The 144179-nt window shown below is 32.7% G+C and overlaps 5 protein-coding genes across 9 annotated transcripts; 4 read left to right on the top strand and 1 right to left on the bottom strand.

The window, feature by feature from the left end:
• The first annotated feature begins 15160 nt into the window (after nucleotides 1–15160).
• On the top strand, nucleotides 15161–17179 carry LOC133202871 (uncharacterized). The gene has a single exon (XM_061338744.1). It carries the CDS (start codon nucleotides 15161–15163, stop codon nucleotides 17177–17179), a length of 2019 nt encoding a protein of 672 aa, XP_061194728.1.
• A 6708-nt stretch (nucleotides 17180–23887) lies between these two features.
• LOC133202748 (cytosol aminopeptidase-like) lies at nucleotides 23888–38351 on the bottom strand. Its single transcript, XM_061338620.1, has 14 exons — nucleotides 38242–38351; nucleotides 37124–37242; nucleotides 36773–36933; nucleotides 36090–36158; nucleotides 35506–35617; nucleotides 35059–35217; nucleotides 34590–34742; nucleotides 34201–34325; nucleotides 33913–34001; nucleotides 33649–33751; nucleotides 30296–30375; nucleotides 25741–25887; nucleotides 24322–24415; nucleotides 23888–24042 (listed from the first exon to the last, which is right to left on the bottom strand). Exons 1-14 carry the CDS (start codon nucleotides 38347–38349, stop codon nucleotides 23984–23986), a joined length of 1578 nt encoding a protein of 525 aa, XP_061194604.1. The 5' UTR covers nucleotides 38350–38351; the 3' UTR covers nucleotides 23888–23983.
• A 209-nt stretch (nucleotides 38352–38560) lies between these two features.
• LOC133202746 (probable E3 ubiquitin-protein ligase HECTD2) lies at nucleotides 38561–92010 on the top strand. Of its 2 annotated transcripts, XM_061338618.1 has the most exons (20): nucleotides 38561–38936; nucleotides 51190–51584; nucleotides 55178–55280; nucleotides 61028–61117; nucleotides 61379–61440; nucleotides 62815–62838; nucleotides 63112–63157; nucleotides 65908–66017; nucleotides 66866–67014; nucleotides 69504–69627; nucleotides 69811–69907; nucleotides 70263–70503; nucleotides 79080–79168; nucleotides 82817–82978; nucleotides 84052–84126; nucleotides 84619–84706; nucleotides 85094–85200; nucleotides 85804–85919; nucleotides 86223–86363; nucleotides 88790–92010. In XM_061338618.1, exons 1-20 carry the CDS (start codon nucleotides 38727–38729, stop codon nucleotides 88908–88910), a joined length of 2550 nt encoding a protein of 849 aa, XP_061194602.1. In that variant the 5' UTR covers nucleotides 38561–38726; the 3' UTR covers nucleotides 88911–92010. The 2 variants fall into 2 exon arrangements, with proteins under 2 accessions (XP_061194602.1, XP_061194603.1); XM_061338619.1 differs by lacking the exon at nucleotides 62815–62838.
• Nucleotides 92011–95312: 3302 nt separating this feature from the next.
• On the top strand, nucleotides 95313–96281 carry LOC133202749 (shematrin-like protein 2). Its single transcript, XM_061338621.1, has 3 exons — nucleotides 95313–95737; nucleotides 95908–95996; nucleotides 96178–96281. The coding sequence occupies exons 1-2, from the start codon at nucleotides 95344–95346 to the stop codon at nucleotides 95958–95960; spliced, it is 447 nt and encodes a 148-aa protein (XP_061194605.1). The 5' UTR covers nucleotides 95313–95343; the 3' UTR covers nucleotides 95961–95996; nucleotides 96178–96281.
• A 22670-nt stretch (nucleotides 96282–118951) lies between these two features.
• Nucleotides 118952–140002, top strand: LOC133203027 (ras-related protein Rab-24-like). 4 transcript variants are annotated; one of them, XM_061338883.1, is made up of 8 exons: nucleotides 118952–119089; nucleotides 134523–134591; nucleotides 134711–134857; nucleotides 136384–136483; nucleotides 136839–136889; nucleotides 137043–137120; nucleotides 138045–138123; nucleotides 138800–140002. In XM_061338883.1, exons 1-8 carry the CDS (start codon nucleotides 118967–118969, stop codon nucleotides 138801–138803), a joined length of 651 nt encoding a protein of 216 aa, XP_061194867.1. In that variant the 5' UTR covers nucleotides 118952–118966; the 3' UTR covers nucleotides 138804–140002. The 4 variants fall into 4 exon arrangements, with proteins under 4 accessions (XP_061194867.1, XP_061194869.1, XP_061194865.1 ...); XM_061338885.1 differs by lacking the exon at nucleotides 118952–119089 and adding an exon at nucleotides 125294–125421; XM_061338881.1 differs by lacking the exon at nucleotides 118952–119089 and adding an exon at nucleotides 128275–128407.
• Nucleotides 140003–144179: the final 4177 nt, after the last annotated feature.

A 144179-nucleotide genomic window follows, 5' to 3' on the forward strand; every position in this document is an offset into this window, starting at 1 on the left:
GTATTGTTTAATGGACTTTTGAGCTTGAATACTGTTCGTTTTCTCCATATATTTCATTATAAAACAAGTCAAAGCTTAATAAAAATTTAATGTAACACAAATAAAACGGCTATCGTCATTTTCTGATATATTAAGTATCGCTTACTAAACAGATAGTGAAAATATTAAGAAAAAACTGCAAAAAATATGTTTCAAATATTTACCCCAAAAGCGACATTGACCATCCGAACGGAACAGCTTCCGACATAACATTATGTTTTAATATGGTCGAAATGACGCCAGAGACAAAATATTTATTCAAACAACTTGAAATTATTGGATAATATTTACTTCATTTTAAATTCGTATATAAAATTTTTCATCGGTGTGTACAATTTTGGAGACACTACAAGAAGTGGAAAACCACTGTTATTTGATGAAAATAGAATATTTCTATTCATGACGTTGTTATAAATCTAGCGCAACGTCGGGCTGGGCTGCTGCGCTGCCTGTGTATACTGATGGCGCTCGTAAATCTTGATTATGTTCAAATATTGATTTGAACTTTAAAAATTATATCAATTATGTTCTGTACATAATAAATATTGCACACTTTTGGCAGTGTGGCATAAAAAAGAAAATGTAGCCTTTGTCGATGAACATGTAATAAAAATTCAAAATCCATATTTTTGACGTTATCATGAAATTAGCTTTACGTAAGACTGGACCGTGCGACTTGTATTTACCAAAAAATATAGACATCTTTAACGTTCGTAAAATAGTGTGAATTGTGTTAATTTTTATATCTTTATCTAATCATGATCTCTATTAAAATATCATTGTACACGTTTGCCAATGCAGTCACTATAAAGAAAATTATAGCATTTGTCCACGAACTTTATAGACAACCCTCGTACTTAAGTCTTTGACAGAATATCTATTTGGATTTTTGACTGGCTAAAAGGCTATTTCTAAAATTACATCGGGAAAATAGAGTAGATTATTTATGAAAAAAAAAAAAAATTAAATTACAATTCTTAAATATAAATATCGAATTTTTAATCCTACTGATTTTTAATTTTACTCCTGTCCGAGATAAGTACATAGTACTACACAGAACTTTGTGGGGTTTTTTTTAGTCGGCGAGTAAAGTTTGGATAGTGTTTACGCAGATAGAAGACAATAAAAGCAAGCATATCATACATGATTTGCAGATAAATTGTCGTAGAAGAGAATGATAACAAACAGTTTCCCACTGTGTTTTTTTTTCCAGGAAAAGTAAATGATTGCATTTCTTAGCTAGGAGGGTGTACTCCATGTCATTTGGAGATGGATGCATTTTTATGTCACATGTATTATAAAAAATTGTATTACAGTAAAATTGCCTATGACAAAAGAACATGAATTTTAAAAAAGGTATTTCTACACCATATAAAGATGGTTATATGACTTTAATTAACAATACGATTTTTTAAGGGCAAGTCTGGAGATAAAATAGAAATACATGTATTTATTACACATGAAAATATTTGCATATCATTTTGCAAAATTGAAGTCTTTTTCTTCCTGAGATTTCCATAAGATTTTAAAGTAAAAATTGGACTCTGTTCGTCCTCAGTATTACACTTGAGAACCTTAACCTCTTTTAGATAATGAGGCTCAATGGGCATTTGAAACAATGCAGCATAATTTTTTGAAAGTTTAAACAAATCCTTTCATTGCCCTGGGAAAAATTTTATATTTTGTTTGTTACGAATTAGTGTGATATGTCATTTCTAATCCGGTGTTTCTTCAGGGGAAAAGATTTTTGTCTGAACACTTTTATTTTATATTTCTGCTTTGTGTTAATTTATCTCCCAAGAAAATATAATCAAGAAAAATTGTCTGTTCATGATTAAGTTAGAATAAGATGAAAATCGGTGAGATCAAAACTGCGAATTTGTCAAGCAGTGAATTCTCTTTTATCACATTATTTTCTATTCTGCTGCAAGGTCCAACGTTAACAATTCTTTGCAAAGACGAAATCCCTACATGCCGGGACTACGTCGCAGACCTGTGTACAAACCCTCTGTACAGAATCTTCAGAGAAAGGAAGTGCAGAAAATATTGTGGAATATGTAAAGGTGAATGTCAACTCTAGATTAAATCTATTAGTTTTTTTACCTTATGAATACATGTGTTTGAAATAGAAAGATAATTCTTTTTTTCAATTAAAAAAATATTTTTATATTTATTTATTGCAGATTTTGACTCCGTCCCAAACATTGATTCCTTGGTCGGATGATTCCTCTACATATATTTGCTTTGTGATAATTTAGTTAACTTTGAAACAGAAAACAGACGCATATCTTCATGTAGGACCTATCCATGTATTCAATACTTATGTTTTGTCGTATAATATATTAGCCGTATACCTATATATTTCAGTGAGACCTTATATCATGCCCTAAGGATTAGAGTCTACCTTCTGTGGGAAAACAGGAAAGACTCGAACATTAGAGATCATCAGGCCCGGCTCAAAGAAGGGGCAGGGGGTAGCTGCTCCACTTCACTTCTTTAGATTCTTATGTTGAGTTTTCCTATCAATTTAACAGGGGTCTGCGTTTTTCAGGGGGGGGGGGGGTCAAAGTCACGTTTAGTTGCTTTAGTATATATATACATTTAATAACTCTTCAAATTCCAGGAGGAAGGGAAGGTTGCGACCCCCATCGATCCACCCTCTCTAGATCCGCGCATTAATTTATTGTTGGTTGGGGGACAAATCTTAAATTTTAATTTACACCAAGTAGAATGCTGACTAGAAAAAGATATTAATGGCAACCTAACATAAAAAATTAAAGATAAAAGTTGTTTTTTTTCTCTCGTCAACTTCCCTTATTTATGTAGCAAAATACCATTTTATTTGCATATGGACTTAATGTTTCCCAGTTGATTCAATACGCAAGTCCATGTTCTACAATTTCCATTCGAATTCTATTCAATTTTGCACAATTTCTTAAACGAGGCAAGCTATTGACAAATAAGTTGATGTTACAAGGATATCAATGGTCCCGCTTAAAGTAAATTGCGCAAATTCTCCGGTCATACAATGACCTTGTTAGCAAATACAGTCTGTTAAGGGTGGATTAAAAAATGAACACTATTTTTAGCATCTTTTTTGGGCATAATTTTTTTTGTTTCTTGAGATATCAATGAGGAATTTATCTATTCAGACAATATTAAAAGACATATGCTGAGACATAGAAGTTTATTCCCATTGTCTGTAGTTTTAGTGCCGGTCGATAAATATGTGTCTGGTCATTTTTTTTAATTCACCCTTAAGGTTTTGCCAAAGGTCAACATGTCCAACAATTTATTTTTACAATAGCTCCAAAACTATGTGGTTAATAAAGTTAAAACTTTTACAGTTTATAAATATATCATTGATTAACAGATAGAAAGTATCACTTGATAACAAATACTTAAAGAAAGTATTTATCGAGAAAAATTCTTTTCAAAAAAATGCAGGTATTTTTTAAAAATACACCTAATTAATTCCGTACTTTAAGTGAAAGCCATCATTGCAGAAACAATATATGTTTATCAATGAAAGGCAAGTTGGACTTCGATAGCCTCTGGAAAGTTGTTTTCCCTGTTTATTTTATCCAAATGTTAAGATTTGAAACCGAAAGTACATTGCAAATGGCGGATTTTAAAGGGGTCTTGTCTTTATACATGTCATGCTTTCAATAACAGCCTTTCAGAGACCATTCACGTCCAACTTGCCCTTCATTGATAAACATATATTATTTCTTCAATGATGGTTTTCACTAAAAGTACAGAATTAAGCAGGTGCATTTTTTTAAAATATGCAAATTTTTTGAAATTGTTTTTTCTCAAAAAATATATTTTTTTTAAATATTTGTTTTTAAGTGATAAATTCTATCTCTTAATCAATGATATATTTATAAACTGTAAAAGTTTTAACTTTATACCTCATATAGTTCTGGAGCTGTTGTAAAAATAAATTTTTGGGCATGTTGACCTTTGGTAAAACCTTAAGTCGAATGTTGACTGGTGTTTTACATACAAATTGTAGGCCATCCTTTTCACGCTGAATTATCTACGGATTTTTCCATTAGCCCAGTCATGACAAGGAGCACAAGGTGGGTGTGACCGGTCGACAGGGGATGCTTACTCCTCCATGGCACCTGATCCCACATCTGATGTTTTTAGAGGTCCTAAGACCATAACTGAAAAGGTAGATTCAATTTTTTGTCATTAAAGATGTACAAAAGATTGCCTTAACATGAAACTCATGATTATGAAATCCCCCAACTATTTAACTGTGATTTGTCATGTTATTCAGGGAGGTCTTTCAATTGAATCTCTTTTTATTCGCTAAATCCGCCATGCACATCACAGACTCTACTAGGGAACTGTAGGTCAAGGATGACAGACACAGTATAATTTACGTTGTTTTATCGATCATTCATTTTAATAAATTGAGAATTCATTTAAAAAAGCACAGTAAAAAAATCACACATTGTTCTTTGAATGGGTCATTAGCAATACTGTATGAAACCAGATGTAATTGTGAAACACTGATGCACCCGTATGGCTGCTTATGGCGAAGGTTAAAGTTCCTGAAATGTAAGTCAAACTCTAATTCAAAGTCAAAAGATCAAAACTGTTGGTACTAAAAGGAAGGTCTTTTCACGAGAAAAACACTTGCAAAATATGAGAGCCTTTGCATCAACCATTCAGAACTTATGGTCAATGTTCAAAAGTAAGTCAAACTCCATGGTCAAGATCAAAAGGTCAAAATCGATGGTATCCAAAAAAGTTTTTGCCACAAAGAATACACATGTAAAATATGAAAGTTCTAGCTCTAATCATTCAAAACTCATGGCCAAGCTTTAAGGTTTTAAAAAGTAGGTCAATCTCCAATGTCAATATCAAATTGTCTGTACCCAAAGAAAATTTTCATCACAAGGAAAAGACATGACATGTGAAATAAAAAGTCCTAACAACAGCCATTCACAAGTTATGGCCAAGGTTTTTTTTTCAAAATCATTTGGGTTTTGCTGATATAAACAATACCATGATCAAGCTTGATGTCCGTGACCACATTCTGGTTCACTCTTATAGACAGCTAGTGGAGTCACATGCCACATCTTCCTCATAAGCTGACCAGTTTACTGCGTATCTGTACATCAGAGAATCTTGTGACATTTTCATCTTTAGATCCTCTAAGAACTGTACAACAATTTTATATCTTCAGTTCTGTAATGATTTCTATAGGAAATCAAAGTATCAAAGTTTTTACTATAGTAAATCAAATTTCAAAGTTTTTACTGTAGTAAATCAAAGTTCCGAAGCTTTTACTATAGTTAACCAAAGTTCCAAAGTTTTTCACTATAGTTAATCAAAATTCCGAAGTTTTTACTATAGTAAATCAAAGTTCCAAAGTTTTTACTTTAGTAAATCAATATTCCAAAATTTTTACTATAGTAAATCAAAGTTCCAAAGTTTTTACTTTGGTACTATAGTTAACTATAGTAAACTATAGTTAACTATACTTTACTATAGTATTTTTTGTTAGGGTATGCATGATTATATTTGTATAAAAGCAATGCCATGGTGGCATGAATCAAAACTGAAGCGACGATACATTAGTGTCGCCGTCCGGAATTTGACATGTACACGGAGTGGCTTTTAGGTCACCTATTCAATATTAATAGTAGGCGTGGCTATAGATCAACGTCAGTGTCGACATCTCTCTCTCTCTCTCTCTCCCTCTCGAATTGCTCTAGAAATGGTACATTACAGCGATGTCAATATGAAATTAAAATACTTCTCCAGTAAATATTGTGAGGACACGCAAAATTATAAAATAAAAAAAATTTAATTTGCTAAATACTGCAAATGGCAGACAAACCAAACACACTCTAAGACGTGATTTAGATCAAGTACGTTTAAGAATAATTGTTTTCACATGTTTACTCGCAGCTGGACACCAAGTGATGAATTGTAATATTCAACAGGTTAAGTTTTTTTGTATGTTGATTAACGTCCCTTTCGAGAATTTTTCACTCATATTGACTTGCCAGTGTAGAGCTGCAAATTTAGACCTATAATCGGTACTCAGGGCCACTGAGCAGTGAGGGATCTGCTAGGACCTACTGCGACTCGGGACCACGGTTTATACGGTCTCATCCCAAGGACTGGTCTTCACGTCCCGCAGTGGGATTCGAACCTGCGACGTTAGGAGCAACTCCTTACTCTACGACTGTAGAACAAACGCTCTAACCACTGCGCCACGCGGGTCACGTGTTTCAAAGACATTTCTGTAGAAGAATAGACAGTTAAAATACGGGGTATTTTATATTATGGATAGAAATAAACATTTTATAAAACTTCAATTCACTTTTTCTCAGGACTCTTAAGTCCATTCATTCTTTACAAAATTTGATTCAATCTCAACGAAGAACAAATTATCAGGATTATAAGAGAAATTTTCACTTCTGAAAATGTTTCTATTTGTTGTTAAATATTAACTTACTCACCACTCAGAGAATGTTAAGGTGTTTTTCTGCTTCTCCTATTTCATGAAACTCAAATTGGTCAAAAGAAAGAGAGCATCCTCCGTGTGATCAATCATCTGGTGACAGATAACGACGTTTCTGCCATGAAATGTTAAAGAAAGCACGTTTAAATTGAAATAACATGTATAGATCATCTGGAGCTGATTGCATGTGTCAGGATGTACCCAATGAAACCACAAAAATGTAAATAGGCCTTGAAAAGATATGGTTATACTTGATTTACATATAGAAAAGTTACTGCTTTATTAAGGTTTTATCAAGCTGAGATATACTGATAAAGGAATTCTCCCAGCTGTTTCATTGTCATTACAATTGACATTACAACAATTATACACTTAAAACTGGATATTATTTACTACGCATCTTAAACCATAGAGTTTTCAATTTTCGAGTATTTTTCTGTTTTTTAAGAAAAATTGCATTGCATTGAAAAGAAACTATTATATAAATATTGAATGTAGTTGAGTATAACATTGAAAATTTTCACCCCAAGAAAACCATTTCAACCTCGGCTGCGCCTCGGTTGACAATGGTTTTCTTGGGGTGAAAATTTTCAATGTTACACTCAACTACATGCAATATTTATTATACTATACTGAATCATTTATACAAATACATATAACAGTGAACCTTGCGCGCATAAATTCTGCGCAGTCGCTATTTTTTGGAATAACACCCGTCGTCAAGCAATGTTGACTGTTGCTACGCTGGAGGGCTTGGCTTCATCATTCAGTGGGCAATAGTGTTTTTTAACAAATATTTCCGGACGAATCAGATTCAACTAATTTACATGAAAGTATAATATCATGAAGTCCGATTTTTTTCAGTTAACATTGACATATTAAATTATACATGTATTATTTCCTGAAAATTTTGTGTCCCCCCCCCCCTCCCCCCTGAAAAAAATTAAAGTTTAAATGCATACGACTAAATATAGTGCCAGATGCAAATTAAAGCTTAAAAAATATTTTTTATACATATTGACTTTTTATTTACAAAAAATTAAATATCTATAGTGGCATATTTGATGCCCATATGCAACAAGAAATTTGGTCAAAACTGGAAAATTCACATGAATATTCAATAAACCAGATGCTGGATCTGTAACGAGGGATTTTATTTTAAACAGGAGCTCCAGGAGCTTAACGGTTGTCTGAGTATAACACAACAATGTAAAAGATCCATAGAAGTATAAAATAAAGTTAAACAAAATAAAATGAAAGTTGAAGTTATTTTGCCAAAAGCAAGACAAATAGGATGATAAGGGATAAAAAAAAAAATTAGTACTCATTAACAAATCTTGAGGAAGATCTAGTTACTATACAAAACAAAAGTGCTTGAGCACTATTAGTAGACCAAACTCATTCTCTCTCACACTGCCTCTCTTGGTCTTTGAAGAACATTTTATGTACAAAGATAATCAAGGTATTTTCGTCTCATTTTTATTTATCTACTATTTACAATCTACTTGACCATGAAAAATTGAAAGTACTTTTTAAATAAATATTATAGTAATTCTTGTTATAATTACATTATTTACAGTGATTGATTATCATAGGTAAATACTAGTATTTACTGAATAGCAAAGGGGGACAACTTCTCTCAGAAGCGAACAAACTAATACAACCCTTCCCAGAACACGACTAAATGGTCCAGAATTTCCAAGATCTGGTAAAAAATACCCTTACTTATTACTCTGTTTGTCCCCTAGCTGTCCAGGCCATCATTTAAAATATTTTAGCTTCATGTACTCCGAACCACATTTTTCACCGTGGGTAGGTAGTTTTTATGGGGAGAAGGGGGGGGGGCAGTATCTAACAAACTGATAATTGCCATAAAAACCACAAACTTAGATATTTATTAATATTTTCATCAAACACTGGACAAGCCAGACAGATTTAATATTTATAACTGTAAAAACTTTCAATTGTAAAATCATCTTAGGAAATAATAAACCTTAATTTTAAAAACGAAATTATCTATTTTCCCCCGGATACCCAGAAAAAAAAAACAATTAAAAACTTAAAGTACTGAAAAAAATATTTGGTAGGGACAATTCTAAAGGATCCGTTCATCAAACAAATTATTTTTTTATTATTGGCCCCAGGAGCAGAGAAGAAATACTGTTTTACTATATAACCAATAGGACCTACCTTAACACCAGAACCCCTTACCCATGGGCCATGAAATTCACAATTTCAAAAGAGGAAATCCTGCTATTGATTATCATGCACTATCTGCGAAATACCCAGGATCAGAGGAGAAGATTCTCAAAGAATTAATGCATTTGCACTATATAGTCAATAGAGCCTCGTCCTAACACAAAAAACCCTGACCCAGGGGTCATGAAATTCACAATTTTAAGAGGAAAACTTGCTCTTAACAATGCATCTAAAATGTTTGCTAAATACCCAGGGGCAGAGATGAAGATTTTCTAAGAAATAATGCATTTTCACTATATATTCAATAGAGCCCCGCCCTAACACCAGAACCCCTGACCCATGCAGGGGTCATGAAAGTTTGAAAGAAGCACCATTGCTCATCATAAACCATGTACTTAGTTCACCTGCTAAAATACCAAGGAGCAGAGAAGAAGATTTTCAAAGAAATAAATAAATGCACTTTAACTATATAGACAAAAGAGCCCCGCCCTAAAGGCCGGGAGGTAATGTAACATGTGAAGATAAAGGACAGTGAGCAATTTCATAAATCTCCAGTAAAAGAAAATATCTCTAAGGGAAGGATTGTGGTTTTCAATATCACACCTGGAGCTGAAACAAATTGTGAAACTTACTGTGCTTATTACCAAATATATGACTTACCTGGTGATTTTATTTCACGTGAGTTAAAATTAGGCAGCAAACATACAATAGTGTACTGTAGAAATTTTGCTAGAGAGGTGTGCTTATGCATATTGCATATATAACAAGATTAGTGGGCCAGGTAAATCAGTGGAAATTGACAATAGCAAATTCGTCAAAGTACATGAATCATCGTGGAAAAGGAGTTGATGATGTCTGGATATTCGGTGGTATTGAGCGAGAAACCCCCCAAAAAAGCTTCTATGAGGTTTTGTGTGAAAGAAGTGCAGCCGCACTCATTCCAATCATTCAGAAATACGTTGAACCTGAGACCATATTTTCCTCTGATTATTGGAAGGCTTATTCCTAGCTAGAAAAAGAAGAATATACCTATTCAAGACAGTGAACCATTCCATAGAATTCAAAAACAAGGAAACAAAAATTTAATTATTTGTCATCGTTTAGGTAGATACCTCAATATTTACTATATACACCATTCAAACTCGATGATTTTTCATATTTATCATATACGGGAACTATTAAATTTACATATCATTGAATCAACATGGAATACAGTCAAAAAATCATTACCAAAAAACAGGAACTCAGAATCACATTTATGACGGTTACCAGAAATATAACTTTCCTTGGGCTTTATCAAAAGAGTATACCTAAATTGAACAAATTCGAATCTACACTACCCGAGGATGCTTCTTTAACAATATGATTAATCATGGCTTTGCTATTCTTGAGCAGAAGATTTTTTCAAGATGATTCCTATATATTCTTATGCAAAACTTTGACCCTCTGTTGTGCCCCCAAACCCCTTCTGTATAATAATGCCTTAGCATAATAATTTCATTCGATAATTCAAGTTATAATTTACAAAGGTAATATGCACACTGCATTAAACAGGAACATATATATATATATATATATATATATATATATATATATATATATATATATATATATATATATATATATATATATATATATATATATATTTGGCGTGCACCGTTCATGCAGCTTGCGTGTGGGGTAGAAGCACATTTCAGGGTCTGTATGATTGATGAAAATTTGTATTTTAAGCTTCATAATTATTTATCCCGCTTCAGACAAATTTGTAGATTACTGTTTGGATAAAAGCTAATCACATGACGCCCTGAATTTTGCCGTATTACGTCTCCATCCAGGGGTAATATTAAAATCGAACACGCGATTCGGTTCGAAGCGTCGTTACTAGTATTGTAAATAAAAATGGCGGATAAGAAACGGTTTGCGTTGGTAGTTAAATTCCCTGTTACTTTTTAGGATAATTTATGTTGATTGTTATTGGATTAAAAACTAGATATTTTGATAATATGCTCATAGATTTTTAAAGAAGATTTTAAGAAGGTCTTCAGCGTGATAAATTCGTATACACAGTCAGTTAGAGACCTAATACGGATTTCCATTTCACACCCTGTATGACTCTGTATTAGGTGTCTGACTGTGTAACTAATGATACACGACAAATAGCGTGTTTTGATCTTATTGTGATAATCAGCTTTTCAAGGTACGATTACTTATAATTTTACATTGTATTTCCAATGGGTTAACCCTATTTTAAAATTTGTTTTTGGATGAATCGCAATTTCTTGATATTTAAGGGTATTTCAAATTTTTCGAAATGGCTGACATTCAGGAAGTGTTACGATATTTCAGTTCTGTTCTAATTATTAACAGAAAGTGAAGAAAAATACGAGCAATCATTTATTTACATTGGTCATAAAGATATCTGTATCCTGATTGAATCATATATTTGCAGGCTCTATCAAGATTCGCAATAATGATAATTTTGTAACAGGTTCACCACATGAACCGGTTCAACGATGAGAAGAGAAATTTAAAATATGAAATGAAGGAAATATAGGACCTTCGTATTCATCTACATTAGACGGAGATATCATCAATGATGATAATCAGAAGATTTACACTAGAATTTCCCACATTCTGTTGCTCATTATTTTTCCTTCCTGGTTGGTAAAAGACATATAGACCTATTACGTGCACGTGAATTGTCATATAACTTACATAGCCTCTTATTCAACGAGACAATTCATTGTATCAGGGGACCAAGCAGGTTAGTTTTAAATGAAAAGAGATATGTTTTTCCTGGATAAAGATAATAACAAGTTGCTGTCCTTCAAAAAAGGACTGCAATACGTGGACCATATGCATGTTTTTCTAAACGAAATTCAAAGAAAATTTCTAGATTTAGTGATTTTACAAAGGTGTAAATAAATTTAATTTTTTTACATGCATCTTGTAATTTTCATCGTTATTTAAGTCTGCTTAATTAGGCTGTAATGATAAAAAAAATCATAACCTTGAAATGATATGAATATGAAATTTTGATCTAGGTATCTATCAAATTGTAATGTAGCCTTTAAAATTAACAGCAGAATTAAAAGAGGCTTAAGCGTGCAGGTATCGTAATGGTTGAATTTTAACTTCATTGGCGGATCCAGGGAGAGGGTGTTGCGAGTGTTGGAACCCCCTTTATTTTTGCAGAGAGAGAGAGAAAGGTTTTTTCTGTAATATAGATATTTTTAGAATTTTCAATAAAATAAGTACTTAAATCTCTGCCCTTTCTGCTCTCTAGATAAAGTTTTGCTTATTGCTTTTTTCCTTGTACTTTCACAACCCCGGCCCCGGGCCTCGACCACCCACACGTAACATGAAAGATTTCACTTCGATATCATCGGAAGATTCCGGCGAACGTACATAGCTATTTTTGGACCATCTTCTGAAGTAACTAACTTTAAGAAATATGCATAAAAAGTCATGAAAGGGAGTATGCATAAGAGAATATTTATCTCCTTATATCATGGGGATATATCAATGATGAGAAAGGTTCAAAATGTCCCCGTGGTATGTGGGGGAGGGGGGCTCACTTTTCTTTAAAAAATCTTTTGTTATAATTTGAATATATAAGTTTTGATTTGCATTGGAAGCTCCCCCGCACTTTTTGTTGCGGGAAGTTTCAAAATACGGGAAAATCAAACATTTATAAGATATCAAAATGTACCGAAAAGTTAGACGAAGTCCCCCCCCCCCCCCAATAGGATTTTAAAGTATGGTGCACAGGTTGTTATTTTTATTTTATTTATTTATTTAATTTTTTTCCCTTGTCAACTCTTTTTGGAGGTTGCCCCCTTTGATAACCGTTGCCACGGGCTTGAATTTAAGTGCCCACGGTGTGACCTAGACCCCCCCTTTCAAAAACTGCTGGATCCGACCCTGTACTGGAGCACTATAGGGTCTCGGCACTAGAGGGTCTCGATTTATCTAAAGTGATGCTAGGTTATCGATAATAACACGATCAATTTAAAAACACAAAAAGATTAATCTTGTGTGTATATACGTAATTACCTGCAATCGTAACTTCTCGACAAAACAACGTGTTTTTCCGAGCTCTCCAGAAAGGTCTGCGAAGATGCGATTGACAATCTCATCGCACGTATGTAGACCTAGGCCGTTTGGTCTTGCAAGCACACTGTTTGTTAGTGACGCTTAGACTGGTGACAGTATCTGCTACGGACATGAAGAACTATACACCAGTTTCATAACATGTGCAGTTTTTTTTCTAGTGAAAATTGGAGTGAATTAAAAGTCGAAACTCTTGGATATGGGGTAACCCATATCTATTCTTGTTTCAACGACCGTCAATGTACATCCAGGGACGAGTTCATTCGTTATTACTCTGGAAGGTGGCATAGATTAACCTTCTACATTGATCTGCCTACTTTGAGTGATTGTACTTTCATAACAAAATTGTTAAATTTTATCCCCGACTGTATGGCCTATAGTTTTGTCATTAAAAAATCGGGCTATTTCGATACATGTAACCCATAACGGCTGGGACTTGACACTTGTATTAGATTTATACGGAAGATATTCTATCATTGGAAAGATAGATGGTACTCGTGTAGCACAGATCTGTAGTACGCAGATTTTTTTTTATGTTTTTCCCCCTCTCCCACATGGAAAAACGTTTCTACAGGCCTTTATCAAGCTATATTTGGATTGCTGTCTATCAAATTATTTTGCGAACCTTGATGCACAAAACTAATGCCGGTAAACATGATAAATACTACCTTTTAAAACCAAATAGTTGAATTAAGTGTATAAATCAACATGTTCAAGCTGTTTAGCTATCTATATTTATATTAAGTTCTTCCTACTTATTTAAATTGCTTGTACCATAGAATTTAGTTTGTATATACGGATATATGTATAAAAGAGAAATTCTGATCTTGGTTACGCCAAAAAATACATAAATACGATGTACAGATTTTAGAGCGAGGTTTGCCAATGATTGGAATATTCTAATCCGAAAAGGGCGAATTGTTATTTATAAGGGCAAATTGTCTTAGAGGCGAACTCTCTAGCATTCTCGCGTGCGTAGCCTGACGTAAGCCCATGGCATCCGGTTTAACCCCGCTTATATATTTTCTGCGTGGACCTCAGGGTCCACGCAATAATTGATCGATTGTTGTTGTTTAACGTCCAATTCGAGAATTTTTCACTCCTATGGAGACGTCACCATATACCGGAAAAGGGCTTCAAATTTAGACCTATTCAGCACTCAAAGCCATTGAGCAGTGAGGGATCTTTATCGTGCCAACGCTTGCCGTGTCACGGGGCCTCGTTTTTTTTAATGTCTCATCCAAAAGACCAGCAACTTTCACTTCAATGTGCCGAGTGCTTGGCGAAGGAAAGGTTGCTACCTTTTTTTCAACTTAAGTCACGCGGCCGGGCTTTGGACCCACGATCTGCCGATCAAAAAAATAGCATGTTCTGGCAGATAATCCTGTTTCTGGTCTTATTTTACATGTACTTGTTCTTATCACGGTATTTATAAATTATCAAATGTCATTTTGAATATCACATCACATATGGTGCAAAAGCCCAATCTTACCCGGTGTTTTGGAAAGATGCTATACGGCGAAAGAAGGTCATGATGCTTTGATCAAATACTTGAAAAAAAGCAAAGAGTATTATGTTAAATTACATGAAATATAATCTTAAATTGTGCTAGTTAATTAGATTCTCTATATGAGTTATGTATATTATTTTTCAAAATATCAATGATGCTGGAAGAAGTCGAACAATACGGAACTTTTTGTTCATTTGTTTGGTTTTTGTAAACCCATTTTCTTTTCCGAAAGACTGGATAATGTAAATCATTTCTATTGGTTGTTTACACAATTAACACAAAAAATCCTTAAAACTCGTAGAGTTATCAAAGCGTTGGGTATGAAATTATTAATAGTATTTAATAACTTCATATCAAATATCTATTTCAAGAATGTGTGCATCAAATGTTTTATTAGCAATATATTTTTAAGAATGTAGCTGATAACCGAATTCATTCAGAGAAACAATTACTGATATCATGATCGGAGTATATGAGAAACAGGCCAATAGGAAGCAACCCCACCCCCCACCCCCGAAAAAAAGCGCATCAGGCGTAATTATTGCGGGGACATATTCATAAAGTAGTTCAATTTTTATGGTATACTATTCATCGGCAAAATCCCCCCCCCCCCCGGGCCTAGGCCATGAGAAATTTTCAAAGAATCGAGTTTTTTTTAATGATAATCATTTCTTAATAATCAATAATTTGAATAGTCGTATACTCAACGTAGTCAGTAATTGTATAGTAATAAAACTCAATACATTTATTCTTTCAATATCCTTTCATTGAAATCTGTGTATTTAATTCTTAGATACTGGATGGCAAGAATGGAGCATATATCAGAAGCTATGTACTTTGGACTCTGGAGATTCTTAGGTACCAATGAAATGGTGGCCATGAGAAGAGATGTAATAGACTTACGAGATGTGATAGAAAACGAGTTAAGAAGTGACGGATACAGGCAAATGTTCAGTGGAAGTAGACGAGAGGGATTCAGGATGATGGAATCAGACATTGATATAATGTATTGGCCGACAGACCATAAACTTATTAGTAAATTATCTCAGGCTACGCATTACGAGTCCACAAACCATGCACTGATTCTGATGGAGAGTGATTACTGTCCACCAGGATTTGTTCTTCTCCGCTTACTCAATGACTCCAGGAGACAAGATGTCTTTTCGGCATGTATCAACATAAATGGCAAGTTATATATATCAAGCAGTAGACATCGGGAAGTCATGTGCTTTGGAAATGGGAAATCGGGATTTGTGCCCCATGGTCCATGTATAAGTGGAGCAGCTGGAATTTTTGAGTTTGACCAAGCATACTGTTTTATGTCTGATTTCTGGCCGATTCAAGCTTCGTCCTGGATAGGAAGATGTTTTAAACAGTTATGGCCGTCAATCACTACACTTAATAAAATTGTTAAAAATGGATGTCATGCTGTTGCAATCGGGAGTAAATCATCTCTCTATGAAAGCATCGAGTGGAGGATTTCATTTTCACAAGCAGAGCATAAACTCATATATTCCTTGAATCATTGCCAATTCTTATGTTACGGTTTACTTAAACTGTTTTTGAAAGAGGTGATAAACAACAATACACAAGATAAGTTACTGTGTTCATATCATATAAAGACAATATTGTTTTGGGTTATTCAAGAAAACTGCACACCTGTTTGGTGCCGGCAAAATTTCATTCAATGCTTCTGGACTTGTTTTGAAACTCTTTGCAAATACGTTTATCATGGTGTATGTCCCAACTTCTTTATCCCACAAAACAATATGTTTCGTGGGAAAATTCATGGCAATTCACAATTCAATCTGCATAACCATCTAATGAAAATCCACCGCAATGGACCTTTATGCTTATTGTTGTCCCCATCCATAGGGGGATTTTTACAGAAATTTGGTTCAATTTTGACCAGTCCCCTTCGCTTTGAAGTTACTCTTCCCCTAGCTGTATTTGACGATGAATACTTCACTGAACTATTCTTTGCAACACTGTTGCAAGTTACAGATTTTAACATCTCTATTAAGTGTTACGAAACAATGGAGAACATGCTTCGAAAGAAAAATAATCTTACAATATATCAGAAAAACTTTCTTCAAATTTGTTTATCCGAATGCTTTCAATACAATGCTTTTATGATTAAAGCTTGTTTAAAAGATGGCTGTAACAGAATTAAATACAAGTACGATAAAATATCTTGTAGCCTTTTGAAGCTGGCAGGAAAATTAGGATTTCTATCTACGATTCTATACGTTGCACTTTTTCATTATGCGACGCACAGATACACGGAGGCTGTGCGAGTCTTAGAGGATTTAAAGACTAAAATGTCACAATCTTCTTTACTGTATCATAAATCTGTGGACACAAGAGCTTACGAGGAAGCAGTAAAGGGACTGCCGTGGTCTGTAAGGATAAGAAAGAATGCAGTTGCGGTACTTAAGTTTGATAATAACCTTTTCTATATGGAAGAACTTAGGCTAGAACAGAAGATATGTCTGAAGAATCACATGCCTGGATTATTTATACCTCCATTTGTCATGCTTCACTTCTTATTAGTGCTTTGCTATCGTAAGGCAAATCCAGGAAAAGCATCGTCTGCTCTCGATGACCTTTCTGTTCTAGTTCACTATGATGAGAATCGGTTAGTGCTTAAGGAATTAAGAGATATTTCCTGGCAGATCCTTGGCATCTGTCAACAGATATCCGGTCATTTTGAGGATGCTCTCTTCTCTTATAACAAAGTTTTTGAACAAATTCCAGTTCACAAAATACATGAAGCAGCGAAGATTAGAATTGGTAGATTCAATCAAAACAATGTTTATGAATTCTAATCTAGTGTTTTACAATATGAAATGTTCAAATTCACCAGCATTGTGCAAAAAAAATATGAAATGGGTATTACTGAATATTGCTGGAATTTTTCGTGGATAAATGTTTTCCATCAGTCTAAGATGTTAGTTAACAGTGGTATTTATTCAAAATGTTTAATAATCTTGTACATTCCAAACATTTCTGTTAATTTTATTCTCATTCGCCCCGTTCTTGAATCAGTTCTTCGTTCTATTTAATGTTAAACTTGATGAATGATCCCAATTAATAAAAACTTGATCACAGTCATGTGAACATAAACATGTAATTTTTTTTTTTATCTTTTTAAATGTCTAAATAAACATAATGAACTTATGTGCAGAAATGAATGTCAATAAACTTATAAAGATATTTCAAACTTCTTTCCTGTGTTCTTTTTATGCACCATTACATCATCATTTTGAATAAAATGTCTAGTTTTAGGTCACCTGAATCACTCAGGTGACAAATTGCTATCTGTGTCTTTGCACACAGGTGACAAACTTCTCGCCTTCCACATGGTCAGTAACTTCTTCTTCGTCATGAGTTGACCAGGAATCCATATTCTTAAGACGAAAACAGGGATTAAAACATTAAAAAAAACCTTTCAGTTGAACCCCCCTTTGATGCCAAACCTTTACAAACCGTTAGGCACATTTGAATTAGACTACAAATTTTATATTTCTTACAGAAATAAAGGTTTTTATAAGTAAAAATGTCTACAAATTATGGAATTTTTTTATTAACTTATCATCCTTAAATGGGCTTTTAACCTCCATTTTTTTTATTTTAAAGAGCACAGAAACCAAGAGTTTTTTCCAGTCTGCTGAACTGTCCCGATGTGATAGCAAAATTCGTAATGCTTTCAAACTATATGCACACAGGTTGAAAGTTAATACATTCTTTCAACCTGTGTGCATATAGTTTGGCCCCTAAGAATTCATTAGGAAAGAATCTTTACAAGCATACTTTGCTTCTGCAAAAAAAAAAAAAAAAAAAAAAAAAAAAAAAAAAAAAATTATACATAAACGAAATTCCACATATGTACCTTTGCAAGGTGACAACGTCGTCTTCAGTTTCTGGAAGATGTCTTGAATATCAATAGATAATCATGTTTTTTTTCATTGCCTTAATACATAGTCAGCACATGTTTGTCGGCTGTTCATAAGAAAACTCTAGTTGTATATAGAACAAATTAAATAGGGTCATATGTTATGGTTATAAGCCTAAAACTGTCCATTTTGTCCGATATTAGACTGTTCAAGGAGCATGCGAAGGTGAGAAATATGTTCAAATAATCTTTTCTGAAGATTGTATCAAAATTGTTGGTCTATCGACATTTTTTGGTACTTGAAACCATGGTAACTCCAACTTTTCTGCGCATGCGTACAATAAGGAGGAAGAAGTAAAGCAATAGTTTCATCTTGGGCTATACAAAAAAAAATCTCCATAAAGTTGATTTTTTAGGCTTCGAAAGCTGTAATTTTCTTTCAGGAATTGAACAAAATTTGCATGGGTCATGCAAACATTCCCTGTCAATTTTCCAGTTTATACGTAACGGTATAGCTTTATCTTACTGTACAGTTACAGGTAAACGGATCTCGTTCTGCTTGGATGATTTACTTGTATGAAACATGGCTATTATTCCTACTATTGAAAAACTACAGAAGAAAATCAAAAAATGGTTTTCTTTGGCCTATCTTAATGAACAGTGCCGGGTAAATCATCTACGTATTTTAATGTAAAACTTGGCTCCTATTGTGGCCCCATCCTACCCCCGGGGTCATGATTTGAGCAATTAAGAATCTACACTACCCCAGGATGCTTCCACATAAGATTCAGCTTTTCTGGCCTAATGGCTCTTGAAAAGACTTTTTAATGACCCCACCCTATTGTTTTTCTTTTCTTGATTATCTCCATTTGGAAGGGGGTTTGGTCCCTCTTTTTAAAAAATTTAAACTCCCTTCACCCAAGAATTTTGTACCAATTTTGGTTTAAATTGGCCCAGTGGTTCTTGAGAAGAAGTTGAAAATGTGAAAAGTCTACAGACGGACGGACGATGGACAAGGGGTGGTCAGAAAAGTTAACTAGAGCTTTCAGCTCGGGTGAGCTAAAAAGATTTTGAAGAGCTAAAAAGGGATGCCAAAGACTAGAGCCAAATATTTCGAACGATCAGAGCTATGCATGAGGAGATAATCCTTAATTTTAAAATATATTTCTAAATTTTACTACAGCAATTAGATATATATACGTATTTACAAGCTAGTACCGAAGTACTTAGTTACTGGGCTGTAGAGACCCTCGGGGACTAACAATCCGCCAGCGGAGACATAGACCCTGGGGTTAAATGTAAATCATATACGGAACCAATTTTGATGCACAAGATGCGCATTTCAACAAATGATGCTCATACCGAAACGCTGGAAATCCGAAATGTTTAAATAAAAAAGACTTTGAAGAGCTGAAAAAAGATGCCAAAGACTAGTGCCAAATACTTTGAAGGATTACAGCTATTTATATCGATAAAATTAGCATTAATTTTGTTTAGTCTTATTTATCCACATTGCGACAATTTTATACATGTATATACTATGCATGCGTAAAAGTAAATTATGTTAAATGACGATTTATTAGGGCCCCGCTCTGAGGGTGCCCTATAGTGATCAGTCTGTCCATCCGTCCGTCCGTCTGAGATCTCTTGTCCGGAACATATCTTCTCTCTCCTTGGCCCAATCTGGCTCATACTTCACCCACAGAGTGTCCTTGGGTAAAGGGTGTGCAGTGACCTTGAACCATGTTTCTAAGTCTAAGATCAAGGTCATAGCAGAATTATATGAAAAATCCTTGTCCGGAGCATTTCCTCTTGATCCAATGTGGCTCATACTTCACTCACAGAGTGCCGCTGGTCAATGGATCTGCAGTGACCTTGAATGAAGTTTTTAGGTCAAGGGTCAAGGTCAAAAATAGCCTCTCTATTTAAATCCTTGTCCGAAGCATATCTTCTCTCTTCTTGGCCCAATCTGGCTCATACTTCACCCACAGAGTGTCCTTGGGTAAAGGGTGTGCAGTGACATTGAACCATGTTTCTAGGTCTAAGGTCAAGGTCATAGCAGAATTATATGAAAAGTCATTGTCCAGATCATAACTTTTCTCCCCTTGGTCCAATGTGGCTCATACTTCACTCACAGAGTGCCACTTGTCAGTGGATGTGCAGTGACCTTGAACGAAGTTTCTAGGTCAAGGGTCAATTTCAAAAATAGCCTCTCTGTTTAAAAATCTTTGTTCGGTGCATAATTTCTTTCCCTTAAGTCCAGTCAGCCTCAAACCTTACCAACTGACTTAGGGTACGGATCATTTGTGATTTTCCTTCCATATTTCTGATAGAGGATATGCAACAATTTTCATAGAGGATATGCAGCATTCGTGATTTTTGTGCTGTTTTTTGATGGAAGGTGTTGAGCACTTGTGATTTTCGTGCCATTTTTTATTATATCGAGGATAACATAGAAGCCCTTTAGACTCAAACAACACATCCCTTAATAGTACACATATGTTTCTCTTCCAAATAAACCCTTTTCAGCTACCTTACATTTCCATGTTCATTGCTGAAAGCGGGGCCCTTTGAGATGGCCACCATCTCAATGATATCTAGTTCATTTTACAACGCAGCACCACGGATGACGGCGTACATTAAAAAAAAGACTTCTTCAGATTCAGGTATTAATCGAGACCATGAAAATGCTTGCAAACTTCAGCTTAAAGTTTTCTATGTAATCCGGATATAGTCTAATATTTCGGAGTTTGAAAGAAACAGTTCCTCCATTGTTTAAAGCAACACGATTTGAAGGATTTACTCCAACCATTCTTTAAGCTTGATTTTTGTTTTCTTCTGATGAAATTGGAGGGTTATTTCATATATTTTTTTTTTAATTTGCAACAGGCAGTTTCTCCATTGTGCGCCGGTGAAACGATGAAAAGTGCCCCCCCCCCCTTAGAAAATTGAATGGGGGGTCCAATTTCTACGTAGAAAAGACCCCCGGTCAATTTTTTACCACAAGTAGGGTCATTTTTCGACCGTAGAAAATCTGTGAATACGGATATTGCAAATCATAGGCTTTTTAAACCGCCACATTTTACGGAACAAAATACTGCTCAAACAACCCGTTTTGCCTTAAACTTGATCAATGTGCCAACAAACGAATTGACGCAGTTAATATAAGTAACATTCTTAATCTCAAAAGGGTCCAGTCTTGTATTCCACTATATACTTCAAGTTGAAGTACACACCTTCTATTTCTTAAAAATATACATCAACTATTGCTACCAAAGTTTTTAATTACAAAATAAATCCGCAGTGCTTGGATGTCGAACATCTGAAACACAATCCTCCAACGTGCTCATGTTCTTCTTCACCCTACAACTATAGCCTGCTGGACACGTCATTACTGGTGACGTAAATATAGTTAACATTGAGGACCTTAAATCACTTATTTTAAAAGAGCTAAAATTTAGGGAACCCCGATCTTTCAACTGGCGACATAATTTCATAAATATTATGAATTCCGTGAAAGATTATGCCAGGCGATGGACCAAACTTGAGAAAGAAGACCTTGACACTTTGTCAGAATGGATTAAAGTATCAGATGAGTGTTAAAATCTCGCATTAAGCAATTGAGGGGCAATATGAAAACCATCTATCCTTATGTTTTCATTAATTCAGAAGTGAAAAAAGAATAAGAATACACGATCAGTATGAACTGGGCTCAGCTAATAAAGCAGGTAACAACATTGTTTTTATTTGTAGGGCTCATTATTTTAATTGTATTTAAGAGGAACTAGGATAGTATTTAATTCTACTAGCAGTAATCCACGTGTACCAATAGCTCCCTTTCTATGGAGGAAATTCTTCAAAATCTTGTCAGTTTTAAATATTTTCAATATTCCCAACAATCAAAATGAATTTGAGGTACCATACCTATAATGGATTCCTAAACTTCATAAATATCCCTACAAACATAGATATATAGTGGGTTCCGGTAAATGTTCTACCAAGCCTCTTTCTTTACTCCTCACTAAAAAATAATAACAGCAGTGGAGAAACTTCAGGAGTAGTGTACAACAGTATATTCGAGAAGTGGTGTAAATCAGATGTGGATACTTAAAAACTCCAAGGAACTTTTAGAAAATTTGAAATCACAGAATTTTACCAAAATCAATAACATGAAACGTACTTCTCAACATTTTATACAACCATCCCGCACAAAAAATTCAGGATTTCTATATTATATACAGCTGCTTTTTTCAATAAAAATGGAACTCGTAAATATACATACCTTGCATTGGTCATTTGCAAAATTATTTTGTTAAAAACATTCGGATTGTACACACAAGTACTTTGGAGTTGTTATTAAAAAGATGCTTGAGTTTCTGATTGACAATATCTATGTACTTTTTGGAGATCTGTCGGTATTCTTATGAGTACCTATTTTGCCCGCAAGCAGACCTATTTTTGTATTCATATGAAGCAGAATTTATTCAAAAACTATGACGAAACACTTGTTGTGGCCTTCAACTCGACATTTAGATACCGTATATCGACGACGAATTATCAATTATCTCGATATACATGTAATCCCAGTGAATTTGAAATAAAAGATACCAGAGAGTCTGACACATCTGTTTCATATTTGGATGTTTTACTAGAAAAAGATGTTAATGGTAACCTAACAACAAAACTTTATGATAAAAGTGATGACTTCAACTTTTCTATCGCCAACTTCCCTTACTTATGTACATGTAGCAATATACCCTTATCACCTGCATATCGGGTTTATGTTTCCCAGTTGATTTGATACGCAAGAGCATGCTCTACGTACGAAAAGTTTCTTAACCGAGGCAATGCACTGACAAACAAGTTGATGAAACAAGAATATCAACATTCTCATTTGAAGTCATCATTTTGTAAGTTCTATGGCCGATACAATGACCTTGACAGCAAATACACATTACAACCTATCATTAAGTCGAACGCTGACTGGCGTTTTTAATGCTAATTGATAGGCCATTGTTATTATTATACTAGGGGTTAAAAATTTAGTACGAAACAAGTGCCTGTGTTACTCCTCCGTGGCACCTGATCCCAACTCTTATATTTTTTGAGGTTCGTTTTGTTCTGCTCCCGATTTGTATTGTTTCTATGGACCTTTGAGCTTGATTACTGTTCGTTATCTCCATATTTGGTTACCCAAAGTAAAATCAAAGAGGATTACAGTTATGGAAACTTTACATTTTTTATTCATATAAGTTTCCCTTTCTGACACCAGCTAAGAAAATGATTTTGTTTTTTTAAATAATGACAACTGTGGAAACTTATTTTATAAAACGTTATTATAAAACAAAAAAAAATCTTATCATTTGAACAACTTGAATTCCCTCTACCCAAGGATACTCTGAGTCAAGTTTGGTTGAAATTGGCCCAGTGGTAATGAAAAAGTGGATGAAAATGTGAAAAGTTTACGACGACGACAACAACGACAGACAACAGATTTTGATCAGAAAAGCTCACTCGAGTCCTGGGCTCAGGTGAGCTAAAATGGTTGCTCTCTTTCTTTAGAGGTAAAATGTTACCAATTTTTGTTTCTACCTCAGACATAAGCTGTTCTTTCCCTTGTAGCAATTGAAATGACAAAATGTTTACTATCTCATATAATTTTACTATATTCTAATATGTCTGCAGGCTTCTACTATCAATGTTTTTAATAAATTATCAATAGCTGCATTTTCTTAGTTTACTGAGACTCTTTACTGATGATGTTGATAAACTCTGTTATAGTTCTGGTTGGTCGTCCTGAAAATAAATATTATCATTTATTCATGTTACATAAACAAAATAAAAAAAAAAATTCTGTATACTTTTTAGAAATATGTCAAAGACACAGTGAATCCCCATGTATACAATATGCTTTTTTTTATCGAAATATGTAAATTAATGATAATGTAATTACAGTTTTAAAAATTGAAGCCTGTGTTTTATTTCCTGTTTGGAGAAAATATGTCATCTTCAATCCTTTTTGCATTCAACTACATTCTTTCAAAGATTGCTTACATCTATGAATTTTGTACATACCTGACATGCCCTTTCCAAGATATGATACATCTCCTTCGTTTGACATAATCCCTGCAATATCTATATGTAGCCAGTTCTTGTTGGTCACAAATTCCTTAAAAAGATTGTACGATGTTATTGCAGTTTTGTTTTTAATTAAATCATATGCATAAGTAGGTCAAAAGTCCAAATATAAAACTTTCAGAGAAGGGTAGAGAAAAAATATTTACTCAATAAAATCTGAAGGAATTATTATTGATAGGAATAATGTCCGTCCATCTGTAAACTTTTCACATTTTTGACTTCTTCTCCAGAACCACTGGGCCAATTTCAACCAAACTTGCCATGAAGCATCCTTGGGTAAAGGGGATTCAAGTTTGTTCAAATGGAGGGCCACACCCTCTTTCAAGGGGAAATAATGGCATCATTTAAAAATCTTCTCAAGAACCACTGGGCCAGGAAAGATGAAACTTATGTTTCCTCAGGTAGTGTAGATTCAAATTTGTTCAAATCATGACCCCCGGGGGTAGGGTGGGGCCACAATGGGGGATCAAAGTTTTACATAGAAATATATAGGAAAATATCTTTAAAAATCTTCTTCTTCAGAACAGCAAAGCCATGATTGGTCATATTTATACGGAAGCATCCTCAGGTAGTGTAGATTCAAATTTGTTCAAACCATGACCCCCGGGGGTAGGGTGGGGCCACAATGGGGGATCAAAGTTTTACATAGAAATATATTGGAAAATATCTTTAAAAATCTTCTTCTTAAGAACAGCAAAGCCATGATTGGTCATATTTATATGGAAGCATCCTCAGGTAGTGTAGATTCAAGTTTGTTCAAGTCATGACATCCCCCCCCCCCCCCCCCCCCCCCCGATAGGATGGGGTCACAATGGGGGATCAAAGTTTACAGAGCATTATATAGGAAAAAATCTTTTTCTCAAGAACAGAGAAGCCATGATTAGTCAAATTAATATGGAGGCATCCTTGGGAGTGTAGAATGAAATTTGTTCAAATGAGGGCCCCCGGAGGTAGAGTGGGGCCACAATGGGGGATCAAAGTCTTACAAATGAATATATGGGAAAAAAATCTGCTGCTCAAGAACAGCAAAGCCATTTTTTATAGTGATATGAAAGCATCATTAGGTAGTTTAAAATTCACCCCCCCCCCCCACCCCCGTAAACTTTTCAATACTGAACTGATTTTTGCTTAATTTTCCTAGCCAATCTGCTCAGGTAAGCGATGTGCCTCTTGTTAACATAAAATGCATGTCTTGGTGCCAAAACTTGGTCCCTACCCTATGTTTGCATATCCTTTTTTTTTCCAATTGCAAAATATTCACCTTACATAACATATGGAATTGAAGCAAATACACTTTATTGACAAATTATAATTGATCTATTCTTTAATCAGCTTAATTAGTATAGCCTTACAAACCTTGAGAAAAGCTGCTGCTGTGCAGGCACCAGCTGACCTCGAGCCTCCAATGTTATTCAGGTCAGCTAGCTGACATTTTGTTATTTTCTTGGTATAGTGATTAAACAATGGCATTCTCCATACTCTGTCCCCTGTCTTTATGCTGGCCTGGATATAAAACACATGAGGGCATTTACAATTTAAATAATGCATATTATTTTGATGAACATGAACAAATTATACCAAAAACCTTTCTACTTACAATGTACTGTGTCAAACTAGATTATGTTCACTTGTGCATGTACAAGTAAACTTACAAAGAATTTTATTTTATTGTTTTTTACTAGGATAATTGCTTTTATCAGACATTCTACGATAAATGGACCAATTCAGAGTAAAAAACATGAAAAAAATAATTGTTTCAAATAGCAAAATGAACATCATAATTCTCTAAAGGACATACCAGTGAACTTGAAAACAAAGAATTGTCCACAAATCTGGTATCGTTAACTTTTTACAACAATTTCAAGATACCATTGATTTTAATGTAATGTTACGGAAGTTAATGCTTGATCAAGCCTTATTATTTTTTAAATAAAGCTGAATTTGACAAATTTTTCGTTTCTGATGTTCAGTAAAGAACGCTAAAGTATGATTCATGAAATCTTGCATGAATCCGAATTTAAATTAAATTTTCGGGAAAAATATCGTTACGGAAGTTAATTCCCAGCAATAAAAGTTAAAATTCTCTTCAATAGTTAAAATCAAAGTTTGTTTTAGGATATTAAAGAAAAGTATAAAGCATTTTGCCCCCAAAATAATAAAAAAAATTTATACCTTTAATGCAAAAACTTTCCTGAATTACCGTTACGGAAGTTAAATTTTTAAGAGAGACAACTGTTTTTGTTTAATTCATTTTTTATCTCGAAAATGTAATCGTCTAAAATAGCTGTCTCGCAACTAGAATTGATGATATAAGGTTCCTTGGTCACTTTCAGATAAGTTTCAGTTCTTTTTGAAATCTGCATTCTTTGCGTGAAAGGAGATGGGTGAACATGACGAGAGATAAGCCTACAGTGTGACAAACATGAAGATGAAAATTAAATTTCAATTATATCAAAATTTTCCTTGATATTTCGTCTAACATTAAAATATACTTTATGTAAAATCTCTACAATTTGCAAATATCCCTCAAAGATTGAAATTGAAATATTTCCCTGTGAAATATTAGACACACACTAAAGCGGGCAAAAAGAGTCATTTTCTCATACTATAACACTATTTTTCGATATGAGTGGGTCTTCGCTCCACCTTTTTGAAAGTTAATCCTCAAAGTTTGCATAAAAATATACACTTTTTGGTTATCAAAAATATGGAGCAATGACCCACTTTACCTTAAAAATATACTTTTATGACATAACATTCGCATCTTTTCAAGAAATACTTGAAGTCCCTTAAGTCAAGGGTCATATCACAAGCATGATTTAAATACCACTGTTCGTCAGGCCCTGTGTAGTCTAGTGGTTAGCCTGCTAGTCTCGAAAGAAAATGATACTCAGGATTTTTATTGCTAGGGTTCGAACCCCACGAATACCACATTAATTTTTTTAATAAAAGAATAAATTTTGCCGAGAAAATTTTCCTCAGAAAAGTTTTGTTTATCACAATTTCATAAATTTCAATAATGAGAACTTTACTCTAAATATTAAATTCACAAACTGAACATGATTTTTATATTTCTGATGCTATAGGCTTTCTGCACGCTATGTTCGCCCATCTCCTTAAAAATAAAATTGTTACGGAAGTTAATCGATTTTTAGCAACATGCTTATGAATTCGCATGAAAGGAGATCTATGCATTTCTTTGCAAGAAATGGTTTGATTTCTTTTTATATAGGATAAAAGACATTTTTTAATATTCTTTGCAATCTATTCGGAACGATTTTATGGCTGAAAATTTCATCTTGAAATTTAAAAATAAATGAAGTGACATTAAGATTTGCAGTGGAATACGTTTTTCAACATTACATTATGTTCATATCAAAACTTTAACTACATATATATCAGTGAATATTTACAAAACCATGTGTGTATGTTAAGTCTTAGAGTTGAAATCGACCTTTAAATTTATAGTTAAGATATTACAACGGTAAATTTGTAAGCGACATAAAAAATTCTTAATTGGTCATGTTTTTGTAGAATGACTGTTATATCAAAATTGTGACAGGAACTATTCACTGAGGGCTTGCCCGAGAGGAATCAATAGTTTCTTTCAAGGGTTTGATGAAAGATCTATTCCACTCACAGCCAGTGGATAAGCATTTTATTATACTGATGTACATATTACACATGTAATACCTAAGGGTTGGAAAGCATTTAGTATAGCTTTAGGGAACTCTTCAGTTTTGGAGAAGCTGCAAACCAAGCACATTGAAGGAAATTAAAATTTGACAGATGTGGATAATATACAGTTATGGAATTAGTATGAAGGAAATAGCAAATTTATAGTTCCCTGAGGATAATAGTTACCTGCTGAGGGGCACATAAATTTGCTATTTCCTAAGTACCCATTCCAAAACTGTTTTATCATACCAAAACAATCTAAGGAGATTTATTATACCAGATACTCAGACATTTTTAGACAATATAGAGGTATTCAAATAATCACGAATACATGTAATTAAAATTTTGTTTGATATTTAATGCATCAATGCCTAAAAAAAATTATAACATGTTTAAAAAATAAAAATAATTATTTCACAGATATTTTAAATTTTGTTTCATATCTAATGTGCCAATACCCAAAAAAAATTATAACATGTTAAAAAAATAAAATAACGTCACAAATATTTTAAAGAATTATCGTGCTCATCATTTTGCTATAATTACAGTATGATTTTGACATCCCATGTAGAAATGTTTTGACGTCATAGTTACATTTCTAATAATATAATGTCACAGACTGAAGATTCCCTAAATGCTCCGCCCACTGAGCATTATGATTGGTTAAAAATATTAATGAATATTAATGAGAGAGTAGTCCCAGGGCATAGCTCTGATTTCACAGGAAGTAGTCCTCGGAGGAAGTAATGCCTTCTCAGGGAAAAGAAAGTTTTATGGCAGTTTTATGGAAGTACTAGAGGTATAATAACACATTTCATATACCTTGGTATAACTTAGCTATTCATGAAAATTTCAAGACTATAAAAAATAGATTTTTACCTTCCAAACTTCATATAGGAAACATTTTAACAGAAGTTTCATGAACAATATTGTAGACATACATATTCAAAGACCACTTATCTCTTTAAGAGAATTAATAACAGAATGATTCTTATATGTGAGATAAAAAAAAACAAGAGGCCCATGGGCCACATCGCTCACCTGAGTAACTTAATTTGGCCATGCTGTTCTTTACCAGATTTCCCCCCTTGTAATACCTATTGTGGCCCCGCCCTACCCCCAGGGGTCATAATTTGAACAATTTACAATCTACACTACCCCAGGATGCTTCCACATAAGTTTCAGCTTTTCTGGTCTAGTGGTTCTTGAGAAGAGGATTTTTAAAGTTTTTTCCTATATATTTCAATGTAAAACTTGGATTCCCTATTGTGGCCCCGTCCTACCCCCCGGGGTTCATGATTTGAACAATTTACAATCTACACTACCCGAGGATGCTTCCACGTAAGTTTCAGTTATTCTGGCCCAGTTGTTCTTGAGAAGAAGATTTTTAAAGATTTTTCTTATATATTTCAAAGTAGAACTTGGATTCCCTATTGTGGCCAAGCCCTACCCCCGGGGGTCATGATTTGAACAATTTACAATCTACACTACCAGAGGATGCTTCCATGTAAGTTTCAGTTTTTCTGGCCAAATGGTTCTTGAGAAGAAGATTTTTAAAGATTTTTCCTATATATTTCAATGTAGAACTTGGATTCCCTATTGTGGCCCCGCCCTACCCCCGGGGGTCATGATTTTAACAATTTACAATCTACACTATCTGAGGATGCTTCCACATAAGTTTCAGCTTTTCTGGCCCAGTGGTTCTTGAGAAGAAGATTTTTAAAGATTTTTCTTATATATTTCAATGTAAAACTTGGATTCCCTATTGTGGCCCCGCCCTACCCCGGGGGTCATGATTTTAACAATTTAGAATCTACACTATCCCAGAATGTTTCCACATAAGTTTCAGCTTTTCTGGCCCAGTGGTTCTTGAGAAGATTTTTTAATGACCCCACCCTATTTTTGTCTTTTCTTTTGTCTTTTCTTGATTATCTCCCCTTGTAAGGGGACTTGGCCCTTTATTTTTAAAATTTAAACTCCCCTTTGCCCAAGGATACTTTGTGCCAAGTTTGGTTACAATTGGCCCAGTGGTTCTTGAGAAGAAGTTGAAAATGTGAAAAGTTTACAGACGGACGAACAGACGGACGACAGACAATGGGCTTTCAGCTCAGGTGAGCTAAAAAGACTTGAATTTCAAAAGTACTAGAATAATTTCCAACTCTCATACTTTAACTCAACACAATTCCTCTGCTTTTAGTTTCAAAACAGATAATTTTATTGAAACACCTTTTACCTTTTGAAGTTTGTCCCACATGGTTGCGGAGTTTGTAAACACACCAGCTGCACCTGCTCCAAGGGCTACATCTATAGCACCTGTAAACAATATATATATATATATATATATATATATATATATATATATATATATATATATATATATATATATATATATATATATATAGTTAAAATAAAGAAGAAAAACACAAAAAACCTCAGTAAAGCTTTAGGCCTTTAACTCTATCTTCTGGAGCTTTACAATATATATATATATATATATATATATATATATATATATATATATATATATATATATATATATATATATATATATACTAGACAAAATTGCTAACGCACCACTTATTATTCTTATTTGTGAATTGATCACTTTCCTGACTGGTACTAGTATATAAAATATGCCATAATGGCTGTTTATCCTTCAAAGTAACAGACATGATTCCTTCTAAACTACATGTAATTATAGACCCATATTATTACAACCATTTGTAACTATATACATGTATATAAATATGAAACAAGTATCAGAGGTCAACTATTACATGGCTCTTCCATAAATGTAAAATAGGGATGGATAATCCAAATATTTTAAGGAACTTTTACTATTTAATTCAAATAAATTTAAGAAAGATGCAAACAATAAAATGTCAGTATTTGTATTGTTTCAAGGGATGTCATGATTATACAGTTAGTTAATGCAGAAAAAGTAATGTAACAAGCTTATTAGGTGGCTTACAAATTCATGTCATTGGTTTACAGTACAGACATAAATAATAAATGTATTTCTATGTCTCTGTTTACATTCATATTGGATACAGTCCCTGAAACGTTCTACTTTCCCATTTTTCCGTTCGCTCACCGTTTGTTCACCGTGCGTTCACCATTTGCTCTCCGTTTACGTTTGCGTTCAGCGTTCACTGTGCGCTCACGTTCACCGTTCACAAGCGTTCAGCGTTCGCTCTCCGTTCGTTCACTTTGCGTTCACCTTGCATTCAGCGTTCACTTATCGTTCAGTCTTCACTGTCATTCGGAACTCCGAAGTTAAACGACGTACTTATCGTTTTGTAAGTAAGGATTTACACATTTTTAAATTTAATAATTAACATATCGTGTTTAAAGAATCATTATTTCATCGAAATTACCCACAATATTCTAACTTAATATATTTATTATTCTAATTTAGCTTGTAGGTTTTTTTTTATTTTACTCTGGGAAATGTTGTTATAAGTATGTACAGTACCTATGTACATATGTAGAACGATGCTGAAAAATTAGATAGGGGCAATATACAGATACTTCAAGCACTGCAACATTTTGTTGTTATGTTAAAGTCGACAAATTCTTCATGGAGAGATAATTATCCAAGTCAATTAATTTACAAACTGCAGCAAACTTACGGAAATAATTATTTCTAACACGTTTTTTTTTTCTCCAATTACTACAGAAATACATGATAGAACTAGTTCTGAGAATTATACATAGTACTGCGGATATCCAGTTAATTAAACATCTTTGGAGCGAATTAAATTGATAGTGTGGTTAAACAAATATTTATTTAAAATGTAATACATTACAGAATTTTTCTACTTTTTACGTATATAAAGTTTATTGTTATAGAAAAAAACAAATTCTTCCCCCACCGCAATCTTATATGTTTGCCATTCGATATAATTAAGAGCCCCCTTACCCAAATAGGATACTTATTCAGTATTTCCTGTATATTTTAATAAACATTTAAAAAGAAGTTAATGTATTTTGTAGCACAAGAAAGTCAGTCTCAAAACATACATACATCTTAAAATGTCATTAAACAGTAGTAGATCAAAATATACACGTGCCGGCAGTGGTGTTTCAAACTGACAGGGAGTATGTTTCTAATTAACACCCAGTGTATTTATTTATTAATTAATTTTAGAAATCTAGAAATGATAAAAAATAAATGTTAAAACTTGTTGGGAATACTAGCACTTTGCCTTCGGTGTGACGAGACTTTCACACCTGCACAGTATCGAATGATTTTGACTGACAGGACAAGCACTGGACTTCGATCATGTGAACTTGAAGCAGGAAAATAAAAACCAATTATGACTGGGAAACAAATGGATTTGTTAAAAAATTTACTTTCACTGCCTGACCATGATATATATAGAAAAAATTTAAGAATTTTTGTTTGATATAGTTACATACATTTGGCGAAGCCTGAAAAAGGGGGGGGGGGGAGGGCTAAAACGGAATCTCTCTCTCCCTCTCTCTCTCTCTCTCTTTAAATATCAAGTTCTTAAAATTTAATCTATAACAGATAATAAGAATATGCCTCTTTGTATTATCTTGACCAAGTATAATCACAGGGAAATGTCTACAGATACATGTACATGTAGAAGTCTGCTCAATAAATCACCATAAAAATAGAAAATACACATAAATATATTATTGCATTAAAAATTTAAAATACGAGTGTATTAATGCAATACGTCCACGGACCTTTGTAAATTTTTTTTTATTATTATAATTTTACATGAAATCGCCTTGGCACAGAAAAATATGTATGGATGTAACAACTGTTGTAATTTATTCTACAAGTCAAAAGATTTCTCTTACATGTATTTGTAATGGTTTTATACATCAAATAAGAATAAACATATTTATTTTATAACTTAAATAATTTTATCTTTTATACTACAGCGTTCAGTAACAATTACAATGCTTTACAGCGATAAAAATCGTACATGTGATTAAATAATTGAATTTAAACACCATTCACATAAGAAACTTAAATTAATAGTTTTTCTTAATTAATGTACATGTATCACCTTTCTTAAGACAATTTTGGAACATTTATTTATTTATTTATTTATTTATTTATTTATTTATTCATTGATTTATTAATTTAATTATTATCTATTTATTTATTTTTTTGGCACCTGACAATAGAAGACAATAGAATAGTTTCAATGCAAGGAAAAGATCAGAGACATTCCGAATAAATCGTTCATCTTGCGTTCACCGTTCATTCACCGTTCACTTTGCGCTTGCGTTTGCACTCCGTTCGCGTTCTGCATTCGCTCACCGTTCACCAATCGTTCACCAAGTTGCGTTCAGCTTCACACATCGTTCGCTCTGTGTTCGTTCAGCGTTCGTTCAGCGTTCGCTCACCGATCAAGTGGGAAAGTAAAACATTTAAGGGACTGAATTAATATTGTAACAGACATTTCCTCAAAAGACCAAAATTCTGGTTATTTAATTAGTTCTGTAGTATGCATGGAATTCTGAATATATAGCTACATATTAAACACTGTAAATAAATCTTAGATGACTATTTTTTAATGGTTTTGAAGAACAAATACTGTATACCTGTTAATGTTGCCATGTCTAAGATCAATGAAGGATTAAACTGTTCACTGTAACATAATGCATCAGCTAAGATTAGTCTCCCCTCAGCATCTGTGTTGTCTACCTACAAATGTAATCAGAAAAAGTGACATACTTTTAACCTTATACCTTTAAGTTACCTTATACCTTTTAACATACCTTGAAAGGTGCATGAACATGTAATTTATGTGAGAGAGAAAGAGGGGCCGGGAAAAAGATTGATTTGAAAACACTTTTAAAATAAACCTGTATAGTTTTTCCATTCATGGCTGTGACAACATCACCAGGCTTGGTAGCAGATCCACTTGGCATATTCTCACACAGAGGGATGAATGCTACAGGGAAAAAAATCTTTGTCAATATTAAGGGAAAAAATCAAAGATGCATGTATTAATTAATCAAATATTATTTAGTTAAATAAGTTGAACAAAAAGTTTACTTGGTATACAAAATTATTGACAGAATTTTCAACTCTATGATTAGAATGGGTACAACTGAAATTTGCCTCACTTTTGTACAAATGACTGTTTATACCTTTAATATAAACAGGGAGCTCTAATCTACTAATACTGTGGAGAGTACCAGCCACACAAGCAGCCCCACCCATGTCTCCTCTCATGGCATCCATTCCCTGTGAGGGCTTTATAGAGATTCCACCACTGGAAAGTCAAACTTTAAAGATTATATAATAAAGACAGTTTGTTTGCATGTTATTAAAAATTCATACCAGATAAACATGCATGTGCATGCAAGATTTTTTTCTTCAGATTTTCAGACCACAGCAGGCAAAGAATTATAGAAATGGTTATCAGTTATACCTATCGTGAAAAGTTAAAAAAGGGCACTGTAAACAACTGATTAAGGACTGACTACATTAGAGGTCTGTAACAGTATTATACTGTCTATTCTAGTGATTGTCTTACGTATCAAAGGTGACGCCTTTTCCTACCAAGGCTATAGGGCTGTCTGATTGTTTCCCTTTATACTCTATCTCTAAGAAAACAGGAGGCTCCACAGATCCCCTCGATACTGATAAAAATGATCCCATCTTCATTGACTCTGCCCAGGCTTTGTCCCTAGCAAACATAAAAAAAATATAATAAAAATTAAAAAAAAAAGAAAAGAAATAACCCCCCCCCCCCATAAAAAAAAAGAGAAATCATATGATTTATCAATTAAATTTAAGTAGGATATGGATTAGTCAATAAAGCAATTTTTCTAAATTGTTAATTTTTATAAGGCTGTTAATTAAAGCATAAGGACTTTATAGTCAGATGCACACATATCCACATGCTTCTCATGAAATTATGAAATTGAAGAGTTTTAAGTCTTCTTTTTTTCAATTCTGCAACATTGAATAAATAAAAAATATGATAATTTTTTGATAGATACCTGACAATGACATCACACTTAGAAGACAACTGTTCTTTGACAATTTCTGCAAATTTTGTTGGTGTTAGAAGATTGGATGGCATTTCCATCAGACGCCTGGAGAGATTTTGTCCATCAGCTAAAATTGTACCTCTTTTCCATCCCTTTTCAATGTTGCCTCTGACATTTAATAACACATGTTCATTGTTAGGATTTTAGCAATACATAATTCATCATTCTTCTTGAGTTTCAAGTAAATATATAATACATCATGATAATATGCATAGGCTAGTGCGTATCTATTCACTTCTCAAAAAATGTTATTACCAAAAATGAAAACTATAAAACCATTTAAAATATAAATTCATTTCAAACATATTGCAAGATACTGAAGTTACAATGTATTTACAGGGATTTTATAGAGATTTTGAATGACAAACCAAATGAAACTGTTGTTGTTGCTCTTACTTGTCTTGGCTGAAGCGTGAGGCAGCGGACACTGACACTGTTGGTTTTCTACTTTTTTCTGCCTTCAGTTCATCGTAAGAGAACAGAGCTAGGTGGCACCCCTCTGCTGAGGCTATAAATACATACCGTCTGATAAATGTTATTTAATAAACATGCATAATACATGAAAAAAGAATGTGGCTAAAAATGTAGTTAGTTAAATATGATCTTTTCTTTATAAATGTTCAGTTTATAACAACTTCTCATTTCTTTTATTAAATTACACATTTATAAAAAAAAATTTGTTGTCATATATGAATAAAAACTGAAAAAAGCTATTGCTTATATACTGTAGGCATTCTTTTTTACTTGTGGGATTAATTTACGCTAAGTATGAGGTCACCAATATTCCACAGAAAAATTGTCACAGTGTATTTAAACTGTGTTTAAGGCATACAAAGCCAATCTTAGAAATCCACAAAATTTTTTCATGTGCAGAAAGAACAGAAATTATAATTCCATGGAATTATAACTCCATGGACACAAGTATATTTACAGTATATAAACTACAGTCACTGTGTATTTTTTAAAAAACGTATCAATACCTTCAATATCACCACAAGGATCCACTTCTATCTCGTTCTCACCCAGTTCTCTCAACTCAAGAACAGCCTCTATAAGACAATATATCTCAACCAATTATAATGGAATAAACTGTAAACCTACTTTTATTCGTGTGCGAGAAATACCCACAAGTTTCGCGACCTTCTCTAACTCGTAAATATTAATCGCTGCGAACCATTTATTTTGCTTTGTATTTGTAGAGAATGTTTCATAGGTCACAAAAATTAATCTTCGCAGATTTCAAACTGACGAATCACGACTAAAAGATGACATGAATAATAGTAAGTTTACAGTATGCATAATTTGTACATTTTCTCAATGGAAAACACTTGCAGTATAATTTCTGTAATTTACATAGACGAACAATAAAATAACTATGCAATATCTATTCCTTGTTTTATAATATATTAATTTGTTTGTCCTTCTTTCATTGAAACATGTTACAAAATATAATTTTGCTATTAACACATATCTCTTTTAAGCATGTTTGTTTCTAGCAATTTATACAATAAATAACAAAATTTTGGGAAATAATACACTCCACAAACACATACTGTCTCAATGCTTAAATACTTTAATGTATTAATAAACAAAAATAAGACATTTCTTCAACATTTAACAATCTTCTTTATGACCTCTGTTATGTTAATCTTTATAGACTTACTTGCCACTGCTGCTCGTACAGATTCTCTCCCTTTGTCTACGGTTTCCAGTTCATCGTAGCCTTCTCCCTTTTTCCCAATACATGTGACGATCACTGAAGAAAACTCCGAGTCCACCCCATGTAATGTTCTAGTTTTTCCACCTTTCAGAGGTTTTTTGACCCTGTCATATCATTGAAGAAATTCTCTGACACTGGGTATATTGTACTGTAAAATCTATATATTTGGTATATTGGGTATAACATACATTAAGCAACTTTTAAAATCTTTATAACATCATTGATAAGTACCAGTCCTGGTTCTCTGTGAGAAAATATATTAGGTGTAACTCTTGCTCAAGACATATTACTTACCTGAGCAAAAGCTGGGCAATTTTCCCATCAAGTTTTTCATTGAATTTTCCAGCTGTACCAGTAAAGTCAATGGAGTCAGTTGAATCATTCTCATACACACCCAGAACCAAAGCTTTGTTCTACAATGAGACATATTGTTGTCGATTAACACTGTAATAATGTAAACAAGGGAATTTATTTGGGGGTAATTTACACTAAATGCGTGATAAAAATCATTCACACTCTGATTATCCCCCACAATCCAATATCTCTCTTCATATTTCAATCAGTATTCACAATACATTATCCTCATATTTTGGAAATACAGTTAACCTTCGGTACATGTATCTCGAACTCTGATATCTCGAATACCATGGATATATCAAGGTGATTTGGAAGTCCCAACCGCTTATTCTTTGAGTATTTTACTCTCAATATCTTGAATCCTTGGATATCTTGAAGTTTTTTCATGGTCCCATTGAGTTCGAGATAATGAGGTTTGACTGTATTTCTATTAGAGATACACTTCCAATAGAAGTTTAACAGATAACTCTCTAAATTAAAGAAATATTATTGTAATAAAATAGAGATCACTTTATTGCTAAGAGATATATTAATCCACAAATTCCTTAAAAGAGATCTTTAATGGTAAGAGAGATACAGTTGCCTATGTATAGACCCTTTCAAGTTTTATTCGTAATGAAATATTGTTTAAATGAGACACAGTTAAATTTCATAGTAAAATACATCTTTTTTTTTTTTACAAAGGAGATACAGTGTCTCACTCATAAAGTCTAAATGAGATGTCTCTTTGCTGAAAAGTAATCCTTAAAATCAAAAAAGCTATCTCTAGAGTGGATAGAAACATCTGAAAAGAGGGCATATTACTTTTATTCCCCTTACAATTTTCAGTATTCTCTGTCTCATTTTTAAATTTTTTTTCTTCATATTATTAGGGCCCAAGTATACAGATTTAATATAGGAGACATGGCTTATTATTATTTTTTTAATTTAACCTGATGTAATTTTCCTGGATATGTCAAGGGCGACTTTTTTTCCTTTCTTTCTTTTTTTTTTTTTTTTTAATTAATCGGAATCATACTCAAACATGCACTGACAAGTAAACAGCATAATTTTACCAGATTCGTTGATGTGGAAAATCTCCTTCTTATTATTGAACGTGCAATGCATTTGTGTCGAGCAGAAGCGTTTAATTTTTCCACTCCTCTGACTATAGACGCCGCCATTCTCCAAAGATAAAATGAAAGTAAAAGTAGATACGTTCTTATTTTTTATTTTTTAGATATAAAATACGAAAATGTGTTTTCGAGAGTAACCAATTATGACAAATTTTATTTAATATATAATTGAATTCCTTTCAATAGGTAAGACTTTGTTACTTTACTCTCTCATTTTGATATAGTCACTGTGTTTCAAGGTATTTACAATTTTCGTTTTGTGAATTTCAAATCCTAGCCTTAACAGTCTCCAACGTAAACCAACAAGAGCATCGAATAATTCACATTTTGACCATCAAATCAATACTTATACAGGTGTTGATACAGGCAGTAGGTAGCACAAAATGTCAGAATCGATTGTAATTATTTGAGGCTTATGGTTTCTTATGGCGGCAACGGATTCCAGGGAATCCAGTGTTTCGGTAACTTGCCCAACATGTGATCATTCTGTCCCCCAAAATAGAGGGAGTAAGAGAATTATTTGTCCAAAATGTGGAAATTTTTATGATCGTGACTCAGCAGTAGACGAACTTAGACAGATCAGAAGGGTGAACCGGGAGAAACAGTCTCCAAATGGAATTAAGGACAGGGATGAGGTGAATTTTTATTTGATTTTTCACCAGTAAAAAAGTACCCATTCAGTTTTTTCCCCCACATTGGATATGAATACCCTTCTTTGTTAACCAAGTATGTATCTGGTGTAAATGTGGTTGAAGTTTCTGATTATGATATATTCAGAATCTATAGAGATTTGATTTGACAGTTATGTTTAACCCCAGATATTATTGAATTTAAAAAAAATGTTTTCATATCAATTTTTAATACCCATGAAATTTTCAATTTAATTTATAAATTTAAATATTTCACTGCAAGTTGAAAATAATATGTTGACGGTGCGACCGTTGGGGCGAGCGCATTGTTCACTTCATTTTAAGATCCGCCTCTTCAAACCGCACGAGACATTTGGAACGTCTAGACTATGACGTCATATGTTAGCTGCATTTCCATAAACAAAGTTTAAAAAGTGCAAATATTTTAACAAAGAACGTTTAATCTACTATCTGCATGAAATAGCCATTAATTAAGGTGAGTTTATTTTTTGTGAAATTTTAGTTGTTGTCACCGCATGAACGAAGTTAGCAGCGAGAACAAAAAGCGATGCATTGTGGGTCAGAATTACTGCGGAAAAAAATTCTGTTGAATGAATGTGCAGTAGTCCAAATTTTCTCTTCGCCCAGGCGTTGTCGTTAGAGCTCGCAGTGACGAGCGGCGCTTCGCGCCGCTCGCTGCTCTCGCTATAATACATCAAACTTCAATCTTTATAATTATATCGAACTCATTGGACCTACATTTTCCGGATGAGTCTAGGTTAAAGTTTTTGGAGTATGCATGTACATGATGTAGGTTCATTTTAAAATAACTATTTGGCTAAATTTTCCCTACCTGAACCAAACTTGCATGGATGATAGATCTAAGGATGCACACTTAACTGAACTTGCTTTGGATGCTGAATATGACCTACATTTTCTGGATGAGTGACAAGGTTAAAGTTTTTGGAATTTCTTTCTAAAGTGACTAAAAGTCCCATGTGGACCAACTTTGCACTGAAGATACATTTATTAATGCACACTACCAGAGTTGCTTTGGATGCTGGATTTGACCTACATTTTCCAAATGAGTGACCATGCAGGTCAAAGTTTTTGGAGCAGGTCCATTACCAAGAAACTTTAAGGCCTATCTGAACCAAACTTGCATGGATGATGCCTCAAGGGATGAACACTCTCTAACTTAATGCTTCATATGCTGGATTTGACTTGCATTTTCTGGATGAGTTACTATAGTTCAAAGTTTTTGGATATAAGTCTATTTCCAAGTAACTACAAGCCCTATCAAAATGATCAAACCAAAACTGCATAAAAGTTGCATCTAGCATGTTTAGGGATGCAAACTACTAGTCAGATTATTAGTTTAGTATGGGACTTTACCTAGTTACTTAAAAGATAACATTTGTTGAGGTGAGCTCTGTAATCTCTGATTACCTATGTTTTGTTTTTCAAGTATTAATTAAAACATATCTTCAGTAAAAGAAAATGCTAGTTCTATAAAAGACAGATCAACTGCCAAAAGATGTAGATAAGGCATGATTCACATTTGAATTTGAATTTTGCACCTTGCCATGTTGGATTAGGACCTCTGATTGCAAATGCTGTGAAGTTGTCAATTTGAAGTGTCATCTGAGCAATCAATATATAGATGCTAAGATTAAATCCTGAATTTTATCACACATACATGTACATGATTACAAAGATGTGAGACTTAAATAGAAAGTGCCCCAATGTTAAAGTCTTAGATAAACTTTATTACCATTAATTTCATATTAATTACATAGCAATATATATATATATATATATATATATATATATATATATATATATATATATATATATATATATATATATATACAGGCCTGTAGGAAGCAATTTCACTTTGAGGGGGCACAATCATACATTTTCAGTGGGGGGGGGGGCACTATCAACTACCAAAATTCCTTGACAAGCCAAGAAAAAGGTCATCAGACGTTATCATTGAGAGGGAACAAGCATATTAGTAGCTATGTCATCTATAGTATTCCATATATCGGCAAAATTAGTGGGGGGGGGGGGGGGGGGGGCACGGCCCCGTGCCCCCAGTTCCTACGGCCATGATATATTAATAAAAATTTTACTAATTTTACAAAGTCTTCCCCTCCTTCTCATTATATTGTGACTAAAAGTAATATATGCTAAAAGCTCAACCTGAAGAATATCAAAAAAAAAATCAAATACATGTACTATGGAATATATTAAGTTTAATGTCTTTATTCCTTAATTAAAATAAATGAAAAATACCAGGGGTGATTGTTCATTGATTTTCTCAAGTGAAAATTTCTAAATGGAAGACGTGCAAATTCTTCAGTATAATTTTATATACAGTATGATATTCTGTACACGTGCTGTTAATTTAATAATATATCATAAACTTGTAAGTGTCGTGTGTACTTGGTTTTGGACCTCAAACTAAAGACAAACCATAAAATCTTGTTAACTTTTATTAGAAAAGCTGAATACAGTGAAACAATTGGTTACTCCACTGAACATGCTTCAAATATTATACTTACTGTATAATTTGACTGCATGGGTTTGAGGACAACATGCATTTTGTCAGACCCAAGAACAAATCTTTGCCTGAGGCCATTAGGCCAAAGGCAAACAATTTTGTTTAAGGGGACGACAAAACACATTTTGCCCGAGAACACAGTCAATAAATGTTTTGTTATACCTTTTATTTTTTCTGACATAATGTATGGCATGTCAAACGTTGCAATATTCGATCTTTTCCATTTGTATTGTATAATTTTCCATTTATATTCTTTAATTTTCCATTTGCATTGTATAATTTTCCATTTGTATTGTATAGTGTTTACTTGTATTCTATAATTTTCCATTTGTATTCTATAATTTTCAGTCTTCGACAAATCCCGGGAGTCCGATGCCCGGGACCTGGTAAATTTGGAAGCGGGCATGTGGAAACTGCATACTTACAAGCCCGAAGGGCATGTAAACTCGGAGGCTTAAGCTTCACTATTATCAAATTAAATTATAAATACCAATAACATTAAATGTACTTAAAAGTCTGAATTTTCATCTAAAGTGGAGCACCAAATAAAATTTTAACGGTAGTTTATTCTACCGCGATTTCCAAGGAACTCTTTTGCAAAGGAGACACAAAAAGTGTACAGGTTGAAAACAATGGTGAGACGATAGATCGATAGAAATGGATTTTGGATCATTTCCTTGGCATGAAAAGGCAAATAAGAATAAAATTACTTGATAAAATTCTGGGCATGTAAATATTTGTTCGGGCTAGTGTAATAAGTGGTTAAACCTGCCCGAAGGGCATGTACTGAAAAGAAGATTTGGCAAAGACTGAATTTTTCATTTGTATTGTATAATTTTCCATTTGTATTCTATGAATTTCCATTTATATTGCATAATTTTACAATACAAATGGAAAATTATACAATACAAATGAGAAATTATACAAAACAAATGGAAAATTATACAATACAAATGAGAAATTATACAATACAAATGGAAAATTATACAATACAAATAAAAATTATAAAATACAAATAAAAAATATACAATACAAATAAATAATTATTGACTACAAATAAAAAATTTACAATACAAATGAAAAAATATAGAATACAAATAAAAATTTTACAATGCAAGTGAAAAATTATAGAATACAAATGGAAAATTTTACAATACAAATGGAAAAGATCGAATATTGCCACGTTTGACATGCCATATACATGTACATGTATCTTGTATCTGTCACTGTCGAAACACCAATGAATGCGAAAAAGATTTAGCTGATCCCATCCTCAGTTTGACATATGCGGTCCAGCAGTATCTCTTTGACAGCTAGGTCCAATATCTCACTCTGTGGCCAAGCATCAATTTTTTTATAACAGCTCAGTAAAACATTGGAAATGTTAGACTTTTTTAGTATAGATTTTTATAGGAACTATTTTTTAAAAGTATAACAAAATGAATTAATGTTTGCAGAAAAGTGATTTTCATTCACTGTATAGTTGTAAAATATATTATGAAATTATTGGGTTTAATGAATTACATTTGTAACAATTCAAAATTTAATCTTCTTGGCACTTCGATGTAAGCATGCTTTACCTTTATTCCTTGATGAATCTTTTATATGTAATATACATGTAGCTATAAGGCAATTAAAACTATAATTTTGGCGTAGTATCCTGTAAATATAGTCTTTTATCATGTTTATTCCCCAGGAAAATAACAAATGGAATAGTAAAAAAAAAAAATATAAAGGAAAAGATCGAATATTGATAAAAAATATACAGTTGAACTTGGGTATCTCGAAAACGGATATCTTGAATACCATGGATATATCGAAGTGATTTGGAGGTTCCAAGAACGTTTTCTTTAAGTATTTTACCCTCAATATCTCGAACCCTCGGATATCTCAGAAGTTTTTTTCTCAGTCCCATCAAGTTCGAGATAATGAGGTTTGACTGTGATATGTAAACAACAGTTAATTACTCTTCTCTGACAATTTTGTGAAGAGATGAAGGGAATAAGAAACTTAATGAAATATTCATGGAATTCCTAATAATATTGAATTATAATTGAGACAGAGAAATTTATCCAGCTTTGCAATTCATGCTCAAGATAATTTAATATGCAGTGCATCTTATTTTTATATTCATCTAGTTGCCATGAATGTATATATCTTGCCATATAGTGTTATTCCTTACCTTCTGTCATTGTCATTCCATCAGAGTTTTTTTGGACTTCTTTGCCATGCTTAGTATATGCACATGTAAATAATGATTAAGATGTTTGGTATGTCTTAATCTTTATATTCCGTTGATGACTTTGAGATCAGTTCAAGTTTCATGTAGAATTGTTAATCCAGTTTTACTAAAGCTTATATCATTGCCCATTGACTTTGAAAATTCTAATTATTCATAGTTCTGTTCTAAGATTTTTATACCGGGCCCCCACTTGAAAAGCGGGGATTTAAAGTGATAGGGTATCCATCCATTATGCTAGGGGGTATGTATGCATCTCTTATCTGCATTCCCCTCCCTATACCAGACTGAATAAAATTTACTGAGACTTTCACAGAATCTTTATTACATGATGCCATTGTGCACCTCTTATTTTACATTTTGATGAGACACATATATGGGGTTTCCTATATCAAACATGGATACTACCATTCTTTCTATAACATGGGTGGGTCCCATCTCTTATCCACAACTCTTTCTATACCATTGAATAAAATTTAATGAGACTTCTCCAGAATCTTAATTCATAATCTTACACACTACCATGTTGGGGAGTATTTCTAGTAAAACCCGCAGTCTTTTTTATGAAATCAAAAATTAATAAATATCTGGAGAGAAATGAAAATTAAATATATTTATCATTCGTGCAATTCAATTGCAGTCTAAGGTAGCAAATTGCTTTGCACTTCCCTCCAAAGTGTGAACAACTACTTTATCAATGAATATTCATAATTTTAAACTGCTCATTTATGGCTATAGATGTGTTATAATAAGCAGATGATGTATTTCTCAAGTTAGTTATCTGGAAAAATCCTGTTTTGTTTACATAATGTAAGCTTAAAATGGTGAGTTTTGTGTACACTTTAAGCTTGAATTGTTTACCAAAATTGCAATATACTGTCTGATAATTTAATTATATGTTTCTTTGATATTTAACATTCAGATGAGTAATAATTATATAGATGCTGCATATCTCAGCTGCAGAACTGTAGCACTTTAGCTGTGAAATATTAAAACTTATGAACAGATTGACAATTAATAATGTCTCATATGTTTGAATGAATGAAAAACTCATGCAGTTCTGCAGTGATGCATACAGATGTAATATCCTAAAACTGACAAGTCAATTTTTTATTCGTTTGCAGGAAATATCTGCAAGTTTTTGAATACATGTCTTCTTTCACTTGCAATTATTTCTCTCGAACAATTTATTATATAGTATAATTGTGTTTTTACTTAGAATGTTTCCTCACTTGCAAAAATTAAATGTTTGCATATTATTCAAATTTATACTGACTAATTGAGAATAAAAGTGTGGTGAACATCAGTTGTTTACAGTAGATATTTATTTAAAATCAAATAATTGCCATGGGTCGTTTGGCATGTTGTTTCTATGATCTCAGCTGTTTTATTAATTAGTATATGTATTTTATTGGTTTACCCATTATAGATTTACTTTTGACTCTTGTTGCAGTGTATATAGTTGAAGGTCAAGGTTTATTTGTTTACCATATTTTATCTTTCATAAATACCTCTTAATTCTTGATATAATTCTGCCTTTTTTTTTTTGGACAGAAATAATCTGAGGAAGGGAATTCGTTAATTAGGCTTAAGGAGTATAGTTGTAGCAGCATGTTTCACTAGATGTTGCGCTTCCAATAAAGGCGTCCTATATATATTTATTTATCATTAGCAGTTGCACACATTTAACTCAAAGAACGAGTGCACTTATGGGCCCCAGTAAAATGTGAAAAAATGAAGAATCAAATTAAGCATAATTTTTCATCTCAAATCATTTATTGATATCTAAACCCTAAGATTCAACAAATTTTATCGGTGAAATTCATGAATATACAAGGAGCAATTAGCCATACAATGTGGTAGGGGTCAGTCGACATTCGTGATTTTCTGTAGTAAATTGAGGACGGTCATTCATTTCAAAGCTTTTGTTTACTGTCAGCCTAACGTTGTACAAACTAAATTTGTGCGAATGACAAAAAATGCATTATACCATGTATACATTTATAAAACTTAATTGTGTGAAAGTAGGAAATTTGTACAAGATTAGGCTTGTACTTAAAATATTAAATATGTATGAAAAGTTCAATGTTTTTCCTAGATAGCAAGCGAGAGCTATTTACCTGTATGACCTATGTAATAAACCCACCTGTGGAATAAATTATTTAAAATACCAGTAGTCACGTGAGTTCTACCCAGGTAAACATTCCTCAAAGGTGCTCACTGCAAAAGATAGCCACGTTTTGTATCATAATATCAAAGTCGTGTTGCATATAGATGTTTGTATGTACATGTATTTGGTTTTAGGAACACGGGAGGGTTATGAGAGTTTAGTGTTGTTAAAATGTCATCATATAAAAAAGTGTCAAACATTTTTAACATTCATGCAAGACAATGGTACCGGTATTGAAAGCCACCTCAATACACCTCAATACACATTTTTCATTTAAAATTTAAGGAACAAATGTTAATACTTATTGTATTATTAGTCCCCTACCGGTGAAACCGGAGGGGACTATAGGTTTCCTCTGAGTCTGTCCGTCCGTCTGTCCGTCCGTCTGTCTGTCTGTCTGTCTGTCTGTCTGTCTGTCCCTCTGTCTGTCTGTCAGTCTGTCCCACTTGGTTTTCCGCACTTTTTTCCTAAACGCTTGCAGATATTGAGCTGATTTTTGGTATGTGAGTGTATCTTGATGAGTTACAGATCAAGTTTGCATTTCGTTCCGCTTCATTGATTTTTGACGGAATTACGGCCTTTTCAATTTTTAAGGGTTTTCCGCAATTTTCTTCTAAACGCTTGTAGATATTGAGCTGATTTTTGGTATGTGGCTTTACCTTGATTACTTATAGAACAAGTTTGCATTTCGTCCCGCTTCATTAATTTTTGACGGAATTATGGCATTTTCAATTCTTAACGGGAACCAGATTACACTTGCCGGTAGGGGACTAGTATTGCTAATGCAATACTCTCAGAATGCTTGTTTTAAATGCAAGCGTGCAAATTTCTTAGTTTGATCACTATGGCTACAGGCATCTATACAACGAATTGAGCTCAGTCAGGACCAGAACTCCTGTTGTGGTGAGGTGGGGATTGAATCCATAAATATCACAATCATGGTTAAACATTGATTGGAGACTGGCTGGGTTGTTGCATTTTAAGGCCCTTTCATAATTGGCGCACGAGCAGACGCGACAAAATATTCATGTGACCGAAAAAAATTGATTTGGATCATAAACTGTTGCCGAAATAATCGCATATGAAAAAGTGTTCGTACAAAATTCGCAAGATCTAAAGCGACTGTTTTGCGATGCAAAAGCATTAAATCTTGCGATATATCTTGTGTCTTTATGCGACTGATATACAATGAAAGCGAGTGTTGTAAGATAATGCAATAGGATCACGCGAGTGATCAGGTGATAGGACGATTGAACATGCGCCAATGCGATTGGACATGCGGCGCTCGTACAAATGGTACATGATATGAATACTTGTTCGGGTGCATTTAGGCAACACCCATCAGCCACACAATTCTAAATTGAGAGAACCCGACACAGTGCTGCTTCCTTTTTTAGGTCACCTGAGTCACTCAGGTGACCTATTGCTATCCGTTTTTGTCCGGCGTCGTGCGATGTGCGTTAACATTTGAACATTTTTAGCTTCTTCTCTGAAACCGCTCAACCAATTTCAACCAAATTTGGCATATAGCATCTATGGGTGAAGGGGAACAAAAATTGTGAATTTCATGTCCCTGCCCCCCTGGGGCCTGAGGGGTGGGGCTAAAACCACCAAAATTAATGCAATCTTTAAAAATCTTCTTTACTCCTGGACATCAAGCAGTCAAACTGTTGGCATCATTGTAATGAGCATTGAGTCCTCTACCAAAATTGTGAAATTCATGGCCCCAGGGTCAGGGGTTCTGGTGCTAGGGCGGGGCTATATAGATCATATAGTAAAAGTGCATTATTTCTTTGAAAATCTTCTTCTCTGCTCCTGGGTATTAAATAAACTAACTAAGTATATAGTTATGATGAATAAGAGTGTCTCTTTCAAAATTGTGAAATTCATGGCCCCAGGGTCTGGGATTCTGGTGTTAGGGCGGGGCTCTATTGATTATATAGTGAAAATGCATTAATTCTTTGAAAATCTTCTTCTCTGCTCCTGGGTATTAAATAAACTAACTAAGTATATAGTTATGATGAGTAAGAGTGCCTCTTCGAAAATTGTGAAATTCATGGCCCCAGGGTCAGGGGTTCTGGTGTAAGGGTGGGGCTCTATTGATTATATAGTGAAAATGCATTAATTCATTGAGAATCTTCTTCTCTGCTCCTGGGTATTAAATTCAGTAATTAAGGACATACGCAACGTACCTTACCTACTGATAATTTTTCAAGATATTCTTAATTTAAAATTATAGTGCTATCAGATGTTCATAGACAAAAAATCAGCTTGCATTACCAGGGGTTTTGAAAAGATATCATTTGATGAAAATTCTTGTATAATTCAAAGAAAAATATACAAAAATTACTAAGCATGTATTCTAGATGTTTTGTTTATCCAAACTTGTTTTTGAAGAAGTGTACAACAGCATATATAGACATTAAAATGTAGCACACAGTTCCTTTAAGTATTGGAACTCTTCAACTCCAGGGAAAAAGACAATAAAGTTCAAACTACATTCTGTATGTCCTTAAGTACATAGTTATGATGAGCAAGAGTGCCTCTTTCAAAATTGTGAATTTCATGGCCCAAAGGGGCAGGGGTTCTGGTGTTAGGGCGGGGCTCTATTGATTATATAGTGAAAATGCATTAATTCATTGAAAATCTTCTCCTCTGCTCCTGGGTATTAGATAAACTAACTAAGTACATAGTTATGATGAGCAAGAGTGTCTCTTCCAAAATTGTGAATTTCATGGCCCCTGGGTCAGGGGTTCTGGTGTTAGGGTGGGGCTCTATTGATTATATAGTGAAAATGCATTATTTCTTTGAAAATCTTCTTCTCTACTCCTGGGTATTATTGAAACACATTAAATACATACTTATGATAATCAAGGATGCCTCTTCCAAAATTGTGAAATTCGTGGCCCCTGGATCAGGGGTTCTGGTGTTAGGGCGGGGCTCTATTGATTATAAAGTAAAAATGTTTTAATTCTTTAAAAATCTTTTTCTCTGCACCTGGGTATTATTTAAACAAACTATTAAGTACATAGTTATGATAAGCAAGGATGTCTTTTCCAAAAATGTGAATTTCATGGCCCCGGGGACAGGAGTTCTGGTGTTAGGGCGGGGCTATAGATCCTATAGTCAAGGTGAATTATTTCTTTGAAAATCTTCTTCTCTGCCCCTGGGTATTGTTTAAACAGACGAAGGACATTGTTATGATACACAAGTATGCCTCTTCCAAAATTGTAAATTTTATGACCCCAGGTTTAAGGGTTCTGGTGGGGGGGGGGGGGGGGGGGGGGGGCTTCTATTGATTATAAAGTGAAAAAGCAAAATTTCTTTGAAAATATTCTTTTCTGCTTCTGGTTTAAAAAGCAAAGAAGCTAAGTGTATAGTTATGATGAGCAAGAGTGCTTCTTTCAGAGTAGTGAATTTTATGACCCCTGGGTCAAATGTGCTGGTGTGAGGGTGGGGCTCTTGATAATATAGTGAAAATGCATTAATTCTATTAAATAATCCTGTTTGCTCCTTAGTGTTAAGCAGATAAACAAAGTGATTAGTTATGATGAGCAAACTTATGGTCCCAGGGTCAGAAGCTCTGGTGTTTTTTTTTTCGGGGGGGGGGGGGGGGGGGGCTCTATTGATAATATAGTGAATCTGTAGTAAAAATGAATTAATTCTTTAAAAATCTTCTCCGCACCTGGGCATATCTGAGGTAAATAGAGTAAAAAATTTTATAAGGAAGGGGATTTTTACCAGATTTTTGAACATCTGGACCATTTGGTCAAGTGTTCTGGTCCTGGCCAGGGCTCTATTAGTTTGTATTCTACTGAGAGGAGTTATTCCCCTTTGCCATTTACTTTTGATAATTTATCACTGTAAATAATGTACTTGAAAGGTAAATACATGTAGAATAAGAGAATTATGCAAAAACTTTTATTGTATAATACAAAAAGTACTTTCATTGTTTTAATGATCAGATAGACTTGTAAGTAGTAGATAAATAAAAATGAGACAAAAATAACTTGTCTTATTAAATGTTCATCAAAGACCAAGAGAGGCCAATGTAAGAGATTTCAACAAGGGTTTAAAGTAGTACAGAAGCATTGATAATTTGTTAATATACCATATGGTGATAGTGATAAATGGGGAATGGATTAGAACCTAATTTATGAACTGTTAATGAATATTAAGACCAATTATTTTGTTGATCATGATCACCCTATTTTTTTTTCTTTTGGGCAACAAAGCTTCACCTTTCAGTTCATATTATACTCTATGCATCCTTTCAATTATTGTATCATACTCAGGTGACTGTTAAGGCCCTTGGGCCTCTTGTTCTTATTTCTTCTGATATTGTTATCGTTTAGTATGTGCGTAATTAATTATTGACTGTATTGTTATGACAGCAAAGTGTTTCGGCGGTTTGATATCGTATTGGTTTATATATAATTATATAATATATATGGTGTATATATATAATTTTTGCATGGCAAATTGAAGCCGATAAATCGTGCATTGATAGTAAAACGTTGCAACATTACATGAGACACGTTGAGCAACAGTCTCATGGTCGCAAAACACACGCATAGACAGCTGCGATTCATCTTACAACATTTAAAAATCGTGCATCACTCTTACGAGTACACAAAATGTTGTAAGACGTTTGTACTAATGTTCGTGCATTGCATTGCGATAATTTGGATCGCATTTGGTCGTGTCTGAATAGTGTGCATGTCCAGCATTTTGAGGAGACTTGATGCAACCACTCAAACGCATGCAACAAATGTGAGACATCGTGCAATGTATGCGAGAGCTCGTGCAAAGCTAAAAAAAATTCCGATCGCAAAGTGTTGTAAAGTGCTCGTGCGCCAATTGTGAAAGGGCCTTTAAGCATTAATTGGTCTACAGCAGAAGATGGATGCAAGCTTAGATGCTTGAAAAAGCTGTGCCTAAGAGAAAGTATTTTATGTCCATGCAGGACCCTGAATACATTTATTTTCTGAGTGTCAGGTTTCGTTACTTTTTAAAAGGATCAAATTTCATGGTTTTGCAAGAATATGTTAAATAAATTTACAATGTAGTTGATCAATGTTTTGTGGACAGCTATCTAGTTACTTCCCTCTAAATGTGTTGGTTATTGTAAAATGTACGTAAGTCCATGTTTTTTTATCCAAATGACAAAAAGTATATAATTGGAAATAAATGGAACCAATTTTGCGATTCATTCATTGCATGTTAAGATGGAATTTCTCTGTTCAAATGCAAGTTTACCACTGATGTGTTGTTTTTTTTATAGGATAAGGATAAATCAGGAGGGACTCTAAGTTCCATTGCCAACTTTTTCCAGAACTTGGGACCTAGCCGTAAAACAAAGACTCCTGGGTCACAGCCTCGCTCAGACTCGGAGGCATCAAGCCACCTGTCAGAATCCAGCACAAAGGGCTCAAGCACAGAGTTACCCCCAATTAACCAATCACAGACACCCACTGGAAAAAGAACTCCCTCATATAATGTTAATGGCCCACTTAGTCCCAGGGCAGCAGAAAAAGAAAAGAGTATCCCAAAGGGGGACAATCAGCGAGTCAACACGTGGGCCCAACAGGCAGACTCCAACATAAGTCAGATTACAGCAAGTGCCAATAACAACAAGCTGGTGTACCCAGTCAGGACCAAGACCGTGGAGCAACTGAAGTAAGTTAATTTGTTTCCATAACACTTACTGGGAGTAAATGTTTTAGTAATTTTTTAGTTTTCATTTCATGATTTTAGGGTTTATTATAAGGTTTTAAAGCTATGGATTGATTGATTGTATGTTGTCTATAAACGTCCCATTTAAGAATTTTTCACTCATATAGAGACGTCACCCTATGCCGGTGAAGGGCTTCAAATTTAGACTTATACTCGGCACTCAGGGCCATTAAGCAGTGAGGGTTCTTTATCGTGCAAAAGCCTACCATGACACAGGACCTCGGTTTTTAAGGTCTCATCTGAAAGACCTGTGACATTCACTTCTAGTGTTGGGCGCTTGGCGAAGGAACAGTCACTACCTATGTTTATGTCTTAGGTTTGATGCGGCGCGGCGAACGTGAATCGAACCTGGGCCTCCCGATCACGAAGCAAGTGCCCTTCCACTAGGCTACGGTGAACGGTTTAAAGCTTTGGAAATCCTAACATATTTAGTTCATAATCTGCAATTTAGGGTTAAAGTGACTAATTAGTACATGTACCACTATCTTCAGATACCGTATATACTCGCCTATAAGTCGGTTTTTTGGGAGTTAACTTTTGGTCTAAAACTCTATGTCCGACTTATAGGCGAGACATCAAAAGCTTGGTATTTTTCTGGACGACAACACATGGTATTTTTTACATAACTTCGACGATTATCTTTGAGAAATGTCTGGACGTATTATATTATTTATGTATTCTAAGATTATAAATTATAAATAAAGTATAAATAGATTATAAATAAAGTACAAGTATTTACCGATGTCATATCCTAACATATTATTTGAACACAGGTAAATGAATTAGAGTATTGATATGAAATTTATAAGAGAAGAAAAAAAAAAGAGATAAAATATCGGCGTAATCCTTCAAAATATTATTTGAAAAACGTTAAAACATTAGAGCATTAATTGAAATTGTCCACCAATTCTGGCAAAAAGTTGTACCGACTTATAGGCGTGTCAATTGCAAATCCCTCCAAAATAACCTCAAAAATCACAATCGACTTATAGGCGGACCAACTTATAGGCAAGTATATACGGTACCCACGGGTGATGTCATCTTTTACTCATCACCCTTGGTCAAACTTGCAGAAATATCTTCGTTTATTATGCAAAGAACACGGTACGGTTTCAATACAAATCTTGCCCTGTGTTTTTCTTAAAAATAAAAGCGATGTAAAAAATTAAAACTCATGCTTTTTGAATTATGGAAATTCTATGCAGAAAGATCATACAAATCTTTTTTCTCACATGACCTTCCAAATGCTAATTGTGACGTCATAAACTTGTGCATTTTCCCGTATTTTCTCAAAAAGTTGCAGAAGACATCAATTTTCAATGGAATTTTCTTTCAGATAATACTGTCCACAGGCATCGCCCACAAAGATTTTGAGATATGTGATTTTTCAAAGAATTTTACACAACATATCTAAAAATTAACGTGGGCGACGGCTGTGGACACCATTTTCTTAAGGAAAATAACCCTTGAAATGGGTCATTTTGAGGCTTATTCTGTTTAAAATAGAGAAATGCATCAAATTAATGATGTCATATATCCAGAATGGTACTCCATCATGCTATATTCTTTCCTGATTTATTACAGTCATATACTCAACTTATATTTAAGCCAGTTTCAAAACTTTTTGAAAACATTAAATTTTTAGGGCACAATAAAGCTAAAACCATACCTTCTTCTTTGTCAATTATAGACAACCAATAAGAAAGTTGGAAATCCTCAATTTTGAAAATATGTTTCTAAGTTTGCTGTTTATGGTTATGTCTTGATACCGTTAAAACATGCGAATTTAGTTTTAAAATGATAAAAGACATGTCATTACCTCTCCCAAACTGATAAGTGCGCCGATGAGTGGATTTGTTTGCAATTGGTGTGATAACTATACAGAAAAGCATTTGTCATTGCCGAACATACATATGTAACGTTAACTGTGATTCATTGATTGCCATCGTGATTCTGTGCAGCGGCCAATCAAATAACCTGCGCATATTAATAACATACAACGATATTTCGACGAGTTCGCCCAAGGTAGATAAGTAAAAGACGAGATCACCCGTGGTTAACCATAGTGTCACAGTTTTTAGTAATTTTTTTCTCATTTACTGTATACTTGTAGAAATATACAGTGCTCCAAGTTGTGACTATAAATGGTCGCATTTGAAACCAGAAAATTGATTTTGCGACTAGAAATTAAAGTTCCTGTATATAACTCTCATTTTTTTGGACCGAGTAAAGTTTGGCTGGTGATGATCATTTTGGTACTAAGTAAAGTTTGGCTGTTGATCATCATTTTTGTGATCGGGATCAAATTTACTTTTCCCAAGATTCTCTGTTGAGAAAATGTTTGAATAGATATTTATTCCTAATTAAGCTTAATGAAGCATGGCAAAGATCTAGATTTGTTACGTTATGACAGCATGACAAAGAAATGAATTTCAAAGTTATGTTTTAATAATACAGTTTGGTTAAATTGTAATAGTCGTAAAACAAACAGCATCCAAACAGTAGTATTCAAACATGTTTTAAATTATTTTTTATAAAACCTGACCTTGTTTTTGTTTCATTAATTTAAAAATGTCCTGCCTCAATAGGAGTTCACCTTTTGCATACTTCGATCATCAATCAAAACTTGTTACAAATGTTACTGTAATATAATTTTAATTTGATGATCAGATCACCAATCTTCTTTTACTTTGCTGTGTAGAATGAATGAACCATAGGAGTGGTTGTGAATATTTTTTTTACATAGTTCAAACTGTTGTTACAAGGTAATAACAATTTCTCATAGGTCAATTCTTCAACGCTGCTAGAAAAATGTTCAGCCACAGCAATAAATAAAATGATCTTTGATTTAATAGATCGAGACAAAATAGTTACATGTTACAATGTATGAGTGTTCCTTAACTGTTCCTTGTTTTCTAATAATATGTTGAAGGTGCGACCGTTGGGGCGAGCGCATTGTTCACTTCATTCGTTAAGATCCGCCTCTTCATTTGGAACGTCTAGACTGTGACATCACATGACGTCGTATGTTAGCTGCATTTCCATAAACAAAGTTTAAAAAGTGCAATGATTTTAACAAAGAACGTTTGTTTGTTTGTTTTGAACATATTTTATTGAGTACATCAAAGAACGTTTAATCTACTATCTGTATGCAATATCCATAAAATCAAGGTGAGTTTATTTTGTGTGAATTTTTAGTTGTTGTTACCGCGAGAACGAAGTTAGCAGTGAGAACAAGAAGCGATGCATTGTGGGTCCAGAATTACTGCGGAAAGAATGTGCAGTAGTCCGAATTTTCTCTTCGCCCAGGCATTGTCGTTAGAGCTCGCAGAGACGAGCGGTGCTTTGCGCCACTCGCTGCGCTCGCTATAATTGTGTTATTCACAAAATGTTCTGCCATGGCAAGTGAAGTATTTGCTGATGGTGACCAGGAATTTTAAAATGGCAAGCAAAAACAATTTTATGTTGCCATTTAGAAACCTGATAGAAAATGTGACTTGGAGCATTATTTACTTGAATAATATGATGTGTTGTAGGGAGGATGTTCTTTTGGCCAAAGAGTCTGGGAACTGGAAGGTGGTCCAAGACTTTTATGCCACAACTTTTGAATCCTTTTTGGAGATTAATGCAACATTCAAGGTGAGACCAACTATAGTTACCTTTTAATCTTCATGATACACTATATTTTTTTCCTGAATTCCTGAATTAAAATACACTTGTGACATACATCACTCTTCTTTTATGAGGTTTCAATTATTTTTTTTAGGGGGTGGGGGATGGAGAGTTGCAAACATAATGAGTGAAATTGAGAACATTTAGTTACTATCAATAATATCATGTACTATTTTTCCCTCCAGTGACTCTATTGGTGCTTAAACTTGTTAGAATTGAGCAAAGTATTATTTTATCTTAATGCTAAAAAGTAATGTGAAAATACAGTATATAGATGGAAATTTTTGCCCTCATTATATTTTCGCCCCTTTTACCCTACTCACAGGTGGGTGAATTCAAAACATGGTGAGTTCAAAAAACAAAGTTTATTTAATTTCTTAAACAGAACTGTTATTGGGCTTACTTAAAACTAGGCAAAGTTGTTTGCAAGTGTGAAAGGTCGAAAAATAACATGGGGCAAAAATAACCCTGTATACAGTATTGCGCTACTGCAAACCAACTTTTATTCCCATTTAAAAAATCTCCACAAGTTTTGATGATGCTGATCACCATCTTTTACTTGCAAATATTTCTTGCCGTGAATCATTTATTTACTTAAATTTCCATGTAGAATATTTTCTGAGTTATGTGAATTAATAGTCTTTGATTGATTTCAAACTGACAAGTCGTAAATAATAGTTGATTTACAGTATCAACCCTGTTATCTTCTATTGGTCAGATACTTCCCCAACTAATAAGCTAACAAGGCTCCTGATGTTGAAAGCATTACGTCATTTTATTGTCGCACTAGAACATGTGTAAGACTACAAATTATTTAATTGTATATTTATCTACTGTGAAATCACTAATTTTCGAGCGGGTTAAAGTTTTGTTGTTTTCGTGGTATGAATTATGAGTCCCATGATTTCATGTTCTCCACAAAATGTTAATTTTTTTGAATGTATAACAACACAGTACATGTATATCTTCAACCATACATGAATCCCCTTGAAAAAACATTTTTTCTTCAAACCACAAAAATCTGACCCTACGAAAATATGTGATTTTACTGTAATTCAATTTTTATTGAATTTATTTAAAGCATGTCTGTGTCATAAAGAGAAACTATAAGTACAAGGATTCAAAATACGGTATCTTTTAAGTAAGGTCATTATATCATTGTATCGGTCTCTATTCCTTAAATTAAAGCAGTGGGCTTTGGCTTCATTTCTTTTAAGGAATGAAGAGCTACTTGGACATTAACCTAAATAATAATTTAATATGTAGCTTGTGTGTAAGAATTCCCCTATATTAGCTGAAAGGTGAATCAACAGGGGGCTTTTTATATAATCTCATTGATTTGACTTATATATTTGGACCAAGTAGTAAGCCTTTCATTGATTGCATGCATGCATCAAGCACAGTAGCTTCCAAATTCATGAATTTTATATATTCTGTAGCATACAAAGGAATCTTTCTGTGTCTATCATGATAGACACCTCTGTATAAATCTTGTTCCACCTCAGCAATTATCAGCATGTATATTTGTTCTTTTGGATTAATTATGCATCACCCTGGAGTCTATAAGAATGTAATCTGTGCATGGTGTTTGTATAATTTTTCCTATTCCAAAAATAAAAAAAGAAAACGAGACTTGACATTAAATTTGATTTTCATTTTAAACAATTATTTGAGGTAAAATGTCATTATAAATATCTTTTGAATTTATTGATTCATTTAATGTCATGTTTTTTCAATCATGCTACATTTTTTTAGGTCTTTACTACTACAGCTAAACTTTGATATATTAATTTAAGCTTAGCAGGACTGACAAATGTTTCCAGATATCCTCATATTCGGGATATTGAAAAAGAGTCAATGAATATAAAATAATTTCAGGGCCATAGATTAGTCCAAACATTATAATATATTTACATTTGCTATGTTTTTCTACTTAAAGCCAACTGTGAAATTGATTTGAATGCCATTTTTGTGTACATACTCACGCATAGAAATATGCAGAGAGAAACTCGTGCTAAAAGGACGTCACAATGAGCTACAGAGACATTAATAAAAAAAAATAACGATATAGAGCAACGAATAATTCAAACATTGAGCATATTTTAGGTGCTTTTGAACATGTAAAATGTAAATATAAGGAATGTTCATAAGTTTAGTGTGAATTATTGGTGTGTAAATCACACAGACTTGCATGTAGGCATATTTTTCATGAAGTGTTAGCGCGCTTCATGAAATATGCCTAGTATGTGACAAGTCTGTGTGATTTACACACCAATAACTCACACAAAACTTAAAAACATTCCTTAAATAATTATCTTTTTTGTTTTAGACACAAAAACATTTGTGATTCATTTTAATCATGAATTAAAATATTAATTGTGAATGTACTCTTCAAATAGCTCCATCACTTACAAATGGAATATTGTGACTAAATGCTTCAAAGAGGAAAAGGTAATAATTAAGGAATCATGTACTGTCTAGTTTGTAAGATATGCCAGCTAGGGCATCAACGATAGTCCGTTATGCATAAATTAATTGTCCCACGTTTCCAACTATGGTTGATGTCCCTGGCATACCCAACAAACTATAGACAGTGATTCCTTATATTTACCTTTATATGTGAAATAAAATTGTAAATTAAAATCTAAATTTAAAAAAAAAAATGCTGTCTAATAGATTTTAAATACATGAGGCCTCACATATTAATTTCATTAGTCCCCGCCCAGTGTCAGACACAAACAGCCGCACGAGATTGACATGCATATATTTACATTTGCTATGTTTTTCTACTAAGCCAACTGTGAAATTGATTTGAATGCCATTTTCATGTATACTCACACGTAGAAATATGCAGAGAGAAATTTGCGCTAAAGTGATGTCACAATGAGCTACAGAGACGTTAATAAAAATGTAATGATATAGGGCAGTAAATAATTCAAAAATTGAGTAACTATATTTTTGGTGCTTTTGAACATGTAAAATCTAAATATAAGGAATAGTGTGAATTATTGGTGTGTAAATCACACAGACTTACAAGTAGGCATATTTTTCATGAAGTGCTAGCGAGCTTCATGAAATATGCCTACATGACAAGTCTGTGTGATTTACACACCAATAACTCACACAAAACTTAAAAACATTCCTTAAATAAGGCTCATGACCTTTCACCTGGTGAAATTAACATTCCGGTTGAATGATCAAGAAATCAACTCACCTAACTTTCAAATAGTTATCACAGAGAAAACAATTAGAAATGGAAATAATTGTGAAATAGTTATACCTGAGGGCATGACCCTTGCACTTGTAATGTTAACTAGATTCATTTGACACACCTTCTTATCATCTAGCCATAAATTATTATCTTAGTCTCATTGTTGTATGCTTTTAGAATTCCCAAATCAATGGAATGGTAATTTGGGTTATTTATGCAAAGTAAATATTCCCCATTGTATCAATGTCCTAATATGAATCTTATTCCGCATTTACAATACATTTCCTGATATTGTCGATATACCATGGAAGCCCCCTTGTGCAAGGTTCTGCATAATTGACAACACAACCCAATACCACGACTTACAACATATCTCCACACCCTCCCCTTGGGAGCCTGAAAAAACAATTATACCAAAACCACAATACTTTAGTGTAAAAAATAGTATGTTATAGAGAAAAATTGTAAATTTGAAGATCAAAGTTCTTCAATGGAAGCATTTACTGCAGGCATAAGTGAAATGTAAAGCTCGATCACTTTCAAGTTTGCAGTCAATTCTATTAGGCATATATATTTTTTTTACAGCATAAACAGAAAAAAAATATTTGTATCTATATTGGTTTATGATTATAAATAAAATTAATGTTCACTTCTAGATCTAGATGATCATATTTATGTAGATACCAATCATTTTATCAGTATGCTCAGAAGCTCTTTAAGCTCCATCAGCCTTATATAGCCGTGCTAGTGAAGGGGAAGGATTGCATTTATAGTTGGAATCAATTAACCTACCTATCATACAACTGTAAAATTACATCGTAAATATAACTATTAGGAACACTCAAGCAACAAGGTTGTGTTTAAAAATGTGCTATTAGAATTCTATAGCTAGTCATTTTTATGCCCCGCCATGAATATGGCCGGGGCATATAGTGTTGTCATGTCTGTCTTCCGTCCTTCCGTCACACTTTGCGTTTAGCTCTGTTCAAAGCTCAGTTTCAAAGAAACTATCCAAGATATTTTTATCAAACTTCATATGCTAATTAAGATATTGATGAGAGCTATGCAACTGCATCAACAATTTTTGACCTTGACCTTTCCTTTGACCTTGACCTCACTTTTCTTACATTAGTGGACTTTTCTCAATTTGTGTTAAAATGTTGCATTACTAAGATACCTTCGGCGGGGCATTCATGTCCTATGGACATATTTCTAGTTTTTATACATTACTTCGTATCTTTTGATGTCTTAATTGTTTCAATATGACAATGAGTGCTATTCCTGCTTAATTCTTTAAGTCTTTTAAATTTACCGTCTCTTGCTTGAAACCTTGCAGCTGAAGTTGTTTAAATACAAATTTTAAGACATAACTAAAAGTAAATATTGATGTGTATTCTACTTGCCATATTGAATTTTTACTTGTGTTTAGACATTAATTAGGCTAGTCCTTTTGGCACGCACTGTTATTTTCATAAGTAAAACTTCCCTGAACACTTTAAGTGTTTTAATTATGCCATTATTTTAGTGAAAAGTAAATTGATTTCCAATACATTAAGCTATAAGCATAATAAGATTAAATACTTTGGCTTATAAGCAGGAAAACATTTGCATTACATTAAAGTGTTCATTTTGAAGTTTGAATAATTGCATATTTTTCAGAGTATAGAATTTTGCCAATAGACATTTATGATTTACAAGTTCATAGTAATTATGAGGTTTTATATCCTGTATGTATGGGATATCAGTCACCCTTTAAATGGTTTTATACAGATAAAATTGAATGGTAGATCAATATATCAACATTAAACTAGCCCGTATTCTTTGTAGATAGAATATCTGTCTGTGATAAATGTAAATATATATATTGATTGTCGATTTGATAAATTTTTGCAGGGGCCCACAGCCATTTTTAAGTGTTAAAGTATAATCGTTATAATATTATTAATTCATACATGTTTGCATGGGGTCTCAAATTCAATTCAACACTACAATATTTTGAACAATATTCCTCTAAATTACTGAACAAATTTAGACAATCAATATATAATCTTATTTGATGTATTATTTTACTTATTTAAATAAAAAGGATCTCAATTGACCTTTGGTGAGCTTATTAAATGAATTTCTTAATGTTTCATTCTTCATATGCCCCTTTCTATAGGTATGATCAGGGGCATTATAAGTATGCAGTGCTTTAAAATCAAATATTTGTCATTCTGTTTAAAGATAGTTCTTCAAATTTGAAATCAGAATTAAAGTTTGAAGATATGCTATTTCTGTCAGCAATCTTTAATTTGTTGGCAAAAATTGCAAATTTTTGGATATATTATTGCAAGATACATTGTTAATTTTCAAGGAATTTCTGATTTTTTAGGACACTATTTAAATAGAAAGTTTACATATTTGATATTTACTATTTATACAGGTTAATGCACTCAAAAACAAGGAATTGTTTCAGAATAATTATTTGCTTTAATAATTACTCAGATTTTGCCTTTTACAGAGAGATCCCAGCAAGGAGTACAAAACTGTAGAGGAACCAGGTCTAAAATTTGAGTTGGTTCACATGGTTTATGAAATACTTTTGAAAATGGTAAGTCATAAGTCAGATTCAATACTTTTAAACTCAAGTGATCAACTTGTGATATGTGAAAGGCAAACTTATAACATTGTGACTAGTTTACTAGGTTGAATTAGTTTATCCATGTCATTTGTTTTCTACTACATTATGCCATTGGAGCCTTTCGGGCCTTTGATTTAGGGATTTTCAGTTTTATAAATAATCACATATAAAACTTAATTATTTGTTTACTGTAAAGAAGTTCAAATAATTTTCTTGCATTTTGTGTTGCAGCCACAAGAGATTCAAAAGGTGGTTCTGAAGTCTGTCATCAATAGTCTACTTAAGGACAAGAGGTAAATATCCCATCTAGATCTGGCTTTGTAAGTTTGTATTATCAGTATACACTACTTTGTTTTTAAACAAGAGGTAAATATCACATCTGGATCTGGATTTATGTTTGTCATATTAGTAAACTACTGTTAAACAAGAGGTAAATATCACATCTGGATCTTGATTTATAAACTTGTCATATCAGTAAACTAGTACTGTTAAACAAGATCGAGGTAAATATCACATCTGGATTTATGTTTGTCATATCAGTAATGTATTGTAAGACAAGATCACGTCTGGATTTAAATTTATTGAGTTTGTTCTGTCAGTGAGCAACTAAAGGCAAGGGGTAAATGATCTGGATTTGTAAATGTCATATCAGTAAATTAGTGTTGGATAAAACGAAAATACTACATTGTACTGGTAACATATGTAAGTGTGTCATATCGGTAAACTATACTGTTAGCTTAGAGGGAAATACTATTAATGTATTATGTTTAGTGTGTACAAAATCTGTTTGGAATTGATGTTCAGGAAGTTAACGAGGATTCTATTAATTAATAGCATATTTCTTAATGTGCTACATACAGATAATTATATGTAAAAGACATTTTAGTGTTGTACTTGATTTAGTAGAAGCTGTCTTAAGGAAAGGTGATCGATTAATAGAATACAGCCATATGTAAAGTGTATGTTTATAGTTTCACATCAGGATCTGGATTTGTAAGTCTGTCATATCAGTAAACTTCTGTAAGATGAGAGGTAGATAGTACATCTGGATTTGTAAGTGTGTGATATCTGTAAACTACTTTAAGATAAGATTTAGATAGCACTGGATCTGGATTTGTAAATCTATGATATCTGTAAACATCTGTAAGATGAGAGGTAGATAGTACATCTGGATCTGGATTTGTAAGTCTGTAATATCAGTAAACTTCTGTAAGATGTGAGGTAGATAGTACATCTGGATCTGGATTTGTAAGTCTGTGATATCTGTAAACTACTGTAAGATGAGAGGTAGATAGTTAACCTGGATCTGGATTTGTAAGTCTGTGATATCTGTAAACTACTGTAAGATGAGAGGTAGATAGTACATCTGGATCTGGATTTGTAAGTCTGTGATATCTGTAAACTACTGTAAGATGAGAGGTCTAGATTTTTAAGTTAATTACCAACTCATTGAATGAAGCTGTAGTTATATAGATATATTCTGTATGTAATTTTAGTATGTCTCAAATCTCTATATGAAATGTATGTAGTATATTATTAGCAGGGAAATAACTGTATGACTACCATATTAGACAATCTGTCTGAATGTTACAACAATAATTTACAGTTACACAATACTGTATGTTAATTGCTTATTTTCTATTTTGCTTCATTTAATGCTTACTCAGGGACCATGACAGCAGAATACACTGGTAAGATGAAGATCCAGATGATATGACATTTAAACATTAAATGATGAAAGATTGATAGAACCCAGGAATTTGTTTAAAATCAGTTAATACATCTATGCATGTATTTGACTGTACATGCATGTACCTACTGATTGTTGAGTTATGCATCTGTATTACTTATAATCCTAGGAAGTCTTGCCAAAACAATACACTAAACCATATGTATTTTAATGTAATTCATGAATATCAGAGCTAGAAGTCTTGATTTACATTATTTTTTTGTACTTTTTAAAGGCCCCATACGAAGGATGACTTGAGAGCTTATTTAGTACTCCTGCAGGTATCGTAGAACATTTTTTAAATTTTATTTTGATGTAGAACTGAAGGGTTATTAATGTTTCAAGTCTGTCAATCCAGCAAATTTCAGTGGAGTAGAAGCTAGGATTTTCTGAATTAAAAAAAAAAAATTCCCCAATGTCCACAAGAAAATTTTGACTTTTTCCAAATGATATCAGAAGAATACACACAAAAAAGGAGAGAATTTGAAATAAGGAAGTTATGTTTATGTGAATAATTTTGTAAAACACTCATGACAAGATGAGTTTTCAAGCATGTTGCTTTGTGATACATTGTGCTTTTTAACAATTTAAATAAAAAATCTAAAATTTTCCAAATTTTAAGGGACCCATCTTCAGTACCCAAAAGTGCTGTGATATGCTTTAAATAATGTCCAGTTAGCAAGTTTTGACGGTTTCCATGTTCAATTCATAAGATGTTTCTAAACTATGGGGGAAAAATCATTCAACACTTGTATTTACATTCTTATTGCTTATAATTAGATTCTTAATTTGACCAATGTTTTACTTGAAAATTATTTTCTATAATCTATATTTAAATCTTTGACATCATGTTTATTGGATGTCACATTACAATTTTTATGCCCCCAGATCGAAAGATCCCGGGGGTATATTGTTTTTGTCCTGTCTGTCTGTTGTCTGTTTGTGTGTCTGTCTGTTGTCAACTTTAACCTTGCCCATAACTTTTGATTGGTTGGAGCTATGACTTTCATATTTCACATGATTGTGTATTCCTTGTGACAAAACCTTTCTTTGGGTACCATCATATTTGAACTTTTGACCTTGACCTTGGAGTTTGACCCACTTTTGCAAAATTTTATGAGACTTTAACCTTGGTCATAACTTCTGAACAGTTGGTGCTTGAGGCTTCAAACTTCAAATGTGTATTCTTTGTGACAGGGCCTTCCTTTGGATACCAACAACTTTGACCTTGACCTTGGAGTTTGACCTACTTTTGAAAAACTTTAACTTTGGCCATAACTTTTGAACAGTTGGTGCTTGGGGTTTCAATCATCACATGTGTATTCCTTGTGACAAGACCTTCCTTTGGATACCAACCACTTTGACCTTGACATAGGAGTTTGACCTACTGTTGAACAACTTTAACCTTGGCCATAACTTTTGAATAGTTGGTGCTAGGGCTTTCATAATTCACATACGTAATCCTTGTGACAAGACCTTCCTTTGGATACCATCCACTTTGACCCTTTGACCTTGACATAAGAGTTTGACCTACTTTCAAAAAACTTTAACCTTGGTCATAACTTTTGAATGGTTGGTGCTAGGGCTTTCATACTTCACATATGTAATCCTTGTGACAAGACCTACCTTTGGATACCAACAACTTTGACCTTGACCTTGACATTTTACTTACCTTTAAAAAAACTTTAACCTTAGCCATAATTTTGAACAGTTGAAGCTAGGGCTTTCATATTTCACAGGTTATGAGGTATATTCCTCGACAAAAAACCTTTCTTTGGATACCAACATTTTTTATCTTTTGGCCTGGATTTTGACTTGCATTTGAGAAACTTTAACCTTCGCCATAAGCTGCCATACAGAGGGGGGGGGGGGGGGCATCAGTGTTTCACAAACACATTTTGTTTGTTTTTGTATTTTGTTGCTTTTGTTTTGTTTTGTTTGTTTGTTTGTTTTTGAATACACTTTGTTTAATTGTAAGAAGTTAATATATAATCAGAAGAACCAGTCTATTAAGAGAGTTTCATCTCTGTATAAACACAGTGTTGGAATTACTCATCAGAAAACTAAATACTTATATAAGCTAAGTACACTGATGTAGCTTCGTAAATGAATAATCCATGAATATGAATAATAATATATGAGGTAATATGCTTTGAGGTGTGTATGGAATTTCCATGCCTCCAAAAAAAATGTGTGAAATTCTGATCTAGATAATATTATATTTCCTTATAAAGTTTATAAGTATATTGTATTCCTATTACAATTTATTATATGAATTTTTATATGTGACGTAAAAGCCACCACTTTTATCAGATTAAAACTGAAGTTTATACATAGTATATACAATTTTAATTTATATCACATGGGCTAGAAACTCAAAAGAACATTATATTGTACATGACGAAATACATAGGAAATGAGGCATAGTTAAAGAATTATTCATCATCATCATTATAGCTACTAATTAATTTTTTAAAAACCGACGGATTAAAATTGCATATGTAAAAACATGAATGTCTATTGGAATTTCAGTAGACTGCATGTACAATTATAATGTTATCAGGTCAGACTTCTTAATGATATACATGTAAAAAGCAGAAATTTTATCATTGCAATTCTTTCTTTGTTAATTGTTTTTATGAGATTAAATGCTTCTCTTTGCAATGCTATGTAATTTCATGTAAATAAATTTACAGTAAAACCTGATTGTAAAGAACTTGCTTACATTTAGGAACTCTCCATTGTAAGGAAATATCTGAGAATTCTGTAGGAAATGCTGTACCTTGCATGTTCCTTATATGGATATAAGTGATAAGGACACAGAATTCGAAGTCCCTACATGCTAAACATGCTAAAATCTTCTTTATAAATAAGTTGTACTGTACTTAAACCTTTTCTAGTTTTCTAGAATTTGTATTACACAATGTCATTTTCTCATGATATCATAAGAGGTTAAGTGAGATTTCAGCAGTCTTTCATTCAAACTAGCATTCACTGACAGATGCTTCAATGGTGGAAAATGTCATTTCAGAATCCCCAGTTTGAGAATTTTTCCACCTATGTCATCTTTGCCCACCTTCTGAGACAGATTGCTGCCTTAACAGATCACGACCACCATTTCCTTGTTCACTGGATGAAAGGGTAGGTCAGAGAAAAAAAATCACTTAGAGGATATTAATACACTGTACATCAGATATTTTTTGCATGTATATGTGTATACTGTAAATCAAGTATTATTTGCATAATCTTTTATTTGCAATTCCTCAGTTTGAAATCAATCCACGGCATTTAATTTACGCAACTGTGGAAAAATTCTTTACAAATACAAGGCAAAATAATAATTGGCAGCGATTAATATTCGCGAGCTAAAGTAGGTTGCGAAACTCGCAGATATTTCTCGCATGTGAATAAAAGTTGGTTTACAGTAATATAGGAGTATATCAGGAAAGCAAAATTCTAATACATGTTTCCCCCACAATCCGGCAATTGTTTCCTGTAGCAAATTTGAACCAAAATGAGTTTGGTCAAAGGGAACTATCTAGATTCATGGTAAATGTGTTATAGTAGACTTCAACTGAATTTTTTCATTTAATTAAAAACCAGTAGAAATATTATTTCTGGTTAAAAAAAAACAAACATACAAACAAACTAAACAGGCTTTACGAAGAAAAAAAGAAACTGATCAGTCACCCTTTATATCTTTATTTCATTTTTTTTTTCTATTTTTATATTTAAAAAAACACCTATTCAAGGACTTTTGCAAATCTTAGGGAACTATAGTATTAAGTACTGTAGTAAACATTCTACAGATATGCAATTATATAAAGCGTACAGCATAAAGTAAAACACTGTAAAAGTCAGTACTTTTTACTTTTACTGTTCATGTATCTATACACTCATGCTTTGACCTTAAAGAAAATTATGTTTAAACTTTCAGTGTTAACTTAATGTCAAAATAAATCTTTGCTTTTTTTAAAAATTATATTTAGGTTGAAGAAACAAGTTTTTCAGAAAATCATAAAGAGACTACAGAACTTTATTTCAATACGACTGTTCCCCCCGAAACCTCAGGATCTCCCACCTATGGCAAAGTGTACCTGGTGGATTCCTAGTGCTACTAAAGTTCTGGCACTTCTCAGTAAGAGCAAGACATTGTCACTCTGTTTCTTAATTGTAAATAAACATTGGATAGATTCTTCATCAGCTGTGGATTAATTACAGTGACAATGTTTAGTCTGTCACAAAGCTGGAAACAAATGCTTTTTTATGCTTTTAGTTGACCAACAATTGACAGACATAATTTTGTTTGGACACCATTTAGTTTCTCAATTTTTCCTCTTTTTTCCCCCATCTGATAAATCTTATTATTTCTGTCTGTGTACATGTTTATCATTAAGTATAAACATGAAATAGAGTAGAACTTGTCTTATCCAGATGTTGTGCATTCCAGTGTCTTATTTATTAATTAATATGATGAAAAAAATTTAGTTCCTCTGACAGAAAATCCATTTTTTCAAACTGTTGTTTAATATAGAATGTTGTATAATCAGGCAAATTTCGATTGAACCATTGATGTCCAGTTTGGACAAGGTTCATTGTAAAACAAGCTAATTCAGAGAATTTGTGTCCCCCTCTTCAGGAAAACAGAAGAGGTTGAAAGAACTGGAAAAATTATGCAGATGGAAAAAAAGGTCAAACTTGACCTTTCAGCCTTTGGCCTTTAAGTAATTAGGTTCACAACCTAAAGTTTCATTGCAAAAGTTTACAGAATAACTAAAATTATTATTTGAAAACTATATATGCAATATAAATTATATCTGACCTTGACCTTTGACCTTTTGTCCTCAAAATCAATATGGTTTTTTTAAGGCCATGGGGAGTTGTGATATAAAATTTCATTGCTAAATCTCAAAGGCTTTTTAAGATGAAGTGTTTGAAAAAAAACCTGTTTCATAGACAGTTTGTGTGAATATATGACTTTGGTCTTTGACCTTTTGACCTCAAAATTTAAAGGGGTCTTCTTTAGGCCCAAGGATATTGTGATATTGAATTTTATTCAAAAAAAAAAGCTCAAGGAAAACTAAAGTTATTATTTGAAAAGTTGTTTTTTGCTATGTATGAATCTCTGACCTTGACCTTTGGCCTTTTGACTTCAAAATCAATAGGCCAAGATGAGTTTTGATATAAATTTTATTGCAAAAGCCCAAAGGCTTTTAAAGATATTGCCTGGAAATGAAAGTGTCACACACAAACAGAATGTGTATGTTTTTGATCTTTTGACCTCAAAATCAGTAGGGGTCCTCTCAAGGCCACAGGGAGTTGTGGTATGAAATTTCATTGCAAAGCTGAAAGGCTTCTGGAGACACTATCTAGAAATGAAAGTTTTACACACAGACAGAATGACAGAACAGCTAGACAGATGGACAGGCAGCTAGACCCAAATTAATATCCCCCACTTTCAGTGAAAGTGGGGAACAACAACTGTTCAGTAAAATCATGTGAAGAGTAAGGATCAGCTGAATGAATTAAGCTAAGGCTATTAAAATGTTTAAAAGAAATTGGAGAGAAAATTTTGCACGCACCTGGAGGAGAAATGTTCATATCTCCTTTCAAATGTAAATATTCATGTACAAATCATATACATTGTGTTTTGTTTGTGTGTGTGTATGTGTGCAACCCTTCAAAGTCATTGTCTGTGGTTTGCTCTATGTCAGTTGATTTTCCTACACATACAAATATATATTCGCTTGCTATTAAATGTGTGAAAATGTTGGATAAGAATTTTACAAAGGAATTCGTGACTCTAGTCATGTTTAAAGCATGGAGGCTATAACTAATACAATACAATGCTTTTCACCTCATTACTATTAAATTAGCAGGATTTATCATGGTGATGTCAACTTGTCAAGTTTCTATTGGTGAAAAGAACAAAGACCATCATTTCAAAGTACAATGATATAAACTGTAAACAGAATGATAAATAATATATGCAGAAGTAGGAGTCATTAGCATGATCTAAGTATCTGGCAGCAATCTGTGCATCAGAAAAGTTAACAGCATATATGGAATATCATCTCAGTCATGAGGTGGTAGTTTTAAATTAATCACAGATTCTGCACTGTGAAAGTCTTTTGCCATAATATTTTATTTAAAAAATATGAAGAATATTAGGCTCTTATCTGAGGCAAAATGTACGATCATTAAGATTTCAACTTATAGCCTTAGAATTACACAAACCTGTTAAAAATGATTTTACTCTTTTAAAAATGCAAGTTATTGTGGTGATATGTTCATGTACTTTATGAATGACATTGCCAGACTTTTATTTTCTAGAAGGGGGGGGGGGGTCACTTTAAACAGCTGCTTTATTTCCACTGCTGTTGATGTACAAATAGAACTGAACCAATATTGGATTTAACTTCATAATGAAAGTATATCTTGAACAGATTTGTAATTAATAAAAAAAACTTTATTTGTAATTTTAAATAAAATAAATGCTGATCTTAGTCAAATGAAAACACATGTTGTTGAGAATTAATGAAAATAGCTACTGTATTTAACAGTAAATTAAACTTCAAACTCATTTTTAACGACTTGGACTTTTTTTAACCCCAGTCTGTTTTTTAGATGCTGCCAACAATTTGACTAGTCCTACTATTGTGCAATATACAGAGTTTTATAACCCCACCCTAGACCATCTAGATCTGATGGCAGAGTATTACACCTGGCAAAACCCAAGCTCCTGTGCAGGGTAACATAAACTTTAATCCAAATCAATTTTAATTCAATTCAATTATGAGATATTTTAAAGTTTAGGCAAACTTTGCCAAAAGTGTAAGATTTGATTACTTAGTTTTTGCAGATGTTATACTAGAAGATATGTCTTTTAGTAGATGTATCTTCATGTTATGTTTTTAAAAAAACTTTATTTCAGATTCTCTTTCTGCCAATATCCATTTATTTTGAGCATCAATGCAAAACGAACTGTTTTACAGCGAGATAGTGAGCAACAGATGATAATCATGGCCAGGGTAATTATCCAAATTTATAATCTATTCTACAAATGGACCATTATTGAATTCATGGGTTCAATGATTCAAATATCTTCTGTTTGTGAAGCAAATTTGTATAACTATACATGAAGTTACTATTTTAGAGTTGATTGTAAGATAAAAAAAAATCAGAAATGAAGTATGATTCTTTGACTTAAATGTGTTTCACTGTAATATATATTGCCCTATTTTTGTCTGGCAAATGTAGTTAATATTAGATACAAATAGCTAAGTTTCATTGTTCACTGCATATTCATTTGCTATATAGATTGTCATCAAGATAGTTTCTTAATAATTGCTTAATTATATGACACTTTCCTTTTCTCCTAAATAGAGAAGTCTAGTTGCTAAAGTACAACGAAGGCAGATGCCAGATGTTGGAATGCTGTTTTTGAATCTTACGGTGAGACGATCCCATCTTGTGTCGGACTCACTGAATGAGATTGCTCGCAAGCAGCATGACCTCAAAAAGAAATTGAAGGTGACCTTTGCGGGGGAGCCTGGTCTGGACATGGGAGGGTTGACGAAGGAGTGGTTTCTCCTGCTGATCAGGCAGATTTTCCACTCGGACTATGGTATGTATGAGTGAATGAATGTCACAGAGTAGGATTTGTTAATGAAATTATTAACAGCTTTAACATTAAAATATAAGTACTTGTAAAGCTAATGTCAGTAATGACAATTATAAAACTGCATGCTTTCTCGACATAGGGCAGGTCATTGAAAAAATCTACTGTTTTAGACCCACTTGGCTAAAACAGACTGTTATGTTCATGTAGTCAGGGTTTCAAATTCAGATTATTGTACATCACCAAATTTTTCAGGACAACTTATTTTTGCAAGAAAGGTATTTGGTTTTTACATGTACATGTATATGCAAGACAAATTTTTCATGAATTCTGGGTATTAGATATATTGTATATAACCTATACTATTAAAAATATATGCAAGAATAAAATTTTTGCGAGCAAACTGTTTTGCATAATTACGCAAAGATAAAGTTCTTGTGAATAAATTATGATTTACAGTATGCAAGATTTGTTAATTGTCATTATTATCATTTAGATTATATAAGCTTGCCATTATTTGAATATATGTGCAATGTATTTTAACACCACAGACAAAGCTTTATCTTTCTACCATACATGTACAACATATATCACATACATAAATGAATGGTCAAATGTATCCCCTTTCCAATGCAACATCTTTGCAGGTTTGGACATTTTGGGGCTTATAATCACTTGGGACTAGACCACTTTCATAAATTTGAACCATATGTAACATGCAGAGTCTAAAGCATCATTAGTTTCCAAGGTAGTCATCAATTATGCTTGTTTGGTCAATGCACTCAAGACTTGCACAAACTTCAGAGTTCAAATGTTCTGGTTAATTCGGTGGATCAAAGTTTCCTTCCATTACTTGTATCATCCACACAAGGTTACACAGTGTAAGACTTAAGTCCACTGGGGATTGACCTGCTCTTGAAGTTATAACTTGGTCATTCATCCATAAGATATAGTTCATCATCTGTTCCACAACTGGATTGAAGTATATGCATCATAAGATTGTAACATTTATATATAAGACTGGTCTTGGTAGGGTTTATGGTTACGAGGGCTCTTTATTAGCTGTCATAAGGAACTGCCTCTTTTGAGCCCCAGGGGAGGCTCTTGCATTAATATAAGTCTAACTTTGTTCTGTCAAACTCAATCAGTGAGGCTAAGAAAGATTTTGAGATATCAGAGAAGTCGAGATCTTGAGGTCAAAATGCATCAAGAAAGTGGTTGGAACTTCCAACTCACTTTGAAATATCCATAGTATTAGAAATATTGATGTTCAAGATGCCAAAGTTCAACTGTAGTTAGCTGTTTACTATCATTCATTAATTCACTTGGCTGCATGTGCAGTAACAATTAATGGAATACTGGACGTGTGTTCAATACCATGATTAATATACAACTGGTTCGACTGGTCTTACAGTATTAGTAATAGTCTAGAATGATTCCAGAAGTTTGAAATTTTGTGACCATACGCGCGAGGGTATTTTACGCAGTTCTGAGCTTACCGCTTAAGTAGTGTAAATTTCCCCCACGCGTAAATAACCACTTTTATGAGGGGCATTGAAAAGTTCTGAGAACTGTTTGATAAAATATTAACCGTTTCACGGAGGTTAATAAATTTGATACCACTGAAAAAAGCTGGAAAATTTGCATTTATTTTGATGTCACTTTCCTATTTTTTTGACGTAATAACTCTGAAAATGACATCAGAATCTTGAATGTTTAGCATACTGAACAGTCACGTTTTTTGTCCACATGAGAAGATCCGTAAAGTGCTGTCAAAGGCTTCTTTAAAAGGATATTTCGAAGAAAATTTGCAGGGAGGTAGAGTAAGACTAAAAGAATTGAACTATTTATCAACAATTCCATATTTCATTTTTTGGTTGGTTTATAAGCATGGTTTATGTCCGGTTCTGCTATCATAGGTATTTATTTAAGATTTTTCTTTATACAGCTGTATCTTCAGTTTGTTATATACATGTAGCTCTCCATTGTATTAAACAAATTAAACATGTTCTGTATAAAACTGAAGCATATCAATGCAGTTTTCCACAAATGTATTTTGAGTAACAGAACTCTTACCGTTTAGGAATAAAACGTACAAAAGTCTTCCCTCGGACTTGTTTCTGTGCCTATTTTTTTTTCATATTATTTCGAATTCGGTGCTCCAAAACTCGCTATTGCTTTCAAATGACATCTGCCTGTAAAAAAAATAATACCTAAAAACTAGAGCCGAGCTCGTTGCAGTGCAACGAATAGGTCTTCCGTCGGAGCTCCGGACAGGACAGAGCGACCTTGAGTCAAGGTCATGCAATATCTTAAGGTTATAAACAATCCTGTAAGGGGTATCAACTTGCAATGTTTCAACAGTAGAAAGACAGTAAAGGAATGTAAAATTCCCCTGTCAGTGAACTTGAACTTGTCCAAGATTATAGATTTTTTTGTTTGTTTGTTTTTTTTTGTATGTTGTTTAACGTCCCTCTCGAGATTTTTTTCAATCATGGGGAGATGCCATGGAGATCTGCAAATTTTGAACTATACTCAGCACTCATTGCCATTGAGCAGTGAGGGATCTTTTTCGTGCCAGCACCTTCTGCCAGACGGGACCTCGGTTTATACGGTCTCATCCGAAGGACCCGTCTCTGCGTCCCACAGTGGGATTCGAACCTGCGACGTAAGGATCAACTCCTTACTCCACGACTCTAAAGCAGACACTCTTACCACTGCGCCACGTGGGCGACTAGACCTTTTTGAATTTTACACTTATTACAGCAGTGACCTTGTACTTGACTAAATGACCTATGTTTAGGTCAAAAACAACCTTTGAACAAATTATGAGCTTCCAGTGATACTCAATGACAAAAGGTATACCTGGAAAAGAATATTGCACTTTTCTGTCAGTGACCTTGAACTTGCCAGAAAGACATAGGATCAAGGTCAAAACATATCCTTGGATCATAAGCAATCTCTGTATCAAGTAAAAGCTTCCAGTGATTTTATATTACAAAGTTATAGCATGGAAAAAAAATTAATATTTATCTGCCAGTGACCTTGAACTTGCGGGAAAAACCTTTGTTATAGGTCAGGAAAAACCCATCTTAAGCAATCTGAGAAAAAGTTTCCTGTGTTCCTCCCACCCCTTATAAATTTATAATCCAGGCACAAATTTTGCAACTTTTTCTGCCAGTCTAGTACAATGTTATCTCAAACCGGTGGATCATAAGCAATCTTTGTTCCAATTATGAGCTTCCAAAATTATAGCACATACAATTATCTTACACTTTTCTGTCAGTGACCTTTAACTTACAGGAATGACCTTGGATGAAGGTCGTGGCAAACCCTTTTGTCATAAGCAGTTCCTGTATCAAGTATGAGCTTGCAGTGACTCTCTATTACAAATAAATGGGTCGGACAAAACTTTGCTATTTTTTCCAGTGACCTTGAACTTGCCGGAATGATGTTGGATCAAATCCATGACATACCCTTGGATCATTAGTAATCTTTGTACCAAGTATGACCTTCCAGTTTCTTCATAAAGTTATATCCTTGGCAAATTATCACGTACAGACAGCTAGGCAGAGGGACAGTGTGATTCCAAAAGACTCAAAACACCCCCACCCCAAGCCCACACTTCGTTTGGGGGGATATATAAATTCCTATGTTAAATTATGAGTACTCTTTCCGGCCCAAACCTTCTCCCTGGAATCAAGATTTGAAAAAAAAAATGAATGTATACTATGTTGGAAATTTTCTCATTGTAGTCTATAGGGGTTCTTGGGAATACTATTTCAAATCACCCCATGTGCAGATCTAGAGGGGGTTGGAGGGCAGTTAAATGTATATACTTAACCAAGTAAAAGTGACCATGACCCCCCCCCCCCTAGAAAATGCGGACCCTTCCTCGATAACGCGGATCTGTGTTAAAATGGTATGAAAAGTCTTAGGTATGAAGCTTTAAAAGTCAACGACCCCCCCCCCCCCCCCCCCCCCCAACACACACACAAAATAGGTTTTTCACGTTTTGGAAAAGTTTCTTTTCTTTTTTTGGCTCGTCATGAATTTTCTGGGTTGAAATATTTTTTTATTGGGATCCCCTTTTGTTAAAAGAGGATGTGACCCGTCATTTGAACAAAACTTTACCAAAAATATTCTGTAATTTTCGTTGTTATGGCCCAGTGGTTCTTGATAAGATAAAAATGAGAAAAATTTACAAGTACATGTACATAGCTTTAGAACGACAACGACGATAACGCTTATATACACCAAGAAAACAAACAAAGATGAAGAATCATGAACAGGAAAGCTTACTAGGGTCTTTGACTTGGGAGATGAGATACTTATTAAAAATTGAAATTATTTTGTCATTTCTTTTACGATCGACGGGCCTGCATTTCAAATAGAGAGAGAGAGAGAGAGAATTTCTAGCTAGGTCTTTGAATAACATTCAGTGACATTGGTTCAGAAAACCAGGTCCTTAGGAATGTACATGTATATAAAATAGGCAGTGCCTTTCTCTCGGAATTCATCACCTGCTTCTGTAAAGCTCTATCCTCACTTGTACTTAAATGTACCTGGTAAAACCAACCAACTGCGAAGGAAAACATTCTAGGCCTATTTATTTCGGGGATGGGTGTATACGTATAGTGATGAGAGGAAATTTATTCACCTATACGTTCATTAAATATGAAAGATTGTTTCTGAGTATTTGTGTACGATCATACGACTTTCGTGTTAATTTATAAAAGTTAGATTATGTAAGCAAAGAACTAAACTAACATTTGTTAGATGAATTAAATAATTATTTATCCGTTTATAAGGGTTTTTTTTTTAGATATCTGTAAGAACCACTTTATTTTAAAAAACAAATAATCGTCCTATTATGGGCGTTCATGATATATTAGACAGGCTATTTAATTAAAATATAATTCAGATATCGACATCCAAGAGAACAACACATTCTTTTTCAGTGGCGGATACAGGAATCTTGAAAAGGGGACCCGACCAGTTTTGGGTCGGGGTAGGGGCCCAAAGCCACACACAAAATGATTTATTAAATCTTGTGTATATTTTGGATACAAAAGGGGGGGGCAGGTCCCCTGGGCCTCCTCTAAATTTGCCTTTTTTTTTTTTCATTATAAAGACTTGCAGAAAAAGCGAAATACTCCAGACATTTAATAAAAATCTCGAACCTGATCTAAAATGCGTTGACAAAGTCAAACCAGACGGTTTCATTTTTTAGGGCATTTTTACAGTGATATGAGAGAAGTCTGATAATTGTGTTTATTTTAAGAAATAAAGTTTGGCATTTTTCAACCTCGTTCGGTATAATATAATTTACTGAATAGATATTTTTTTCCGTATAGGAGAACACATGGACGAAGGATAAAAAAAAAGTGGTATTCTGCATGTACATGTAGTCACATCATTGCTATTGTGTACTCGGATTAAACCCAAAATCCTTCGTTACATTGTATTTGGGTATAATTTTTGCATGTTCTCAGGTGGATATTCATTTATTTTTAGCTGTGTAAAGACAATAATTTCAGTTATAGAGAAATGTTTTTAATTCATCGTTTTTTTCCATCCTTTTGATTTACATGTTTGCTTTGTACACAAAAGTGTGTGCTCATGTACCGCTGTTTCTACCCGCTATCGATGTGATCAGGGAGAACATGATATCCTCCAGCAATTTCTTATGAAAACACTCAATGAAAACATATTAGGTGAAAATATATATACTCGTTAGTATCTTAATACCCTTAGTATTTACCTGTTTAATTGCAGTGTCACCAAGCGTAACGATCGCTGGCCAGGACTTGAATATAATCTATTACCGTTATTAAAACAACTCGTCAGCTGAGCAGACCTATGATTTAAACAGTAAAATAGGGAAATTCCAGAGTTCGAAGTGTATTTATTTTGGGCGCTCTTCCACATAAACAAATAAAACCGCATTTACACGTACTTACATGCATATACCAGTAATCCGTATCATGTGTATATTCAGTTTATTAGATGAAATAAAACAAATGCATAAGATTAATCTTCCTAAACAACACGTTTTTAAAACAATCTATCTAATATAACTAACGGTATAAAATAACAAAGAAAATAACGGGTTTGTGTTTGTATCTAATATGGAATGAGAACAAATTTTAACCTGTCACATACTTCGTTTTCCAGACACTAATTGCCATGCGTAATCTTCACATGCACGGACCAAGAGGTCACAAGTTTGAAATGTATGGCTTCTCATTGCGCGAGTTTTGTCAACACATGTCGGAGTAGACTTATCTAAGCCAATTGATTACCATAGAAAACTGCATAGGAAGTTTTTTTTGTACACTTTTAAACGGGTAAAATTCATTCGACGCTCAATAGAATTTTCAAATACAAGTGAAATATTTAGGTTACTTGCGTCCGACCTAGTATTTTGTATGCAATAAAATTGTAAGTTAGGAAGAAAATAATACAAACTCAAAAGTACTTAATTTTATTTTCGATTTTCCTGACAATTTAAAATATGACCTTCTTGTACAATAATCGTGATAATTATATACATGGTGTTAAGTGTTCATAAAAGAAATAGCAACTCGTTAAATAATAACATTAGAGAGATAAATAAACTGTTTCTTTAATACGCAAACAAAGTGGTCTTTTCGGCATTCAAAATGCATTGAATTTGAAGTGAATACGTGAAAGGCAGTTAAGACTAGCTGATTAAAACAAGCGAGTGATAAACAGTAAGACGAAATCATATGAAAGATTCGAAATGATTTTAAAGTAATTTTCAACAAAGCGCAATTATCTCGATATCAAGAAATACAATGTTTATAAAAATAAATATGCAACTTTCTTATAATTCAGCGAATAAAATATAAATCGAAATGTACTAGCGACTTAATCAAAGATATTATGGAATAATCTGAAAGATTCAACATATTTATCCACTCATCACTTAGTTTACAAAATGTATTTGGAATGGCCATTCTATGGTTTGTTTTGTGTATGACCTTAGATCGCTGATTCACACGCCGATTGATCCCCGGTGACCCCCTTTGCCACGCGCTATCGAGGGAGGGGTTACATAATTGTAAACACATAAGGTGAATGTAAAAGGCGTGTACTTAATGGCTGTAAATAGTCTATGTTTAAAGTTTTGTTTTATTTTCTAACGTTATTGTTTGTTTCTATATGATAAGAAGAAAAGGTTATCCTTTTTCCCACTGTTTAGTAGACTGGTTTATCCAAATTTGAAAACAAACGAAATAAAAGGGAAAGTTGTCAGTAAATAATTTGGAAATAAAGCACAGTATACTTCAAGAACCTTGATTCTAAAGAATATTAGCATCAAATATAGCCAGGTTTATTATTTATAGTAAGTTTATCTTAATTACACGCATGAAGAGCTCTTGTTTACTTGCTGAATGAAAACAGTAACCTGTATATGTGTTATGCTTCTAGCTCATTTAGAACACAAGACATAAACAAAATAACGTTTTCATGAGATCAATAAGATGTTAAAGAACAACTTTATTTCCGGCAGCTATTTCGAAATATTTACCGTTTTTGAGTTATAAAGCAAAAACTTTAAAGGGCCCCAGATCCCTAATTTTAGGGGCCAGACCCTTTTTAGTGGTGTCAAATGAAAAGCCTTAAAATTGTGCACAACTTTTATTCTACATGTCTTATCAAAATATTTTTAGTTTAGAAGATAAAAAGGAAAATATGTGTAAATTTTCGCTATTTTAGGCGTTCTAATTTTTTACCCCTCTCTAGCGCCATTTTGAATACAGAAATTGAAAAACAAAAACCGATGTGCACAACTTCAATGCTTCTTTTATTTAAATTCGGTAAAATTTCTACTCCAGCTTTTGTAGTCTCTGAGCCTTTGTCTGGAAATGAAGCCTCTCAAATTTTCATTTAAAGGGAAATAACCCAAAAGCGGAAGTGGATTTTTGAAATGTTTGACAGCATTCTGATAGAGTTTTGTAACGTCTATAAACCCTGCAAATTTGAGCAAAATCCATTGAGAAACGAGCGAGATATGAGATCTCAAAGTTGGCGTCTAGGAAAAAAAAAAAAAAGAATAATAAGAATAATCTTAACCATCAGAATCAGTAGAAGGTCTTCCGCCTGGAGCGGAAGACCTTAATTATATGTGAAGAATGAATCATATTTCAAAGTAAACATTCTCTCAACTGGCATTTGCGTCCATTAGCGTGCATCCGAGTAATGAGCAAAAGTTGACTTTAAAATTTTAATTCGCTGAAATTGTGTCTCTTGTTATGTCATTTTTATGGTCAGTATGCGAAACACACAGGATTCTGACGTCATTTTCGGAGTTATTACGTCATAAGAATTACAAAGTGACGTCACAATATGTGTATATTTTTCTGATCTTTTGAAAGATATCAAATTCAATAATTTCTGTTAAACGGTTAATATTTTATCAAACAGTTCTCAGAACTTTTCAAATGCCCCTCGCACAGTAGCAGGAAGCAAATTTTGTGACTTGATTCCCAGTATCTGTAGTTTTAATTTAAATATATCAATTATTAACAGGAAGATTTAATTTCTTATTGCAGGAATGTTTACATATGACAAAAGAGCAGGTGTTCATTGGTTCAGTTCTGCACAATGTGAGAGCTACCAGGAGTTCAACCTAGTCGGAGTGGTATCCTTTTACATTTATTGTTGGATATAATTTTTAAAAAAAATCGCAGGAGGATGGGAATGGGAAGCAGATACAAATCATATACCGATTTAGTTAATCAGATTTAAGTACTAAACAGTATTAACCTAGTCATACATATTCTTCAAATTTAAGTGAAGACCGCAGAATTTATCATTTGAAGTAGAAGTTGCTGATGGTAATTACATATTATCACTGACATGGTGTTGCTTTTGAATCAGAAGATTTGTACTTTGAGGTATAAATGAAGTTGTGCTTTTGTATTGGTTTATATTCTATTATTGACTTTATCCTTTGATTAACAGGTCGATCCATTTGTTAAAAATTTAGCTTGCTCCAAAAAAGACATATAATTATAAGATTGAGACTAGTTTTAATGTTCTGGATTTCGAATGAAAATGTCTATTTTGTGTTCAAGCTTTGCAGTTTTATAGAACTGTTTTATGCTCTTTACCATTCTACATGTATAAAAATTCAAATATTTACACAAGAATCTAAAAAAAAAATGAGAATAATCCTTGAAAAATTTCTCCAAATTCAACAATGAATCGTTACTTTGATTGATTAGTATTTTCAGCTGACACTTCAGGTTCAGTGAATATTTTCCTATCATTTGTGTCTTAATATATAATACATGATCATATAGACCTCATACGAGTCAATAATTGTACATTTCCAGTGTTCTTGTATATTGTGCACTGCAAAGGTTATATGCAAATGAATATTTCATGTGCAAATGCATTACAGTCGAAATTGCTTTGTAGCCTTGCTCCACCATGTTTAATTTTTAATTTAGAATTGATGTATTTCTCAATAATGATCTATGATAAACCACACCACCTAAAACATGCAAAACAAAGATGATTGTTTATAATAGCTAAAAATTATGATATGCTTCTGAATCATTTAATCATTTTGTTAGTATATTTTAAGCCCCATCACTTGTTTTCTGTTTAGACAGGTAATTTGTTATGTATTGATTAAATAATTTCGATTTAGTCCCAGCAGGAAATGTCTTTTATACTGTCAAGTTTTTTTTTTTTTGACAGATCAGATAATTTTTCACATCATATATGATAGATAAACCAGGCTTTCAATGGACGAATTCCCTGCACTGATGATTTAATTAAATACCAGGATATATAATTGTGGGATATATTCTTTCAAAATGCCTCTCCTCCTACAGTTTTGTTAGAATGATGATAAATTTTGAAGTAGACTACACAAAGATACATGATTTAATTCTTTTCCTGCAGGTTTGGTCCAGTTTAAATAAATCTGCAGATTTAAACTATGGTATACAATTATGTTTCTTTTTTTATTTTAGATAAGATGTATTGCCAGGGTAACTAAAAATAAAAAAAAATCTGTGAAATTCTTCCAAAATGCTCCACCACTCCTACATTTTTGTTGGATTTCAGAAAAACTGGATACAAGTCATAATTCTGTAAATGTAGACCTAAAAGAAATTCAGGTCCAGGGGCCCGTTTCATCAAAGGTCGTACGCCTAGTCGTAGCGCTAGGCCGGCGTAAAGTCGGGACTAGCACCATGATTTGCGTTTCATTAAATAGCGTATCTTTACACCGGACTAAAGTTAGGCCAAAATGTTATGTCTACTCGTGGGTAGGCGTAAGTTCGGGCGTTAACTTAAAATAAAGTGAGTTTACTGATTTTAAAACGATTTAGCCATTCCTTAAGAAGAATTACGGCTCTAAGAAGTCTTTTTAATACAAACGATGCATTATTTAATTTCAAAAACTATGAAGATTTGGGGGGGGGGGGGGGGGGTACACTCACTCGGGGAAGTAGTTGATATATACAGCAGTATTTACATAACTTTAATAAATTTCTTCATAAACGATTGCTTTATTAGGGGTACATTTTAACACTATCTCTTAAGTTTTGACAATCCTGAATTTATACACATTTGATTGTTGTATTTTGAGTAGGAGGTATTGTAAATCGACTATACGATATACATTTTGTGTCATTCACTGAAAAGGAACCTATTAAAAAATGTCTAATTTGAAAAAAAATATTTTTCAAAACACATTTTTATTGAAAAAAGTATTTCTTCCACAAAAGCACAGTTATCTTCTTTAGCTATGGTTAATATCTATATTTAGATAAATTAAATATAATTTTTTAACTCATCGTAAAACCAAGGAGGCTTTTTAAAAAAAAAATTATCGAGCTCGAAAACTCCATTTCTTATTTACTCCACGTCTACATGCGTGGATCTAGAGGGGGTCAGGGAGGGGGGCCCAGTCCCCTTCGCTGCAATTTGTGGAGTTATTTATGTACAAGTCTAAAGTAAGTAAAAATAAAAAATTACCTTGAACTCCTGTTAGAGTTAAGATAGTGGTTGGTATGAAGTTTAAGAATTTAAGGGAAGGATCCCCCTCCCCCGAAATAAGATTATCAGGTTTGGGAAAGAAAATCATGTGTTAACAAGTTTCTCAGATGGAATGTTTTTAAATTGATGACCCCCCTAACCCCTTGAAAAAAAATCACAAACTGAGCCTGCATTCAGAAAAAGTTGTTAACGTTCAAAAGACGAAAAAAGATTCCATTTATTCGTGAATATACTGGAAAGTCAATATATCCTAATATTGAATATAAATCAAAGAGGATTTTATCTTGGGGACTAGGCGCAATAAGTCACTCGAAAGCTTCTGAGAATCATCTGTCCGAGAAACTTGACTCGGAAATGACAGTAATTTTACAATTATTATGCCCATGTATGACAATATATTAATGTTTAAAAAATGAATGATAAATTTCTGCCTTTTTTATCGGGAAAAATAAAAAGAATCCGCATTTTTAAAAATAAATACTACAATTTTTAGGAACAAACGGAATGGCGTACCAGGTCATGCCATAGAAGAAATGGGAAAAAAAATCATTTTTGCATGATGATGCATATTTTGTATTATTTTATCGATTCTTAATAATTCAGTAGTCCATCATATGCCCAGTTACATATGTATACAAGTACATAAAATTGAAACGGATTATTTCTCCCTCTTTCTTTCTCTGTCTCTTTCTCTCTTCCTGAATCAAAATCAAGAGGGGGGTGGGATAATGTAAATATTCCAAAATAAATATTTTCTTTCCATTCATTTACAAGATCATTTATTCCTTTTCCAAGACCTTTAATTTTGGAGTTTAATGAGATGGTGTGTTGTAATTAGTTAATATCTTATAATAATTAGATTGAATTCGAAGATGCATGTTTTCTACAAAGTCCCTAAAAATGCCTGTAATTTTTCTTTAAGTTAATGTATATTTATGTGTGTTGTTCTACATGTACATACATTATACACAATACGTAACTATATTTATGTTTTTTGCGCATGTGCAATACAGTGTTGTCAAGGACTTAGTCCTGAGACTAAGCATATCGTTTACGACTAGACTTACGCCACTTCGTGAAACGCTAATTACACCCGACTAAATTATAGCGTAAGCCACGGAAGTACACCTAAGTTAAGGCTTAAATTTACGACTTTTGATGAAACGGGCCCCAGGTTCATTTTTTTTCTTCTACTATTTTTAGCACAAACCAGTAGAGCCACAGTCTCATCAGAGACTTTTGGTTTATTGTCATGCCTTAACAATGCCTTCAGTTAATGGGCTTGGCCGTGTACAACAGTATTATTCTGGACATTCATTTTCCTCCCTGTTGCTTTAAGAAGCTTCTAAGTCCTGCAGTTGTGCCTTACAACAACCCACAAGCTATGGTCGGTGTCTCAACAATGTCATTAGAGGACCTCAAAACTGTCCAGGCTGTAAGTTTTTGATTTTACAATTAATTAATATTAAACTTTTTTCTTGCATAAACAATCAATGAAAGAAAACAACTCACAGCTGCTTCATGATTGAAGGAATTGATCGACATTTATCAATTGTGCTTGTACAAGTTAGAACAGGGTTATATCTTATAATAATGTTCCTCGACATACATGTGTGTACTTGATGCCAGGTCTTTGGCGTCTTACTGTGAATCTAAGAGGGCTGCAATTATATTGTGTCAGATAATTGTTCTTGGTACTGTTAAGAATATAGATTTTCACTTCAGATCTTATCATTATAACATTAGAAAAATCAATTCATCAAAGTTTTTAATGACATGCATTTAAATATTGCATGAAAGGAAGTCAGTTTGCTAACCTTGAGTTCATCAAATTTCAACAAGTTAAAAACAGTATGTGGTCTAAAGGAGGCAATTTCTAAAAGATGGAGCAATTTTTATACTTTATGAGAGTTTAAGCATATATGTCTTTTTGTATCTTAAAAATCTAGTATTTAGTTCTCGTGATTCAATAAAGAGTTTGGCACAATCATAATTATCACAATCTGGGTTTTGAGATTATATAGACATGTATTTTACTTATATATATAATTCATAATGATAAACTCACTGATAACTATCACAATCTGGGTTTTGAGATTATATAGACATGTATTTTACTTATATATATAATTCATAATGATAAGCTCACTGATAACTATCACAATCTGGGTTTTGAGATTATATAGACATGTATTTTACTTATATATATAATTCATAATGATAAGCTCACTGATAACTATCACAATCTGGGTTTTGAGATTATATAGACATGTATTTTACTTATATATATAATTCATAATAATTATAAAGCTCACTGATAACTATCACAATCTGCGTTTTGAGATTATATAGACATGTATTTTACTGATATATATATAATTCATAAAAATAAGCTCACTGATAACACCATAATAGGAAATCTTTTGAATTTAAGTACATAATTATACAATACCTAGGATAAGATATTACAGCACTAATTAACACCTAATTTGACTGTTCCTCCCTCAGGATGTAGCGTATGGGCTACAAGACTTACTAGATTATGATGGAGATGTGGAAGAGGACTTTGGATTGAGTTTCCAGGTGGGTATTGGAGTTTTCTGAAAAATTTCACAGCTTTTACATACATGTATATGTACATGTACTGGTGTATTTGCATTTGTTTAGGACATTTTCAGAGGTAGTTAGGATTATTGAATATTGCTAACAAACAACAAAATGATATAAGCCTATAACTTAACTGAGGTATGTCAACTTCACAGGATAGCATATCCACAGAGCACAATGTACCAGGTCAATATTCCTTTCTATGAGTTGATCAATATATGTATTCATTTTAGAATTTGAAGTTTGAAAAAATAATCACTAGTATAAGCTCATCTTTGGATTAAGCTACAATGACTATGTTATTTTAAATTTTAGTTTATGACTCGATCAAGTCAGTACCATAAAATATCATTTTGCACATTTCTGATGATAAGCAACCAATTTGATTTTTTGAATTAACCAGTAAAAATAAAATAATAATTAAGAGCTGCATGTGTAATCCTACATACTCATCCTTTTATTTTGTAGGTGTCTGTAACAGAGTTTGGTCTTGTAAAAACTATTGATCTCAAACCTAATGGATCCAACATTCCTGTTACTACTGAGAACAGAAAAGGTATATTACTTTTTACGTGAACTTTAATAGATGAATATATTTGTTGCCCATCCCACTATAATTGTAGATCATTATATTTATAAGTGAGACTAAATTTTCGCAAGCTGTGGCTTCTGTTGTACATGTATATATTCCTTAAATAAAAAATAAACGCGAGAATAAAATTTTCACAGCGAGTCAGACTCGCATAATTACGCAAATAAAGTTCTCGTGAATAAAAAGTGATTTACAGTATTTTTTTTTTGTATTTCTTTTTAATTTTAATCCTGTAATAAACTGATCCAAAATTATGATACCTTTGATCTTTGATATCTTATGCATACAGATCATATAAATGATTAGGATGTAATATGATTGTAGTTAATATTGTTTTAATAAATTTGACAGAATATGTTCATCTCTACGTAGACTGGATCCTAAATAAATCAGTCTATCACCAATTTCAAGCATTCTATCATGGATTTCACAGTGTCTGTGCTTCAAATGCATTAATTGTAAGTATAAACTCAACCCAGAGATTTACAAACCATAACAGGAAATGAGAGATTTTCTTTATACAAGAATTATAGTTCATTCATCCCTCTGTTTTCTAATTATGAAATTTTGCTTTAATGCTAATGATTTTTCAAAGGATATAAACTTTAAAATGCACACAATTCAGTGTGCCTTATATGGGGTAAAAGCAAAGCTGGCAGCAATGGCCTTTTAACTTGACAATTTCATAAAGGAAGAAAGTCAATTGTAACTACTCGGCCATTTCCGTGAACAATAAATAATTATTTCTCTCTCAGAAAATGGCCGAGTAGTTACGAATGGGAAGAAAGTCTTTTATCCCAGTGAGACTTGTCTCCCTTCCTTATCAGAAGGTCAAACTATTTTAAATATTCTTGTAGTGTTAGCATTAATATTTGAGATACTTTCATCAAATGTAAGCTGTATTTTCATTTTCAGCTTTTCAGTCACACACTACCCTTTAATAAGTTGAAACCCCAGTTTTTTTTTAAAATGTTTTGGGGGAGTGTAAGTATGATTTTACAGTAAATAAAGTTTTTCTGTGTATAATTTTCCTCGTTGTTTGATGTCACTGTTCCGTCCAGATGTTGCGGCCCCAGGAAGTAGAGATGTTGGTTTGTGGCAACCCAATCCTGGACATGAACGAGTTACGGAAAGTCACCACGTATGATGGATACAGTCCACAGGATCAAGTTGTTAAGTAAGACTTAAGATTCATTGTTTCTAGGCTCTGAAATTTCTCAACCTTTGGGATGAAATCCTGTGCAGTATGTTTATACTCTCAGTGCATCTAAATAGAAAATTATGGAACATTCAACATGTTCCTGTTGACATTATATAATAGAAAGACAACACTGTATTGAATTAACATATTTCAATTCAGAATGAAATAGATATCATAATTTCCTATCAAAAATTCAAATTGATGTTATATATATATTGGCATGGTAGTGTTTTAAATATTTCTTTATAATTTTGAAAATGAAACGATTTATATTTGTAGAAATTTTTGGGAAGTTGTTCTTGCACTACCAAACGATCTCCAGAAGCGTCTTCTGCTGTTTACGACAGGAAGTGATCGTATTCCTGTGGGAGGAATGTCTGAGATGACATTCAAGATTTCCCGTGTTGGAGGAACAGATCTGTAAGTAGATGACAAAGTATTTTTAGGGCCACATATTTCATTCTCTATGAGTCTGAAGTTGTCGCATTGAGTAATATAAGAACCTTGATCCAAGCAAAGTATACAATGTTAAACTTTTGTTTTTGGCCTGGTACTGAAAAGATTTGGGGGCATACTGTCTGTCTGTTTGTCTCTGTCTGCTAAAACTTTTACCTTGCCTATAATTTTAGATTGGTTGGAGCTAGGACTTTCATATTTCATGTGTATTCCATGTGACAAGACCTTTCTTGGGTTCTAACATATTTTACCTCATGACCTGAAAGTTGGAGTTTGACCCACTTTCACAAAATTTTACCAAATGAATCTTTTACTTATGGCCATAACTTTTGAATGATTGGTGCTAAGGCTTTCATACTTCAGATGTGATAAGACCCTCTCTTAGATACAAGTATTTTTGACTTTTTGATTTTGACCTTGGAGTTTGACCTACTTTTGAAAAACTTTTACCTTGGCCATAAGTTTCGAATGATTGGAGCTAGGGCTTTCGTATTTCATATGTGTATTCCTTGTGACAAGACGTTCCCTTTGATACCAACAAATTAACACTTTGAAGTTGAGTTTGACCTATTATTGAAATACTTTAATCTTGGCCATAACTTTTGAATGCTTGATGCTAGGGCTTTCATATTTCACGTGTTTTCTTTGAGATAAGAACTTTCTTTGTGTTCCAACAATTTTGACTTCACCCTGGAGTTTGACCTACTTTTAAAAAGATTTATCTTTGGTCATAGCTTTTGGATGCTTAGTGGTAGGACTTTCATATTTTACAGGTTTATTTCTTGTGGCAAGACCTTTCTCTTAAATATCAATATTTTTGACCTCATGACTTTGGAGTTGGACCTAGTTTTGAAAACTTTGAACATTTCTGAATAGGCCTATTTACATTTGCAGTGTTTTTCTAGTAAGCCAACTGTGAAATTGATTTGAATGCCATTTTCGTGTATACTCGCGCGTAGAAATATACATGGAGAAACTCACGCTAAAGTGACGTCACAATGAGCTACAGAGACGTTAATAAAAATATAACGATATAGGGCAGTGGGAAAATCAAACATTGAGTATATTTTTGATGCTTGGTTAGGGTTAGGGTTAGGGCCCTAACTCTATAACCCTAACCCAAATCTCTTTGGATAAGGGTTAGCTTCAGGGTTGCTGTTGGGCTAGGGCATGTAAAATGTAAATATAAGGAATGTTTTTAAGTTTACTGTGAATTATTGGTGTGTAAATCACACAGACTTGCACGTAGGCGCTAGCGCTCTTCATGAAATATGCCTACGTGACAAGTCTGTGTGATTTACACACCAATAACTCACACAAAACTTAAAAACATTCCTTAAATGGCTCCTCTAAGGGCTTTCTTATTTCATACGTGTATTTCTTCTTTGGGTACCAATATTTTTAATTACTTGACTTCACTAACATTTGAGAAACTTTAACCTTTGCCATGAGCTGTCATAGGGAGCATCAGTGTTTCACAAACACATCTTGTTATTATTTCACTTTTATTCTTAGCTCACCTGAGCCAAAGGCTCAAGTGAGCTTTTCTGATCAAAATTTGTCAGTCATCATTGTTGTTGATGACATTGTCATTGTAAACAGTTAAACATGTCAATAGGCAAGCATCTTTAGGTAGTGCAGATTCAGTTTAGTTGTAATCATGGCCTGAAGGGGTAGGGTGTGCCCACATGTTGCATTGGAATATTTAAAAAAAAAAATCTTTAAAATCCTAATATTAATGAAGAATAGCAAGACAATGATTTGTCATAGTAATATGCATAGCAAGGCAATGATTTGTCATAGTAATATGCAAGAATCCTAAGGGGAGTGCAGATTTGAGTTTATTCAAATTATAAACACTAGGGGTATAATGGAGCCACAATTAGGGATCAAAGCTTTACACTGAAATAAAAAGGAATTTATTGATATGAACAAGAGCAGTAAATTGTATTGACATTGATAAATAAGATTCACAAGTTGTGTGGATACAAGTCTTTTCTTTTTTCAAATTAGTGCCCCTTGTGGTTAGGGTGCAGCTAAAGTTAGGGATCAAATGTTACCTAATGCAGCTGTACAGGAAAGAAGACCTTTAAAATATTTTCTCCAGAGCAGAAGGCATGTTAGTCATATTGATATCATAGCATTGGATTCAAGTTATAATATGGCACTTTGGGTATACTGGGTTTGGTAAGAATGGTTGGGATCAAAATTTTTCATGTGAAAAGAGAGCAGAAAAAGATTTAAAATCTTTTAAGAACAACAGGGCCAGTGTGACGTACTAATATAAGCTGAGCATTGTTGCTTAACTTGTTTAAATAATATTTAAAACTTCAATATTGCTATGCTGAAGTAGTCAGTTTGGAATTATCAAAATGATTTTGATTTTACAGACTGCCGATGTCACACACTTGTTTCAACATGTTGGTTCTACCAGCATACAAAAGCAAGAAGACAATGAAACAGAAGCTGATTCATGCCATACAGAATGCTGAGGGGTTTGGTTTAGAGTGAACTGTTCAGGTCTCTGTAGAGGTTTATATTTTTCATGAACAGATATATATTATTTGAGGTTGTAAATGATTTGGTGTTCTGTGATTTCTTGAGAAAATTTTTGATTCTATCTCTGAGTAAGTCAGACTTGTAATTGAATGTGCAGGGAATATAGTATGATTTTAAAGATTTATTTGTTTTGAGTTGGTGCTGGCACTGGCAAAAGTTATTAATTAATGTTAGCACTATGAAGAAAGATGTTTTATTGATGCAGGTTATCACATTAGAATAGGTGTACATTTGTTTTAAGTTTTAAAATTGTTGTGTATTTTGAATTATCATGACAGAAGTTACAGGTGTACAGTGTATAACATTGTATATCTATAATTCTGGGAATAAGTTGGTTATAAGGACAACAAATTAAGTCAAAAAATGAAAGTTTTATTGCAGGTACATTAAGGTAGTCCAATCCTCAGGTTCTGAAAATCAGCTTTTAAGTAATATTGAAAATGCTCACAAAAATGTCTCTGACTTCACATAGTAACGTGAATTTACCCATGGAATTTCTTTAAAGTTCATCATTATAGTTAATCATATTATATAGGGAAAATTATCAAATCTTAAATATATTTTCAGGAAATGCAAATAAAAACACCAGCTATGCATTTTCTAATTGAAAATTGATCAACAAATATAATTTAGGATAAAAAAAAATATAGGTATTCAGGCATTTGGAGAAAATTGCATCTTTTTTATGCTTCTACAGTATTTTAGTTCTTCATTTTACTTCAATTGTCATATAATACATAGTGTAAAAAGCTTGTGCTATCATTGCTATAGGCATCACATATCACATCTAATTTCATATCATGCTAATAAGCATTGGTATCTAATGCTATACGAAAGGTAATTCGATTTCTCCAAGAATGAATTCATTTTTTTTCCTTTTATGGGGTGCAAATGTCAACTTTTTACAAGACAGTTTCTAAGACTTGAAAGAACCTTGAATCATATTAAGATGCATAAAATGAAAATTGTTGCATGAAAAGATCTCAATTTCAAGCTTCATTTTGGGACTGTTTGAATAAAATAATAAATTTAGGAGTTATCCTTCCTGGCTGAGGATTGGCTATTCTTAATTGTGTATGCCAGTTTTTAATTTTTGGCATGATATTTACGAGATTTAATGTTCAGGAGCAATTTCAGCTATTTCCCAGTCCTTAGACTTTGCAAAGGGAGACAATCTGTATAAAGCGCATTTAAACAGAATCTGATTTTTGGGATGTGTAAATAATTGATTCAAAGTACATGTACATGTACTATCCATTTTTATATTGTTTTTCTGTGATAGTACATGTACAAACAAAAAATGCAGCTGTATAGAGTTGACTTTTTAAATAATCAGTTATTTTTGTTATGAAGTTGTTCTAGCTGACAGCTGGCTAGCTTAGTGAACATTAATTGTTATTCATTTTAAATACATGTATAAGAGCTAGATTAGAGATGCACAATTTACACTATAGACCTTAACAGTATTCTAACAGGGTTTTCATATAACTTTACTTCAAAGAAATGCTCCACTTTTTTGATAACATCTATGCATGGTCAGTAATTTTTTTTCCGTAAATCAACAGAAAAAAGCATCTTGTGAGATTGACATTCTTGTTTTACTTTGATTAGATTTGTATCAGCAGAGATGAATATGGCATATGTGTACACAAAAACGTGATGAAACAATTTTTTGTAGTGTTCATGAAACTATATGAATAAAAGATACTTAGAAATCAGGGACTGATCCAGGATTTTCAAAGTTGCCCCCCCCCCCCCCAGTCTGTTTACTTTAATATATATATATATATATGACAGACCATTTCTTAACTTAAAATGAGAACTGCATGGGCGAGTATTTGTACCGGTACTTCTTGAATGTTAAAAATTGCCTTTTTGTTTTTATAACTGGCATGTATAACAATTTCAAGCTGGTGCCCAGACACAGTTGTATGAAACATATTTAATTTTCCATGTGTAAAAACACATGGCTGTTTATTTTCATTGAACATCCGTCCTGACATACATATATGTAAATAACAAAATGTTACCTTTTATAATTTATGAACAGTACATACCTGTACCTGATACTGTGTACGTAAAATAATGTGCTTTCTTAGTTATCTGTGAAATACTTTTTTCAATTGTATATATATTTAAATTGTCACTAAAAATGATTACTTCAGAAAAAATACATGTATCGTACTTTAACTAAGTATTAATATATTGAAAGGGGAGATCGATTGTATAGTTCCCATGTGTTTAAAGGACTTGTACAATGTACATGTAAAATTTTGTCTTAATTCTATTATTATAAATGCTTCTTTTATTGTGTGAATCCAACTAAAATTTAAGATCATCATGTAGCATATAAACAAAATTAATGTCATTAAATCTTCAATATTTTAATATTATGTTATTTATCATGAGAAAATATGCATGCTTGTTGGTCAAAACAATTTGAGTAATCACACAACTAAACTTGCCTTTGAAAGTAATTTAATTGTTTAACTTTACACTTATGTTCATTTTAGTTTGTGTTCAAAGTTTACTTAAATAATCACTGTTTCCATAGAGTTCATACCGTCAATTGTTGAAAAAAGCACATCTATTTCAAATATTATGTATATATATATTTTTTTTTATTGTGTGAGTGCATGTATTGACTAATATGACTTTATTAATATCATTAATTTTAAATACACCTTTGAGGTTCATCAATTACATATGATTTAGGAACTGTGATAAATTTTGTAAAATTTAGTCAAGATTTCAGGATTTTTATTTTGTGTATTATTATGTATACATTTTAATTAAGTTTTCCCCCATGCATAACAGTAGAATGCTACAGGTATAATAACTCAGATAATTCAAATTGTTTGTTCTTATCAAAGTTTACAGTCTAAGAAAATGTTGAAAAAATTATTAGAGTTTTTAAAGTTTATGTTATAAATTTTAAAGAAATATAATGTGATACAATTATTTGGATTTAAATATTATTTAATATAAAGAGAAGCATATACGTTATATTTATTTATCTATTTATTTTGATTGGTTTTGTTTTTAATTTATCTCCTTTAATATAGATTTATTTTCATCCCCTGGAAAATATTGTCAAGATTATATATATATATATATATATATATATATATATATATATATATATATATATATATATATATATATATATATATATATATATATCACAAGATCTGATCCATGTTTGTTTTGCATTGTTACACATTATCAATTCAATATTTTTTTTTTCAATTACAATAAAAAATATTGCATAACTTTAGCCTTCCCTGATATTTTCTAATCAAAAATTGCATAACTTTAGCCTTCCCTGATATTTTCTAATCAAAGTTCACATAGTGTATCATATCATTAATATGTGCTGTATATGTTAGTTTTAATTTTATCCACAGAAAACCAGGACCAATTTTTATCAATCCATTCACAAAGATTTTTACACTAACCAATGAGCCAACCAAATGATTCAATTTTAAAATAAGACTGATTTTCAACTATAGTCTAATGCATAAAAGTAATTTTTTGAACTTATTCAAAGAAGTTCAAATTATGCAGGGGAAGATGCATCCCCTTTTTTCTTAGTTTGAAAATAATTTATAAATGGAATATGGGATTGGAAGAATCTGCTTAGAGGCAAAGTGCCATTAATGCCAAAATTTTATGCTATGCAGATTAAAAATTGTTAATCAATAGCTACAGAATACGGGTTGTATTTGGTGTTCACAAACTCATGGCTAAATGGTTCAACGGCTAAATACTACTGGAGTGTTCCAAGGAGCGCATGTGTCGCCTGCTTTATAGCATCATTGAAGATGTAAATAAATCTAAGAGTGGTTTTTTGTTTTGTTTTGTTTTGTTTTTTTCTTTTTTGGCTTAGTATCATAGTTCCTGCGTTTGCCTGCATAAAAAATCCATGGATGTATACAGAAAGACTTCGATAGAACAACATTATAACATAAAGTGTGACAATTAAATTTAAAAAAAATATTCTTCAACCATCAAGGCTGTAACGAATAATGAAATTGAAATTATTAGAAATAATTATATACCAATAATCCCCTAGATTACAGATGTCATAACACGGAAAAGTGGCTTGCATGATTTTCAAGTATGCTTGTCTTTGCATGATATTCATATGAATACGGGCTCTTTTATCACATGAATATCATGCGAATTTCTTTTTGCATGACGTTTGTGTGAAAACCGCTCGATATTTTCGTGTGAATATCATGTGTGTTGTTTTTCGTCTCCTTCTCATGCGAAGAATTTGCATGTTAATTATTCGTGCGAATTTCATATAATAAGTTCATGCGAGTCACTTTTGCCTATATACTTGTAAAAAGTTATGAAACCCAGTGGGTATTTTGCCATGATGTAATCATAATGTTGAAATTACTTGTGAAGAATGCTAATAGGATTTTTATTTCTGAAAATTTTATAACACTGTAAAAATCTGCCATTTTAACTCTCAATGCTGTTAATGATGGTACATGCATCACCATGGAGAAAAATACATTTATTAAACTCTGAATTGATGTCCGCTTGGTACACTGTATTAATCATCACGATTTCTACCAAGTTTGTCTAGCAGGTTAAATTAAAAATGGAGTATTAATTTGATGCTCCATAAATAAAGGGAAATATGTATTTATATAAATAAATTAAATATGATAAAGGCACCCATTAAAAAGTAGAATAAGTTTGCTGTAAACATCATGTAAATTCCCATCCAACTTCAACTTTCGCTTATTTTGGCAAAAGATGGATGAAGACGTGTAAATTTAAGGTTCTGGTGCTTATATGTATCTGTCGTTTACCGATTTTTATTTGGAAATTTAATTAAGTACACAAATTTAAACTTTATAAATTAAAATTATATATAATGAGATTTAGATATTTTTGAATGTCAAAAATAGTCCTTTTTGCTTCGTGATATATTTCTTCGTGTTTTTTTTTTCTTGACAAATTGTTATGAAAAAAAAACATCTTGTAGTAAATATGCAGGAAATCCACAGAAAATAGATTTATCCTTTAAGAAAACCTAAGATTTTTGATTTTTTACTATTTGATAAAATTTACAATTTAGATACACACATCTTATTATGGGAGATGGGGGATGTTTGTATTACGGGGGATAGATACATTGAGTGCTGCAGAGAATGAACGTCTTTTCTCTATTGTTCAAGCATTTATCAAACATTCTGGCAGATATACTTGTATTAATAAATATAAATGCAATACATGTGTTTCTACAAAATCCATTGATTTGTAAATTTTGCGACTATTGTATAGTTTATATAACTTTTTTTTTTAGCTGCGACTTACTTTAAACTATACATGTAGGGAGAGGGCATAACATGTTTTTAGAACTTCTGCCATTATAAATATGTTCAAACAATGAAAAGAAAAGAATACCTATACCTGTAAAAACAATGAAAAATCTAGCATCCTAAATTTAAAAAAAAAATGATGTAAAATGAAATCAGATTATTTAAATGTATATATTTGAGATATATAATCAAGTTTGATAAGTATTTTTCATTTTATATTAAAAGAGCGTGTATACAGGTTAAACAAGAACATTATAACAAAATCTGTAATTGCCGTAATTGATATGTTAGAAATGGAACGTACGTGTATCTATACAAACATCTCAATGCCTGTAAATCATGACGATCACCTTCTATAGAAAATATATAAAAACGGAAAAGGTCGGGTGGGTTACATAAAGTGCTGTACATGCACGTTATATAAGATACACTACCCTGGGGCGCGTTCAGCTTGCTGTCTCCTTCTCCGTTGAGAAATCTTATAGAAATTTTACATCATTTTTCATAGTTGAATGCAAATTATTTGCAGTGTTTATGTGTTTTTCAGCAATAGGCTCCGTAGATCTTGAAAACAGAGAGGTTTAATTACACTTTTGACCTAGGTGACAAAAGGTCAAGTTCTCCTGATTCGAATTACGTATTGGCTGATAGTATATAAACCAGTTGGGAAAGTGGGTATCTCTGCAGAACGCCTTTGATCGCAAAGGTAAGTACATCTAGTTGAACAGATAAGTTCTTCTATTATAATGCATATTTTTTAACATACTGAGGCTACAAATCTTGGATATATTGACGACAAACGAAAATGGAATAATTTTAATCTATTAAAATGAAATCTTTTTAGATTAAAAAAGAGTGTATGTAGTTAGAAAAGAGAGCGACAACCAATATTTTGTTCTGTGTAGAAAAAAAATTTGAAAATACGGCCCGCTATAATTTTTTTCTTACAGCTAAGTAAAAACCGCTTGCCTTTTCTTTTCACCCAGTATACATGTATTAATTCTCGGATATTAATGAACAGTTTAAATAAATAATAATTTCAGATGAGAAGATCCGTATATTCCGTCATCGCTCTGGTTCTCGCAATGGGTGTTGCCACCACCCTGGCTGGAGGATATGGATCCTCAGGATACTCATCCTACGGTGGCGGATATGGACTGTACGGAGGAGGAGCTTACTCTTCAGGATACGGATCTTACGGAGGTGGATATGGATCTGGATATGGAAGCTACGGAAGTGGATATGGTGGACATGGTTCCGGATACGGAAAGTCTGGAAAGCACCACTCAAGCACTGCTGTGTACATTCCATATGCCGTTCCCGTCCCAGTCCAGCAACCAGTCGCCCCTCCCCCTGCCATTAACCCTCTTTTGTTAGCTGGTATGAGTAACAACAACCAAAATGACGGAATCTTAGGCAGTGGAGCCGGTCTTCTCGGTATGCCTTTACGTTTCTTAAAGTTTTACATTATAATTCCTTACGTATTCATCATTTGAATCAACATAAAACAACAACTGTTTTATGAGCAGAATTTGAACAGCTGTTATCGAAGCTTATACCTCTATATTACTTTATACTGTTTTGATATAAGAATATAACTTTTTCAGCTTTGTTGTTCCTCATCCCTCTGTTGTTCAATAACAACAACACTACTGGTTAATTAACTGATGGATAACTTAAAGGATAGCTAAAATACGTAAGTAGTTTTTTTTAATTAATTCTATGACTTTTGTAAACATAGTAAGCTTGAAGAGTCAAATTTAGTGTAAATTATTCCAGTCCTTCTTGATGACTTCTTATTTGCACGCAGTCCTTATTGTCTGCATAAATCTTTTGATAAACACATTTAATTTCATATACCTTTAATTTTCTTCTAGGAACTTTGTTGACTGTACATAAGTTATAAGTAAAAGAGCACACCCTGTCTGGTCACTTACCCCTGTCAATCACGGTCCCTTCCTGTCAGGTGATGAGGATTGTCCACGCCCTACGTGTACGTGAGAATGATCTACGAAAGGATCATGGATTTGTACATATGATCAATAAATTATGATTTTCACAAAATAATGCCTCAGTTGTTTATATTAAGAAATAGTTGTATGGCCAGAGAAATTGACTCATTTTGTGAACTCTATATTGATTCCATATTTCCTCTTCTGAATTAAAGACTGATTTCATAACGACAACAAAGAGCAAGGGCCACTTAGGGTCTTTTTTGGCCCTGTAAATTTCTGAAAAAATTAAAACTGCATAGTTTTAGTCCACAAGGCAATAAATATCACTTGAACACTTCGTGACTGAATTTCTACTAAAAATGACGTAATTTTCTTGACCGTCAATGCGTTGTGACGTCATGAATTGCGTCATTATTCACATATCCCGAATATTTCTTCAAAAATGGCCAAAATATGATGCTATTTTTCAATATTTCGTATCCAGACAACCTCCGATCCAAAATGTGCAAATATATTACGAAAGAACTGCTTATAAAGATTATAAAATATATTTTAATTTTTGGATCGAGGGGTGTGCTCATATTTTAATTCTTTGTTGAAGGTCACCTGTTTTCTGCAAAATTCAAGAACATTGCAATTTCACACAACCTGTTTTCGAGTATCTGGACTCTTTAGAGGAAACTTTTATATACAAACTGAAAGCGCCAAGTCTCTACTTTATATTGATGTTGAGAAAGGGACTTAGTGTGTTAGTGGATAAATTGGTTTATCTACAGGGCCATTTTATGCATAAAGTGAACCTAGCTATATATATATATATATATATATATATATATATATATATATATATATATATATATATATATATATATATATATATATATATATATATATATATATATATATTTATTTATTTATTTATTTATTTATTTTAGGAATGACGAAGCGGATTATAAAACAGCGTAAACTGACCCAAACCAGGTTGTACTCGAATAATTTGGCCAAGAATTAGAGTCATTCCTTATAATTTAATTTTAAAATCATTAAATAACTATGGGTGTAAAATTTCGTTGCTTTTTATTAGTTCAAATTTGCCGCTCAATAATACAGCCGTAGTAACGGAAGTAACGGAAGTGATGGGAAGCGAGGGGAGGTAAAAACTGATACATAGGCCTAGCAGCTTGTTTACATGTGGTAAGATCGAATTATTGTTTGAAGTTAAAGGTATATTTATTAAATCTGGAATTTTCCATGAATCCCGAGGACTGGAAATGAGAGGATTGTTATGCATATAGATGATTCAGCTGGTTGTCGGGGGGGGGGGGGGGGGGGGGGGGGGGGTGTCCCTATACCAAACCAGGTTATACAGAAATAATTTGTGTTCCTTTTTGGATATTAACCAATCAGAGGCTAGAATACAAACAAAATTAAATTATATATATATATATATATATATATATATATATATATATATATATATATATATATATATATATATATATATATATATATATATATAAAGCACTAAAAATGACCAACGACACGAACAATAATAATTGTCAAATTTTCGGGACAACCTGTCCCTTCCTCAGGACAAAGAAAAAAGTTAAGAAGTCATAAAAACAAAGGAAATAGAGAAGCAAAAACAACTAGCACTACTACTAAACTACCAAACACTAAATATTTACAATGTTACATGTTTAATTTGGAGTTTATAAATAGTTGTGAACAAAGAAATCCGGAGCGCTATGAATTGCGTCCGGTCTATCGGGTGTAGTCTGGTGAAGTGTGATTTACATAATTGAACGAATTAATTATCGCTAATTAATTACGGCCAACAGTAAATCGTACATTGTCTTATTCTCTCAAAATAGCGTAACTCTACATGATAAAAAGAAATTAAAGAAAGATAATATGGAAGGACAATTTTGAAATATGAATTTGGATATTTTATAAATTTGGAAATCGGAAAAAAGAAAAGAAATAAACGAAAAAGTGAGCTGTAAATATTTGGGTAGGTTGTTCCAGGATTACTAATACGAATTAACGGTAAAGTTTACACTATATAGAGAGAATGAACTTGTTTGTTACAATCCGGGATTGGGTCTAGTTCACGTTCATCCTGGTGAAGTCATTAAGTTTGTTAATACCATTAGGGCGGAATGACTTCAGCCTGTGCATCCAGAACTTTTCCTTGCCTTTTCTCTGCGCGTCTGTCCATCCTGGATTATGGTCAATAACCACTACTGTCATGTCCTCCCATTTGTGACCTTCAAGGTTGAAATGTTCCCCAACGGGTTCATTGAGTTTTTTGGTCCTAATGGTAGAACGGTGATTATTGACCCTCCTGCGGAGATCTCCTGTTTCACCAACATACTGTTTGGAGCAAACTTTGCAACTGATGAGATAAATGCAGTTGTCTGTTTGACAGGACAAATTCCCTAGTATTTTGTAGCTGCGGCCTGTAACGGGGCTGTTAAAACTGTCTGTGTTAGAGCTGTACTTACAGAGAAGACATCTTCTGTCAGAGCAAGTTTTAAAGCCCCCGTTAGGTAATGGATTGTCCAATCTGGTTCTTACTACCATGTCCTTCAGGTTCCTCGGGCGTCTGTATGCAGCCAATGGGGGCTCCTTAAAGACCTCTGCCATTCGTTTATTTGAGTGGAGAATTGGCAGATTCTTTTGAAGGATACCGCTGAGGTTCTTAAGGACGGGATGGTATGTGGTTACCAGAGGGACCCTGCCGCTATTGTCTTTTTCCTTGTAGCGTAATAGGTTTTGCCTGTCATGTCCCGCCATCTCATCAATAGCAGTTTGTACGGTGCGGGCATTGTAGCCTCTCTTGCATAAGTGGGACTTAAGGAGACCGCTTTGTTCTTGATATAAGGCAGGGGATGAACAGATGCGCCGAATTCTGGTGGCTAGACCCTTAGGCACTCCCTTGAATGTGTGTGGGGGATGACAGCTAGTTGGCATAAGATACAGATGGGAATCTGTGGGTTTCGTGTGGAGACTGAACTCGATTTCACCATCAGTCAGGGTAGATGTAGTATCTAGGAATATGTTTTTCGAATTAGATACGTCTACTGTAAATTTGATAGACTGATGAAAGGTGTTGGCAAACGAAATGAATGCCTCGAGGCTCTCGCGACATTCCACCCACTTCATCTCTATATCGTCAATGAAACGCAACCAGCTAAGGGGCCTAAATGGTGCTTGAAGTAGCAAGTTGCGTTCCAGTCTGCCCATGAAAATATTGGCATAAGATGGTGCCATTTTCGTACCCATAGCAGTGCCATTAACCTGCAGGTAATGTTCTCCATTAAACATGAAGTTGTTATACTTGAGAACATGTTCAAGGAGCTTGGCAAGGGACTCGGTAGAAGGAATTTGTATGGATCTACTATCCCAGACTTCTCTACAGGCTTCGATACCCTCATCGTGCGGAATATTGGTGTACAAAGATGTGACGTCCATAGTCACGAGAAGGGTATGATCTGGAAGGCCAGTAGAGGGCGTCTTGTTAATGTAGTCCGTGGTGTCCTTGAGATAGGATGGCAAATTCTCTACGTGTAGACGGAGATGTAAATCGATGTATTCAGAAATTTTCTCCGTGGGGTGTCCAATAGCGCTAACTATAGGGCGACCTGGCATACCTTCTTTGTGTATCTTAGGAAGCAGATAAAATTGTCCTGGTCTACAGTCAATAGGATTGAGTGTCTCATAGACGTTGATACCAATCTCGTTTTTCTCAAACATTTCGTCAAGAGTTTTGGTGATGGCGGTGGAGAAGTCTTTAGTAGGGTCAGAGTCCAGTTTCTTATAGAAACGTTCGTCTGAGAGTTGTCTATGGGCCTCCGCCATGTACGTCTCTTTATCAAGCACTACTACTGTAGAGCCTTTGTCTACTTTCTTGATTACAATGTCATCCCGATTCTTTAATGATTGTAAGGCGGATCTCTCTTCCTTACTCAAATTGTCGGGAGCCTTGTCTGGCATTGAAAGGAGTTTCTCTATGTCTGACTCAACGGCGTCAATATACGACTCAAGGGCTCCGCATTTGCCCGGTGCAGGTTCCCAGTCACTTTTTGGCCGATAGAGTTTGTGTTCCTCTAGGTCGTGCAATTGTGGCTGAGAAGAGTCATATGAGTCAACTTCGGAGTTTTTTCTAGAAAAATGCTCCTTCAACCGAAGTCTCCGAAAGAAAGCTCGGGTGTCCTCTCTGACTTGTTTTTCGTCGACCTCATGTGGCGTGGGACAGAAATTCAGCCCCTTGGAAAGAAGTGAGGTCTCCGATTCGGAGAGAGGAACACTAGATCTATTGAGCACTGGGCAGACGTCAGGAGTTTGTGAGGGTCCGTCCCTCGCGATTGTCGTTAAGCGCTTGAAGCGTCTCGAGCGGGGCTTACGTGTTTTGTTAACTCGGACCTCTGATCGGTTGTTCCTGGTCTGTGGAACACGGAAATAACGGAAGTGATGGGAAGCGAGGGGAGGTAAAAACTGATGCATAAGGCCTAGCGGCAGCCTTGTTGTTTGTTTACACGTGGTAAGATCGAATTATTGTTAAGTTAAAGGTACATTTATTAAATCTGGAATTTTCCATGAATCCCGAGGACTGGAAATGAGAGGATTGTATGGATACAGATGATTCAGCTGGTTGTCAGGGGGGGGTGTCCCCATACCAAACCAGGTTATACAGAAATAATTTGTGTTCCTTTTTGGATATTAACCAATCAGAGGCTAGAATACAAACAAAATTAAATTATATTAAAATATCCTAATGGAAGAGTTTTCCTTCTTTATTTTTCAAGGGTTGAAGTACCCTCGGTGCTATTTCAGAAATTATAAACATTTTCAGACTTTTAAAAAGAAATCCTACATACTACATGTAATACACCTAATATCTATTTTGATTTTTGCCTTATATCTATTTAGAGCACCATCAGCATTACAAAAGAGTAACAACTTCTTCTATGGATTGTTGTATGTATGATCACGTTTTAAATTTATTCCTTTATGATCTTTCTGTGTTGAATACCTTTTTTATTCTTTAAAAGAGAATCCGAATGTCTAAACTCCTTATGTCTCAAGTTGACCTCTCAATCACCTCACAATTAAACATGTATAATAAATTCAGTTATAGATACATGTAGTATTCTGGAAACCAATTCCTATATGAAATTATATGACATTGATCTTTCACCCTCATCTCCAAAGGACAAGTTTTCATCTGTAAACCATTTGTATCCTTGGCCTTTGATCCTTTGACTTCAAAATCAACAGGGATCTGCTTCAAGATATAAGGTAATAAAAGTTCATCACAAAAGCTAGAGATATCATCTCTTAAAGAGATATCATCTGGGAATAAAAATTATTGTTTTAAAATACCGCTTACAGAATGACGAAACAGACTCGGGGGGGGGGGGGGGTTACCTTCAATATCCGGGAATTATATGTCCGAGTATCTTGGTTTCGTTATTAGTGACTTGTTATTTACTTTCGGTTTAACTTGGGGTTTGAGGTTGATGTTTATGTTAATTAGCATTTCTACTGAACGCTAGGGGGCGGCAAAGAACGATAACTCTAAATCAGCGGAAGTTGTGATTTGTGGAGTGGAGTCCGTGCAATCAGATACGCGCCACACAGTCTTTCGATATATCTCGACGCAGGACATTACCTGGGAAGTGACATTGTGTAGGTAAGTAAAATTAAACATGTATAGGTATTTGGTTTGATTATTTTATTAAGTTTATGCTACTTACTTGATTAATTTGAAAGAAAATAGAATTTAAAAACATATGACTGAAATGTAGAATACAAAAAAATATTTTTTTGCACAGGTATTTCTGCTTCTTGCAAGTTCTATCATTGATTAATAGATGGGGAAATATGAAAAAAATATATATGAAAAATCACAAGTGATATAAATGAAGCAATTTTTGTCAATCATTTTTAAATATATTGAAGCGGTATTTTGTTCTTTTAATTACGTTCCTTTTCAATCAGCTGTTTATAGTTTGTTTCTATATTATATCATCATGGGTAAGCCCACATAAGGTATGTGGAGTTCTTTAATAATTATAATATTTGTATTTACATGTTTTCTTTTACTTATAAATAAATATTTATAGTAATGATAATTTATTTCACTATTTATGATGATGATTACAGTATAACAATCACAGATATAATAATTGAAATTAATAAAGATAAGTTAATATATACTGGATGTATCATAATAAAGTAATATTATTTTAACTTTATGCATCAGTTTAATTTTTTTTTTTTTTTTTTTTTTTTTTGGTTTTATTTTTTGTAGAGAAGACATAATTCCAGAATCAAATCCAGTGCCATATATGCAGAAAAAAGGTACTTATCCTTTTCCTAATTTTGTGTGTGTGTTTTGTGCACAAATTTCATTGGAAAGAAAAATATTCTCTGTTATCTGCACTGCTATTGCCTTATCTTAGCGTGTAAGTTTCCCATGGTATATAATAGAGTATGTTATAAGGCCTATAAAAAATTTGATTCCGCTTTCAGTTTGAAAAAAGTAGGATAGGTAGACCAGTATGTTTTTGTTTGTGTAGCTTTATAGACAAAAATAAGGGTCAGTGCTATAAGTGGAAACAAACCTTTATTTTCTTTTTTGTAAGCCTCAATACATGTATAAAATATTTTCTTCTGTTTTAAATACAGAAAAATACATGCATATATACGTTAAGACATGGAAATTTATGCTTATCATTTACAGCATATATGGTAAATATTTCGTTATAGTTGTGAAACTCACCAACATGATAAATAATTCTGACATTCAGAACATTTTTCAAAAGGTGCAAGGAGATTCCAGAGCATTTCATGAAGAAATTTGTAAAGTGCTTCAAATAGAAAAGGACCTTGTAAATCCCATAAGTTTATTTACAAAAGCAAAACGAACTTTAAATGAAATTAAAAGACTTAAGAAATTTCCAAATAAGGACAAGTATTTAGAAAAATTAAAGTTAGAATTCATTTTGCCTTCTATGAAACAAAAACAAGTTGACAGTGTACAAAAAGAAAATAAAAGACAAAAAACTGAACACGATTCCTGTGCTGATTGTGAGCATTTGCGAAAAGAAAACAAAAAAGTAAAAAAAAGGCTAAAAAATATCAAAGTACATGTCCTGAATCAGAAGTTAAAGAGAAATCAACGCACTATTCAAAGATTACAGGCCACAATCAGCAGCCTCCGTATAAAATTAAAAGAGTCTGTGTCATCCAGAGAAAAAAATAAACAAAATAAAAATTTTACTACTGTTGGTACCCAATGTAACACGATAAAAACGGATATAAATGCCTTAAGAGAAGAAATTGAAAACTTAAAATCATCTCTGGAAGATAATGTCTATGAACATGATGAAGAAAATGAAAATCAGAAAATATTAAATTTCAGAAACACTGAATGTAGAGGCAATCCGTACCATTTCAAATTAAGAAAAATTTTATATGAATTTAGAAGTAGAAATATTCCTTCTCAACATATTAATCCCATTATTGAAGAAGTGTTAGGTCTAGTGGATGTTTGTGTAGAGGAGTTGCCACATCCATCAACTGTTGCAAAATTAAGTAGTGAGCTAGGTATTATTAGTCGTGCTCATATTTGTTCGGAAGTAAAAGACTTAAATAATTTAACAATTCACAGAGATGCAACAACAAAGAAAGGAAAACATTATTATGGAGTGGAAGTTTCCACAAATGAAAAAACTTTTACAGCTGGGTTGAGGGAGGTTGTAGATGGCAAAGCAGAAACATATGTTAGTTGTTTGAAAGAAATTTTTAATGATACATGTACTGACTCAGAAGACCCCAATTTTAATATTATGAAAAATGTGAGTAATTTTATGACAGATAGAAGTGCTACAGAGCAAAAAGTGAATAACATTTTGGAGGTTGAAAAAAAGTGCCATTCAAATCATGACTGTGCTATAAATTCTTTTAAATGTTCTGTGCATCCTCTTTTGCAATTTTCGGATGTTTGCCTGAAAGAAATATCTAAACTAGAAAAAGATCATAAAATAAAATTTGATACAAATAATAATGAGTGTGCAACCATGTATTTATTGCGTTGTGTTTCGAAATTGTTTCACAAAGATGGATGTGGTGACCCCTTACTTGCTGCAACATATTTGAAAGACAAGTTGAATATTTCAAGGGTACCAATTATGAAGTTTAGGGGAAACAGATTCAATACTTTGTTTTACAATTCAGCAGGAACATTTTATCTTCATGAACATATTTTAACATACCTAAAAGAATCAAAGAGTTCTTTAAATTATATTCATACTTACATTTGTACAGCTCTTGCAGATAACAGTATTTTATGTATTTTACGTGCACTAGGAATTCTAAATGTACTTTTTACACAACCTTATTGGACTTGTGCAGAAGTTTCTACTTCTGCAATTGAAATGGGAAGTGTGTATAGAAGAGTTGTTCATTTTCTTGAAACCTGTATTGAAAATCCTCAATTGCTTTTACACAACAAAATACGATTGTTCTGTGGTCCAACTCTTTATGATGAAGTGTCATCATATCTTTTTTTACCAACTGCAAATGATGTTGGAACTTGTCATGTTTTAGAATGTCTTTGTGTTGTTTTAAAAGAAAAATGTGAGCAGCTTTTTAAGGATTTTTTAAATGGGGGTAAATTTTATGACCCACCCAAAGATGTTCTTTTAAATAGCCAGTCATGTCCTCCAAACAATATAAATGTAGAAAGGCTTATGTCAAAATTAGATTCTAACATTGCAAAAGCTCCTACTTACAATATTAATACAATGGAGAGCATTATCATGTTTAAAAATAATAAAACATCTGAATGGTTGAAATCAAAATCTGAATCAGAACAATGTAAAATAATTACAAAAGCCAGGAAAAGAAATACAAATGTTTTAAAAGTTGTGAAAGAACGAAAGCAAAATTTATTCAAAAAACACTTAGAACAAATAAGGGAGAGGCAAAAATCTGTACTTTTAAAAAATCAAAAGAAAGAAAAACAGCTTAATTCTGCAGTTGAAAAAATCAAATCACATGGCTTATGGAGTGATAGGAATCGTGTTCAGAATGAATTAGAAAAACTTCCCTCAAAAAAAGAAAAATTGTCAGCCTTGAAAGAACAAATTAATTTATTAAAGACTGTATTCATTTTGCCTCCTTCAGACAAACATTTAACTCATTTTAGTAAAAACAGAAAAATGCATGACGTAGAAACTCTGACAAACAATTTCCTCACTTTAATTGAAAAAACTATATCAAGAAGTTCTGAGTCTGTGAAGGATACACCATTAAAACCTCTAGAAATAATAGGAAAATATTTCAAACACCTTTGGACCGACCAAGGTCAGGACACTCTGTGGGAAGGAAAGATTGTTTCCTATAAGGATGGAATATTTAAAGTACTTATAAATTATATTATGATTTCGTACTTTTAATCTAATACTGTTATATAACAATATTGTAAAAAATGGTGTTGATTGTATGGGGATCTTAACATCTATATGTTACTGAATCTCCTTTTCTTCCTACTTTCCTAAAGAAAAGGTGCTTGGTGGTTACTTAATAGAATGATATATTACATTATTAATTTTTTTCACCTCATTATTTCCAGATGATGCTTAATTGTGCATAACTTATCAAAATTTGTCTGAAGTGTATGTCTTCATAATTTTAAACCTGTATTTTTGTTCACTAAATCACTGTGTTTTCTATGAGCACACCATGTTTGCATTAATCCTTCTCTATGCTTATGAAAACAATGTGTATTCATTAATTATATTAAGTTTCAATTTTAGTTTTGCAATTAGCAAGATAAACATTTTATGTGGTACATGTATTTTATAAGTATACCTCTGCCTCAAAGTTTGAATGGTCTGAGGAGCTTATTTCATAGTCTGCCTTACTATACTTATGTATAATTTTAGGTAATATATGCCATTCATGTAATGAACTTTTCATTTCTTACAGGTAAAATACTGGGAAAGAGGCCAAGAAGAGGTAGAGGAGGAGGACACTTTTGAGCTTACTGAACAAGAAATTTTACATGATATAAAAGAGGGACACCTACACTTCACAGACACAGAAACTTCCAAACCTTCATCAGTGCTGGATCATTGCTACTCTTTACAAAATAATTAGTTATTCTTCAATTTAGTATCATAATGTCAGAAAACAAGCTTCGTAAATTTATTTCCAAACCTACACAACCACCATCAGGTCAGAAAAGCTATGTACCTGTTGTGTTATCTGATAGTAAAGGCAACTGGCTGAAAAGGTTTGTTCTAAATAATACAGAAAAAGAAATTTTATGGTGGGCACGTAGTGGTGCAAAGATTGAGGACAGCACAGAGTGGCTGAAAAGAAATTTAGCTGAAAAGGTTAAACGTCATGGAAACATATGGTTGTATGTTTGGTTAGGCACTTGTAACTTAACTTCAAAAAACAAACAGTATATTTCTTTAACATCTGATAATGATGACGAAGTAGATAAAATTATTATGAACTCCAAAGAAATTACAGAAACTATGCAGAATTTTCCAGGCTGTAAAGTAACTTTTTTAGAAACTCCAATATATTCAATTAAAGAATGGAATAAATGCAAAGGACACAAAAACCCCACCCTTTTTGAAGTTGATGATGAAAAATTACAACAACAAATTTACACCTTAAATAACAGAATTAGAGAATTGAATAAAAGTACCGAGGTATACTCCCCCCAGTTTTCTTCAGATTTAAGTGCTACCGATAAATACCGTTGTGGAAAAAACAGAAAATTGAAAACAAAAAGATACTATAATTTTAAACTCTATAAAGATGGTATTCATCCTGACACCTTATTAGCAAAATGTTGGTTGAAAAAAATATCTGAACAAGCAAAAAGAGACTGTTGGATTTAAAATAAAGTAGTGTACTTATGACTTCCCATTTCATTCTGTGATATGTATCTTTACCATTTGCAAAGTAGGTCATTAGTCTGGAGCTGTGATGGCAGGAATTTTAATTTTAATTATAGTTATAACCATATTATATAGAGAAAATGATCAAATCTCAAAATTATTAAAAGGAAATGCATTTTAAAGTTTCTAATTAAAAAATGAATTCATTTTGTTCATACTATATTCTGAGATACTTTTCTAAAGCTTTGTAACCATGCATTGTAATAATCTGAAGGTTTATTTGTGCCTTTTTTAGGTAAATTTACACTCGCATGAGACATACTTGTATTTCATTGAAACATACAAATCAACTGGATGACACAACCTTCCCCTCATAGAGTTGGCTCCTAAATGGTTATATTTTCTTGAATAATGTACATCGCCATAAAGTTCTTTATGTAAAAAAAGTTCTGTCATATCATGATTTCTTATATATTTTGGCCCACCATTAATACTAGTACTTTACATAAATAAAGGGTTTTTATTAATTTATGCAAGACACTTAATCATTATTTTGTAATGGTATCAGATTTGTTTTGAACACCCTGAGTTTGAAAGTGCCTAACCAGACATACATCCTTTATTTAAAGGGACATAGATTTCAGGTTAATATTTTCAGTATTTCCACACCTTTGATGTCATAGGGTTTTGAAAAAAACTGTTATTGATTTAAATTCATACCAAATAGAAATATATCCTTTAAAAGAATGTTTTTCAATATATATACTGAAAAATATTATTCAGTAAAAGATTGAAAAACTGAATATTTTCTTTAAATAATTAATTAATTAATCTTTAAAAAATGTTGGTAAGGGCAATAACTCCTCCTCATGTATCTGTACTTCTAATGTAAAAAAAAAGTTTCCCCAATATTCACAATTCAAATATATTTAAAAAGTAACAATTATTTTTAATCTTTTTGCATCAGAGTTATGTAATTGAGCCAGTTTTTACATAATTTTTATAATACTGTTTACCAAAAATGTACGACTTTTTAATGCTTAATGAACGATATCAAAACTATAATCCATGATGTTTGGAAGGAACACTTCCCATTGTGCTTGTTATAAAGAACTTTGTTAACCTGAAGTATCACTCTTCTTGATGTTTGGAAGGAATTTTACCCATTGTGCTTGTTATAAAAAACTATGTGTACCTGAAGTTTCAATCTCCTTGATGTTTGGAAGGAATTTTACCCATCGTGCTTGTTATAAAAAACTTTGTGTACCTGAAGTTTCACTCTCCTTGATGTTTGGAAGGAATTTTACCCATTGTGCTTGTTATAAAAAAACTTTGTGTACCTGAAGTTTCAATCTCCTTGATGTTTGGAAGGAATTTTACCCATTGTGCTTGTTATAAAAAACTTTGTGTACCTGAAGTATGACTCTCCTTGATGTTTGGAAGGAATTTTACCCATTGTGCTTGTTATAAAAAACTTTGTGTACCTGAAGTTTCACTCTCCTTGATGTTTGGAAGGAATTTTACCCATTGTGCTTGTTATAAAAAAACCAGAACTTTGTTAACCTGAAGTTTTTTCCTTGATATACCCTATTATTCATTTTAAGTTACTAAACAAGAAGTTTCCTCTTGTACTCTAGAAAGAATTATAATATGATTATTTTTTTTTATATGTCATTTGCAAAGTAAGTCATTAGCCTGGAGCTGTGCCGGCGGGGATTTTAATCCCTGGTACCGCCACGGAAGCCGGATTGGTTCAGACTATGACCGAAAAGCAAATCTTTAAAAAAAAAATCATAAATGTCTTTCAAAATTAATTAAATAACTAACATCGATTTTTCATGAGAATGAGCATGACAGGGACAAGGTTTGGCACTTCACTTAAATGTCTAAATTTATACAGTTAACTGAATAGTTTTTCAGCACTTCTCCATTTTTTCAAAATTTTTATCCTTTTTTAGCATCAGCCAGTTGCCTTTTATATCAACAATATCACATAATATCTTGCAAAACTTTTACAAGTAGGAATATTTTTTTAATCTGCAGGATTTATATTTTTAATCATTACAGCACGCTTTTTACATATAAAGGAAATGATGGGTTTTCAGGCACTTTCCCATCAACTGACTTTTTCAAATTTGCAAAACTTATTAACATTTTTTTTACGTTATATATCTAATGACATTGTATTAGGACTGCCTTTCTATAATAGTAAAGTTGTTGTAGGCACAATCAGTCAGCGCGGGTTTTTCCGCACTATACTGAATCTTCATGTTTGCATCAACTTTAACATATGTTTTATCTTACTTTCTTCACCAAAAACAACATACAAACTTACCTCCCATGAAATACAGTTATTATCTGAAACTTATGTGATGTTGCACTGCAGTAATGGATTTCTAATATTCAGCACTGATGAAGGGACTTACATATACATGATTTTTTTAAGTAGTAATTAATTCTTACTGGACAATGACATACATTTTTGCTCTTTCAAACCAATGGCCAACTTCTTCATATTTCCATAATTTCATTCTTACATTTTTACTATTACATAACAATTTGATTTTGGACTGCCTTAGTAAAGATTCAGTAAGCGTGGCTTTTTCCACACTACACTGATATTTAATATTTGCAATAACTTTAATATTTCTTATACCAGTTCTCCTCATCTTCATATTTCATAAACCTAGCTCGGCTCCCAATTAGAATGCAGTTTTTAAACTCTTAATAATTATCTATAAAACATATGATGTTTCACTGCAGGAATAAATTTGTAATGCTTAGAACTATTGAAGGCATTTACATGTATTTCTAATCAAAATACCATGAAATAATAATATTATCATGTACTTCTTACCAGGTAGAGATATACATATTTGAACATCCTAGTGAACATTCAGTCAGCGTGGGTTTTTCCACACTATACTGAAATCTTTAAAATATTTCCATGAATTTAAATATTTCTTCTATCATTTTCTTCTTTATTTTAATTTATAAAGTTGCCTCTGCTCCCTTGAAATACAATTTTTATCACTTAAATAATATATCTCTGAAATATATATGATGTTTCACTGCAGGATAAAATTATGTTATTCAACTTGGATAATGGAGATTTACAAATGTCTTCATGAAATGCTATGAAATCATTACCACTGGATACAGACATGGATTTTGGATGTTTACCATCAACTGACTTGTTAAAATTCCCATGATCTTTTTATCTTTACATTTTTCAATATCACAACCCAGGTGACATTATATTTGGACTGTCTTGAAGTAAAATTATGGACAGAATAAGTAACCGCAGGTTTTTCCGCACCACACTGAATCTTGATGTTTGTGTGAACTTTAATATTATTTGTACCAGCTCTTCATAAAAAAGCAACATACCAGCCTCTTGCGAACAAACAGTTTTCAATAAATCTTCTTAATCATCTGGAATATGTCTGAAGTTTCACTGCAGCAATAAATTTGTGATATTGAACTTGGATAATGGGGATATAACCGTATTGTTATGGAATCATCACCACATATGCATGGACGTGGATTCGATCTTTTCCATTTATGGACTATCTGGAATTTCCATCACTTTTGTTTTACTTTTTTTAAAATTTTAATGTTACATACATTGAGTGACATAATATGGACTGTCTTTTAAGTGAATTTGTGGACAGAATCAGACAGAGTGGTTTTTTTTCTCCATATTACAGTGAATTATAACTTTAATATAAATTGTTCCAAGTCTTTTAACATCAGGATATTCAATCAATTCCAGAACTACAATTATGACATCAACTTTGAGCAAGTATGTTGTGATATTGCATCGTGGAAATAGAGAAACAGACTATAGATACAGAGTTATCCTTCCTTACGGTAATATTTTTTATTACTCTTATTGGATTACCTCCCGTAGATCACAGATAGCTACTTTTGGTAGGTATGGTTATCATGTGACTAACTTGCATTTTACAAAGCAACCAATGGTATATCATTTTACATTGATTATTGGGTGCAGAAAGGAAAGTAAAAAATAGCTTTTGAGCTCTCAATTCTCCACTTTAATTTTTAGCAAGAAACACTATGTTAATATCCTGGATATGGCATCCAGTGGTAATAAAGATGGACAGCTACAGCTTAAAGTCGTTCTGTTAGGAAAGGCCTATGTCGGAAAAACTTGTCTCGTCTCCAGATACGTGCACGAAAGATTTAGCTCCAATTATCAAAACGTAAGTCGATTGATTTTTAATTTTTTCTTATCACAAAGTTATCTTTCAAATTATTATTAGTACAAGCGTCATATTATTAACTATAGATCGATATATCTCACAGGTGTGTTTGATATTACCACAAATTACTTGTATATCCTGTGTATATACAACAAAAATAAGATAGTTACGTTAAATATAGTTTGGCGATTTAAAAATATATATACATGTAGTGCCATGATTACCTGATGTGTGACTGTGCAATGGTTCAGCTGTTACAACATAAACATGTGGAATAATGAATACATGTATATACGTATTATCCAGTTTGTTGTGTGTGTCCCCTCCTCTTGCCAAGGCTTGTATGGGGATAGACAACACACAGCTGATGGATAAAAATCATATCCAGTCCAGTGTTTTCCCTTTATTTCAAAGTAAAAGGTTATAGAGATCAATTGTAACAAGCTTTGGGTTTAGATTGATGAACTAATCTCTATGGACCTTACAACAGTGAAATTTGAATTTTGATTTCAAAGCAGCATTTTTATCAATTGAAGTGGTCAATTCTGCCAGTAGCCGGTTCTTAAGGAAAAAACTGCAATCACAAACCATTGGAGATTCTATACATGTATCAGCAGGGATTTATGTACTATACTATAATTAGTATATATGTCCCTGGTATCAGTGTTTGAAACTCATGGTAGGATTAGCTAGACAGCTTGTAAAAGTTGTTAGCCCAACTGCCACAGACCAGTAGCCTGAGAAAATAATTGAGATATTTGATAAATAACTTTTTTATTTTTATTGAGTATACTGATTTTTGTTATTAAAAATGTTGGGACCAATCTCCCAAATGGGATAGAATAGGTTATAATGACCCAAACAAGCTATAAGTAAATATCCAAAACAGGCTATGTAAATTTTTAGCTTCATATTTTGCACGAGAAATTCTAATTTATATGCTTCTTGAGAGGGATCAAGATTGCACCTTGGGACCAATATGTATAAAAGGCAATCGAAATGTATGTTGTCATACCTGAAAACAATAGCAGAAGTTGAAGTACAGCAGGTGGACCCAATGTCTTTTGTTAATTTATGATAGGAATTTCCATTTAAGTGCTTTTTAAAAATAGCTCAGTTTGAAAGTTTCTGACAGTTTACAAGGATAACACACTACCTATACTTCTGAAAAAAAGATGGTTCAGTTCAGAGAATTATATATATATATATATATATATATATATATATATATATATATATATATATATATATATATATATATATATATATATATATATATATATATATTAGTTATATGTGGAAGAGTGAATGAATTTGTTGCTATGTATTGTTGAACGAACAGGAATATTTACAGGGTATTGCTCTGACTCTGATAACTTTATAGATGAGATTAATCAAAACATTAGGTTCTTGATTAAATTTACTCAGTATAGTTTACATGTACCAAAAAATCAATGTTGGATGTAAAGTCAAGTATAAATTTAACCCCACACAATTTAGCTGCTCGTTAAATGTTGTTGTGTAGAAGAAAATGCATGCCCCATGGTTCATAAGTACATCTTTATTATACCCCCTGCAAACGAAGTTTAGGGGGGGGGGATATATTGGAATCACCATGTCTGTCTGTCTGTCCATCTGTCCGTCTGTCTGTAGACAAGATTTTGTCCAGAGCGTTTCTCAGAAACTATTGCATAGATTTGTCTAAAAATTTTTACACTTATTATTCACCATATGAAGGTGTGCACCTGGTATTTTCATCATGATTGAATAATTTTTCTGCATTTTATAGGTGGTTTTTTTTTTTTCATTTTTAGCTCACCTCGACGAAGTCGAGATGAGCTTATGCTATACCCCCGGCGTCGGCGTCGGCGTCGGTGTCGGCGTCGGCGTTAGCGTCGGCGTCCCAGGTTAAAGTTTTAGGAGCAAGTCCCATTCCCAAGTAACTATAAGCCCTACCTGGACCAAACTTGCATGGATGATGCATCTAGGGATGGACACTACCAAACTTGCTTCGGATGCTGGATCTGACCTAGATTTTCCAGATGAGTGACCAGGTTAAAGTTTTAGGAGCAGGTCCATTCCTTAGTAACTATAAGCCCTACCTGGATCAAACTTGCATTGATGATGCATCTAGGGATGGACACTACCACACTTGCTTCAGATGCTGGATCTGACCTAGATTTTCCGGATGAGTGACCAGGTTAAAGTTTTAGGAGCAGGTCCATTCCCAAGTAACTATAAGCCCTACCTTGACCAAACTTGCATGGATGATGCATCTAGGGATGGACATGGCCACACTTACTTCGGATGCTGGATCTGACCTAGATTTTCCAGATGAGTGACCAGGTTAAAGTTTTAGGAGCAGGTCCATTCCCAAGTAACTATAAGCCCTACCTTGACCAAACTTGCATGGATGATGCATCTAGGGATGGACACTACCAAACTTGCTTCGGATGCTGGATCTGACCTAGATTTTCCAGATGAGTGACCAGGTTAAAGTTTTAGGAGCAGGTCCATTCCCAAGTTACTATAAACCCTACCCGGACCAAACTTGCATGGATGATGCATCCAGGGATGGACACTACCACACTTGTTCAGATGCTGGATCTGATCTAGATTTTCCACATGTGAGACCAGGTTTAGATTTAGGAGTAGTCTCATTCCCAAGTAACTATAAGCCCTACCTGGACCAAACTTTCATGGATGATGCATCTAGGGATGTACACTAACCAACCTGCTTCGAATGCTGGATCTGACCTAGATTTTCCACATGAGTGAATTTTAGCCATATTTTAACCAAATTAGCATGGATGATGTATCTAGGGATGGATACTTCCAGACTTGCCTTGGATTCTGAATCTGATGTACATTTTCCAGAAGAGTGACCAGGGTAATTTTTTTGGAGTAGCTATATAATATTATGGCCTGTTATGATTTAACTTGCATAGATGGTGCATCTAAGGATGAAAACTTCCAGACTTGCTTTGGATGTTGGAACTGACCAAAATTTTCTTGATTACTAAACAGGTCAAAAGTTTTTTTGAGCAGGTCTATAATTAAATCAAACTTGCATGGATATTGATCTTGGGATGTACCCTAACTAGAAAAAAAATATGATGTGAAATTTGCCTTACATGTAGATAACATTCGTCAAGGTGAGCTTCGTAATCTTTGATTACCTATGTTTATTATGTGGTTTTGTCCTGACCTTTTCTCAAAGACTATTTCATAGAATTGTATGAAAATTTGTACACTCATTATTTACTATATGAAGATGTGCACCTGGTATTTTCAACATTATTGGATAATTTTTCTGCATTTTACAGGGTTTTTTTTTTCATCTTTATTGACTTAGTCATTTTGGGTTTATTTCTAAGGTCTGAGACACAGAATCTAGAACTTCTATACAAAAATGTGAACTACAGCTTAAAACTATTCATTAAAACAAAAAAAAAATCACCAAGTATTAAAAACAATTTTTACATTACACAGCAGATAGTGTAAATCCATTTGTCCCTTGGGAGTAATAGGTGGACATCATCCAGTTAGAGATAAATTAATGAGTTCAGTGTGGGAAGTTGTTAGGGCATCTCTGATCAAGCATGTGTTATCTATATCTCCTGGGAATTTAAAGATCTCTGTTCTTTAATTCTCTTAATTGTAATTTATTGTCTGTCATAGTACATAGTTACTGGATGACCAGCCTTTCATTTTTTTTTAAATGAATTTGATATAAAGTTATCAAGATTAATTTGATTTTGTAATTAATTGATTTGCAGAATGCCATGTCTCAAAAAGATGACAGATAGTTGCAAATTATTTTTTCAATGTATTAAAAAACAATGTAATTACAATGTATTGGTATTGTTGTTTATTAGGTTGTTCCTTGGTTTCATTCATTAAAAAAAATATAATGAGCAATTATTTTTTCACTCTAAATGTTAATAAGAAAATTGTGAACACCTCTTAGATCCATAAAATATTAGTGATTTGGCACCTCTGAAAAACCCAGCGGGGGGTATTTGTCCCTTTTGGACAGTTCTAGTTTTCTTAGATTTTTTTTAAATTGTAGTTAACAATAATATAAAAATTGTAACTGCTAAATTTATGATGGAAATTACTTATTATGAAAACAAAGTATATGAATTAGATATTATTTATTAATATATTACATTCTGTACTTCAAACAAAGATCATGGCAAATTGTCTATCATTTGGAGTTGTAATTTGAGAAAAAAAGATATATTTCATGTTAAAATTACATACCTGTAACACCTTGACACTAAATTATTAAAACACTGAAACATGAGAAACTGAAAATGATAAACACCAGAAACTGAAAACAGTTTCATACACTGACATTTTTATTTGGTAAATGAATACAGTTACAAAAAAAGTGATTATCATATTTAAATAATTTAATAAAACAGTTTGCTGTATGATAGTGGTATGTTGTTTGTGTATTGTAATAAGATCAGTTACAAAGAAAGTGATATTGAAATAATTCAGTAAAACAGTTTGCTGTATGATAATGGTTTGTTGTTTGTGAATAGTAATAGGATCAGGATAAAGCTATATATATATATATATATATATATATATATATATATATATATATATATATATATATATATATATATATATATATATATATTTCAGTATCAGTTTATTAAAGTCAAGAGACATACATCTCATAGACAATATTTACAATCATACATTTTAATACATATATTGATGATATTAACTTCCAACATGTACAATGCATATAATATTTTAAACCTGTATAAATTAGTTAAATACACTATTCTTGTTGCACTCGCTATTTACAAAAATTTTCCTAGATTACACAATTCTTTTACATTCTGTGTACTAAGTAACTGTACCAATTTGAAGACACTTGGTCTTCGGGAGTAGTAGCTTTTAATGTAGTTCTGTCTTAATGTATTATAATATGGACATTTTAACACAAAATGGAATTCATCTTCTATGTCACCTGATTGGCAAAGATTACATGTTTTATTATTTCTCACAGTTTTATTATATCTTCCTTGTTCAATTATTAAGTTATGAGCAGATAGTCTTAATCTGGTAATTGATACTCTATATTTTAAATGTATTGGTTTACATAAGTAAGATTGAAGGGTAAAATTATCAACAAGGTGTTGATAAATGAGACATTTTGGTGATTTACCTAAATCTGACATAATGCTTTGGATATATTCATCACATAATCTCTGCTGTAAAATATCAAGTGTGTTACTGTTTATACAATTTCTATCAAACAGTTCTGCTAAGCCTAACCTAAGAAATTCATTTTTAATATTGACAATCCAGTCATCATTATTTTCTATCCTTTCTTGGAGACATGCTTGAAGAATGCAATTATCACTATTTTTTAATTTTAACCAGTATTTAAGGATTTTCTTTTTCCTGACCAGTTCAAGAGGAAATTTACCTAGTTCACAATATACCATACTGTTATATGTACTCTGTCTAACCTTAAGTACTCTTTTACAAAATGAAAGGTGTACTTTTTCTACATCTTTAGCTTTGTGCCATCCCCAAATTTCAGATGCATAACACAGCACAGGGCTAATATAAGTCTCAAACATATCTAATTGTGTTTTAACATTAAAATTTAAATCTTTCATTCTGTTTAGGACACTATACATGGCTTTTCTTCCCTGTGATGCAAAATGTTGTTGTGTTTTTGAAAATTTACCATTAAAGTTAAACAACATACCAAGGTAATTAATATATATATATATATATATATATATATATATATATATATATATATATATATATATATATATATATATATATATATATATATACTGTTTTTGTAGGCATAGAAGGCTTTTTCCTGGGGAGGAGGGGGATACTTATTGTTTTAGGATAAATTATGTTTAATCATTTTTTAATTTATTTGTATTAAATATACTGTACAGAAGTACGTGTAATATCAAAGGAAGATAAGACCCCACTGCTACTTCATCAGATACTTGATTAAAGTTTTATTTATGTTAGAAATAATATTCTTGACTAAAAATTGGTCAATGACATTTGGAAACTCCATACACAATGAATAAGTTGAGTAATTTCCTGTAAGTCAACCATGCAAATGTGTGCTGGATAGGATACAAATAAACAGTACTTACATGCTACAATAAACATGGATCAGGAAGCATAATGTTTGACCCAAAGCACTTAGAACACACTATTTATTCAATATGCCCAAAATGCAATCAGGATGGCCGGTTTTAGTCAAAGTGGTTATTTTGGGAAGGGAAGCTACTGGTAAAACTAGCCTTATTACACAGTATGCAGAAGGAGTGTTTCTAGAGGGAAACATACCTGTAAGTTTTATATTTTTTTCTGTTTGTATAGGAAATATAGATTGTGACATCATATTTCTACTTTAAAATTTGAAGAGATTATCATTCCTAATACTTCTGATAAAACTACTATAGTATTATATGTTATACTTTCATGTAAATAAGTTGAATCTCATTCGTCGAGAAACATTTGTTAAAAAACACTATTACCCGCTGAATAACGAAGCCACGCCCTCCAGCGTAGCAACAGTCAACATTGCTTGACGACGGGTGATATTCCAATAAATATTGACTGCGCAGAATTTATGCGCGCAAAGTTCACTGTACATTCAGTATAATATTATAAATATTGCATGTAGTTGAGTGTAACATTGAAAATTTTCACCCCAAGAAAACCATTGTCAACCGAGGCTGCGCCTCGGTTGACAATGGTTTTCTTGGGGTGAAAGTTTTCAATGTTACACTCAACTACATGCAATATTTATATAATATAATATTTTAAAAATACTCTGAAGTCTTATGCAAAATCATTTTCTTTGTTGCACTTTTTTTTTTTTTGAAAAGGACAAATGGAGACTTCATATTTTACCTTGTCCTCTCGAACTCGTTTCCCCTTGTAAAATATTGAATTGTAAAGGAAAAATCATTCATCAACTCTTCTGACTTTAGGATATATATTTCTCCAAGCGATGTGAGGAAAAAGACTTTCTTTGCCCCCCAAAACGCATCATTAATCTCCCCACTAATATTTATTATTAGAATTCGTCTGAAATATAGAATACGCTGGGCATTCGAATTCCAGCCTCGTTCGAAGCATTTTCAGTTTGAAAGGGGGGGGGGGCTTATTAAAAATTCCTTAACAAACAATAAAGATGAAAAAAGGTCATCAGATGTTATCATTGAGCTTATTTTTTTTTTAACTATTGTATGGTATATATTGGTATAACCCCCCCCCCCCCCATTTTTTCCGGTTCCTACGGGCCGGAATTCTTCTGAACAGTGGCATAGTGATCTAACTCTGGATGTTTATGTCTTCGAGTGTATTTTTTTTATTTGGCGGAAGTAAATGTTGGTGCACTTAAGTTATTCTGACATTTCCTGGATTTGAGTATCCAAAACTTCGTTACCAAGGAAATATGATAGGAAATCGCGATGAACGCGTAATTATCAAAGGTACAGATAGAGAGTAAATACATGTATTACATATCACAATACAATGGCGACGTCGGGGACGTTAAGCTGTTCTTTCAAGGTTGTGACTTTGGGAAAGTGTGCCGCAGGAAAGACTTGCCTTGTCACTAGGTATGCGTGTGGACAATACGCCGAACAAAGTGAAAGTGTAAGTCATTTTCCGTTCACGCATTATAGTGAAAACAGTCACTGTGACTGTTCTGAATACTTTACGCTACATGATATAAAGAACAGGGTCACAGGGACTTCGGACTTTATATACATTTATAAATCTTTTTTTTTACTTTGAAAAAGTGCAGAAATTATACATCGATATATAATTGGTATTTAATAGGAATGGACTCTTTTTTCTTTGCATTCCCCAGTATTTCTTCTTTTCAATGGAAAGCATCATTAACAACAATGGTTTAGTTAATGGGTATTGCCAGCTTTGTGACAGACAGAGATTACAATAATAATGTATGAAACTTCCTGGCATCAGAGATAGAAAGCGAAGGAAATGTCTGCAGTTTTCTGTCCAAATCTTATTTACATTTGTATAGATTGTTATGACTGCTCTATTAATGGTATTCCAAGACACCTGTGTGATACAAAAATAATTGAGAATATTATCAATTGTGATTTTTTGAAACTTTGTATATTTATTACATCCGTTCCACCTCTTCAGATGAATTGGAAATGGCATCTGTGACGTAAATATGATTTGATAATTATCAATATTTTGATGATGCACGTAACATTTCCGCGTATAGATCGACATCTTTCCGATAACCCCATTACTTGATATGATAATTCCCTAGCAAGATCTATCTTGTAAGAGACTTCACTGAATTTATTCGACAAATAGACCGATCAGAGATCATTCGAAATGTGAATATAATTTGTCAAAATTGGAAGTATAGACGAATGACAGCTGAAAGCGAAATACTTAAACCACTGTCAAGCACAGCTGAAAACATTTGTTTATTTTTACATACATGTATTATATACATTTCCTTCTCAAGACCGAGGTCGCAATGTACGTACTGTAGTTGCTTTTTTGACCATTTTTATGAAAGCCTTGATTCTTTTAATTCGGTTGAAAGTGTGATGCTAATGGTTATACATTCATATATCACAACCTAATTTAAAATTCATTATTGAGAAGGTAAAAATAATGTTTCCACTTTTTTGGCATAATCACTTTTAAAAGTCTTACATTAATGAAACAATTTTATCAGTAATGACTTGCAAAGTCACCATTAATGCTAGATAATATCTACAGTGGATTTTATTTCATTAGTGGTACATTTTACTTCAAAGGGTCTTTAATATTTCATGGCTTCGTAAATGGAAGGCAAAGTCAGACAAATACTTGAAGTTCGACGTTGAACCACCATTCAAAATTTTTAAACAAAAGTGATTCTTTTTTTATTTTAATTTTTCACATCTTTGAAGGGGATAAATATGTCATGGTAACTATATAGTAATCAGTAAGAATTCTCGTTTGCATTAACAATTGGTGTTTCCTATTATTGAGCAAAACAATAGTTGCTTTTGCAAAATCACAACGATATTGATATTTTTCAATATATATTTTGTTAAAGTAAATGCAGCTGCATGCACTTGTGATTTGTAAGACCTCTCCTAATTAGGTAGACATAAAATCTAGTTTCTTCTTTTATTAACGAACCAAACTTGGGAACGATTCCGTTATTTTTAGCAGTTTATATAATGTAATCTTAAATTCAATATAAATGAAACTCGTCAATGGCCATCTGTAAAATTTTGTTGTTAAAAACATTCATATTGTACACAAAAACACTCTGAAGTTGATGTTAAAAAGACGCTTGAGTTTCTGATTGACATTATCTTTATAGATATCTATGTATGTTTTTGGAGATAAAGTCTTCCAACAATCTGTTGGAATTCCCATGGGTACTAATTGCGCCCCGTTTTTGCAGATTTATTTTTATATTCATATGAAGCAGAATTTATTTAATAACTTCTATATGAAAAGAGGAAGTCCCTTGCTGTGACCTTCAATTCGACATTTAGATATATTGACGTTGTATTAATTAGCAAGATTCATTTTCATTCTTACATTGATTCGCTATATCCCTTTAAACTAGAAATGAAAGACACCACATAGTCTGATACATCTGTTTCATATTTTGATATTTTTCTAGAATAAGTTGATGATAGAAGGATATCAACAGTCTCGTTTAAAGACTATATTTCCCAAAATCTATGGTCGATACAATGACACAATGACCTTGTTAGTAAATACAATCTATCGTTAAGTCGAATGTTGACTGACGTTTTTCATTCAAGTTGTTAGGCCATTATTTTCACACTGAAATGTATACGAATTTTTTCCGTTTGCCCGATCATGACAAGGAGCACACGGCGTGTGTGACCGGTTGGCAGGGGATGCTCACTCCTCCATGGCACCTGATCCCACCTCTGGTGTTTTTAGAGGTTAGTGGTTGATCTGCTCACAGTTTGTATTGTTAAATGGACTTGGAAGCTTGATTACTGTTCGTTAAGTTCATATTTCATACACAGCTGTTGTAGTTAAGAGTCCAGGGTTTTCCCCACACTTCATATAAAAAGTATAATTTACCAGTACATTGCTTTTTGTATACAGTGAAATCGTATTTACCAATTAGAATTTTATTACTCTAAAATTGCACAGGTATATTTTCCGTATTGTTTATTAACTAAATATGTCTTTTAGATATACTCATATAAAATGAAAACACACCAAGCTTCCGCTTTAATTGTGCACTTAGTAATGTAAGTGAAAGTAAACTTAAAAGTCATTGAGGTCCACCAGTCACAGTAAAGGTATTAAATATGTCTAGGAGTGCCTTACACTTCCTGAATATCCTTTTGGCTTCCAGACAACTCTGCTACTGTCTGTTTGTGTTAAGAGGTTTCAAACATCTCTCAAGCATGCAGCATTCTAACTCAAGTTAAATTTTACATTTTCCCTATAATCCCCTAGTGACACTTCATAAAGACGTTACACATTATGCATTGTCATAATTGTTGTATATAATATGTTTTATTTTTAACGTTTTTTCAGAAAGGCAATTTTTTTTTCTCAATCGTCAACATGGAAAAAAGATTATTGCAATTGCACCCTGTACCTTATTGTGCATGAACAAGAACTTTCGTTCATTCGCTCTGCTATTTTTTGTATTTTTAAATGGGGAAATCAAATTGTATCGATATTTTGATACACGTCCCTTCATAAACAAGGAAATTTTGAATGAAACAAATTGTTAAATGTGTCTCATTCGGTGTTTCATTCATATGTGATAAATCCCCGTCCATGAGGGATTTACCATCTGACCCACTCAATATATGAATGGATTTCGATTGTTTAAAATAGAAATTGAGGATGTAAAGAAAAAAATTAAACGTTAATTGTTGTTGACACTATCTGACCCACTCAATGTATGAATGAATTTCGATTAATTAAAATAGAAACTGAGGATGTAAAGAAAAAAATTAGCTAAACAAACACGACTTTGGAGTTTGTTTTCTTGTGTGTTTTGTTTATTTGTTTGTTTGGGTTGAGTTTTACTGCCCTTTATATTTTTTAAAGATCACTATCGCTATATTTTGTACATAACAAACATCATGGTGATTTTAAGTTTACCTCGTAGAAGTCGAGATGATATGCTATACTCCAAGCGTTGCAGTCGACGTCCAAGCTAAAGTTTAAGAAGCAAGTACAACCCTAAATAACAATAAGTCGTACCTGGACCAAACTTGCATGGAGATGTTTCAGGAGTGTGCACTTACCAGACTAGCTTCGGATGCTGGATCTGACCTACATTTTCCAGATGAGTCACCAGGCTAAAGTTTATGGAGTAATTCCAATCCGAAGTAAAGATAATCCCAATGGTAACCAAGCATCTAGGGATTTATCATATCCTGTTAGGCTTTTTGCAGATGACACATCTCTTTATGCACATGAAGTAATTGAGGATGATTAGGTCTGCAAATTAATTAAACGAAGATCTTCGAAAAAATCTAGCAGTGGTCCAGTACTTGGGCAGTATAGAATTCAAACCATTTATATGCTAGCAGAAAAATATGTCTTAATTTGGCAAATAGGCCAACATTTCAAAATGTTGAAACACATACTCATTTAGAAAGAAGATTCCAACAGGATAGTAATTGGAAAAGCATATACATGTATTTGCACTTGATATTCATGCCAAAATATGTAACCGATAAAATATCCTAAGAATGTTAATAAAAGCATAAGAGGGATTCATTGATTAGAATTTATTTTGATTTTGTTCCTCCTGTTTTTGACTACTGAGATATTGTTTGGGATAATTGTGGAATGTTCAGATAAAGATCAAAAATCACTTAAAGATGTTCAAGTTGCAGCTGATTTAATATCAAAAGGCGTAAGGATGAATTCATCAAGATCAATGATTTATGAAGCGCTTGAATGGTATGAATTTAGAAATTAGAAGGAAAAAAAAATAAACTTGCATTATTTTATGAAATAGTCTATAGATTAGCTCCCCTGTGGTTGCATCACTTACTACAGTCATGCTTTTTACCACATAATACTCATCCATACACATGTGAAAAAAAAATATAAAAGCCATGTCTCTTCTGGAGCAAAATTTATGTCCAAAGTTAAAGTTTTTGATAAGCAGGTCATTTCTAGGTCAGGTCATGAAGTAAAAAATGTTAGTTCTTTCTGAGAGATGTTTTCATAAGTAATATTAGAATATGAAAGCCTTATCTTCCCTCATTCAAATGTTATTAACAATTTAAGAAAAAATTGAAAAAGACTGTAGGTTAAACTTACAGTCAAGGTCACGAGGTCAAAAATCAGAGTTCATTCGGAAAGGTCTTAAAGCAGGTAATGCACATGTAAAATTAAAGATAATCTTCTCTCATTTAAAAGTTAGCAATGTTAAAATTTTTGAAAATTAGGTTAAATTTCAAGGTCATGGGGTTAAATATCGGAGTACATTTGGAAACGTTTTCTCATAGGTAATGCTTCAAATATGAATGCCCAATCTTCTCTGTTTCAAAAGTTAGCAACAATGATTTTTTTTTTAAATAAATCCAAACTTTAAGGTCATGAAGTCAAAATTGATAGTTCTTGCTGAAGGAGTTGTCACATTTAGTATCACCAGTGTAATTTTTTTTTTAAATTAAGGTCAGACTTAAAGATCAAGGTGAGAGGGCCAAAAAATCATTGCATTTTTGGAAACATCTTGTCACAGGTAATACACATGTCAAATATGAACGCCATATCTTCCCTCGTTTCAAAGTTATGGCCAATATATAATTTTTTGAAATTATGAACAAGAAGTTCTCTGTTAAATTGTAGAATTTGTAAAATGGGACCAAAGTTCCAGTCTCAGGTTCTTCCGAGTTTGTCATAGCCAGAGAAGCACATGATGCTGAGGTGACCGGCAAGGCCCATATGTCTCTTGTTATGATGATACGCGTAGTCTCACGTTCGTAAGGAAATGTTTCAGGGTTTTTTTTTTTTTTTCATAAAAGTGAAAGTGTTTTTAAAAAAGGACCAATTTTACTTCTAGCAATTGATCAGTACATTGCCATATACATGTATTTATATATAATAAAAAAAATGAAAGGTTTTTTTTTTGGGGGGGGGGTGGTTTGGGGTCATGCAATGTTTGTAAATGGGCTTTTAAAATTAATCAGTACCTGTCTCATAGAAATTGAAGTTTAGAATAAAAATGTGTTAAATATAAACAGTGACGTATGATACACACGCCATCTCCAACTTATCTTTTTTCTTTCACCTGTATTTTTCATCGTTTTAAAAGAATCAGAGCATTCCCAACGTTATACTTCAATACTTAAAACTGCAAAACCAAATGCTTTAGAAAAGGTGGTACTAGTGCTCGGAGGCAAGGAGCACACCGGTAATAGTAACCATCATAAAAAGGTAAGATTAGTGAACAAAACTTCCTGGATATCAAAAAACTTCCTCCTATAGGGTTTATATTATCCTTTGCTAACAACCGGTTAGTCCAAATGTGTTATGGATATCTACGCATGAGTTTGAGTATGCTGTTGTACGTAGTATGTTACTCGGACAATTCATCACCATTATCTTTCCATTTAAGTTTTCCAATTCCGGGTAGGAATTTCCTAGTTATTTTATGAATAAAAACTGTCGACATAAGAGCAACACAATTATTGTTTATCATATTTCAGAAAATCCTATGTTAATTTCCTGAACTAGAAACAGACTGCATTGTTGACATCCTCTTGATCTAAACAAATAAAAACAAAGTGTTCCTGGGATCAGTTATTTAGTTGTAATTTTATGTGTTACACGTATTTAAAAGATATACATTTATGGGAAAATCTGATGAAATCGAGAATCCCGTAAAGGTTGTGTTGCTAGGATATACCTACGCTGGGAAAACTTGCCTTGTGGCGAGGTTCACCCATAACAGATTTTACCATGCAGAAGCTGTAAGTCTGTCTTTATATTTACAAATACCGGTATATTCAAATTATTCACTGTTGAAAAAAAAGCTGGCATGTCCAGAAAACGCTGAGTAGAATTGAATAAATTTTACGTTTAAGAAATGTTTTGCAGAATAATTCATAAAGAAGTTAAACTAAGTAACGTTAGGAGAAAGTTATTTTTAGAGATATACACGTGTTGATATCATCGTATTTTGTTTGTCGATTGTTTTTCTTACCTAGGATATCTTTCATTTGAAATATTAAGTATTTATCATCTCATACCATAGCAATTATATAGACAGTAGGACTGTGAAGACTGATGAAATTAGAAAACTAGTTAAAAGTTATTTATGCGAACAGACACACAGACAGTGCAATTAGAGTGTGGTATTCTCCATGTAGATGCAAACTGTGTTACATGTATTATTAGAGTTTCAAATCAAATATCAAATCAGAATTCATTTTGAGATAGCCACAATTGTGATTTGATCGCTTGACTCCAACGAAAGATAAATATGTAACGAGCAACGGATTTGACTCTCAAAAGTTCAGGAAATGCAATGAAAACCACTTAAATAAAGTACATCAATGTATGAAATTAGAATTCTTACCCTCCCTCGAGTCCTCATGATGTTGCTAAAATTACAGAACTCAAAGAGATGCAAAATTCTCCCTGTGTGTTTGTGTGTTTTGTTGTGGGTTTCATATATTGATACATCCTACACACATGCTGTACGTATATTCTTTGTGTTCACAATACTTCGTTGTTTGTGTTATAACAATACTTCATTGTGAATGATCATGATTAGAATCTCAAAAAAGTTTTGATTTCGATGATCGATATTGACATGGTTAGTACGAATAGAAATTTCTTCAAAACGCTTCTCCTCATACAGTTTTGATCTGATTTCGATGTACCTTGTAGATTGCACTAAGCTACATAATTTATCAGTTTTTGATTTTATTGAAGGGTGTTACCATGGTTACTGAAATAGAGATTTTCTATAAAATACTTTCAGAATGCTACTACTCGTGCAGGTTTGATTTGTTTTCAGTATAATTTGGCACACTAGTTTATTGCACTAAGGTACATGTACATAATTTTATTTATCGGTCTTTGATTTCGATGAACAGTGTTGTCATGGTTACTAGAAATAAATTTGTGTAAAATACTTTCAAAATCCTACTCTTCCTACAGTTTTGGTTTGATTTCAATATAACTTTGCACATTAGTAGATTACAGTGAGATACATAATTCTGTCTTTCTATTTTTGAGAATTAATGCCATGGTTTTTAAATAAAGAAATTTCTGTTAAAGTCTTTCTAAAAGCTACTCCTCCTACAGTTTTGGATTGATTGCAGGATTACTTGCCACACAAGTAGTCTAAGATACGTAATTCTCTTTAATTGTTTTTTATTTCAAAGAACAGTGCAGCTATGGTTACTAAAATTGAAATTTCTGTGAAATACTCTAAAATACTATAATTCCTCCTACAGTTTTGGCCTGACTTTAATTAAAAATTAAGTCTTAATTATAGATTGTTTCCAAAATCATTAACTTTTGAGATACTTGTAGAATTTACCTTCTCAACTTTCTGTGAAATATTGTGTTTTTAGAAATGGAAATGCTAAACTTCCAGTTGAGACAGGTAGATGGTATAGTATTGCAAGAGGAAAAAAAAGAATTTTCATTTGTGTTTATGTAATGAAATTGGATATGAATTCCACTACCTATTTAATTGCACTGCTCCATGCATGAAGAATTCTAGACTAGCAAGTTTGTCCAACTTTATTATAAAAATCCTAGTTTTTTTTAAGTGTGAGTATATTTTAAAATAGATAAAATATCAAATGATCAAACGATGCAGACATATTGAGATTATAATTGACAGAGATGGCTTTCTCGGTTTATGAATAAATTATTTTTTTTCTCTAATATTTTTTCTCGCGCATGGATTATTGTGAATGTGTCTTCTTTGTAATATCCCCTCTACAATAGTTACAGTTTATGAGAATAAACTATAGTCCTGGATAATCTGAATAAACAAGAATACTGTTATTATGGAGAATTTCCCACTTACTCAGTTTGTGGATAACACAATAGACTGAGTTTTGAACATTTCCGTTTGACAATTGTTTTCTACATTTCACCTGCTTAATGGCATCAAACCCATTATTATAACAAAATTGCTTTCCAAGTAGGTCATTGGTAAGTGCTCATAAGTATGACGTCACATCCGTGATGCATTACTCTCATACATTTATATCGAAGTGATCTAATACAAATTTTGCGTAGGTGTATGCTATTATGCAGATATGCATGAAGAACATGGATTTAATTGTTAAGCTATGCAGACATATTGAGATCATAATTAGATACAATCATATATACATCTATGCCTGGATTTATTCACACCATTTCACCCCAGCATCGCAACAATAGCAGGACAAAGTTTCACAAAGAAATATTACCTGGAAGCTATGCCTCAATCCTAACATCTAAAAAATAGTTCAAAGTAGTAGAGCTACAGTTTCAACAGAGACTTCTTGTTGTACCAGAAACACTTGGCCTGAAATATGTGAACATAAAACGTTGTGTTTTTTTTAATTTATTTATTTTTATTTAATATTTATTTATTATTTAACGTTTTCAATTCGAATTTTCACCATGACTTTTAAGGTCATATTGGATTTGATATAGTATGTCATCAAAGTATGTTAACATATCAGTTGAATGATAACAGGTGATAATTTTTCACTGATAAAACAATGTTTTTGATGTGGTATACCCACATGTAAATTAACTTATATTTAGAGACGTATGTACTTTCGTTTTATGAAGAAGTCAGTACAACTAACGATGAATTTTTCCCAAAACAATGAGTGCGATTTTGCATTGAAAGTCGTAATTATAGGCGCAACAAATGCCGGTAAAACATGTTTGGTGAGACGGTATATTCACAATACTTTTGTGGACAACACGTCACAGGTGAGCTTGTGATTCATACTTACACATCCATTGCTGTGCACTAAAAGTGATTTTATGAAGAAGTTTCGACATTTAAAGTCAGTTTAATGTGTATATTTTTCTTTGGATTGCTCTCAGTAAATTACGAAGTGAATATTTTGCATGTACCCAAAGAGATTATAAAAGGCAGCATGGTATTGTATTGGTATACACTTAAGCTTGGCACAAGTGAAAGATATTCTATGTGTATATATTTCTGCTCAGAGAATTTTGTTGATCTTTAATGTTCACTGAGACGTGATAAAAATAAAAGACATTCAGAATGACGTTCTGAGTACCTCTCCATACAAGTAAAGAAACGAGGGCCCCGAAAGGGACCGGGGCTGATTACTTTTAAGAAAAGAGAGGTGTAAGGATATTGGCCCCCTGAAGATCCAGTTTTTAATGCTGACATTGTTTGGGTTTATATGATATTGAAGTGTTTTTATTAGTGTTCAGTATACATTTAATTACATAGGTTCCGGCATTACACAGACAGTTTTTTAAATACTATTTCGATATCAGCCTGGGTAGCTGTTCTTCACTGTGGAACACAAGACACCGAGGTAAAGGATACCGGGCTCAATACTCAATATCCAGTTTTCCAGCAGTTTTCTGTTTAAAATATAATTAATTTTATTACATTTTGCTCTGGAGGGAGAATTTTATATAAAATAAAAAGTATTCTCCATGTGAATTTATTCCCTAAAAATTAGGTCGCTCGAACTTGACCCAATTATAGTTATATATGGACTACAAATTATTCCAATGAAAAAGAATAATTATGTTTGACCTTGAATAAAGTTTCTATGCCAAAGTTGAAGAATAAGGGATGTATATTTCTCTCGTCTTGACCCAGTTATAGTTATATTTTGACGAAGTATTACTATGGAAAAAGATGTGTGACTTTAAACAAAGTTTCTTTGCCAAAGGTCAAGATCAAAGGATGTGTTGATCTCCTTCCTTGACGTAATTGTAGTCATATTTGGACTGCAGAGCATTCCTCAGACAAAAAGAGTCTATGCATTAAAAATAGTCTTATTGCCAAAGTAAAAGAGAAAATTCACTGTCATTTTTTCCCGAATTCTTTATTCATGAACACAGATCTTATTTGTTCTTTACCCTAAAAAATTCTGTATTAAAAGTAGGCGCAGTGACATTAACCCCAAAACGATAACTTAAAGGTGAATGTTAAGATTAATTTTGATTTAATTTCCTTGTCTTGTGTATAAATTGGTACCTTTTTTATATGTCATTAGTTCACTTACGGGAGTTTTAAGGAAAAATTTGGTCGAAGACGCTGAGGAGAAATTATCTTGAAGGTCATAGTCGATCTTTGTGCAAGCATTTATAATTTTTTTTTTTTTTTTTTTTTTTTTTTTTTTTGAATAACAAATGAAAATCATATCTAGTTAAGTATTCTGCTAAAATTGTCATATTGATATTGTAACATTTTTCAATGTTCATTGTTAAGATACCCTCAGGTGAAACATTTCACGATTATTGAACGTCTGCATAAATTGTTGTATACATATGATATATCAACCTTCCTGTACATTTTATCGTCTCATCTCCACTTGCTGAAATTTAAACAATGTCCTACTTGTGCCAAAGGAGTGTTAAAAAGTAGAGGTGACTTTCAAAAGTCATATGCATGGCCGTAGGAACCGGGGGGGGGGGGGGGCGTGCCCCCCCCAATAATTTTGCGGATATATGGATTACTATAGTAACATAGATACTCTATGCTTGTGCCCCCTCAATAAAACGCCTGATGACCTTTTTTTTTGTTTTGTTTCGTTTTTTTTTTTTTTGTTTTTGTTTTTGTTTTTTTTTTGTTTTTTTTTTGTTTTTTTTTTTGCTTGTCAGGAAATTTTTGGTAGTGCCCCCTCAACTGTCAACTGAAAAATGTTTGGCTGTGCCCCCCCCCCCCAACTTAAATTGCTTCCTACGGGCCTGATATGTAGTCATATATAGCATTTTACTTTGTCTTTTGATTAATAAATTCCTTTCACTTTGTTAAGAGAGAAATTCCCATTGATGAAACTACGTCAAAGGGTAATGCATCTACCATAGAAAGAAACTATTTTCTTAGAAGTTTTTAATGCTGTGTCGCAAGGGAAATAAATCATTTTTTTGAAGTTTGATTGAAGGGGAATGTTTGAAGAGTCAAACCACAATATCTGAGAATAAATGAATACTTTGTTTGAAATTGGTTTGTTGATTGAAATTCATTACCACATTTTCTGAGGGGAAACACACTTTGTGAAACAGAAAATCCATAATTCAAATCAATCGTGTTTGTACATGTTTTATTTAACTGATACCTTACAATAACGATCGTAATTCTTAATGAGACACCAATACTATCTTTGAAATGGGGCAATTAATTACCAAAATATTTTTTCATTTAAATTTTCATCATGGACAACATCTTGTGAACAATTGAGATAAAGAGAAAAGGAAAAAAATTCTATTTTACGCACTTTATCATGGGAAAAAAGTAATGCTACATGTTTATACCCATGATGACCATGATGCTGAATCCAAAAATCCCTTTTCTCCATAATGATATGATATTGATATGTATTCTACTGACAACTTCAGTCCGTCATTTTATATTTTTTTAAATTATCGAATAAGTCTACTTAATATCTTTTAAAAAAGAAATACGATTTATCTTTGAGCAACTACTTTAGATTTACGATGAATTTAAGAAAATAAATCTAGTATCCCTAGGCCAAGTTCTGTATTTTTTTTCTTTTCGTTTTTCTCTAAAAGAGCTATATCGGCTTTCCAGCTTACTTCTCCCAAAGCAAAAAGATTTCTTTTATCTTACTTTCACTGTTGTCGGTATAAGACCTTTACGAATAAAAGAAGTGTTGCAATGCAAAAATAAATCACAAAAAATACAAAAAAGAAAGAGTCAATAGCCTTTGTACTCATTTCTTCAGTTTTGCAAGAGGATTGAGAACTTTGACTCGTATTACTGCTTTCCCGAATCATTTCATGAGGAGGTAACTTTAATTCTGCAACGCTGGTCTCTCGAAATTTTTGGGGCTTGATTTTCCGAATATTGGCCCATGCTTTCGGTATCTTTTTAAAATATTTCATCATGGGATTTTTTCTGGTGTGATGGCTGTTGATGCTATACGTAGTGGCAACAGTAATTAGGGTGCTGTAGATAAGCATGACCATCAAATACATACAGAAGATGGAAGTTGTATTGCTAGTTTGCGGCATTTTGTCAGCAATCAACGTCATGTAGACAGCAAAGCTCAGAAGAACAGTCATTGCAAAGGACATACGTTCTCCACTGTCCACCGGAAGTTTGAAAACTATCACGTTCACAAGACCCAGAAAGACAACTGGTGATACTACACTCATCATGTGAAATAGCATTCGCCTTTCCAAATCGATGGTAATCACAACGCGTTCAACATTTTTTGTGTCTAAGAATTCTACTTCAGACTGAATATTTCCAACAATCCATTCTCCATTAGTTTCAAAATTTACAATATCTACCTCAGGTAATACCATTCGTAGTTTTGAGGCTGACATTAAGGTGGATAGATAAATTTTACAATGATGGATATCATTCGGATAAAAAGTAATGTCTGACGTGCACGTTGTTGTCAAGACTTCCATGAAAAACAACCGAGCTTGTCCATTACTAGAAAAATCAACCTCTTTTGTTTCTGGATCTCCTTTGTAGATACGGAATTTCTCTGCACAGTTCAAAAGATAGAGATTTGGAGACCAAATGCGAGATAGTGGAAAGTTCAATTCGCTGATATTTCTATTAGATTGTGGATCCCAAGATAAAATTTCGTCTTTCCACTGCAAAGTTATAGCTGTTACTAATGTCATATGACCATCCACAACATCGAATTTGTTGAGAGCTTTGAGACTTATATCCATTTCTAGCTTAATTATTTCGCTTTGGTTTCTTTTCGGAATAATATACCTTGAATAGCCATCAAGTAATGATTTTGTCATATTTAAAACATCATTATAATCTTTACAAAAAATTCCAGACAGAATACTGACCAGCATAAAACATTTCAATATTGCAGTTCCAAGTACTTCCATCTTCATTGAACAACAGCAATTACAGATTGAATGTATCGCACTTTCGTTGGGGAATTTATGGAGCTACTACCATTGATCAACTAGGAATGAAATCAATAATAATAATAATATGTAATATATCACAGTGAAATCATTAAGATACTTATGGCCTAAATTATGGATTTATTTGATTTGTATGTATATATTGTTGTACAGGGTGTGTAACTTTTGGTTGTCCATCTGTGAAGTAATGAAATCAGCAATTAAGGAATTTTAAATACCCTCAAACTTCATCAATAATAAAGTGGCTATTAATGCTATATCTTGTCACAGTATATCATTATAATCAATCATACTTTTTGAAGAGAAATATGAAAATTTTGAATGTATTTCTGCAATATATGATTGGAAACGCAGCGCATCAAATCTATCAAAAATTGATCAATAAATACATTTTTAAAAAATCATAGGTATGATTTGCTGTTTGAAATGTGCTTTGAAAATGCTGATAGATAGAGGGATGATTATCTGTTTTGTTTTTGTTTTGTTTTTTTATTCTGATATATCTTTGTAAATCAATGCTATTTTTGAAATTTGTAACATTCACCTTCAAATAGATAAATTTAAGAGAAATTTAAATGATGTGTATTTTTTTAAATAGCGACTGTTTGTTCCGTTATGAGCAGATAGTAAGCTATTGTTTCAAAAGACAAAAAAAATATCAAATCATATGTAGAAATTGTGGCACAAATAAATTTTAATTTATTAACAATATTTTATTGTAATCTGTAGCTGTCCCTCAATTACATCTTCTCTAGCCAAGGGTTTCTGATCCGCTACTCTCCTCACAAACCCTTGGATTTTTGAGGAGAGAAGCGGATCGAAAAACCCTTGGCTAGCGAAGATGTCATTACGAGTGCACATGTAGTTAAGAAGAGTGTTGTGTAATTTTGTTTTGTTTTTTTCAAGAAATGTTCACATTAACTATTGTAGAAATTTTTTTTTTGGTCAAACTTTTAATAAATTCTGTTTCATAATGCGTTTTCTCACTAAAAAGCATACTGATAGAAAATGAAACGAAAATTATTGTTACATGTTTGTCAAATATTTTATTTGTGTAAGTTTATAGAATGCAACTTTAATTAATACATCAATTAATGCTCGTACGACTCGTATTGATTTATTAATGAAGTAAATTAGATCTGGCCGTGTCATAAAGATTTCCGATACATTGAACTTTGTGAACTGTAACTAGAGTTAATGAAAGGAACCATTGTCATAAAAACCTACCTCTGTACCTTATTATTTATGGTTTTTAACTATATTATTCGTTTTGAAGTACTTATTTAATTAAAAATTAAGTAAATATTTTATTATAGTGACATATGTAAATATATAAATACAATAGTAATTACAATAGAAACAGATATACATTACACCCAGCCCATTCTTAAGCGTATATGACATATTGACATTTTCTAAAGAGAGGAAGATTGATTAAATTTGTACAAATATTTCTGTCTTACTCAAAAGAATGAATTTCAGAAATTTACAATTTGTCTTTGATTATTTTTCATTTAAGTGTTAAAATTTTTAGCTAGATCTACATTTCTATTTAAATTTACATTATGAAAGAAAGTTTCTCGGATGTTTTCGGAAAACTTGCAATACGTTGTAATGATATACATGTATGTAATATTAATAGTACTGATATGAAATATTTCTAACTACATAAATTGTGAATGAGATTTCCAAATTATAAGCGCCATATTATTAATTAATTGATAAATTAAACACATGGTAATAATTTAATGCATGTACATGTATATGGTTAGTGTTGCCAACGTGTCCGATTAAAAGTTTTCTTAAGTTCTCTTGCGCTTATCATTATTCCATCATTAATGTTTAATCTACATATTTAGAGTGGGAAAATAGGTATTTTTAAGCATATCAAGAAAAAGATAGCAGGCTAAAATGGATTTGTCGGGAAAAGATTTAAGTGTTGAATCGCTGTTATTATGTTTTGCAGACTATCGGTGCAGCATTTGTCTCTAAAAAGATACAAGCTCTTGGGAAGAGGGTAACGCTAAATATATGGGTAAGTCACGTGATCTTTATTAACTCTATTAATAAACTTCATTTTATGAAGTAACTGAAAAAGACTTTTTAATACCATTGCATTTTTTTCACTAATGGTGTGGTTTTGAAAAATTGCAGGACACAGCTGGTAGTGAAAGGTATCAGTCCATGACTAAAATGTATTACAGAGGGGCACGTGCAGCCATTTTATGTTACGATCTGACAGATAAATCTAGTTTTGATAAAATTAGATATTGGGTAGGGGAGTTACAAGAGAATGAACAGGTAAAACTTTGTACAAAAAGATTTGAAATGAATGAACGTCCTCGATTTACTATAGAAAATCACGAATGTTGGCTGACCCCTACCACATTGTATGGCTTTGTTCTTTGTATACTCATGAATTTCAGCGATAAAATTTGTTGAATCTTATGATTTAGATATCAATTAATGATCTGAGATGAAAAATTATGCTTAATTTGATTCTTCATTTTTTCACATTTTACCGGGGCCCATAAGTGCACTCGTTCTTTGTTATCTGTCGTTGGCGTTGTTGTCGTCGTAATTTTTTTTTTTTACAATTTCATCTTCTCCAGAGCAACTGGGCCAATTTCAACCAAACTTGGAACAGAGTATCCTTGGGTAAGGGAATCCAAGTTTATTCAAATGAAGGGCCAAATAAGGGGAAATAATTAAGAAAATATAAAAATTGGTAGGGTCATTTAAAAATCTTCTTCTCGAGAACCACTGGGACAAAAAAGATGAAACTTATATGAAAGCTTGACATAGTGTAGATTTAAGTTTATTCAAATCATGACCCCAGTGGCTAGGATGGGGCCATTATGGGCGATTCAAGTTTAACATGGCTATAAATAGGAAAAATATTTATAAATTTTTTTCTTAAGAACAGCAAAGTCATGATCAGTCATATTTATATGGAAGCATTAACAGGAAGTGTATATTCAGGTTTGTTCAAATCATAATCCCATGGGAAAGGGTGGGACCACTATCAAAGTTTTACATAGGAATAAAAAGGAAAAAAAAATCAAAATTCTTTTCCCAGGAACAGCAAAGTCATGATTAGCCATATTTATTTGAAAACATCCTCACATAGTGTAGATTCAAATTTATTTTCAAATCATGAACTCTGGGAGTAGGGAGAGTCTACAGTTTTACATTGGAATATTTTGTTTGTTTGTTTAACGTCCCTTTCGAGAATGTTTCACTCATATAAAGACACCACCACTTGCCGGTGGAGGGCTTCAAATTATAGACCTGTACTTGGCTCTTAGGGCCATTGAGTAGTGAGGGATCTTTTTCGTGCTAGCACCCACTGCGACACGGGACCTTGGTTTATACGGTCTCATCTGAGGGACTGGTCTCTTTGTCCCACATGCAGTGGGATTCGAATCAAACTGCGACGTAAGGATCAACTCATTACACCACGACTCTAGAGCGAATGCTCTAACCACTGCGCCACGCAGGCGACACAAAGGCATATATATGAAAAATAATCGGATGAAGAAAAAGAAGGGTCATAGTTACTCAGGTGAGCGTTGAGGCTCATGGGCGTCTTGTTTGAAATGTACCAAAAGTGTCATGGACAAGTTTTGCATTGTCGGATAGTAAATATTAAGTAAATACTGACTTTCTGTAAGATGCTCAGTATGTGCAATTTTTAAAGTTGTTTCAGAAGATTTTTATTTTCTAACTAAAGTTATATTGCATTCTGATGTTTGTAAACAAAATGTAGAATTTATAAATAAATTATTTTAAAAAAACTATAACAAATAGTTCTGTTTACATCACAGTTTTGCCGAATGTATATATGTGGAACAAAGAAAGATTTGATTGACAATGATCCAAAGACGAGAGCAGTATCTGCTGATGAGGCCCAAGTGATAGCACAAGGTATTCTGACACGTGTGTTCAGTGCGTTTATAAATGAGTTTATTTTGCTGCATAAAAACTTACAGTATGTGAATAAATGTAGCGTTGATGCCTCAAAATAATGGCTTACGATAAATTGTATTTGTATTATGTATTGACCATATATGAAAAAGGAATAATTTCCGGATTGCTTGTGTTAAAAAACAGACTTGCAAACAAAAGTAGTAGTTTAAGTGTATTAGGTTTATGAAGAATTACAAATGTACTTAGTGTTTGTTGACTACATCACAATCCAATCATCACGCTAGCTTAATTGGTTGATGACAACATCACATCTACAATCTTTAAACAAGATTTATTACCATGGTCATTTCAGACTTGCAAACGGACTTTTTTGAAACATCGAGTTTAACTGGAGAGAATGTAGGTAAGGTAAAATAATAATAGATTAGTTTTATAAACGTTCAGTATTCATTTACTTTTTTCAAAATGTATAAAGTATTTGACATATACTTATTTTGTTTAAGGTAATTTAATTAATTAATTAAATAATTAAAATTACTTTTCATTTTTTTTAAAGAGGCTGTATTTCAACGTATAGGAGAGGATTATATAAGGAACATGCATAGCTATCCAGAAAATCAACCCAAAACACAAGGTACTGTATCCTCTAAACGTCCCTTTCACCTGTATTTTCTGACAGTGAAAGAATGCATAAGCTCGGTTCATATAAATAAACGTGGAGAATCGTAAAATTCCTTTTTTTAAACAAATTAAAATACTTTTAACCTTTATCAAGCTATGTATTACAACCTTAGTTGTATGGTTTAGAATTTGATACAACTTTTAAACCTTGTATGCTCTGTAGCTTTGGTAAATCATTTTTGATTTTTCTTAAACACGTCTCGAGTCTTTCCATTTGTAAAGAAATCACGTCGCAGTTTGAGAAAACAAATCTCACTCACCATAATAACAATTTTAACTGCATTTGTAAATATTTTTAGGATAAAATTAATTGTAATTAAATCAAAGATCTGAATATAATCAAACGACACTGAAGCTCAATTCAGTAGACTAAACAGAATTTAAATAACTTGACGTTTAAACTTATACATTCTAAAATTATAATGATCAGGATTTGCATTTACAACCAGAATTGTAACGATTTGTTATTTAAACTCACATCTCTTAGACATATAAACAAACACAGTTGTTATTTATTTTATTCTTTTGAGAAATAAAGCTAGGGTGAATCTTTTCACGATCATTTGTCAGCGATCATTTACTTGAATATCCTGTGTTCCCTTTCATTATAATCATTAACTATTTGCTAACAAAAGATAGATATATGAATCAATATTTCTTTAACAGAATGTTACCTAAAATGTTAATCACATTACTTATTTTTCCTAGTAAAGTTTATTCTGAAATTCAGATTTCTTAAAAATATATTGACAAACAATAAGCATGTTTTATAAAATAACTCACATTTACCGATATTGCAAGTAGTCTGGGAAATCTATACCTTGATATTTGCCCTGTAGATATATTTTCCCTGCATTCATTTTGGAATTTATTACAGATAACACCCAAGAGTCATTTCATGTACACCAGAAAGAGAATACACAACCCTCTTCGTCATGTATGTCGTGTTTTAAAAGGTGAGAAAATTTGAAAATTTGTGTATTATAGATTTAAAATCAAAAAAATAAAATAAAGTGTTTGAAGACGACTTTTAAAAGGATGGAGAACACATTGATCTGCTAAAGCTGTTGATTGACACCTGACCCATAGCTTTTCGAAATGAACTCAGCTGTGTCATCATCTTTGAATTTCAAACACTGTTTTAGCAGATGATATCTAGTTAGCCCACTTGTACAGTACAAATTTTTATTTTATTTTTGTATATTTTAATAAGAGATTAAACTGATTCTCATAAAGGTGCATGCAAGTTAAGGGTCTTTGTTCACATATTCTTTCAAAGAAATTATTTCTTCAAGGAAGTCTGATTTATTTCATTTTATTCTTTAAATCTGAATATACAATTAATTTATATTATTAAAAAACTGATATGTTTTGATACTCAACAAAAGAATGAATTTTCACGAGTGTATTAGTCACTCAGGTCTTATAACATTTCATCATAACTTCTTATATCTTATGTAAAACATTTTGTTTATTTCTAAATTTTCCATGGCTATGTTGTTGTTGTTGTTTTTTTTTGTACTAAATCAATGATTTATATAAACGTTTGTATTTAAATTAATACAAATTTTCAAAACATTGAAACCCTTTCTTCTTTCTACTTTAACATTGCCATATGACTTGTATTTACAGGTGAAAGTAAAGGATGAAACGATAAATGTTTTATTTATGGAGATGAAAGATGTGAACTTGAGTGAAGTGTTCAAGGATAGTGAATGTATGGGAAATAACCGTAATGATTATATGTCTATTGAGCTTGTTAATTATTTTTTATATTCTCTTTGTCTGTCTTTGTAAATAAATTTCAAACAACTGTATTTTCTTGGGGATAAACTGAAATGCTTCAAAAACACAATGTACAAAAAAAATTATTTTTCTTTAATTTCGATGCATCTGAAAGATATATAGTCTGTGTACGTGTGGAATAATATGGTATTTCAGGCAGAATAGTAAATGTGCGATATTTTTAGTGGTCTAGGTGTTTGAAGTATTGTTTTATTTAATGTTTTTAAACAAATGAACAAATTCTTTAAGCAGTCTGTGATTAATAAATATGATTGAACATATTTTATGTAATAAAATTTTGAAAGGTTCGTTAATTATGAAGAGGCTTGTTGTAGTTATAATGTTATATTATAGTTTAAAACGTTACATTGAAATATTGTGCGAATCGTTTTATGGACATTTATGTCAACGGGTTAACAGGTGTTTAAAAAGCAGTCAGTATATCGGGTCTCAATAGCTCAGTGGTTAGAGACCTTACACGGTACGCCAGAGGCCCCGAGATCGAGTCCCGATTGAGCATTGATTCTTCACTACCTGTAACATTTAGTTGAATACCATCTGGAAAATGCGTCTTCAATACAACGCAGCTACGAAAAAATGGACAAAATATGTCACTATTTATAAGGGAAACACGACTACGGAACACTCCAAGCAACAGTAGTATGAGGCGTATCGGGTCTACATCGTTTTTTCCCTTTGTTTTTTGTTTTTTATTTGAAACTATTTTCGTTTTTTTAAATGTTAAGCTTTCTAAAATAATAAGAATTATGTTTGATTTCATTCTTTGTGGAGCTTGAGGCTTTTCACAAAAAATGTACTTTTAGTTATTCCTTTTTATATTTAAAATGATGTTGTATTTAATTGATCGTGAAATATGTGCTTTTCAAGTATTGGTTCCTACAAAGAGTACATGCTTGTTGTTTTTTCTGAACTGAGCACTAGCTTGAGTGTAAAACGTTTTAAAGCTCTAATTAAATGCTAGTCTATTTTGTATCACTACTGTTTTAATATTTTTTTTCATGAAGTATTCAAAAATAAAAGGAAAAACTATGTTCTTTCTGTTAATGTTCCTGAACATAAGCTAAAATGAACTTTTCTCTCTGTTTTCCTATTTTCATCACACAATCACCAGCCTAATATTTAGACATTTTTGCACCTTGCATAAACTGTAACAGAGAACGAGAAAACATAATCTCTTTTACGCTTACATTTCTTCTTCATGATGTTTTACAATATATATATATATATATATATATATATATATATATATATATATATATATATATCGTAAGCAAGGTTTTTTGACTTGCTTAGATGACCAAGCGGTCTAGCTCGCTGTTCCTGTACTGCTAGGAGACAGATTCCATAGGTGAAGAGTTAAACCCCGGATTGGTGCGGTAGTGAATTTCTTTATGTATTGAATTTCTCTGTGCTTTCTATATTAATGTTTCTTCACTAAGGGCAGTTATGTTAGTTTAAGAGTTATTGTAAATTAACTGTGCTTTAAAAATAAAATTAATGTCATTACAATGTGTATCGGTAACGATCCTCATATAAAACAAAGGCCAAATAACTGTGCAATAATATATTAGTTTTGTTAGTTAAATCATGTATTGTCTTAAGATTGATTAATTGTATGTTGTTTAACGACCCATTCGAGAATTTTTCACTCATATAGAGACGTCACCGTATGTCGGTGAAGGGCTTCAAATTTAGATCTTTACTTGGCACTCAGGGGCCATTGGGCGGTGAGGGTTCATTATCGTGCCAACGCCTACTGTGACACGGAACCTCGGGTTTTAAGGTCTCATCCGAAAGACCCGTGACTTTCACTTCTAGTGCCGGGACAACGCAAAATCTATTTTTAGAACAGTCGGTCTAAGTCCCTCGCTTGGTGAAGGAACAGTCACTACCCATGTTAACGTCGTAGGTTTGACGCGGCGCGGCGAACGAGAATCGAACTCAGTCTCCCGATCAAGAAGCGAATGCCCTACCACTAGATTAGCGTGATCTGTTTTAAAAGTAACGCTTAAATAATATAGCAACAAGTAAAGATAGATTAGATAATAGATAAAAAGAAATGTCTGTGACATTTATACGGAGTCATATAATTAACGAAGCCTTTATTAGCAGCATTGAGATGCTTTAATGTGTTTTTCTTGTATATCGCCAGACTGATAATTGCTAAGTAAAGTAATTCTTTCTTCGTGTTTGTGATTTCTTGAGCGGCAGGCATTCACTGAAGTTACTTTTATACAATTATTTTCTTTTCGTGTTTTTGACATTCAATATAGAAAAAAAATAACATAGTATGCTTGCTCAAGTATTTTTATTTAAAAATAATAAATTAAGGGGTTAATTATCTTTATTGATTTCCAAATCCTCATAAAAGGCCTCTCTGGTCAGGGTTGGCCGGGAAATACCAGTGGTGGGGATTACCAGTGGTAAATACTGGTATTTCCCGTCCTGGGAAATACTACAAATTTTCTCTAAACTGGGAAATATTGGAAAATACTGGGAAATACAAAGTTAAAGATTTTTATTTCTTTAATTCATTCAATCTTATACAAAATTCAAAAATCAAATTAACATAAAAACAGAATATGAATAATATTGAATATGTCTCAAATTGCAATTTAACATATTTAGAATGTATCATTACTCCAGGTCCCATACCCATAAGCATTCTGAAACATTTCCCTGCCTGTATGAAACTGAAGTTTTCCAATTCAAGTTTCTTTTCGGTTTTGAAAAATTATTAAGTTTAATATTAATTATAAATCCAAAAACAAAACAAACTCATTTTAATCCTTCTATGAACACTGGAGTTATTACAATCAATCATGTTGTTTTAACAAATTGCTCTGGACAGTTTTGTGCTCCTGTTTTGAGAGATAATTACCTTGAGTAGAACTGTAAGGCTTCTTCTTAGGTTTAATATTATTATCAATTTCTGTGCAGTATCTGTTTGTATCATATTGTATATGTTACAGTAAATATGTGTAATCAGGAATTTCATGTATTTCCTAAACCATTCAGTAAATACATGTATTTAATAGCTGTTTTAGGAAATACATGTAATTACTGCATACACTAGGAAATTCATGTATTAACCGAAATTTTTAGCCAATTTTACACGTTTTTACTGAACTAAGCTGTATGACAATACATATAATGTATGTTTTGAAATATTCAATGAGTGTTCAAATACTAGTATGCATGCTTTTAAATTAGCACTATATAATATTTTTTATAAAGCTGAAATTCGTCATAGATTAATTTCTGGTTCTGGGATCTTTGGGTTCATTTCATCATTACATCTGACTCAAGCATGAAACAAATGACACTCATGACTGGTATATGAATATACTGTTTTATAATTTTATAAATGAATTACTTGGAAACCAGAATTTTTTTAAATCAGGGACAGTGATACCAGTTAGATATCTTAGCCAATAAAAGGGTACTACATGTCAATGAAATGTTTAGCTATTTCTTATTTCCCAGTATTTCCCGAGAAATACCAGTAATTCCCGGAAATTACCAGTATTTCCCACCGTCCGGGGAAATATGAGTATTTCCCAGTTTTTTGCCAACCCTGTCTCTGGTTGACCAAAGAAATGTAAAAGGATTGAAAAATCTAAATTATAATGTGGAGATGATAGTGCAGAGAAAATAATGTCATTGTTTTAATCTCTACTTTTATATTTATGTACATTAGATGCAATTTGTTATAAAAAGATAATGAGGATAATCTTGGCATGCAAGGTCTTTTTTGGCACTTTTCTTTTGATTTAAAAAAGAATTGAAAAGTCTGGCAAGTTTAGTGGCATCTAGTATGCCTTGAGAATTATTGCAGTTTGCATTTAGTTGATATTGCACAACACATTGCTAAACAAAGATGATTGAAACAAGGTTCGTCCTCGTGTGCCATACTGAGTATATAAAACGCAAAGAATAGCCTGAAACAATAAACCCTTACCTATCCTGTATACCTTTTTGTCATTTACACAAAGCATAGAAATACCTCTTTAAAATTGGACGTTTTGGACCTTATATCACCTCTTGAAGATGCCGGTGGTTGGTACAATAAACAACGAGAAGCAGATGTGACTTTTTAATTAATCAAGTTTTTTAATGAGTCCAGATAATGTTAACGAATAGAATGATCTGTCCAAACATTAAGCAAACTTGTGGCTTATCATGTTTAGCAGGAAACCTAACAGACAAGTTTGTAACGGCTGTACTAAACAACTAACCTTTACTTTTAACGGGGAAAAAACTTATGTAATGAATCTACATGTTCATCTATATTGGGGATTTCCAAAAGAATAAATTCAAATGGTTATATCCATCCTTGAAATTCATATATTTCTTTTGAAGTTAATTTAATGAGGTTAGATCCTGATATTTAAAGTCTTAAGTATTTTTTGTCAAGTATATTTTTAGTATCTACACACAAGCTTAATCAAAAATCAAAACAAAAATATCAATATACTTCTTTTGGCACTACGGTACATTTATTATGACCTTTTTGAACTGAAATTTTGTCTTATTTATAATTCAACCCTTCTAAGTTTTCCCTGCAATATTTTTTATCCAAGTAAATCATGGGAAGAAATATACTATTATTCTATCATTAAAACATTAAAATTGTGATGGAGAAAATTTTCAAATTGCTTTGCATAATTAATTATTTGACCTTTCTGCACTCACAAAATGTCATTTTTCTGGCATTAAAAATTTAACAAGCAAGAAAATTATTTTAAAGTCTTAAACTTTTGCTGAATTTAAGCATATTGATCAAAGTTTTCTTACATATTCAGAAAAGAAAATCAAAATTGAGGGTCTATGATGTAAATTTTTAGATATTACCAAAAAAGTGTTAATTTTAAGTTAAAATTGGCTCAATTTTTCCCTGGACTTTCAGAATATATTTACTATACTTGTCACAATATGATTCATAAAAACGAATTTATTAGATATTTCAAAACCAGCATAAAACATTTTATCGCACAAAATAGCTCTGTGTGCAACCAGCATGGGCAAATAGTATTCTAAACAGTACTGTAAATACTTCAGAAGTGAAAAATTGACCATTTTCTTACAAAAAAAACCTTCCGCCAGAAAATATAGTTCCAGGCTTATTCCTATTTGAATGGAATTTAATTTTTAATTGGATATGGTTTAATTTCCATTGTAGAATCCAAATTTAATGTAAGAACTT

This window comes from Saccostrea echinata, unplaced genomic scaffold (genome assembly GCF_033153115.1).
Source record: "Saccostrea echinata isolate AGI-Se365-2 ecotype Australia unplaced genomic scaffold, CSIRO_AGI_Sech_v1 ptg000047l, whole genome shotgun sequence".
NCBI lineage: Eukaryota > Metazoa > Mollusca > Bivalvia > Ostreida > Ostreidae > Saccostrea > Saccostrea echinata.

Excerpts from the sequence above, each read along its gene's own strand:
- LOC133202871 (XM_061338744.1), top strand. The coding sequence starts at position 15,161 with ATGGAGCATATATCAGAAGCTATGTACTTTGGACTCTGGAGATTCTTA.
- LOC133202748 (XM_061338620.1), bottom strand. The coding sequence starts at position 38,349 with ATGGCGGCGTCTATAGTCAGAGGAGTGGAAAAATTAAACGCTTCTGCT. Across the intron at positions 35,618-36,089 it reads TCCTTGTGGTGATATTGAAG|CCTCAGCAGAGGGGTGCCAC; the intron begins GTATTGATACGT and ends ATGTATTTATAG. Across the intron at positions 34,326-34,589 it reads AAAGGCGTCACCTTTGATAC|TGGTGGAATCTCTATAAAGC; the intron begins GTAAGACAATCA and ends TTGACTTTCCAG.
- LOC133202746 (XM_061338618.1), top strand. The coding sequence starts at position 38,727 with ATGGCGGCAACGGATTCCAGGGAATCCAGTGTTTCGGTAACTTGCCCA. Across the intron at positions 61,441-62,814 it reads AGTCTACTTAAGGACAAGAG|GGACCATGACAGCAGAATAC; the intron begins GTAAATATCCCA and ends ATGCTTACTCAG. Across the intron at positions 86,364-88,789 it reads CGTGTTGGAGGAACAGATCT|ACTGCCGATGTCACACACTT; the intron begins GTAAGTAGATGA and ends TTGATTTTACAG.
- LOC133202749 (XM_061338621.1), top strand. The coding sequence starts at position 95,344 with ATGAGAAGATCCGTATATTCCGTCATCGCTCTGGTTCTCGCAATGGGT. Across the intron at positions 95,738-95,907 it reads CAGTGGAGCCGGTCTTCTCG|CTTTGTTGTTCCTCATCCCT; the intron begins GTATGCCTTTAC and ends TAACTTTTTCAG.
- LOC133203027 (XM_061338881.1), top strand. The coding sequence starts at position 128,279 with ATGAATTTTTCCCAAAACAATGAGTGCGATTTTGCATTGAAAGTCGTA. Across the intron at positions 136,484-136,838 it reads GGCCCAAGTGATAGCACAAG|ACTTGCAAACGGACTTTTTT; the intron begins GTATTCTGACAC and ends TGGTCATTTCAG. Across the intron at positions 136,890-137,042 it reads TTTAACTGGAGAGAATGTAG|AGGCTGTATTTCAACGTATA; the intron begins GTAAGGTAAAAT and ends TTTTTTTTAAAG.